Here is a 121,896-nt window from a genome sequence, read left to right as displayed (position 1 = left end):
AGGTCCTGGAAATGGACTTATATAACCAGTTTTAGTTAAAGTGATTATAAATATTTTGTCATTATAGCTATGTAAATATTATGCATAGCAAGGGTAGTATACTATGACTATAGATTCCCTCTCAAAGCATCCCCTTTTCTTTAGAATTTAGTTGACCAGTTATCTCATTTTATTGCATTTGCTCAGTTATCAATAATTCTTCCCAGAAATCTCCAATGGGATTGCAAATGTTCTCTTAAAATGGTTAAACATCGGATAGTCCTCCAGCTCTCCTGGGCTGCTCAGGTGGTTGCTTTGACCTGTGCTAGAGCTCTTGAGGCCTATGGCATCATTGTCACCTATGACTTCATTTTAGGCACCTGAGTTGTCTCTCCTTTGCTGGATTTTCTATTTCCAGACTTTTTTTCTTCTGTTTCTCTGTTGCTTTTGTTAGAGTATATCCCTTAATGGCTTTTCAAGAAAAGACACACAGGAAGCCAATGTAGTTGAATGAGACTTTGGGGGAGTCGGAATTCTAAATTCTAAAGAGGTTTCCCTCAGAATATTGAAGTCACAATTCTATTTTTTTCTAGGTCTCCGTGGTGGTTTTTGAGACATCAAATGCCTACTCATTAAATGCGATTTTTTCTCCCTTTTTGGAGGCTATGAGGACCCTTGTTGTCCTTGGTTTTTTGAATGCTCATGATACTATGACCAGTTCTACTGTTGTTGTTGTTTTCTTTCTTTGCATGTATTGTTTTGGGCCTTACAGTCCGTGATTTCAGGTCCTTCTATTCTGGGAAACTTTTAATACTATTTCTTTTATTCTGTCCTCTCTCTCATACTAATCGACCACCTGCATTGAACCATTAATATTTTTAACCTTCTTTTCCCCCTATCATCTCTTTGTCTTTTTGTTTGACCTTCTGGGAGAACTCAACTGCTTCTTCCTACCCTTACACCAGTTTTAAAAATGTATGTTATCGCTGAAACCGGTTTGGCTCAGTGGTAGAGTGTCGGTCTGCGGATTGAAAGGTCCCAGGTTTGATTCTGGTCAGGGGTTTGTATGTTGGTTGTGGGCACATCCCCAGTAGGGGATGTGCAAGAGGCAGCTGGTCAATGTTTCTCTCTCATAGACGTTTCTAGCTCTCTATCTCTCTTCCTCTCTGTAAAAAATCAATAATATATATATATATATATATATATATATATATATATATATAAAGTATGTTATCATATTTTAATTTCAGTGTGGTCTTTCTTATTGTTTGAAAGCTCCCTTTTTTAGAAAGTTGTTTACTTTGTGGGAGCATTACTCTAAGAATGTCAATTATAGATTTATATGATATTTTTTATTCTTCCTTGTGTTGCCTCTATTTTTTTTCAAGTCCTTTATTTATGTTTCTTTACTCTCTAGCGCCTGCCCTCCTTGACTGTGATCTTATACTTGAAAATGAGGTATTGGAAGTTCATATACCTAGATTGGGTTTATGATTCAGTGCTTCCTTGTTCATATCTAGCAGGGTCAGGGCGAGATCTTTGGGATGGGAGATGGGGGAGGAACACTAAAACTTTCACTGCTGATAGGTTTTTCTCTTCCTGTGTTGAGTTACTCCACTCATCTTCTTCCTGAGAGGATAAACAAGCAACTATCCAACTTGCTTGAATTTGGTCTATATTCATTTTGCTTTTAATATCAAAAAGAACAGTTGTCTTTTTAACTGCATAACATATCATATATTCAAGACTGCATACTAATTCCTTTAATGTTAGTAGAAGAACAAAATTCTTAGTTTAAAAAAAAAGTATAAGAAAGGATTAAAGTTCATACTAACTAATAGCCACAGTGAAGGTGTTAATCAAGTGTTAAATTTATCAAGATAAATTTTTTCAAACAACTTCTGTGGGTGTCATAATGTTGCTTGCAAATGTTGGTTCTTTCCGTGGTTAGTGACATCAGTTGATTGAAAAACAAGATGCAGGAGCATACAGATGCCTGTTTTAACAAGTAGATGCAGCGTGGCTTGTGGAAGGTCTCACTTTGCAAATGTTACATGTTCTTGGGAAGCCAGACAGAGAACAAGTTTAGACTTGAGAAGAATGAATGTCAATGAGGCTAGGGAGAAATAGTTTGGATTGCTTTTTAACCTGCCCTGAGAAAGAACTTTTCTACATATCTAAAGGGGAAAAAAATGTACATTGGTTCAGTGATTTAGCATTTTATTATGAGCTTTATTAAATGCTTAAAATGATCTCCAATGATCTCTTCCACTTCTAGGGATCATTTTCCAACCACTCACTGATGACAGTCAATAGGCCAATATTCTGACTTTCCTTCTAAATTTCTAACACATTCCAAAAAATTTTCCTGAGTTATCTCAAATTCAACAAACCCAAAATAAATCAAATTATCTACCAACTAAGCCTCTTTTTTTCTAAATGCCTTACTTCAATTATTTGTTTTACCATCTGTTCAGCCACCTAAACTAAAAATTGTAGTTATAGTCCACTACCAGTACAATTTTTGCACCAGCAACCAATAACGGTTTCTCAAATAAATGAAAGGATGGATTTTCAATGCTTTCTATTCATCTCCCTCTCACCAGTGGGTCAGCAAATTCTATTCACTCTGCTTCAAATCCTCTCTCAAAGCATCCCGTTTCCTGGCCTGCACTGCTGCTGGTCTCATATAGCCCTCAATGCTCTTCACAATTAACTATCTAAACCACTTGCATTCCTCCAGCAAAGGTTTGATCATATTTTAACTTGGTCCAAGAATATTTAGTTTCTCTCTCTCTCTCTCTCTCTCTCTCTCTCTCTCTCTCTCTCATCTGCAAAAGGAATTTCCAACTTCTCGTGACTCCCCAGAATTAGTACACTGTGCTCTCGCCACTTCCTCGACTCCTTGACCGAACCCTCCTCTAAAGCCACACTTTCCCCTATTTGATCCCACTGACATTTCGTGCCCCCATGCCTTTGATCATGTTTCCTATGCTGGAGTGTTTCTTCACTCCCTTCTCTGGCATGCTCACATCCTGACCATCCTTTAGCTCCTAATTCAAACATCTCCCAGGCTTCTAATCGGAACTCATGCTTTACTCCTCAAAGCTCTTACTAGTATGGTTCTGTTTATTCTTCTGCTCTAGCTTTCAACATAGCCTAAGCTATATTTTAATAATTTGTTCATGTATCTGTCTCTCTCCAAAGTCCTAACAAGCCCTATTCCCAGCGATTAGATACAGTAAATGATATAGAAAGTTTTCAGAACTGGCATCAAATTAAAGCTATGTATGCATTTATTATTGAGAGTCACACATATTTCAGGAGTTAAAAAGAAAATTGAGCCAGAAAGCCTTTTGTGTTAGAAAGAGGGCAAAACATATTAAAACAATCATGAATGAATCAGGTCACTTCAAAACCTGATTTCTCCTAGAGAATTCTGGCCACTACTCCTCATACTACTCCTTCCCTTTTCTTTAGGGCTCTTCCCACATCAGTCTGGGTAGTACTTAGACCTGTGGCATGCATTCTTATTCTTTAGGCACTAGGTTCGAGTTTCCCCATCTTTCGTTCCAGGTGTCCTGCATGTAGCTCTTAAGAACTCCGATGCCTCAGATGAGATAATGCACTCACTGCCTGTGGGAGGAAGCATTCCAGCTTCCTTTGGGAGCTTCCATTTCCTTCCCATGCCTCTGAGAGAAGGGAGCCTGTCTGGGATGCATGGCCCCCTCCCTAGGCTCTGTGTTTTCCCTGCTTAGAGAAGGGGGGTTGGAAAGGAGGAAGCAGGGTGCTCTGGGTTCCTCTGCAAATCCCCAGGTTGCCCCCTCCCCAGTATCATCACATACAATGTGCCAACTTTGGGGCCAGTGTGGTGAGAACTTGTGGAATCTGAATTTTAATCTACTAAACATGGTGAAAGACTCCTTGTTAGTTCAGAGAAAGCCACTTTTCAGGTTGGCTTTATTTTAGTGAGCGGGCATTTTATCCACTTAGAGCACATGTGTCAAACACAAGGCCCGTGGGCCAAATCCGTCCCGCCAGGCCTTGCAATGTGGCCCGCACCGCACTGTCATCACTGCACTCCGCTGCGTTTCCATCACAATGACAGTTTATGACTGTTCAGTAAACCATTTGGCCCGCGATTTAGGCTGGATTTTAGATTTTGGCCCCTTCTCTGATTGAGTTCGACACCCCTAACTTAGAGGGAAATTATCAGAGAAAAAAGAAGCCAAGGATCTACCTCGATCTGATAGTAGATGTGCATAGGCGAAGGTACTATTAATAATTAAACTTACCTATTCAATGGTCATAGACTCTGCCCCAGCAAAGGAATATTTTTTAAGTTACTCATTATTTAAAAATTATAAATATATTCTAATTAGAAGGGCCCTACATGTAATCTTATCCAGGTTCAACAATGATTAACTTATAGCCAGTCTTATTTCATCTATACACCACCCCCCACAGTCCCAGATTAGACTGAAGAAATTAAAACACCATATTATTTCACTCCTAAGCATTTTTAAGTATCATGTAAGAATCTTGTTAGCAGTATTGTTCAAACAAATTACCTTTATAATGAACTTCTCACCTTTCCACAGAATAATCTGTATTTTGTTCCCTTGAACCTTGAAGTTTATGGGCTCTGGATGTGTGAAACTTCCATGGAGAAGGGGGTTGTGTGAGCTAGCTCCATCCCTGTGATTTAATCTATTCTGTACACAATGGCACCCAGGGTGCAGAATGCCCCTCCTTTGGTCACCTAGTAACCTCACCCTGGTCAACAAGGAGCTGAATAAACTATTATGTGTCGCACAAATGCTTGGCTAGCTGACTTGGATCACCTCCTAGATTTTAGGAGAAATCACCATTGCCAAGTTTGAATTTGCTAAACCTTTAGGCTTTGCTGGCAGGAAAGAAGCATTCCTCCTCTTGGAGCATAAAATGGATACAGAAGGTATGGGCTCAGATAAACTAGGCCAAATATTGAAGCAGATTTGGAGACAGAACCTGATGCTGAAGCAGGCACACCTGGGCTGTGACCATGGTGAAGGGGCCTCTGGGGCCACATGGGCAGCCACAGTGGTCTTTCTGGGTCAAGAGCTCAGCGGGGCCCTTCGGCAGCTCTTGGAGCACACAGCAGGCACACTGCGCTCCACCTGCCAGCAGCTGCATGTCCTGCTTGACAAGGAGAATCAGTGTACCTGGAGACAAGGCAAGTATTCATTTTATTCATGATTTCTGTAAGAAATATTGATTGGGTAGCCACTTTGAGAAGGGTTAAGGGGCATACAAAGAAGGCTAAGATAGAGACTCTGTCCACAAGGGACAAACAACATAATGGGGGTGGGGTGGGGGAGGGGTAAGACTAGATAGACAATCCCTCAAAATGCAAGGAAAGTTGAGGCCAGTTCCATTTGAAACATACAAATAAAGTGTGTTAAGATTACAGAAGCAGGAGAGGTCCCATTTTTAGAGTGAGGATTTGAGAATGTCCCTAAATAAATGTTATATTTAAACTGAAGCCTAAGGAACAGAAATGGGAATCTTGAAGGAGCATTCCAGGCAGCCTGCCAGTTTGGCTCAGAGAATAAAGCATTGGCCTGTGGACTGAGGGGTCCTAGGCTTGATTCTGGTCAAGAACATGTACCTCTGTAGCAGGCTTCTCCTGGGCCCAGGCTCTGATCAGGACGTGTATACAGGGGTGAGGAACCAGTCAATGGTTCTCTCAGATCAACGTTTCTCTATGTCTTTCTCTATGTCTTTCCATTGATTTAAAAAAAAAAAAAATCAATGGAAAAATATCCTTGGGAAAGGACTAAAAAATAAATACATTTTTTTAAAAAAAGTACATCACTTTAAATTTAAAAAAAAGAACAAAAAAGAAAGAGCATTCCAGGCAGAGATATTATCAACAGGATCCAAGACTCAAAAGTAAGAAAATATAGGCTTACTTTGAAGAAGAACAAGCCATTTTTCTACATTGGAATGTGATACTCTATTTAGGCTTACTTGAGTTTGAACTTTCAGTTGAAAAAAATTGGAAAGGCTAGGGTGATCTGGGTTGTGAAATTGGATTCTCTCCTCTCCCTTTGTGTTCATATTCCTGGGAATAGGCCCAGTTATGGATGCTGAGAAGTATAGTACAGCAGGAATGACAAATATGACCTCAGATAACAATAATTACTCTAGATTAAAAGATGGGGGGACTATGAAATCCAATCCTGAATCATATAGTGTCAAGGCAAGTGGGCAGGTCTTATCACTCAGGAATCTAGGGCCAATAATGTTAAGAAATTCAGTCTGAAGGGCAATGGTTGGCCTCTGAAAAAAATCTGTCCAAAGATAACTGACCCAGAGCCTATCAGCTGGAACTCATAGCCAGGATTCAAATCTCTGCAGAGAACTCAATGTGCTCCCAGGCAACGTATTAAGTCAAATTGTTATTCTTAGAAAATGATAAGGACTCAGCTATCAGAAAAGAAATTCAAAATAAACACACGGTCTCAGATACAAGACAAAAAAAAAAAGTCAGAACTGAATCCCAAAGTTAAGTTTAGACTAGAAAAAGGATGATTTATTGATGATTCTGAAAACACAGAGCTATGAGGTCTTATATATCAGATTCTATACTTCAGAATTGAATTCTGAAGACTGAAGACTGGAGAGTTACTAAGACTGCTAGAAGGTGTCAGGTGACCCCGCTCTGAGGAAAGAAGTAAAAAGGAGAATGGTAAGAAATAGGGATCATGATGAGGGTATACACTAGAAAGAAGAGACTTGACTTTGTTTAGTGGTGTTTCAATAGCCACTGCAGCTTCCAATCAGAGAATCAGTATAATTAGAGCTATTCTTTGAAAGACTAACTTGAAAATTGCCAAAGATCACAAGCTCAGCAGGAGAAATAGTGCCAACCTAATCCAATTCTCATAACAGCAAACAAAATACTCAATATGGCATCCACACCCACAGAAATAATGTTGCTATGGTATACCTCTACCCAAGTCTCATCTAGAGTGTTCGCTAAATTTTAGGCAAATAATTATAAATGGATAATTGATATAGTACATCCAAAAGAGAAAGAGTAAGTCTCAAAATCTTACCCTAATAAGGCATGGCTAAGGGAGGTATTGACTTTAATTGAACAGTCTATGGGGAGGCTGGAGTATATGTCCTTCAATATTCAAAGAATTTTCACAACAAAAAGGATCTGATTTACTATGAGATTAAAAGCAATTTGTCCCCCATTCCTAGATGTGTGAAGAGAATGGCAGTCATATAAATGACTTCTCCCTCAGGAGGGAGATTGGCTGAATGCCCAGTACAGGCCTTTGTAGGGTTTCTAAGGTTATCTTGCCGTAACTCATTACATGTCAGTGGAGAAACATAATTCGGTTTCGTTTTGCATTTCTTTTTTTTATGTGTCTCCCTGTGTGTATGTGTGCATAGAAATCATTGCTTTCATAGACTGCCTCATGAAAATAAATGGATATTTGGGGAGCACTGCTATACTGCTAAAGGAAGAGGAAAAGCAGATGTGTAACTTATGCGGCATGCGTGATGAGTGTCCTCCAGTGCAGACAATGCCTGCCATTCAGGATATCAAAGCAACAGACATTGCTGCAAGAGGGGAACAGAATGTCATAGAAACAGCTTCTGTTTCTCCCACAAGTGGGGAGGAAAGTCATGACACGCACCAGGACGAATTAAAGAAAAATGAAACACACACAAGCCTGGAATCAGTGGAAAAAGAAAGCAATACATCAGCGAACGGAGATGTCATAGGGCAAGAAGAGTCTCAGAACGAAATGTTCCCAGATAATGCAGAAAATGAAGATGATAAACAAATGGCACATGTGACTGCTGAAAACACGAATGGCAACAGGGGAGAGACGCATGACATCACCCAGACAACAGAAAGAGACATTCAAGAGAGCTCAGAGAACCAAAGAGAAGAGACTCCTACATCCCCAATAGCACGTGATATGGCCAATAAATGTGTGCATAGTCTTCTTCTCAATGATTCAAAGAGTCTAAAGCAAAAAGATAACATAATGGAAAAAGAGTAAGTAAATGTAATCAATGTGAGAGATTCTTATATATGCCTATTAAGACGTGTTTCTGTAGTTAGCAGTGATAGCATTTATACATAATTAAAATTTTATATTTACATTTAATTTCTCCAAAAGATATTGTAAATCAATACTTCAGCTTAAGTTACTTCTATAAAAATTTGTATGGCTACTATTACTAATATTGCTTGTTTATTATGGCTTTAGAAGACAAATATATTACTTTTTAAAGGAGGAAGAAATTGATGAATTGAGTAATTAAACTGTATCACTAGCCAGAATAGAGACACATTATAATCACTATTTTTTTTCAATTATAATAAGAAAAAAATGGGAAGCTGCAAAGTGTTCAAAATTTAGGAGAGAATTTCCCAACGTCAGGTTTATTTTATTTACATTCCTCAGTAAATTCGCAGGTTTATTTTGTTTATAAATAATTATGAATTCCTGTCAGCAGAACTCCAGGGGGATCATGGAAGGGTTATGGGAGACTCTTAAAACTGAATGCATATTTTAAAAAAAATAAATCATTGATTTTTTACTGAGAGGAAGGGAGAGAGATAGTTAGAAACACCAATGAGAGAGAAACATAGCTCAGCTGCATCCTGCACATTCCCTATTGGGGATGTGCCCGCAACCAAGATACATGCCCTTGACCGGAATCGAACCTGAGACCTTTCAGTTTGCAAGCTGATGCTCAATTCACTGAGCCAAACCGGTTTTGGCTGAATGCACATTTCCATACCAATTAAATCCTTGGTCCAGAGCTTCCATAAAATTCTCAAAGAAACTGTGACTTCAAAAAGTGTGTAAGACTGATATTTTTTTTGTGTGTGAATTATCCCCCCAACATAAGTTAGGTAATTATCCCTATTTGTTCAAATAATATACTCACAAGCTACATTTTTCCAGCAAAAATAACACCCTTAGAAGGCAATGTGGAGTAGTGAAAATTAAAATAAGTATCACTGACGTGTGAGTCAGACAGACTTACATTTTATCTCCTGTTTTTTTTCTTCACAAACTAGTTCTGTGACCCTGGGCCACTTGCTTCATTCCTGAGCCCTTTTTGTAGGAAATTATCTATTTTCTGGGATTGCTCAATAAGGTCAAACGAGAAAATCATGTGAAGGTCCTAGCCCCATGTTACTTCGCAGAAGTTCACGCTAAGCTAAATGTTAGTGTGTTCATTTATTTCACCTCAACAACCCTCACTTTCTCCCCCACATGACCAACCTTCACTTGTCCCCTCACTGCCACCAGGTGTGATGCTCTTTCAGATGCAAGGTACCGGTTCAGGACACCACAAGTGAGTCTACGATCACAGGCAAGTCACTCCGCTCACTGACTTTAATCATCTCATTTATAAAATGAAGAGGTTAAGCTAATTTTGCTGTGAGGACGCCATAGGTCTGAAAAATCGAATACATTCTGTAGGTGTCTCAGAAGAACATTCAGTGCATGAAAGACCTCCATGGTTTGAAAGAATTAGTGCCCGTGAAAAACAACTGTTGAAGTAGTAAAAAAGTGGGTGCCCATTTCACTTGAGAAAAACATTAACACTTCAGGATCCTCACATTCTGAAATGACTCAAAGCATCCGCTAATGAGTCATTGCCGAATTACTCACTCTCACACTCCTTTAGGTGTTTTCTAGTGGCTGGTTTCCTCTTTGTGGCCTACAAACCAATAGTGCTTGGCTTGCACGTTTAAGAAGATGACTACTCATTGCAATCTCTCAGCCTATGAGAGACATAAAAGATGAGTGTTATAAAAACACTCTTGACACATAAAAGATGAGTGTTATAAAAAACAACAACACCTAACACAGAATCTGAATATTCATCTCTGAATAGTTTCTTTTGGGGGAAAAAAAAGTCTATCTTTTCTACTGTAGTTGTCCTTGTATCTACAGACTGAAAGGAAAACAAAACTGGAACAAAGCCATGTGATTATTTTTGAGGCTGGATTGGTCCTTGCCTCTTTGACTAGAGTTAGGGTAAATGAATGCATTTACAGGTCGCTTCACCATACTTCATCTGGGGCACAGAAGAGAGTCATTCTTGAAGTCATTCTTCTTGAAGTCATTCTTGAAGGCTGGGTCATTATATTCCCTACTAGACAATGGTTCTGAATTACCATAGTCAGCATCAATACACCAATGAGCTGGGTAATTCTCTACTTCTAGCTTTATGGGCTCAGAATTATCAATGCAAATAAATAAGCCTCTCTGCAATTTCAACATATGTTTTTAGATGTCTATGTTCAAATACACTATAAAATTTAAGTTACTAAGAACTGAAACATAGTTAAGACCTGGTAATTCTAAAACTGATTATTTTTAATTAAATTTCTTGGGGTGATATTGGTCAACATGAGCATATAGGTTTCTGGCTAGTGTGTGTTTCTCTTCAAACTGATTATTAATGTTATATTTATATAGCTCCTCTAATTTATCTAAAATATTTCAATTTTATTTCATTTAATCTTCACACTATTGTGAATTAGATATTATTTTCAGTATGTAAGGCACAAAAATCTTGAGACTTCTGAATGATTTGAGGAAATATGATATTATATTAGAAAGTTTGAGCTTTTGTGTTAAAAATGAATGGGTTAAATTATTGATTCTACAGCTTACCCTCAGTGTAATCTTCAGGAAGTTAAAAATTTTAGGCCTCACTTCCTTATTTATAAAACTAGAGGCCTGGTACTTGGATTTGCGTATGGATGGGCTACCTCTGTCAGGCCAGCAATTGGGCCAGTAGGGCCAATGGGAGCCAGTTGGGCAGGGGGAGGGACTGCAGGAGGTTGGCCGTGTTGGTGCACTGACCACCAGGGCTCAGTTCCTGCATTGAGCATCTGCCTCCTGGTGGTCAGTGCATGTCATAGCTACTGGCCAGTTGTCTGGTTGTAAGGGTCACTTAGGCTTTTATACATATACTAGAGGCTCAGTGCATGAAATTCATGCACTGCCAGGGGTGGGAAGTATCCCTTAGCCCAGCCTGCACCCTCTCCAATCTGGGACCTCTCAGAAGATGCCCAACTGCCAGTTTAGATGTCCATAGTGATCAGGCCTAAACCGGCAGTCGGATATCCCTCTCACAATCCAGGACTGCTGGCTCCCAACTGCTCGCCTGCCTATCTGCCTGATTGCTCCTAACTGCTTCTGCCTACCAGCCTGATCACCCCCTAACCACTCCCCTGCCAGCCTGATTGACACCTAACTGCTTCCCTGCTGGCCCAATTGCTCTCAATTGCCTTCCCTTGCAGGCGTGACCCCCTCAACTGCCCTCCCTTGAAGGCCTAGTCACCCCTAATTGCCCTCCCCTACAGGCATGGTTGCCCCCAACTGCCCTCCCTTGCTGGTCTGCTCACTCCCAACTGCTCTCCCCTGCAGGCTTGCTACCCCCCTACTGCCCTCACCTGCCAGCCTGCTCACCTCTAACTACTCTCCCCTGCTGGCCTTGTCACCCCTAACTGCCCTCTCTCCCCTGCAGGCCTGGTCCCTCCCACCAACTGCTCTCCTCTGCTGGCCATCTTGTGACAGCCATCTTGCGACCACACGGGAGTGGGCATCTTGTGTGAGGGCATGGCAGTCAATTTGCATATTATCTCTTTATAATATAGGATAAAGGGTGATGATATACCTATCTGACCTCATATCGTAAGGATTAAATGAAATAATGTACAGCCTAATACCTAGCCCATAGAAAAAACAATTTTAATACTAATTATTGGTGTTTAAGGTCAAACATATAGCAAGTGACTGATCTCAAATTTGAATTTGAGTCTATAAGACTCCAAAATCTTTGGCTAAGGTGATGGTATAAAAGTAAGAGTAACAAATATAGTTAAAATAAACTTTCTGTGAAAATATGCTTTTGGATTGATTCTTTGAGGATTTTAAATATTCTGTTTCTGTTTCTAATTACCTTGATTAGTCATAAATTCACAGTACTTTTGTACTTCTCTCAGTTTTTCTAAGAAATGGTATTAACATCATAATTTAATCTCCTGTGTTTAGACAATTCCTATACCATATATACATTTACTCGCCTCATAACTTAAGAAACTACTCAGGTGTTAGTATTTGGTTTATGAAGAAGCTTCAGCAATCTTCAGATTCATATTGTGACATGAACAAAACTGAGGGATGAGTCAATCACTTAAATAATAATACCAATGAAAATAGTAACAATAATAATAAGTAATATATGTAATACTATGTTCCAAGTACAGATTAAAAACACTTTTATTGATTTTTAGAGAGGGAGGAAGGGAGAGGGGGAGAGAGAGAAACATCTATGTGAGAGTGAAAATTCAATCTGCTACCTCCAGCACACCCCCCTACTGGGTATCCAAAAGGCAACCTTTCGGTACTTGGGATAATGCCCAACCAACTGATCAACACTGGCCAGGGCTAGGCACAACTTTTTCATTACTAAACATTCAATGGTTCATTTAATCTTCACAGCCTTCCTATGAAATCAGTTATTATTTTAATATCATGTTATAGTTGAGAAAACTGAGGCACAGAGAGGTTGGGTATATTGCCCAAGGTCACAGCGTCAGTAAGTCGGAGAACTGGTATTCACAAAAAGAAAATGTGTCCCTAGAGCTCCGGCTCTTATATATGTACCCATACAGTACATAAACCAAATATTTCCAAAAACTCTGTCCTTTCTCACCCCTGCAGGTATCTTGATGTGCTGAGTGATGAGAGGGGCCCTCAAGTATCTTGTTACATCACAGCGCCTTCATACCTTCTACAACACCTAAAATGCCGAATAACTAACAGCATGAGTTCCTTAGTAGTGAGTGATAACGAAGAGTTGGTCAGCAATGTCATCACTATTGAGTGTTCAGAGACGGAGATGAGGATTCCATTCCCAATATGCATTGCAATTCCCTTTACTGCGCGTTACCGGGGGAATTACAGAGACATCCTGGTGAAAATGTCTGACATAAACCTTCAGTCCAGTTACCTAACCCCAAATTCTCTTGAAGGAATGAGAGGAAGTTACAAGGTTGGTAAATCATTGGCTACATCTGCACTTGCTATTTGGCTCCTCCTCTAAACATTGCTTGCACTACCAGATTGTAGAATAGATATCATTACTCATTAGTAACAAATGAAAGGGCTCATAGAGTTATTCTAGTGCATTTACTCTTTTTTTTTTGCCACAAAGATCAGAAAGAACAGAAATAAATCATGCTAGGAGATAAAAATTATAATTTTTCCATGGCACACTTTATTATATAATTCTGAGGATCTCTAAGGTCACAAAGATCAAAGAACAGAAATCACTGGCCAAATTGAGGGACGGAGAGCTTGGGCCTAAGACACAGGAAATGTTTTTACATAGTTAACAAAACCAACACCATGGCTTAATTAACTTCACATCTTTGTTAGACTAGCTTTAGACTAACATTTAAAAAACACATATTTTTATTGATTTCAGAGAGGAAGGGAAAAGGATAGAAACATCAGTGATGAGAGAGAATCACTGATTGGCTGCCTCCTACCTGCCCCACACTGGGAATCAAGCCCGCAACCTGGGCCTGTGCTCTTACTGAGAATCAAACCATGACCTCTGGTTCATAGATCAACATTCAACCACTGAGCCATGCCAGCTGGGCTTTAGACTAACATTTTCACTGTGATGGATCTCTGCAAAATTTAAGAATCTTAGAGTCCCCAGATGCTAATAGCTTTATTATCACTCATGGGTTGGAAAATATGTTAAAATGAACAACTTTTAACGTGTGTGTGTGTGTGTGTGTTTATGCTTTGAGATAATTATTAAGTCTATAAATTGTGTTTAGTTCATACATGAAAGACAGTATATGTGGTTGTTAGGATGTAGATTGTGAAGGATTCAAATGTGGTTTATATATTTTCTTGCTATGTGAACTTTGCTAAATTATGTAACCTTGTGATGACTCAACTTCTTCATCTGAAAAATGAACAAATAATAGCATCTACCTGATAGGGTCATAAGGACACAATGAAAAACTATTGTATACTTAAAAAGATAAAAGGAAGCCTAAAAACAAATGCTAGCAGTTAAAAATGATCATTTTCCCCCATGATACACTTTACTGTATAATTTTGAGGAACCCTATGGTCACAAATACAGATATTTTGAAGAAAGAATATACACAATTACTAAACTTTGTAAAGATTTGATGGGAACAAAAATGTAAGGTACTTCGGTGGGCCAGTGAACTTACTTTGAAACAATTTAAATATTTGTCTTTTTTCACTTTATGAAAATTGTCATTATTTGAAGAGGAGGACAGTACATAAATGTGAAAACATTCCATGTATACAAGAAATTCTTTTGAATTTCACATCTCTGCTTTTTCTGGTTTGGTCTTTTCTGATTTACAAATAAGGTTATTCAGTTAAATATGAAGGCTAAGCCTGTTCTCATTATTTTCTCCAATTTATGCAACTAATGCATGATATATTTAGTCTAGGAAGCGTGTAAGCATAACAGCTCTTGATTGGGGTCTTTTAGTCTTGGCCATTCTGCCTGACATAGAAGCAAAAAGTGCTCAGGTGCAGGTGCTTTTCACAAAGTGGGTACACAAGATGTTTAGCAAATGAATAAGGCGGTGGGGGGGGGGAAGTGAGAGAGAGAGAGAGAGAGAGAGAGAGAGAGAGAGAGAGAGAGAGAGAGAGAGAGAACACCATTATCTAATGGGGGGAAAATAAAAGCATATACTTTTTAGAATATTCTAATAGTAGTTATCTCTATTTTTAGCTCAATTCAATTTAAATTCTGTATTCCTTCCAAATGTTTATGTGGTTCATAGGACATTTAAGAATTCTAACTCAACTTGAGTCAGATGAACCGCCCTCAGAGCTCTCTCCATGACACTCCCCTAATTAACAACCCTTCCCGTTTCCCAACATCTGCCAGATGTGCCCGAGATACAGGCCAACCACCACTGGTTCCGAGAACACATTCTTACCTCTCACCATTTTCCCTCCAGCCAATTAGGGACATTCAGCATGCCCTGAATTTTCCCAGAGAAGGAGTCATGCAGTGTTATTGCGAAATATTCTCCTTAGTCAGTTTTCAAATGACGGATTAGTTTGCATTGTGATTGTCCCTGAAATGTTTGTGTGTCTGCGTGATCATCTGCTCATACCAGGGTGGAGCCCCGCTGGTGCTCAGGAAAGCATAAATAGATCAAATTGCTTCTAAGTCTTCCGTCTCATTCTAAGCACTGGAGATTATATGAGTAGATAATTCTGTTTTCATTTATGCACAGCTCCTTTTATGTGATAAAAAAGGCTTGAAATTTGAATATCACTATATAAAAATGAAACATAAATATCTCTTTGTAAGTCAACTGCTCCTACTGCATGGAGGACAGACATGGAGAAAATGACTTTACTAAAGAATTGTCAGTTGTCAGAAGGAAGAATCTGCTGACAGTACAGGTTCTATAATGTGTACGGAAACTACCCAATGAAATTTCAGTCCTAAAGCAGGGCTGAATCTTCTGGATAAAGGCCAATATTTAAAGTCCATTCTGGTGAACTTAAGAAGGATGGGATTCCAGAAATAATTAATCTTTGTTAAAAATACTGAATGTGATTGCTCATTGTACCTATATATTTCCCCTTTGAAATTTATTTTGAATTAAAAAATAGACTGTCATCTTTTCTTTTCTGTTATGTAGCTCAAAATTGAGAAATTCCTGGTTACCTATGTTCAGTTGTGGGCGATTATAGTGATAGCATGCAGATGTTTTTTCATAGCCACAGAGCATGTGAGAAGAGTGCTGTGCTAATGCCCTTGTCTTAATGCCCCTTCAATCCACACAGGGGACCTGTGCTGAAGTGAAAGTTTATAAGTTGGGAATCTTTTCTGTCATGTCCTGTTTAAAGAAAGAGTCCTTCACAGTCACAAGGAAAGGCCTCACTCTCAAGCCAAGCATGGATCCTCGGATATCCCTGCATTACCCTCCAGGAGTTTTCGGCTCACCTGTCCTTGTGCAATTAAAGGTAAATATTAATAACTGGTGATTTCCTTCTTATAGATTGTGTGAGTCATCAAGCATGGTCCTCAAAGATGAAGATCAAAATATATAATAGCACAGTAAATGAATTCTTCTCTGGTACTTTTAGTCATAAAGTGACGATTTTAGTATTTTTAGTAATAAAGTGATGGTTTAGATTAGAACATATTGAATCTCACTGCAAAAGGAATCTCCACTTTATCACTTTATTTGAAAGTTTTTTTTTCTAGCTAGTTTTTGTATTGTTTTGTTTATGATGGTTATCAAAAAAATATATGTTGAGCATGATATAATTGATGCTAGGCACTAGGCATTCATATGATTCAAGATTTCCACCTGATAAGCTAGTCCATTAAAATACTTATAATTTTGAAAGTCTGGTTATATGTAATTATAAGACAGTCATTCTTGGGAAGAAATTTTTAAAGAATTCATTATATACAAAGGTGAGCAATGATAATATCAATGTACATTTTAGAAGATACATTTCTTCAGTTTTCCCTCAACTCTTTTCAGGTTCTTCTATTTCTCCTAGTTGTTACCATAAAAGGTAAGCAAAGAAGAAAAGCTTTAAATAAAAGCTATTATGAATAATTAATTTTTATAAATATTTTTCATAAGCTTTGAAATTTTAGAATTATGTTATCTATTTCTATTATTAGCTAAAGCAGTGTTTTCTTCTGTGAGAGAAAACACTTAAGTAAATATAGTCTTGTTTTTCTAGTTCCTAAGGATCACTTGATCTAACAATAGTTTTAATTAGAAATTACGTAAAATGCCTATTTTGTTTTCTAGGTCATTTTGTTGCCTACAATTAAAAGTGTTTCTCAGTTATTTATAAAAAAAGACAAGGAACCTAGATTTCACAAAGACTTTGTTAAGAGGGACTAACTATTGTGCTTTTTAAAATAAATTAATGCAGCTGAGACTGGTTTGGCTCAATGGATAGAGCGTTTGCTTGGGGACTGAAGGGTCTCGGGTTTGATTCTAGTCAAGGGCATGTACCTTGGTTGCGGGCATATCCCCAGTAGGGGGTGTGCAAGAGGCAGCTGATGGATCACTCTCTCTCATCGATGTTTCTAACTCTCCATTTCTCTCCCTTCCTCTCTGTACAAAATCAATAAAAATATATTTTTTAAAAAATTAATTAATGCAATATTGATTCAGCCAGCAATATATAGAGAAATATATTAAAACTACATTCCTCCCAAGTTTCAGAAAAGTGGTTTATAAATATGCTGATACTTTATATCTTTTGTTAATTAAATATAGGAATATATATGCACACAGGGTGTCCCCCAAAATGTATATACACTTTGAATGATTATAAAGGGTTTATTAACAAACTAGAGGCCCAGTGCATGAATTCGTGCACAGGTGGGATCCTACCAACCCACCACAATTGGGGCTGATCTAGCCTAGCCGGCCAGGGGGAGGGGTGTGGGCTGGCTGGAGCAATCAGAAGTGGGGCTAGATGGGGGAGGGGCTTCAGGCAGTTGGCCAGCCGGCACTGCCCCCTGGTCGAACTCCCGGTTGTGGGGACAATTTGCATATTAGCCTTTTATTATATAGGATAGTTCATTTTCAAAATTTAAAATAATTTATGGAAATGAATAATTATTTTTGTTAATACCTGTTTTCAAACTGATGACCATTCTGGTCGAGGCAATGCTGATAAAGTGAAACAATGGAATTGCAAACATCAGGAATCACTTCATTTGGTATTTGTTTGTGGACTTTTGTTGGTTTTGTACCATAAACTTTATCTTTTATGTATCCCCATAAAGAAACTCTAAAGGCACTTTAGGACACATTTTCTTTGTCCAAAGCTTAGTCTGGCTTCACCCATTATTTCAAATCAGTTAAACCTGAAATGGAGTGAAAATTGAATTATCAGTTGTTAAAGTATGTATACATTTTTTAGGGGGGACAACCTATATATATTTTTGTTTGTTTGTTTAGATCCAACCAGTTGACCCATTGCTGGTGGCATATTTAAGAACACAGCAAGATACTTCCTACTCGGTACTATCCACCAGCCCTCTGATTCATGTGCAGCACCCATCCACACATCTTTTCCAGAAGCCAGTCACTATATGCCTACCTTGTTCTTCACACCCTGATAAGAAACATTTTGGGTCTGAGGTAAATCATAATAGAAGCGCCACTACCACAACAAAAGGGATGGTACCTTTATACTTCAACCGGTGAGTTAGATCCTCATATCTCTAACTGCCTTGATGCCAAACTAAGAAACATAAATGCCTGAAAAATGTAATCAGATGTCTTGTATTTAAATATTAGCATTAAAATATTATTACATTTTTTCTATTTTTTTATTAATTAAATTATTATCTGTGTACATATTTTAACATTGCCCCCCCATACATACCCTCCCTCCCCAGAGAAAATATTATTACATTTTTAGTCTATAATAATAAAAGTGTAATACGCTATTAGACCAGACAGCCGAATGACCTTCTGGACATCATTCCGATGTCCTTCCGGACGAAGCCATGGCAGCGGGGGCTGAGGCAGAGGTGGTTAGGGATAATCAGGCAGGCAGGTATAGTGGGTAGGGGTGATCAGGCAGACAGTTGAGTGGTTAGGGGAGATGAGGCAAGCAGGCAGAGTGGTTAGGGGCATTGAGGCAGGTAGGCGAGCAGTTAGGAGCCAGCAGTCCTGGATTGTGAGAGGGATGTCTGATTTTCAGTTTAGGCTGGATCAGATCAGGCCTAAACTGGCAGTTGGACATACCTTGAGGGATCCTGGATTGTGAGAGGGTGCAAGCCGGGCTGAGGGACCCTCTATTCCCCATGCATGGATTTTGTGCACCTCTAGTATAGAAATAAAATGTGGATCCATGAAGGGTAATGATTTTATGCTGTAATGGTCCAAAAGTATTATATATAATATAAAACAGGCAAAATTAGTCCTGGCTTTCAAAGAATTTGATATAGTTAATTATAAAGATGTGGTATGGAGGTTTTAATTTCTGTATTTAAAAGTATTCTGTTAGTATAGGAGAAAGATTAACTTGACCTTTTCCAACAAATTAAATTTGAGTCTATATTTACCATATAGATGGCTTCCTTCCTCTCCTGATGTTTGTAAATGAAACAAAATCCCCACCAATAATACAAATATATACTCTTGAGCTACCAGCCAGAAATAAAATTGCAAATGACATGCTAACACTGAATAGGGTACACTGAATAATAGTAAACCTGATCCAAGTTCCTGTCTTTCCTTTAATACTTATTTTATTTTCCTTATGAAAAATGGTAGAAGGGAATGTTTCTATTATCTAGTTCTAAAACAGAGTTAAAAAAAAAAAAAAAACAGAAGAGGGAGAAACAATTTCAGACATTTAATAGAAATCACTATTATTAATTGAGAAACTAGTATGTGCCAGGTCCCTTAGGTATATTATTTCATCCAATCTCCTCACCATCTCATCTTCAATTTATTAGTGAGAAGAGTGAGATTGAGCACTTGTACAAACTAGCTATGCCTATGAAGTAGTGCAACCTAGGTATGGGCCCAGATCACTCTATTTGTAATCATGACTCCATGTGGCCTTTATTTATTTAGTTTAAAGATGTAAGGCTAGCCGAGACTGGTTTGGCTCAGTGGATAGAGCGTCGGTCTGCAGACTGAAGGGTCCCGGGTTCAATTCTGGTCAAGGGCATGTACCTGGGTTGCGGGCACATCCCCAGTAGGAGCTGTGCAGGAGGCAGCTGATCGATGATTCTCTCTCATCTATGTTTCTAACTCTCTATCCTTCTCCTTTTCTCTCTGTGAAAAAGTCAGTAAAATATATTTAAAAAAATGTAAGGCTAGAAATGGAGATATGGGTCATCTGGCTTTCACATAGTGAGAATTACAGTTACCTGAGAATATCAGAGAATTCTATTTTGTAAGTTTAGCAGTATCCAGGAAGGAAAATTTCCAAGAAACAGACACTTGGAATAGACCAGGAGAAGATGAAAGGACAACAGGATGAAATATAAAATAATATTGAATGTGAACTGTAATTAAAAATAAAATAAAAAAAGAAAGAACAGACTGAGACACCAAGATGATAAACTGAGATGAAAAGGGACAAAGGGATGAAAAGAAACCATTTGAAGTGATGTAACCTAATAATTAAAAGTACAATCCAAGAAGATATTCAAGCAGCCACAAAAGGATTAATCAAAGGCATAGTGAAACTTAGTTTTCTGATGCTGATTAAAACCTTGAGTTAGAAAGTACTGAGTGATTACTAGGCAAAATTTATGAAAAAGAAAAGACATAACATGAAAAACAGAATGTCTGTTTAAATAAAATATTCTGTCAGCATCCATTCGGCAGAAACACTTAACAAAAGAAGGAATGAAATTAGTGTAGCCTCAGTCTCATTCTTTGTCACACTAATTACCAAGGGGAAAAAATGGACTAAAACTTTCAAAATTTTGAAGGGAAAATATTATGGAATCAGGCTTATTACCAAGAAAGGAGTTTTTTCTTTTTAAAAAAATATAAGAGCTCACAAAAATGTACTACTCACATATTCTTAACAAAGTAAACAGGTAAAATTAATTAACTGACTTGATAAAATAAAATGTAAGAGATTATTTTTTAAAAATCTGGTATTGCCTTAACCGGTTTGGCTCAGTGGATAGAGCACTGGCCTGAGGAATTCCAGGTGGATTCCTGTCAAGGGCATGTGGTTGCAGGCACATCCCCAGTGGGGAGTGTGCAGGAGGCAGCTGATTGATGTTTCTCTCTCATTGATGTTTCTAACTCTCTATCTCTTTTGCTTCCTCTCTGTAAAAAAAATCAATAAAATATATTTTTTAAATAAAAAAATCTGGTATTTAATATAAATATAAAAGAAAAAGAAAAAAGAAGGAAAAATTGTTATAGTAAAGAGATAACAAAGAAAAAAAGAAAGTAGCACAGTGACGTTAAAGAGAAAAGTTGATGTAAATAAAATCATCAATTGTATTAAGTAAATATAAATGTGTTAAATATATCTTAATCTTTAATATTTTACATTTGCATTTGGGATAATTTGTGTAGATTGATCATATATATCACCAATTTTCTCAACATTTGTTTAAACTGTTCATTTTAATCATTATAATTCTCATTTAAAAAGACTGTTGCTAAATTTAAAAAATCTTTCTTTTCCAAATTCTTTTTTTAAATTACGCTTTCTATTCTATGTATTCCTTTAAAACTTTAGTCATTGTAAAGATATTCATTTTATGATCTTAGATTATTCTATTACCTACTAGCATAAATGATTACTATAATATCTATTAGCATGCTGTAATCCAGTACATTGTCTCTCATATTAATTTCATTCTCTTACCCTTAGAAATTCCCTTCCAAATACTGGTTACTGGGGCCCAGTGCACAAATTTGTACACATTGAAAGGAACTGTGGGTCACAAGGCTGCTGTGGGCACAGTGTCGAGTCTCGGCCCAGGCTCCGTGTCTTGCCTGGCCCCTCAAGCCATGGCTCTGTTCCCCTGTCTGCCAACAACTCCGCTCCTGCCACCACTGCTCCCATGTGCTGATGGTGTTGGCCCTGCTTGCACTTGCCGAAGACACAGAGCGATTGAGGCCAGCACCAGCAGCAGCTGCGAGTGGGACTGGCGCCATCAGTGGGTATGAGCAGTGGCTGCTGTCCTGACTGTCCCTCAGGAGTAAGGGGAGGTGGAGAAGCCCTCACCGGCAATTGTGGCCAGTACCTGCTCTTGGCACCCAGTGACTGGGACTGGCTCCAGGCACTGGGTGCTGGCAGTGGGTACTAGCAGTACCTCTGGTGCTGGCAGCAGATACAAATGGGGCTGGTGCTGGCAGCAGGTGTGAGTGCCTGGTGGAACCACGCACATGGGAGCAAAGAATTTTCAGTAACCACCAGAGGCTTGCCCCAATGACAGCGATAGGTGCCCCACCTTGGTCTGGTGCCCCTGCTCACCTGTTCTACCATCCTGCTGCCGCCAATGCCCACCATGTCCCACACATGCCCCCTGTGGTCAGTGCACATCATAGTGACCAGTTGTTTGGTTGTTCCACTGTTCGGTTTATTTGCATATTAGGATTTTATATATACAGTAGGTCCTCAGGTTATGCTAGAGATCCTACAATGCAAAGTAACGTGATTTAGTCGGACCCCACCTACATAAGCACTTAATCACTCACATGGAGCACATACACCGCAGTAATGAAGTGAAACAGTAAAAAAAAAAATTAAAAGAAAGATAACAATTGTTGACCTTTACTTGTGGTAAATAAATAATAAAAAACATAAAGCACATACATACATATGTTGAAATGATGGAAATTTTTTTATTTTTTAATAAATAAATGGGAAATGGCATTGTAACCAGGAAACGATGCATGTTGAGTGCAATGTAATCTGAGGACTGCCTGTATAGATAATTTTTAATCAGATCAAATTTTCTTCCTTTCCCATCCACCGGGAGCAGTCTTTATATGCTTCTTTGTTGCTTTCTTGCACCAATGTTCAAAGAGATTTAGGTTGTTTTTTGTTGTTTCTCATTTTATGGACAATGCTGCCCTTTTGGAATTCCAATTTTATGGCTTAGTTCCAGCTAACAGCTGGAGGCTGTATCTAATGTGTCTCAATATATGTTAAGCATCAGCCCCCACACACCTGGTTGGTGGGGAGGAAAAGGCTGACCAGGGTGGGAATATCAATAGAATCAGTTCCTTATGTTCTCTGGAGAGATAAGAACATTCTAGCATTTTAAGATTCTTTCTTACTTGTTTTCATATGTAGGATATTCCCCCCCACCAAGATTTTCATTTCCTCCAGGGGAACTGATTGCACCTCTGTGTCAGCCCCGTTCTTTATGCATATCCTGTTTCTCACTGTAGTGTCAAGTTCTTTTTTTTATTTATCATTAGTCAGCAAAAGTATAACTTAGTACATACTTAAAAAATGTTAAATGAAACAAAATTAATGAGCAAATTTGTGGAAATGTATATTATGTAATTAATTTCTCTGTACTATTTTTTAAAGCAATGTATTAAAAATATGTATTTTTTTATTGGTTTCAGAGTGTAAGGAAGAGATAGAAACATTAATGATGAGAGAGAATCATTGATTGATTGACTCCTACATGCCCCATACTGGCTATGGGCATATGCCCTTACTGGAAATTGAACTATGACCTCCTGGTTCATAGGTTGATGCTCAAACATTGAGCCATGACAGCCAGACTACTTTCTCTGTACTTCTGACAATGCTAAATTGACATAATTATCATCAGTGCTAGATATGACAGATGCATTTTTCTCCATCTAGTGGAGCATAAAATAATGAAATGAGAATCTATATCACTGTTTATCTATGCATTCCTCAAAGGGTGAAAGCCAGTTGAACATTTTCCATGGAAATAGAAACACAGTGAAGAAATCCATGTCTCACAACATGAAAAGATAAAAACTGGTTGAGGCCAAAACATAGTCTGACTATGAAAATTAAAGGTCTTTATTGCTTCACATTCCTGCATGTCTGAATGATTTCTGGGGAAAAGATGAAAGTCATTTCATTGTGAGCCAGAAAAGATTTATTGACAGTAACGAAAGGGGAAATTTATTAAATAGAAACATTCCACATTATCCAAGAAATATTTTAAAGAGTTAACAAGGAAAGAGTAGCTCATAAAAAAGATTATTTTTATATGATGCGATTGGATTCAAGATTATCTTATTCAAATGTAATATGTGAATCATACACAAGAATATTTATAAAATATATGTAAAATAATCCTAATATATATATAAAAAGCCAGGGCCTTCACGACCAGACTGGATGACTGAACAGTAACAACCACACAGCAACTGCATGGGGCAAGCAGGCAGACAGAGGGGTTAGTGAGGGACGACCAAAGGACTGATTAGCAGGCTGGGTGGGGCGACCAGGTTGGGGGGGGGGGAGGGGAGTTGGGGTGACTAGGTCAGCAGGGGGAGGGCAGTTGGAGGCGACCAGGCTAGTGTGGGGGGAGCAGTTATGGGTGATCAGATAGACAGACAGGCAAGTGGTTAGGAGCCAGCAGTTCTGGATTGTGAGAGGGATGTCTGACTGCCGGTTTAGGCCCAATCCCCATGATCACGCTTAAACCCGCAGTTGGACATGCCCTTAGAGGTCCCAGATTGGAGAGGATGCAGGCTAGGCTGAGGGGACCCCCTCCCCCCTGCACGAATTTCATGCACTGGACATCTAATATAATAATAAAATGGACAAACTGGTAAAGCTACCACATAACTAAAGAAATTAGATATTTATTACCCATATAATTGTCTCCTTACTTGCCACTCCCCTATTTCATCCTCAGCCTTGCTACATAATTGCTCCTCATTCATACCAAAGTTAAACACATTTGAAAAATTTTATTCATTCTTTTGCTTATATTTATGTTAGTTTTATCACATATTTTTATACATCACTACTATATGGTGTCTTATTTGGCTTTGTTATGCTTGATAAAAGTAAAAATGGTATCCTACTGTGTATAGTCTCATTGTATTGCCTTTTCATTTAGAATTGTGTACATTCATTTTCACGTCTTTATAAAATTCTATTGAGTAACTGCTATTTTATTTATCTACTTTCCTACTGATGGACATTTAGGTTCTTTCCATTATCAGTTCTATTTGTTTGGGTTATTTGTTTGTTTGTTTGTTTGCTAATACAAATAGTGCTGATATATATCTATTTTTGACTCAAGTACCATATTCTTCTGAGTATATACCTAGAAAATGAATTGTTGAGTCATAGAGTATGCGCATGTTCGATTTTACAAGTTTTACCAAATGGTAGAACAAAATTACAGTCTCCTCCCATTACTCCTCATCTTCTCCAGCCTTGCATATTGTCAGATTTTATAATTTTGAAAATCTAATAGGTGAAAAATGAATCTCATGTGGTTTTAAACTGCACTGTTTTGATTATAAGGAAAATGATGTTTACCAGAATTTTGTTGGTTAGGCATCTGTGTTTTCTTATGTGTGAAATATCTGTTAATTTGTTTGCTCATCTTAAAATTTTTATCTTGATTAGTAGTGTTTCTTATCATATTCTCAATGCTAATCCTTTGTCATTTTGTGGCCTGTATTTTCATATTTGTGTGGCAAATTTATTATATTTTCTTTAATGATTAGTGCTTTTTGTCCTGCTGCTAAAATTTTCCATATCCTGAAATTATAAAAATGTTCATCTTTGTTATATAATTTCCAAGGTTTGAATTTTTTTTTGTCTGCAATTCATCTGAAATTGATGATTTTTACATATAGTGAGATGTAGGAATTTAATTTTCCATGTTGCTAACATATTCTCCTAGTATTGCTATTAAATGGTTCTTCCTTTCACCAATAATCTGTAATGCTTCCTCTGTCAAATAATAAATTTCCTTATTCTGAGCTATTCCATGGAACAGTATTTTAATATAGTTTTGAGCAAATCTAATACTGTTTTAATAATTACAGCTTTATTAGTTTATATCTGGTAGTGAAATCATATCATATTCTTCTTTAGGAGAATTGTTTTTTGGTAATGTTGCCATTTATATAAAATAGAATCAGTTTGTCAATGTCCACAGAATAAATGTTGGAATTTTTATTGTAATTGCCTCTGACCTATAGACTAATTTTGGAGAAAATAAAATATTTACCATATTGAGTTTTTCTATCTATTACAATAATACAGTATATGCTTCTATTTGTCTAGTTCTCTCTTTTCCAATGACGTGTTAGAAAAGTTGCCATATATGTACTACCGTGTTTTCCTGAAAATAAGACATCCTCTGAAAATAAGCCCCCTCCCCCCCCAGGCTAAACATGAGAGATTTGGTCCACTGATTCTGAAAGAAATGGAATTACAAGAAATTCACCAGGAAATTCAGGAATTAGATTGTTATGATGATGTTCTAGAAGATGATGACATGATTGTCATTGAATAAATGAGTAAATTCTTGATATTGTAGTATTCACAGTTTGTCTGATTTGTGTTGACAACTAGCGTACTACCGTACCGTATACAGGTAATAAATTTCCTTTATTTTTATTTAACAATAAATGTGTACCTTATTCTTCTTCATGGAAAAATAAAACATCTCCTGAAAATAAGACCTAGAGCATCTTTGGGAGCAAAAATTAATATAAGACACTGTCTTATTTTGGGGGAAACAGGGTACAAGGGCTTGATAGTTAAGGCTGCTATTAAAAATAGTATTTAAGTTTTGCTTTTTACTTGTTGGAGATATATTTATAGATAAATATAGTGGATTTTCTACAATGGTATTGAAGCCAGCATATTTCTAAACCCTCTCCTTATTTCTAATATTTTTTTGAGAATTCCTTCAAGTTTTGATTGTAAACTCTTACATCATCCTAAGACGATGACAGTTTTGTTTTCCCTTCCAGTCATCACATTTAAGTTTTTAATCCATGTTGAGTTAATTTTTGTATATGGTTTCAAAAAGCAGTCCAATTTCATTCTTCTGTAAGTGTAAGTCCAGTTTTCCCAAGACCATTTCATAAACAGAGTATCCTTTTCCTATTGTGTTTTTGGAATCCTTAACAAAGATCAGTCAATTATAGAAGTGTGGACTTGTTTCTAGGCTCTTGATTCTGTGCCATTTGGTCTATTTGTCTGTTTTTATGTCAGTAGCATACTGTTATTACTGTAGCTTTGCAATATATTTTGAAATCAGGCAGCGTGATGTTTACAGCTTTGTTTTTCTTTCTTATGATTACTTTGGCTAGTCAGGTTCTCTTTTGGTTCTATATGCATTTTAGGATTGTTTTTTTCTATTTCTGTAAAGAATGCCTTTGAGAATTTTATAGAGTTTGATTGAATCTATAGGTCACTTTGGGCAGTATGGACATTTTAATAATATTAATTCTTCCAATCCATGAGCATGGATGTCTTTCCATTTGTCTGTGTATACATTTTCTTAGAATAGAATTTTGTTGGGTTCTTCAGTTACCTATTTCTGCATTTAAAACTATTCTAAAGAACAACTATTTTATTATTTCTCATGATTCTGTGGGTTGTTTGGTGTCTCAACAGAGTGGTTCTTTTATTGATCTTGCTTAGGGTTTGTTAAACATTTCAGATATTTCAGTATCTGAGGGTGGGGAATCCAAGATGGCTTTATTCACATGTCCGGAGCCTTGACAGTGAGAGCTGGAAGCCTGGGATCAGCTGATATGCAGAAATGGTTGGGCTTCTTTCTCTCTCCATGTAATTCCAAGGCCTTTCTCTTCCATCTGACTTCTCCATATGGCCTCTTTCTGCCATGGGTCTTTCCAGAAGAATAGCTGGACTACTTACATGGAGTATCAGGGCTTCAAAAACCACAAAAGCTGATGCTACTAGTCTTTCTTAATTATGGAGTCTGGAATTATCATATCATCAGTTCTGTAACTTTCTACTGGTTTAAGTGTGTTTCAGAGGGAACTCTGGGTCATTGTGGGAGAGTGCTACACAAGGACATGAAAACTGAGAGGTATGTTTTCCTCTTTGGAGACCAGCTAAGGCATAAGATACTAGATTTACATTGATTTTTCCCCCTTCATTTCTTTGGGGGATATTGTGCCATCGTATACGGATTTTTTTTTTTAAAAAAAATCAATGTTGTTAAGACTATAGTGAATTTCATTTTTATGACTTTATGGGTGATCTGCTTTATCTTATTGGCTGTTTTTCATATCTTTCCTTGGTATTTGATGTTCTGAAATTTTTCTATTATGTATCTAGATATGAATTTTAAAAGCTTTTTCTGAATGCAATACATTGTACTTCTTGAAGAATGAATTTTCTGTCTTTTTACTTTTCTAAAAAATCCTTATATGTTTTCTAATCAAGTATTGCCTCTCATCTATTTTATCTAATTGGTACTTCTGGGTTTCCTATTAGATGTATGTTAGGCCATTTTTTTTTTAGATTCCATATTCTTTTCTTCTCTTTCATTTTCCTTTCTCTGTGTACTATATCCAAAGTAATTTCTTCACAATCTAGTTCAAATGCCATAAACATGTATACTTTTAAAGTAGACTTTTAATCTATCATTGAGTTATTATTTCCAGCAATTATACATGTTACACATTAAGATTCTATTTGCTTTTATCCAAATCTCCCCAGTCATTCTTGGCAGTCTCTTACAGCCTGCTTGTTTTATGATACTATCCTTTATTGTATTAAGGTTTTCATATATAGTTGTTTTTATTCTGTATCTACTAATTCTGAAATCAGTAGTCTTTGAGGGTGTTGCCAGTTGCTTTTGCTGTCACTCGTGGTATTTACCTCCTTTTGTTTGGGACTTTGTTTCTGAGCATGCATAGATGGTAATTCTCCAGCGTGAATGGAGCTGTTTTTCTCCAGATGATATCTGTTCCTGTCTCTGTTGAGAACCAGGTGCTACTTCAATGAGACTGCATTAGCCTCCTTGAGAATCTTGGTTAAGATCTTGAGTTGTCCTTTTATGGATGGAATCCCAAGAATCACAGTTCTTGCTCTGTTCACTTGATTATCCCTTACTCTTTTCTTCTCCCATAACTATATTATTGGAAAGAAATATGGCTTCCTGGTAATCCCATAATCCCTGTCTAATTGTCCCTTCATCTTCAACCCTATCTTCATACATTTTTTTGGAGGGAAGTTTTGGACATTCCTTCATGATTCCTTCTGCTTATGCAAGTCCAAAAATCTTTATATATAAAAGCCAAGTGAACAGAACAATGGAACAACCAAAATGACCAGCTGCTATAACACGCACTTTGGTGGCCAACTGGCCTGATTGGAGCTCCAACCGTCCCCCCAACCCCAACCATCATGGCCCCTCTCCAACACCGACCTGGCCCTGATTGGCCCCTATCAGGGTGGGTGGCCAGACCCCAACCATGTACAAATTTGTGCACCAGGCCTCTAGTATATTATAAAGCAGGTTTATCAGGACCTAGTTTCTTTAGATTTGGGGGGAAGTGGGAATGTCACAAAGATCTTATTCTCAATTTATTATTTATAATCCTGGGTTTTGAATGTTAAATTTGCAATGTATTAAAGATTCAAACTACACAGAAAGAATTCCTTTTTACTTATTATATTTATTGACTAATAAAATGGTAAGATATTTAAAATATACATCATGGTGATTTTTAAATATGTACACATTGTAAAAGGATTTCTCCCATCTAGTTAGTTAACACATACATCACCTCACATATTTATCTTATTTGTTTATTTATTTATTTATTTTGTTTGTTTGTTTATTTATTTATTTTGGTGAGAACATTTTAAATTATACCTTCTTAGCAAATTTCAATTATATAATACAGTATCAATGGTAGTCACCATGTTTTTACATGAAGAAATGGTAATTTTATAAATGATAACATCACAGATGCCTTATTTTCCTTTGTACTCCACAGCCAGTACTATATTGTCAACACAGGTTGACCTTTAATAAAGTGAAATGATTTCAGCAAAATTCTGAAGCAAATGCTTACTGAGCAAATATGACATTTCACAGTTATTAAACTTGGAGGTAGTATACTAGAAATATTTTGCATTTATTGTATACCATTGTACTTAAAAGTATATAACATTACCTGTGTTTAAAAAAAACACATGAGAAAGAATTTAATTTTTTAAATAAAAAAGAAACTATTACTCAAAATAGCCAACGCAACATTAAAGGAGAAGAAAAAAGCTGGAGGACTGACATTTCCTGACTATAAGACTTAGTATGAAACTACACTAATCAAGACAGAGTGGTATTGCTGAAAGAATAGACAAGTAGATCAATGAAACAGAGAATTTAGCAATTGATCCACATAAATATAATCAATTGATGTTTCATAAAGGTGGCTTTTCAACAAATGGTGCTGGTATAAGTGGACATCTAGACACAGACCTTATATATCTTTCACAAAATAACTCAAATTGATTATAAAGATAAATATAAAATGCAAAACTATAAAATTCCTATAATATAATATCATAGATAAAAATGATCCTTGATATGGTAATGACTTTTTAGATAAAACACCAAAGGTATAATCCATAAAAAGTAATTGATATGTTGGACTTTATTCAATTAAAACTTATACTCTAGGAAAGACAATGAAAACAGAATGAGAAGATGAGCCACAGACAGGGAGAAATTATTTGCAAAAGACACAACTGACAAAGGACTATTGTCAAAAATATACAAAGAACTCTTAAAACTCATCAATAAGAAACCAAAGAACCTGATTTTTAAAATGGGCCAAACATCTTAGTGGAGAGATCACTAAAGAAGTTAACAGTTGGCAAATAAGCATATAGAAAGACTACATCATATGTCACCAGTGAGAAGCAAATTAAACAACATTGAGGTATCATGACATATTTATTAGAATGGCCAAAATCCAGAACACTAACAACCTCAAATTCTGGTGAGGATGTAGAGCATCAAGAATTCTCACTTGTTGCTTGTATGGATGCAGAATGGTACAGCTACTTTGGAAGACAATTTGTTGGTTTATTACAATACTAAGCGTAAGCTTTCCACAAAATCCAGCAATAGCACTCCTTGGTGTTTACCCAAGGGAGTAGAATACAAAAACCTGCACAAAGATCTTATAGCAGCTTTATTCGTAATTGCCCAAACTTGGAAGTAATTAAGGTGTCATTTAGTAGGTGAATGGATAAATAATACCTGTATAATAATATTAGTCAGTGCCCAAAATTAATGAATTATCAAACCACAGAAAGACAGAGAGGAATCTTAAAAGCATGTTGCTAAGCGAAAGAACCCAAACTGAAAATGCTATATGATATTTTGGATAAGGCAAAACTATGGAGATAGTAAAAAGATTAGTAGCTGCTAGAGGTTGGGGTAGGGGAGGGATGAATAGGCAAAACATAGAGGATTTCAAGGGTGGTGAAAATACTCGTTATTATACATAATGATGGATATATATCATTATACATTTTTCCGAACCACAGAATGGACAACACTATGTACTTTGGATGATTATGATGTGTCAATGTAGGTCAACCAGTTGATACAAACACACCATTCTGGTGAGGAATGTTAATAATGGAGAAGGCTATGCATGTGTGGGCCTAAGATATATAAGAAAGCTCTATATCTTCTTCTCAATTTTTCTATGAGCCTAAAACTGTTATAAAAAAAAAATAAAGTGTAAAAAATGTTAAAGCAAGTGTCCTGGAAAAGTTCCCAGTAATGTCTAGATCTACTTGTGGAAACAAAATAATGAGGTACTTTGGAGCAGATCTTTTTTGAGAAAAATCTCTGAACTGTCCTTTAATTGTGAGGCATTAGGCAGCCTGGAGTTAACATCTGTTGCTTTGTCTTCCCTGCTACTTTACTTTGGAGGAATTATATCACAAATTCTAAAAACTGTCTTTTGTATCTATGTGGATTTAATGGGATCTTTCATATTTTTCAATGACCCTGTTCATTATAATTGAGCACTTGACCCCAAATGGGCAGATTATGATACCCTAAATGCCTGGAATTTAGGACATAGGAAGAGTCTTGAACTCAAGAAATAACAAGGTCAGTTATTTTTAAATAAAAAAATTCAATTAATACAGGTTGATTATATTTCATGGAATTTTTAGTACATCAGAATGTTATCTTATCTCTGAGTAAAGTGCTAGCACTGTTCTGCTATACTACTTGTCAAAATTTACCAATAGCATACAGGGTGGACCAAAAGTAGGTTTACAGTTGTTCATGTGGAAAATAATACAGTAATAAATAATAATACAAGAATTTCTATGTTTTGTATACTCACAACTGTAAACCTATATTTGCCACACTTCTATATAAATGGAAGCACTATTCGCAGAGTTCATAACAACTGGGATAAGTAAGAATGCCACCAAATCATTTCATTTCAATATGAATTATATCTATAATAGTTAAGTCTAAATTTGGGGTGATGAGTGTGTTAACTAACTTTATTGTGTTAGTCATGTCACAATAAATATACGAATCAAATCATCACATTGTACACCTTTAACTTACACAATGTTATATGTCAATTATACCCCAAGAAAGCTGGAAAGATGAAGTCTAAATTTGATTTTTATATCATTAAGGACTCTTAATTTTAAGTGATAGAAAAAATAAAGATTTTAAAAAATAGAATTCTTTGATGCATATCATTGAAAATATGGGGTTATATTTATCTTTCTGTATTTCTTGAACCAGAATGAACTCAGTGTTTCACTTCTCTGTCTTCCCTGTGCCAATTCCATTCTCCGTCATTCTCAACCTTTATACTACAATGTGGCTACATTTTCATAATTCCAAGATCAGTGGAAAAGAGGAAGTTCTTACCCCACCACCCACCCCCCTGCATTAAACATAAAGATCCAGACTGTTATTCTAAATATAAATCTGTCACAAACCCATCACTGAACAGAGCACTGGGCCCATAGGAAGATCTAATATATAAGTCAGGTTAGCGTAGGTTATGGCAGGATAAGCAAAAATCTAATATCCCAATGGCTTATAACAACAGTGCTTATGTCTCTCACAGGCTATGTGGCTATCAGAGGCAGGGTGCTTCTTGGTCATCCTCACCCCAGGACTCACACTAAAGGGCAACCACTGTCTGCTGCTGTCATAGTGGCAAAAGGAAGAGTTTGGCTGGACCCACATTAGCAATCATATGCTTCACCTCACAGTGACATATACTTTCTTTATTCACCATTCATTAACCATACAGAACAGTCACTAGCCTTGGGGACAAGGAAGTACAACCCTACCATCTACTCAGAATGGAAAAATTGTGGTTTTGTGGGGTTTTTTTGTTGTTGTTGTGGTTGTTGTTTTTTTGCCAAACAGCATTAATAAATACCTAATTCACTATTTGGCTCAGGTTATATACCCACCTAGACCTGGGAGCATAGTCAACCCCACTACAATTGAGACCTTATATGTCCTCACAGAAAATTTAGTCTATTAGTAGAAAAAGGAAAGAGTTGCCATTAGAAAACCACACCAAACCAAAAACCCCAATATAACATTTAATTAAGTCAGTTTCTAGTAAATGACCAAAGTTTTGGATTCAGTATGAGTGTATTTTCCTATGCTAGTAAATTATTAACATGATGCCGAAACCGGTTTGGCTCAATGGATAGAGCATCGGCTTAGGGAATGAAGGGACCCGGGTTCGATTCCGGTCAAGGGCATGTACCTTGGTTGCGGGCACATCCCCAGTGGGGGGTGTGCAGGAGGCAGCTGATCGATGACTCTCTCTCATCGATGTTTCTAGCTCTCTATCTCTCTCTCTTCCTCTCTGTATAATCAATAAAATATAAAAAAATATAAACAAAATATAAATAAATAAATAAATAAACAAATAAATTATTAACATGAAAAAAAATAAAAGAGTTATAAATCAAAAACCAAAAACTAAATTTCATTTTTTCCCCATCCTCCTGATTTTAATCTGGTTGACTCCTGCAGGATCAACACAGTCTAAAGTTTTCACAGTAGACATTTTAAATCTAGTTCAGTTGCTAATATATAGGTCATAAATAGTTCAATCTGTGACGCTAATATAGTTTTAAATCCATAACTAATTCTATCTATACTAATAAAAGGATAATATGCTAATTAGACTGGATGTCCTTCTGGACAAAGCTATGGTGGTGGGGCCAAGGCAGAGGGAGTTAGGGGTAATCAGGATGGCAGGGGAGAGCAGTTAGGAGAATGAGGCTGGCAGGCAGGGATGTGGTTAGGAGCCAGCAGTCCTGGATTGTGAGAAGGATGTCTGACTGCCACAGGGATCGAGCCTAAACTGGCAGTTACACATTAGTCCCAGATTAGAGAGGGTGCAGGCTGGGCTGAGGGACATTCCCTCCCATGCATGAATTTCATGCACTGGGTCTCTAGTTAAAAAATAAAGATCTGTGAGTCATACTTGGGTTTTCATTTTTAGTTCCTACCTAAAATGGTTCTTTCCCTTAAAGTTTCAGCATCATTAGATTGTTTTTTTTTTCCTTTGGTTGTGAAGAACAGGTATCCATTTAAGTGAATTCAAAAAAAGAGGAATCTACTGTAAGGCTACAATAGGTAATCTCTGCTTTCTCTATCTCTAGGACTATGCTGATTTTTTAAATATTCATTTTTCTTCTTTTCTTCCTTAGCATCTGCCCTTCCATTTTCTTTCAGAATGATCTCTCTGTTCAATCATTTTAATAGCCCAGGGCATGACAACCAAAAGACAATGACAAGTTATAATCTCTGGGCCTCTTAGTTAAATTCCAAAGAAAAAGAATCAAATTCACTGGGTGCTAAAAACTGGTACACTATTAGTCAAATAAGTTCTGATTGGGGAGAAGGAATCACATGGTACATATCACTGCTTCTTTCAGGACTTTGGGTGGGGCCAGGTAAGCAAGAAGAATTATACAGAAAAATAATTGGCTATGACTACTCTAGGAATTAGAATGCAAATTTAATATCACTTATGGTTACTGCAATTATAAGTACTCTAAATATTAATTTATTGAATCCTATAATGAAGATACTATGACTGGTCTCATATTATAGACTAAAAGCTTGGTGCACAAAAATTTGTGCATGGGGGTGCATGTCGCTTAGCCCAGCCTGCACCCTCTCCAATCTGGGACCCCTTAAAGGGATGTATGACTACCTGTTCAGGCCTGATCCTACCACAATCCAGGAATGCTGGTTCCCAACTGCTCACCTGCCTGCCTTCCTGATTTCCCCTAACAGCTTCTGCCTGCCAACCTGATTACCCACTAACCACTCCCCTGCTAGCCTGATTGATGCCTAACTGCTCCCCTGCCAGCCTGTTTGCCGCTAACTGCTCTCCCCTGCAGGCCTGGTCAACTCTAACTGCCCTTCCCTGCAGGCCTGGTCACCCCCAACTTCTTTCCTCTGCCAGCCTGGTCACCTCTAACTGCCCTCCCCTGCAGGCTTAATTGCCCCCAACTGTCCTCCCTTGCAGGCCTGGTCCCTTCCAACTGCCCTCTCCTGCTGGCTATCTTGTGGTGGCCATCTTGTGTCCACATAGGGAAAGCCATCTTTGATCACATGAGGGCAGCCATCTTGTATGTTGGAGTGATGGTCAATTTGCATATCACTCTTTTATTAGATAGGATAAGAAAATTAAGATAGAGAGATTTAAAAAAAAACAAAACTTGCCAACGGTCATGCAGTTACTGAAAGTAGGCAGACTTGTTTGGAGTCCGTGGTCTTACCTTTCATGCTAAACTACTACTCTACCATCCTAAAGCATCCACGTTTACATCAGAGAGTTTATTAATGTTTTTGGGGCTGTTTTCTTAACCCTTTTGACAGTAGTAAAATGCTTCTCATTCTCCAAAACTCATGCCGAATATTACGAATGTCAGTATTTTCACTTTGTGAGCTTCCCTAAGCACCTTCCTTCTGCTGCTAAACCACCATGCACTGATTACCTTAATTACAACATGGATTACCTTGTCCTATAATGGGATAATATTATAATACTATGAGGTTCTGTAGAGCAAGGGTGATATGTTTCTTATCTTTATATTCCTGGTGCACAGCATAATTAATGGCACATAATATGTATATACTTAATGAATTGTTATTAAATTATTCACTTAATGAAAAACATAAATGCATTAACTAATTTATGCTGTACAATTTCTCTTCTGCTATCATTACATAGGACAAAAAGTGCTTCTATAGGAAAACCCGGGAACAATGCCTATGAATCTTTGAAATTACTGGGATTCAGAAGCCGAGACAGTGGTTGGTTTGGGCTTGATGGTGTTGCAGTGAGAACCGTGCAGAGTGGCTTGATATCATTTGAATTGTGTGAACACTTAGAGAGGTAATACAATAGTAAACAATAAAAGCTGATGGTGTTCTATCCCAATGTTTTATTATTGGTTTTACAGAAATGGGATCATAGGATTAAATTGTTATTCTTCAGATAGGAATATTAATAGTCTTTTTGGGTGTGCTTAAATGCAAACCAGAACTGACATGGGTATGCTATCTGTAATTTCATTTATGATAGTTTAATAACTGCTTTTGGAAACCACTCATAACTTAGATTTATTTTTACAGGTTGCTTCTAACTCCAAAATAGTTTTAAAATAGCACCTTCATTTCTGAAATTCCATGACGATAGTAATTAACTGTTCATAATATACTCATCTCATAACTATGTATATACAAACTAAATTTGTTATTTCAGTGTCCTCATTTTACTTTCTCATTTACATGCTTTCTCGACAGCTCATTATGAGAAGAGTTTTAGACCACTTTAAGGTTGATGAGAAGTAGACATTCATAAAGAGAGGGCAGTCATATGTCCAAAGATAGTCTTTATTTCATAATGGAACATCTTGCATCTATAATTGTCTTGGGTCAGGTTCCCTAAACAGAAAAAAAAAAAATGTCTAAGATGTAAATGCAAATGATTTATTGAAAAAGGGCCCTCAGGCGAATTCTGAAAAAGCATGAAAGAAGCAACGAGGCTTTGCAGTGTGAATACCAAGGTGTCTGGCTTTACACTCCTGCATCAGTCAGTCCTTGTCTCTGGGAGAGAGGCTGCCTTAGATTGAGGGTTCCTGCTGGGCAGTTCTCTGGAAAAGCGTTGGATATGGATGATCCAGTCAAGGGAAGGGGTCTGTATAAATTTCCTAGACTCCCAGAATAAAGTAGCAAAAACTGAAATAAACAACAGAAATGTATTGCCTTAGTTCTGGACACTAGAAGTCCAAAGTCAAGGTATTAGCAAGGGTCATTCCTTTTGAGGACTATGAAAGAAGGCCCCATTCCAAGGTTCTCTTTTTTGGCTTGTAGATTTCTATTGTTATATCCACCAGGCATTTATTCTGTATGCATATCTTTGTGCCCAAAGTTCCTTTTTTTTATGGTACCAGTCATATCGGATTGGGCCCACCTTAATGACCTCACATTAACTTCACCTCCGTAAATACCCTATCTCAAAATAAGGACGCATTCTGAAGTACTGGGTTTTAGGACTTCAACATATGGATTTGGGTAGAGAGGACACAATTAAAACCATAATAATTCAACCCATCATAATAACCCATGTAATACATGACAGAGAAGACTATTTCAACCCCTAGTTAATGATATACATGTTTGAAATCTTATTGTTAGTAAATGGATTTTGGTAATCATTCTTTCCTATATTTTTAAACAATACTTGTTAGTAATGCTAATTAAAATATAATTTAATTATATTTAGAGCTGAGCTGAGACTACAAAATTTCTTTGTTTAAGAACATTTGTTTTAGAATTTGATTTGACTTGAGCTGGTTTCCTGACTGCTCAAAGTTTCATTAAAGTCATTCATGAATCTAACCAGTTAGTCATCAGAATGCTTGATTTTGCCCTAGCGGGGTTAGCTCTGTGGATAGAGCCGAGGACTGAAGGGCCCCAGGTTCGATTCTGGTCAAGAGCACATGCCTGGGTTGCAGATTAATCCCCAGTAAGGAGTATTCAGGAGGAAGCTGATCAATTATTCTCTCTCATCATTGACATTCCTATCTCTTTCTCCCTCTTCTTTCCTCTCTGAAATCAATAAATAAATATATATATTAAAAACAAGGATGCTTGATTTTAAAGGAAATTTAGATGACAATGGCTCCTTTCCTGGGTGTTATTAGTCATCAGCTATATTTTTGAGACTGTAGTTTTCCCTTCGGTCATGCCTGTTCTCTCCCATGCAGGTTTATTGTGGTCCATCTGTCTTCCATTGTGGACAATAGCCATTTGGTTTCTTTTGTGAAATCTTTAGAGGAAGCCATGCTCAGCACCAGTGCCTGCATTGTTCTGTATCACCAGAAAGACAGTCCACACCGAGTGGTTATTTCCATGGTGCCTTCCAAAGATTTAAACCAGGAGCTTAGGACCTTGCGCTTGGAAGCCAGCAGTGGTTCTCCAGAGCCATCTCGCCATTTCCAGGTGAAAGAAGGAGACCAGCTACTTTTAAGGTTTACTGGAAACATATTTGCTTCAAGTAAGTATAAAGACATATTTTTGCATATTCTATGGGCTTCAGCCACAAACTTCAGGAGTTTGCTCTACTTCATTCCTATGAAAACTTCTGAGGACTGTGAGCTTCTGAAGAGCAGGGAGAGAAACTCATTTACTTCTTTCTTTCCAGTGTCTTCCTTTGCTTTTTAGGGGAGGCATTTCCTTTATGGGCAGACTCTAAGGAACATTTTTAGAAATTGTCTTCTCTATGATTACTCTCTGATTCCAAGCTAAAATAATCTCTTTCCTACACCAAAGCAGTTGCCTCCTCAATACTCCTCTTTCTCTTCTATGAATCACAGGAAATCCATTTCCATATTGTAACAACAGTGATCTCTTATAAATAATACTTTATTACTCTCCTGATTAAAACCTTATGTTTACCTCCTATTCTACTTAAAATAATAGCCAAACTCTTGTTGTCTTACACAATCTAATCTGGGCTCAGCAGACTCCTAAGAGATGTGTGGATAGATCTATATTCCAGTAAAATTGTCTTGTTTATAATTCCACTTACTTGATTTTACATAAAATAAAACAAACGACTGCTCTGAGAAGGTTTCACCAAAGTCCAAAAGGGTCCATGGCACAAAACTGGGCTGGAACCTCTGATCTGGTGACACACCCCTGTTTCCCACTGATCCTCATATTTATCTAGTGCTTTTTGTTTCCACTATAAATCTTACCACAAATTGGAATTATTTTATTTATTTAATTGTTTACTTACATTTCGTTCATATGCTTATGCTGTGTCCTAGTTCATCAAAGGCTTTCAATAAATGTGATGATGCTGAGAATAAACAAACAGGGTATGTGAATCTGAGAGGGGGCAGAAGAGGTGCAGAAGTGAGGGAATCAATGAGAAAGAATAGAGAAAAGGAAATGAAGAGAATGAGAAAAGGAAGACAAATGAGAACAAAGAGAAAACAACTAAGAAAAGAGAAAATTATTCCAGGGGAGCTGCCATCACAGAAAATTTTTTATTAATTCAATCCCTTCCCTTCTCTCACTCCTTTCTTTGAGGTGGAATAGTATCTAACAGGTATGTACAATATATAAAGATGAGTTGTGAGATCTAGCTGGTTTGGCTCAATGGATAGAATGTCAGCCTGTGGTCCCAGGTTCGATTCTGGTCCAGGACACATGGTCATGTTGTGGTCTCAATCCCCAGTAGGAGGCATGAAGAAGACAACTGATCAATTATTCTCATCACTGATGTTTCTATCTCTCTCCCTTCCTCTCTGAAATCAATAAAAAATATTTTTAAAAAATGAGGTGTGAGAGAGAACTCAGGATAGGCTTCTGGGCCAGCAGTCTTATAGTAGACATGACTTGGCATAATATTCTCTGTTGACTTATAAATTAATATAGATCCCATTGATTTTTAATGCTGCCCATTTTTCTCTCTCATTCTGGAAATTACTGCAAGCCCCATGGGCTCTTTGTTGTATCAAAAATGATGCAGCTTGAAGCTGAAGCTGTTATTTTTCTGGTGCCTCTGATGTAAATGAGACCCAAAATGGCCCAATTTGAAGTATCTCTTCCACTGTCACATGCAGAGGCTCAGCCATCTGAGTCAGCTGCCAGGACTTAGTGAGTGTCAAGGATGTCAGAAGAAGAAAAAAGGAGGGAGAAGAGGGGGAGGAAGAAAGGGCGGAAGAAACCCCTCTTCCTGCTTGGCTGCAGGAGTAGAAACTATGGTGTCCACCATGGGACAATCTCTCTAAGAATAGATAGTCAAAAACTGGAAGTGCCCCACCCAAATGAATGATGCAAATGATTTTCCTGTAATACTTGGGACAGCAGCTGTGTTTACCTACTGCCCTAAACAGGAGTGAGCTACTGTGCTTCTTATGGGCAGTGACACCGAGTGTACTTTTGCTTGTAAGCCAGGGGACATATGCTAAAACAAGAGTTCCTGAAGACAGCCAGGGTGTGTACAATTTCTCCGAATGAGGAACCGACAAGAGCTCATCTTCACTCAAGGAAAATGAGTCAGGCAGGATGCCAGAATCATTTCTGCTTTGTCTTTTCTAGAAACCCATGTTCAGCTCTGGAGTCTCACTGTTGTTTTCTTCTCTATTTAAGAGAAGCTAGGAATAAAGAATTCATAGTCATCTTTGCATCAGGGCCTGGGTCCTTTCTGTGAATCTCATGAAGTCAGAGGCTGGCTGCCTAGGGTTCTCCTCCCTACCCATCCCCAACCCTACCTGCAACTATCTCAGCTGTGTCTTCATATCTCACTTTGATGTCATGTTCAGAGACGCCTTCCTTCCTGATTATGCCAGTCCTTATTTTACTTCTTCAGAGTCTGTGTGCTTATTTTATTATGGACCTTGCCATAGATGCAATCTTCTGTTTATTCATTTAATTGTTGGTCAATGACCATTTCTCTGTCTACGGTATCATGAGGGTTTGTCTTGCTATCAAGCACCATTTAATCCCCAGCACCTAGGATGGTGCCTAGCAGTTAGAAGGAGTTTATTGAGTATTTGTTGGAAGAATGAAGACAAAAACATTTGAAAGGACTTAACACAATAGCATTGTGCGATTAAGTGTTTAAAACGTTAACACATTTAGATGACTGTTCTCTGAGAAATGTCAAAATCTCTATATTCATTACATAAAATAGAGGTGACTTCTTTGAGTGGATTTTATTTCATTTCTAAGAGAAAAATGTGGTCTTTATATTGACCTTTGGCATTCTTCTGCACACAAGCTAGAGTGAGCATTGTCTGGGTCAGTGCTGTCAATTCAGCATGCAAACTTGTTATTGAATGACATGGAAGCCTGCAGTACTTACAAAATCCAGAAAGTGCTTGGAAATGGACAGACCAAATTTAAGTAAATTACTTTTGTCATACAAATCCAACACAATGGAAAAATTCTGCCTATCATTTGCTATCATTTATTAAGCACATTATATGCAAGGCCCTGTGCCAAATATTTTTTATCCATATTACCTCACTTTCTCCCCAAACAAACCTAGGAGGTAAGATTCATTTCTCCCTTTTTAAAGATAAGAATGTTAAGTAAAGTTCGAAGAAGCTTTAGAATGTGAAAGAACTGGATAAATGTGACAGTGAACAAAAGTAGTAGAGGCTGGACTAGGATATCTTTATGTCAGAAACATATTATAACTGTTGCATTACACCTGGCTAAGGGTCATGCAGACATGCCTCAAGAAATGTGGTAGTTTCTGCTTTATTGTTGCTGTGATGAAGCAAAATATGCTGGTTGTCATGATAAAACCTCCATGGGTGAATTGTTATATTTACTAAAGCTTCATTATTTTCAGTGTGCAATGTGAAGACTTTGACATACCATTGTTTGGGGGAATTCACCAGGTTTTAGTAGAAATTCCAGTAATTTGACTTTAGTTACTATTTCATGTAGAAGTTTCTATTTTCCTGCCTATTTCCACAATGATGGAAATATTTATCTCTTCACTGCACAGTAAGGTAGCTACTGGACAATTTTGGCTAGTGAACATTTGAAATGTGGTTAGAGTGATTAAGGAATAGCATTTTAATTTTAATTAATTGCAACTTTAATTTAAAAATCCACATGTTGTTAAGTGGCACTTATATAGGAGAGGGCAGATCTGGAGTGTCACTATGAGGTTATGATAGTGTGCATTATGATATAGAAAGGGGAAAGAAAAAAATAACAATTTTTGAAAGGTGAAAATAATTTTTTAAACACAGAGTGAGGTGAATATTTCCAATAGTTTCTTGGTATAGCAAAATGGAATATAAAATGAAAGATTATTAGACATAAAAGCAGGCGGAGAGTCCTTGGTCCAATTACAGATAAAAAATCTTTTGAGTAATCTACACAGCCTATTGTTGCTGCTTTATCAGGATATACTTTAACAAGAGGTAATGACACCAAAAATGCTTTAAGTACATTAAAGAATTATACTATTATTTGGATTTTTAAAAATGAAACTGAAACCGGTTTGGTTCACTGGATAGAACGTAGGTCTGAGGACTGAGAGGTCCCAGGTTCGATTCCAGTCAAGGGCATGTACATTGGTTGCAGGCACATCCCAGGTAGGGGGTGTGCAGGAGGCAGCTGGTCGATGTTTCTAACTCTCTATTCCTCTCTGTGGAAAATCAATAAAATATATATTTTTTAAAATGAAGACAAAGTGGTATATCTTATTAATAACAAGTGCATTTTACTTCTATATAGGCAATGGGAAGGATTATGGAAAAGACTACAAGCTTATTTTTCATTTACAAAGAAAACCCAGGCTGGATCTCCAAATCAAAGAGGTGGATGAATTTGGCAACTACAGCTGCTCACATTATAAGGGCACTGTTGTAGTTTACAAACTACCTAAACAAAAGACAGCCCACAACTTGGACCAATCTCTTATACTTAATGAAAACCATTATCAGATGCCAGTGTGCAAATTACCATTGAGACTACCAAAGGTGAGTTCTTTTACTTCCCTAATTACCATATTTTATTAATTCTTGGTAATATCTACCACAATCAAAACTTCTGCACACAGATACTCAAAGTTAAAAGGAAAGGTAATAATAAAGTTGATAAAGAAGAAGTGGGTAGCAACAATTTTTGTTTAGAATACATATCAGCATTTCTACTTTCATATAAACTTTCTAACAGGGACAATTCAAGTTGGGTTGATTTGGACAATATGTAGTTAATGACTATGGAAATAATGTCATTCATTTTCTATAACTGCATTTGAGTGACTGGGAGATCATTATGAAAACATTTGATATATTTTGGAGCACAACCTTTTAAGGAAAAATCATGTGGTGAGCTTGACCCCTAATGACATCAAAATATTTTCACCAAGATTTACCAATCCTGCCTTTTATTATATAGGATTCTTACTCTTATCAGGAAATTAAGATTGAGTTGTTTCTCCAAATGCATCAAACAACAAAAAACTTTATTACCGCACATACTATTTATTTTAGTGATTCATGACTTAGTACTTCTAAACAATATTATTAATGAGAAAATAACTGAAAAAAGTTGCTTTATCTAGAGGAAGAACAAACTTATTCTTTAAAGATGTCAACATTATTTTTTCATGGTTTTTTATTTTTTGTGTTATGACTAGCAGGAATATATTTTCCATTGGGTTAGATTTTATAATGATTTTAAATAAATCAGTAAAATATCTAATTACTTTGACAAATATTCATGGAACTTTGGAAATAGGGAACGTGCCATGCTAGACAGGATGACAAATACAGAGCTACGGAGGGTACTTCATGCCTTAAAGCTGCCTTGTCCTGAGTGGTAGTCACTATGCACACATGCCTATGGAGCACTTGAAATATACAATAGCTCATCCACATTGAGATGTGCTGTATGTGTGAAATCCATACTGGATTTCAAAGACTCAGTACAAAGAAATGTCAAATATTTCCCTAGTAATTTGTTTATGGTAATTGCATAATACTATAATACTTTGGGTATGAGATTAAATAAAATATATTATTAAAATTACTCTCATCTGTTTTTTAAGAAAATGTATGTGACTAAAATAAAATAAATAAAATTATTTATGTGTCTCAAGCTATATTTCTAGGGTCAGCATTGCTGTAAGTGATTTACAATCTAGCGGAGTATGCAAAACAAGTGTACAAATCACCTTGGAAGGGATTAACAGATTAAGCTAATGGTATAAATGGCAGTAGTACAGTTGCCCGGAAGCGGGAAATAGCATTCCTGGAAGCTGAAATCAGAAGTTTCACGGTGGTCGTGGCATTTTATCTGAACCATGTAAATTCGTAGAAATTTAGCCTTCAGAAATGAAGAACAAAGTATGCTGGGATAAGGAAGTGGAATGAATTTGAGTGGGGATAGTAGGCATGGTTTAGCAGGAATTCATAGGCTATATAATAACAATCATAATATTATAAATGAGTTAAAAGTCTTCCAAGAGCTTTAAAACACAAGATAATTAAATTCTCAAAAAATATCCTAGGAGCCATTATCCCTGTTCTTATTTGATAGGAAACTGAGGCATTGAAATGTTAAGTAACTTGCCCAAGGTCCCATAGCTAAGTAAGTGTCAGAGCTGGGATGCTAACCCAGAAAACTGTGTGCTGATGCCTCTTTGGCAGATAAAGCTAGGATTCTTAGAGATGGATTTTAGGATGGCCAGGTTCACCCTTGAAGTTGTATGACAATACCATGTATGCTATGTTTAGTGTGGAGGTGATATTAAAATTCCCTAACAAATCATATGACATGGGTTCTGCTCATTTAAAATGAAAATAGCCACTTGAAGCAGAAGTGCAGCATCCGTGGAGACATTAACACTTTACTTACTAGTTTTCAGGAGGTCCTGTGGTTCCTGGGAAGTAGGTGTAGGGTGGCAGAGTCTAATAAGCTACTGATACTGAAAAGTGTCTGTTAAGAACAGTATGGCTTTTTAAGTGTTCACTCACTCCCAGTTTCCCTCTGTTCACTTTCATTTCCACCTGGGGCCTTCCCACTTGCCACTTCTCTGTTTGGGGCTGTCCTCTCTCAGTCACATTGCTGGTTAACACTTGGGTTTCAGCTCAGATATCACTTTTCTTCTCCTGATGTCCCCATCCCCTTATCTAAAATCACTGTAACCCATTGCCTTTTTAACACTTACCCCTAATTGAAATTAATAGATTTATTTGTGTCCATTTATTTTCTATTTGCTTTTGCTCCTTGAGAAAGCTTCCTGGGTGAAAGTCCTTGCCTACTCCTAAAAGTTTAGGAACTTGACTTGCAAGGGTGGGGTTCCTTTTTTTCTGCCAAGAGCCATTTGGGTATTTAGAACATCATCCACAGGCCATACAAAATCATCAACTTAAAAAATAGCCTGATCTATTTGGTCAAACATTTAACTAACTCATGCCTCATGCCGTGGCAGGGCCAGACTAAATGATCTTGCGGGCCTTATAGGAACATTCCCCACCCCGGGGTCTTAAAGGATCTTGAACTGCCTTAGATCAGTGGTTTAAAGTCTGACTGTACAAAAGCTTATCCCACAGGCTAAGGCATTGATTTGGATCAGCACAAAGAGCTGAGAACAGAGGAATGACACATCAGGGCGTCTCCCAATAACTCAGTTTAGCACATTACTTCCTAAGATCACTATGTGGCTCTGATGCTACCCCTGTCAATTCCCCTGACTCTTCCTTTTCCCTTTGTTTCACAGTCTTCCTTAAGGGCAGGCCCCTGTATGTGTTTTGTTCTCTGTAAATCACAAAAACCTGGAATAGTGCCTGGCATATGCTAAGTGTTCAAAACATGCTTGTTGAATGAATTCATAGAAAGAATTTGCATTTTAATAGCCAAGTGGGAAGGGGAATGTGGGGCGTGTCAAGTAGGAAAATAAATTAGCATCAGGTGTTGACAGAATTGCAGTGATTATTTCAAATGGGGGCCACTGAAGACTTCATTGTGGAGGGGTCTTCTGTGCTGAGAAGCAATAGTGAAAGAAGCACAGCAGCCTGTGTGGCCAGGAGCACACAGCAGTGAGGAGAGCAGCAAGTACCAAGGTGGCACGAGGTGTGAGCTTCTAGTCAAGGCTAGAAGACCATCAGGGCAAATGCACATGTGATGGGCAGAGAACGGTGATGAGGTATGAGAGAAAAAGAGGGTCTTGGTGACAGTTCACATTTCAGTAAGATCTGAAAATGGTCTCCAAATCAATATATGTGAAGATGTATGGCTAAGAAGAACAAAGATTTGTCTCTAAATCTTCCCAAAGATTTGTCTCTCTAACTTCCTCCTCTCACAAAATACTTGAGTAATCTCAATTCACACTGTGTCTATGTGTGCTTTGGCAGAAGCAAATTTCAAAACTCTCCATAATTACTTTTGGGTGGAAGGAAATAAAGTGTGAGTTTCTGAAATAATGTCACACAGGGGCCTGTCTGTGCCATCTGGTCATTGGTGCTTGAGTTGTGACTTTACTCTCCCTGACCAGGAGGCTTAGCTTTGACGGAGAACAGGGCTCCAGGCCTGGGGGTTGTTTCTGCCGAAGGCTGTGGGAGGCTGCAGACAGATGTCACCTACACATTTCCGAAAGCCTTCTGCTGACCGAGCTTTGCTTGGCCTGAACTTCCTTTTTTTTAAAACTGAACTCATGACATGTGATTTCTAGTAAATAATGATACTGCCTCAACACTTACTTTCTCACCTCATTCAAGAACTCTCTCTGTCAAAGGGAGGAAGCTTGTAGAAGCTGGTGCAACATTCATTTAATCAGAACCACCACTGCCTCACCACTTGGCATGGTTGGCAGCCAAGTGGTGAGGCAGTGGTGGGCATGCCCTGTTGGGCGTGATTTTTCTTCTGTATAATTTTTGTGGTTTTTTTTGGTAACTACATGAAATATCAAAGAACAATCTTGACTAAATAAATGAGATTCTAAGCTATTGAAATTTTTATATTCATAGGCACTTCAATTCTACTTAGGGTACTTAGTTGTACTAATTTATAAAATTATCTTAAGGTTCAAGAATGAAATGAAGAAAGCAGATTAGAAAAAGCATATCTCTCTCTATAAAAGAGATCTTCCTAAGGGATCTTCTGACCATTCTCCTGTTCACCCGTTGGACCATTTGCCCGGTAGCTATGATATGCAATGACCACAGGGGGCAGATGCTCTAGCCAGTAGAGGAGGGAGCCAATTCCTTGCAGAATCGACCATGGGTTAGGTTGCTGCTGGGGCACTGTCACTCCAAAATTTGTTTCACCTGCACCCTGGACCCAGAAATCGGTTTTGACCCCCACAGGCCAGGCCGAGGGACCCCACCGGTGCATGTATGAAGGGGGAATAGTGGACTACTAGTAAATAGTGATTTTAAAGTTTTCTGTAACTTAGTTTCATGCTTTCTACACTAGACTTAATTCCAATAACATATTCTATGTTGCTTCATGCTCCACCCTCTACCAACAGTAGATGGGAGTCACAAGAGTCTTAAGAGAGAGCATGTCAATATTTTTTTAACCTATGAAAGTTTTTAAAAACCTTATCACCCTTTTCTGTGTTTTGGTTTGGCCCTTCTTGCTCTCCCTTGATATCCTCCAGGCCAGGAGTCTAAGCTTTCTCTAAGTCATCAGAAAGACCTTAAAAGACCCAATTTTGACTAAGTCCCTGAAAATTGACTTTATATTGTATATGTGACGTGAAAATGAGCAAAATGGGGTTGTTCAGAAATAAGACCCTCACTGTTTTTTAGAAAGTGTTTTACCCACCAATAAAATCAGAAGAGCATCTTTCTCTCTCCTTCCCTCCTCCTTCCTTTTTATCTTCTCCAATATTTTTCCCTCTCCCCTCTCCTCCTACCAATTCCCCTGACTCTTCCTTTTTCCCTTGTCTCACCCCTCTTCCTTCTCTGTCCCTTATCGTCCCTCTTTTTCTTTCTTCCTCCTTCATCCTCTGTCCATGAAGGGAAAGGTTTGCTCTGCTGAGCAGACAGTGTAACTAAACCAGAAATTGAGCCCTATGTTGTCATATGGCTTTCAATAAATCGTATGCCAAAAAAAGTACATATATTCTTGCCTATCTGAGAAAATAAAGAAAAAGGTAATTGATACTTGTATTACTCTCTTAAAAGTGAAACATCTAAAAGTATACAATGATGTTCATCAGTTCAAACAATTTTCTAGTCCACGAATTCCAATATTTCATTTTATTTATTTATTTATTTTGGTAGATTTACCAGTCAACATGCCAATTAACAAGTACTAATTTTGTGCCTATTTGATATGAGATATTATGTAGAGCCTAAAAATAATAGTGGTACAGGTCAAAGTCCAAGCTTTCAAGGAAGTTTCAATCCAGTTCAGGAAAGAAAGCGTAAACACTTTAAGAGTTATAAAACAATGCAAAAGATAGTGCAACAATAGTAATATGGCAAGACAGGAACTGATGATTAATTGCAAATGGATGACCAAGACAGTAAGTGCTAGGGCATTTCAGAGAAGGGAGTGATTCCTGTGGTTTGAGGTGGCCTGGGGACATGTCACCAAACAAGGCAGATGTAGAGAATCTTCAGGTTCCAAAGGGGAAGAGAGAAAGAGGCAGTGGGTTCCACACAAAACAATGGTATGAGCTGAAACTCTGAAGTTGCAAAGCACAGGTGTTTCAGGAAATGACCTCTGTGGATTGAATAGAAGATGTGGAAGAATCAGATTGGAAATAAGTTGGGGAAAGGCTAATGGAGGGCTCTGAAGGCTTTGTTTAGGTCTACCAAATGTCTCTGTGAAGTAGTCATAGGTGGGGCTTTCTGTCAAGATTTGTGAAAGGAATGTAGCATTTCATGATATAGAGATCAGGAGATTTAAGTCAGAAGTCCTTAGTGCATGAGTAAACAAAAAATCTCTCAGCCACTGGTACTGTTGCAATGAGCATGGCCACACTGAGAGAAGTAGGCATCTCGTTAGTTTATAAGTAAGCTTTTCTTTTATTCTCTAAGTAATGACAAACCATCAGTAAATTTTGACCAGGCAGCTTACATAATCAAATTTTGTTAGCCATATCACTGTGACAGCCTATAAGGATAAATTAGAAAGAGATAAACTTAACAGTAAAATAAAGGCTAATGAAGGAGTCATGGAAGGAATGGTGATGAACAAATGCAAGACCATGATAGTAAGGATGGTAAGTAGAGAACAGAGCTGGAGAAATTTAGGATTCAGAACCAACTGGACTTGGCCTTAAGGTGAATGTGTGTGTGGGTCACAAGCTAGGAAGACATTGGGGAATAGAGATAGTTGTGGGAACAGGCTTCCTAGGGTGGCCCCTTGAACACTGATTTGAGCTATTGTTCTATGATAAAATATAGTGTTTTATAGACTTTACTTTGCTTAAACATGAATTTCATCTTTATTCTCACAAGTAGTGGCACTTTCTCTTTGAAGGCCTATCGCTAGCCCCCTTTTCTGCTCTAGGCCACACAACTGGTGGGGTGGATTATTTAAAAAACAATTACATTTTATCACTCTTCTAAAACTTCTCAGTTGACACTTTATATCTATTACTCAAAATCCAAGCCATTTACCCTGTTATAAGGCCCTTCATAACCCCCCATATTTTATCCCTACAACCTCTTTATATAATATCTACCCAACTAACATCTGCTTCATTCTCACTCCTTTGACATGTGATGATCTTAGCTGCCTCAGAGACATTTTACAGCTGCCCTTGTGACAGCATTGACTCCACATGTAGTTCTTTTATCATCTTTCTAGAAGAAGCCTTTTAATTTCCCAGGCAGAATTAGGTACAGCACTGTAATAACTACTATTTATCAAGTTATCCCTGCTAGGAACTTGATAAAGCATTTACCCATATTAACCTTTGCTGAAAGGATAGGTGGTTGAAGAAACTGAGGCACTGAAAGGCTTATTCAAGGGGAAATAGCTAGAGCATGGTAGTTACTCTGTGAACACAGTTTGTCTGATTCCAGTGATACCATTACCCTGCTCTCTCCTTTTGGGACTGAATTCCTCTGTGCTTGGAGCATAGCTCATTCAATTACATAATTCCATCTCCTACTATGCATTCAATGATGATTTATTGACTTAATTCCTAGATAAATGCATGCCTGGGAATTGATAAAGTGGTTGAAGGTAGAGTCAGTGACTGACAAAAGCTTTACCTCTATCCTTCTCCAACTAGCAGCTACATGGAGCAAAAGCTTTTCATACCTTCGAAGGAGTAACTAACATGAGGATATACACACTGTGGCAAGGCCTGGGAATATATAGCTATCCAAGCCTTTCCCAGCAATGTTCATATCATACTTTCTGTTTGAAAAGCGATTTCTGTCTATAATCCAAACAAAAACAAAACAAAAATTCAGGGAATTAAAAATATACATATATTAGAATATTCTAGAAAGAATTATATTCCAAGTTGAATGCATACTTTGAAAAGTCTTAGGGATTGATAAAAACTTGTTGCAATTCTAATTTAAAAGCAGAACAGTAGAGAGCAGAGGTGGAAATTGATGGGAGTTCTAACAGCATTGTGCACCTTTGATTTGATGAGCTACTTTTTAAATCAATAGTATCTCCCACATAGCTGCATTTATGGATCAAGGGCATGTGCCTTTGCCAGACTTGCTTTGAACAATGAGAAAAGTGAAAAGCATATTAACAATAGTCAGCTCTTTATTGCTAAATTCTAGGTATGTTTGAAGTGCTTTACCTATTCTAGACTACTTTTGAAAACTATATTGAGCCCAGGCATATTCCATATAGATGTCCTGAATTATCCAGGCCTATGGCTCATTAATATTTGCAGCCATCCCCTTTCTTCTGACTGGTCCAACTCCATAGGTCAGTTGGAGTTTCTTGACTTGCGCTCTGTTTACTAGAGATCTACGTAAGTTTTCTCCTTTCGTGACTAACTTCTTCAAAGGCTGATAGTTAATCCTTTTCTCTTGACAAAACCATAATCAGAGTGAAGCCTTAAAAAAGATCACTTTCAGGGAAGCAAATGAAAAGAAGATAATGAAGAAACAGAACCTAAGTTTAACTGCAGGGGGTTAAAACCAAGAAAGATCCGAATTAAGCAAAGATATAAAACTTCATTACTTTAAGTATTGACAGCAGCCTGATTTTATGTCCAAGAAAAAACTTAATTCCTAGATTTATCCTCACTGAAACCACTTTGGGTCAGCTCTTATTGCTCTCAACTTGGTTCCCATTTTTCCCCGTCCTCCTCTGCACAGTAATCTTATTTCTCTATGGGTTTATTCTGATCTTCATATCTCTCTATGTAAAAGCACTTTGCATTTCTGTCCAAGCTATCAGGAGCTTCTTCACTGAGTGTGTAATTAGAACAAATCCATGAGGAAAGCAATAGGATATTGAGTAACTGATACTGCTCTCTTTTAATTTATTTATTCTAAAGGTTTTTGTTTTTTTGTTTGTTTGTGTGTGTGTGTGTGTGTGTGTGTGTGTGTGTGTGTGTGTGTGTTTGGTGCATATACTAGAATGTTTGTGTGGAAATTTTCAGAGGCACACAAAAATAGAGAAAATATACAATGAACCTACATGGACCCATCACCCACCATTTTCTGCCATTCTTGTTTTATCTAATACCCCTGGGAATGTTTGTTTGTTTGAGATATATGTGTCTTTAAGATATAAGAATGTAATACATAAAATGAGCTATTATTAATTACTAGAGGTCTGGTGCATGAAATTCGTGCAGGAGGGTGGGTTGGGAAGGGTGTCCCTCAGCCCAACCTGCACCCTCTCCAATCTGGTGGGATCCAGTGGGATCGGGCCTAAACGGGCAGTCAGACATCCCTCTCACAATCCAGGACTGCTGGCTCCCAACTCTCACCTACCTGCCTTCCTGATTGCCCCTAACTGCTTCTGCCTGCCAGCCTAATCACCCCCTAACCACTCCTCTACCAAACTGATTTATGTCTAACTGCTCCCCTGCCAGCCAGTTTGCCCCCAACTTCCCTCCTCTGTCGGCCTAGTCACCCCTAACTGCCCTCCCCTGCAGAGTTGATCACCCCTAACTGCCCTCCCTTGCCGGCATGGTCCCTCCCAACTGCCTTCTCCTGCAGGCCATCTTATGGTGGCCATCTTGTGTCCACATGGGGGCAGGATCTTTGACCACATGTGAGCAGCCATCTTATGTGTTGCAGTGATGGTCAATCTGCATATTACTCTTTTATTAGTTAGGATAGAAGCCTGGTACGTGGGTGGAGCCAGCTGGTTTGCCCTGAAGAATGTCTTGGATCAGGGTAGGAGTTCCCTTGGGGCATGGGACAGCCTAGGCAAGGGGCCTTTGGTAGTTTGCAGGCCAGCCACACACCCCGGTGACCCAAGTGGAGGCCCTGGTATCTGGAATTTATTTATCTTCCACAATTGAAACTTTGTAGCCTGGAGTGGAGCCAAGCCTCCTGCTTGCTCCCTGGCAGCAGCCATTTCTGTTGGAATTTATGTATCTTCTACAATTGAAACTTTGTAGCTTGGAGTGAAGGCTTGAGCTGGCCAGGGCTGCAGAAGCTTGGCTTTATCCATCGTCTGGGGCAACCCTAGCCTTCTGCTCTTCCAGCTCAGTGGCTGCTGCCATTTCTGTTGGAATTTATTTACCTTCTATAATTGAAACTTTGTACCCTTAAGTGGAGGCCTTGGCCAGCCAGGGTGTGTGGAAAGCTTGGCTTCCTCCATTTCCAGGGAAACGCAAGCCTCCCTCCTGATCTCTGTGGCCACAGCCATCTTGGTTGAGGTTAATTTGCATACTCACTCAGATTGGCTTGTGGGTGTAACAGAATGATAGTTAATTTGAATATTACTCTTTTATTAGCGAGGATAGTACCTACTATTCATCATGTGCTATATTCATTGACTTACTCTTTTTTTTTAAGTGATTAATTTGTAAAACAAACAAACACCACAGGGTTCTAGGTTTCTAAAGATGCCCACACATTGCAACCAGCTTATGTGTCTCTGCCACTATTTGTGGGTTGTATCCTTTACAAACTGTATCTCAATCCACCCTCACAGCATACTTCAGAGGTCAGGCCCCTCATCTCTGTTTCACCAGCTGGAGTTTAGTAAGAATGTTGGGATGGCTTGCCTCAGCTTGCATGACTTCACAGGCAAAGGCTGTGTGTACTGGGACCCAGATTTCAAAATCATTCCTCTTTTATGCTGTCTATCCCTTCTTCCTGAGAAAGTCAGACTCCTGCTTGCTTCACATCTGCCACTCTTAACTCTGTGCCATTGCCTCTCATATCCTCTGCCTCTTCAGGGTGTTTGGCAAATTTAGACCCTGAAGTGACTTATCTCCTTTCCCTGGGTGCCAACCTTTTTAAGGAGAACAGAATGCTGTGGTGTATTTGAAAATGGTTTCTTTTGCCTTCTCCCTGCCAGACAGGACAAGGGGATTTTTTTTTCAGATAGTCACTGTGAGTTGGTTGAGCTCCTAGAGGTGACATTCACAAAAGTGTGGGAGCATCCTTGAGGGGTCCCCTGGAGTTTGTAACTGCCAGTCTGTGTAGACACTGAGCCTCCAGCAACTTGTCAATTGCAGTTCAGGTTTCCTTGCAGGGGGGCCTAGTTCCTGCCTGTCAGTGCTTGTGGGTTTCAGCTTCGGAAAGTCACCATTTTCTATATTTAACTGTCAGTCTTTTCCAAATTGGGACAGGGGTTTGCCCTGTGACCTTACTTCTCTTACAGATATAAAGAGAGTTGTTGATTTGTTTCAGTTTGTTCAGCTTTTTTCTTGTTGTTAGGACAGAGTAGCAGCTTCCTGCTTCTTACATACATTACTGGAAACCAGAAGTTTAGCCCAATTCACACCAGTTTGTCCTCACTCAACTCTGAAGGAAGCTCTTATTTGATCTCTAGTTGAACCCATGCCCATGTCGGCAGCACAAAATTTTTATGCTAGACATCACCCTTTTGATGAGATCACTTATTTGATGAATATTCTAACTTCTTTCCCATGGGGATTCTGTAGAATTTGTACATTATGAAGATTGAGAATATAAATGTTGACTATTATGAAGCAACAGATGAACTCAAGGTAAGCAAATAGCAGCTATTACTTAGTTGAAGAGGCCTCTATGCAAAATAAATACAGAATACAATAAGCAGTAAAAACTGGTACTTAGTCATGGCATCTAAAAAGCTTATGGTAAAATCCATGTTAAAGATACACAGAAATATAATGATTACGTACACTTCCTCAATCTATAATACTATAATTCATATCACTTTCACTTATATATCTTCTAAAAAAATTTTATACAAAAGAAATGACCTATTTACCAGAAATGATAAACAAAAGAAATGACCTATTTACCAGGAAAATGTGCAATAAATGTGTGGGGGTGGAAGTATGTGGGGGTTAAGGCTGCATGGAGGCGTGGTTGCCACATGATATTGTAATAACTACTTGTGAAATTCTCTTCATGCATAAGTGCCTAAGGGTAAAGGATAAGAAATAATAATACCAGCATGACATTTTTTTTCGATATCGTTGTTGCTGGTTGCATTGCAGGGACAATAGCTGTCCTGCTCTGTGATATCCACGTTAGAGGGAGCTTTCAGGGTCTTAAAATCCTTAGCAGGTTACTACACAAACTCTGGCTCTGCAGTAGACACCGAAGAACATGTAGACAAGTGGAAATTAAAGGGAAGAGCTCTACCACTTACTATTTCTCTATCTGCTAGATGGCAACAGTATTGCGGGTATCCTTGGAATTCGTGATCACCCAAGTTACCATTTAAAATGGGATATTGCCATCAGATTCGATGAGATAATTTTATGTTATTATTACCACTTAGAGGTTTAAAATATGTGTAAGCCCTGACTGGTTTGGCTCAGTGGATAGAGCGTCGGCCTATGGACTGAAGGGTCCCAGGTTCGATTCTGGTCAAGGGTATGTACCTTGGTTGTGGACACATCCCCATTAGATGGTGTGCAGGAGGAAGCTGATTGATGTCTCTCTCTCATGGATGTTTCTAACTGTCTATCCTTCTCCCTTCCTCTCTGTAAAATTTCAATAAAATATATTTTTTAAAAATATGTGTAAAATTCTGGGGAGCATCAACATAAAAGCAGGTTACCTCAGAGAAATAACAAACCTTCCACCAAATAGTGGAACCTGAGAAAATATGATAGGATAACACCTTTTCGTTGGGAGAGGAAAGTAGGGAATAGTTAAAGCCAGTCACCAAGTTAGTCACCTAGGGGACCACGTATAGATAGATGCTGGGGATCTGTGGGTGAAGATACTATACAGGACAAGCAAAGGCTTCCTGGTTTGGCTTGGAGCTGACCCTGAATACCAGTGAGATTTAAAAAGTACTGTGCAAGGCAAAAATAATACACAGATAACAATGCAGCAATACAAGAAAACAGGAGGGGAAGGGGAAGGGTCATTGAACTTCCCTGACAAAGAGGTCATGTGTGAGGCTAGCACAGTGCCCGGATGTCTTTAAAGAACCAGGGTGTCCTGTGCTGTTCTGCCGCTCTCCGTCCCCCTCCGTGGATCTGTGCCAGATGAAGGGCTTGGCTTATATTTCCATGCATGTGAAAATACATATATTTAAATATTAGGATCACTCTGAATGCATCAAGATGCTAGGAGATATCTCTGAAGAAATGAAAAATGACTGAGGGGGGAATTATTTGTGTGAAGAGAAGAAAAAATGCAACATGTATTTCTTATCCTGGATTCAATCAAATCCATGTGCCCTTTTGATGGGTATGGTAGAATTTGCTACACTATTTAATTTGGCATTTCTCTTCTTGTTTTGAGAGTTTTAAGGACATAGTCTTGAAAATTCTATGTATTTTGCAGTGCTACAGTATTAGTATACTTTAACTTAAGCTTGTTCTTATATTGTTTCTTAGTTGCCTCCAATAAATTTTTTTTAAAAAATACATTTTTTTATTGATTTCATAGAGAAAGAGAGAGATAGAAACATCAATAATGAGAAACAATCATTGACCAGCTGTCTCCTGCATACCCCACACTAGGGATCAAACCCCAAACTCGAGCATATGCCCTTGATAGGAATAGAACTCAGAACCCTTCAGTCCACATGCTCTATCCACTGAGTCAAACTGACTAGAGCCAATTAAAGTTATCTATCTACTGTGTTTCCCCCAAAATAAGACATCCTCCTAAAATAAGACCTACTTACAGGTTTCCTTCTGAGTGAAATATAAGGCATCCCCCCAAAAATAAGCCCCCCCGCCAGGCTAAACATGAGAGATTTGGTCCACTGATTCTGAAAGAAATGGAGTCACAAGACATTCACCAGGAAATTCAGGAATTGGATTGTTATTATGATGTTCCAGAAGATGATGACATAATTGTCATTGAATAAATGAGTAAATTCTTGATACTGTAGGATTCACAGTTTGTCTGGTTTGTGTTGACAACTACCGTACTTTATTACCATATACAGGTAATAAATTTCCTTTATTTTCATTTAACAATAAATGTTTACCATATTCTTCTTCATGGAAAAATAAGACATCCCCTGAAAATAAGACCTAGCACATCTTTGGGAGCAAAAATTAATATAAGACACTATCTTATTTTGGGGGAAACAGAGTATCTATCTATCTATATATAAAACTTTATATAAAGTTTATGTAATGGCAATGACAAGAATCTCTACAAAATTATATTTGGATTAAATTAACTTGTATTGAGTGCTCATTCTGATTTAGACAGTGTTCTACTCATTTGCATAGAGAATTTCCATCCTCCTTGTATCATCGCTGTAAAGTAGGCTTTTAAAAATATTTTGAAATAATTATAGATTCACAGAAATTTGCAAAAAATAAAAAAATAAATAAATAGCACAGAGAGGCCCCATGTAGTCCTCACCCAGTTGTCCTCAGTGGTTACATCGTACATAAGTAGAGTATGACATCAAAGCAGGAAGTTGTCATTGAAATGCATGCACACTTCTATGTCATGTTATCACGTGTGATATTTGTGGAACCACTGCTCTCAAGATACAGAACTATTCTACCCACCATAAAGATCTTCCTTGTGCTTCCGCTTATGGTCATCTCCACCATCCCCAATGCCTGGCAATCAATCTGTTCTTCATCTTTATAAGCTGTAATTTCAAGAATGTCATGTAAATGAAACCAGGAAGGGGTGACCTTTTCACACAGCTGAGTTCTCTGAGGTCCATGCAAGCTGTTGCATGTACCAGTGACTTGTCCTTTCCATTGCTGAAAAGTATCCCACTATGTTGATATATCACCCTTTGTTCACCCATTGCAGAAAAATATGAGCTGTTTTCAGCTTTCTGGCTATTAAAATGCTATGAACATTGTGTACAGATTTTTATGGTGTGTGTTCTTAAAAAACAGATAAATCACTTTTCAGAGCTGAGATAGAGGAGATAAAGTGTCCGGAGCACAGATCAGGTTTCCAAATCCAGATGTTTTTACTTTATTTCCTGGGCTGTTTCTAACAATCCCAAATTAAGTGAGAACAAACTGTTCTACAGACAGTGTAGAAAAGTAATGATTATACTTTTTTATTACATATCGATAAACTATTGGTTTTAGAATAATATCTGCTCAAAAACTTGATTGCTTTTAGCATCCTGTATGCACATGGATTCGCTCATTTATTCCTTAACACTATTGTTTTAGTGCCATTAAATGTCAGGTCCTGTGCTGTGTGTCAAAACAAGTGCCCAACCCATGAAGTCCTTTCCAAAAATACTATGTTTATAGCACAGAGGTAGCTTGCTGATTTAGTAGTTTTAAATTACACTTGGAAAAATGTTTACTCACAGACAACTGCTATAACAATAGTTAAACTTGTGTTCCTTTTTTAAATTTTATATTGATTTTTAGAGAGAGATGGAGAGAGAGAAACATCATCAGCAGCTTCCTGCACAACCCCATCCTGGGTATTAAGCCTGCAACTAGGGCATGTACCCTGACCTTTAGGTGCATGAGACAACGCCCAACCAATGGAGCCACACCTGCCAGAGCTAAATGTGTATTCTCAGATTTAAAGTTTTTGAAAGATTTGGGTTAATGTATTTTGCCTCATCTTAGGAAAGCAATTTCTGAGCATGCATGCACAAATGCACAATCTAATTTGCAAGGTATGCAATCCAATACTGCTTTCAAATATGGGTTAGGTGCAACTGGATTTTTATTTGTGGCTTGTTCACCAATTAATGATTTCTTCTACTTAGTCTATGTCTTTTCCCCCCAATAGCATGAAAAATTAATCAACCGGCCACAGAGTACCAAAAGAATTTCTACAGATCCTCTAGGTAAGAGTGCCCTCACTACAGACCTGCTTTTTCTCTCCTATATTATATTAGAGACCTGGTGCATGAAATTCATGCTTGGGAGGAGGGAGGGGTCCCTCAGCCTGGCCTGCACCCTCTTGCAATCTGGGACCCCTCAGGGGATGTCTAACCACCAACTTATAGGCCTAAACCAGCAGTCGGACATCCCTCTCACAATCTGGGATGCTGCATACACCAGTGACTATACTTTTCATACAGGTGAAAGGCATCTTGCTATTTTATGGACAGCTACATTTTTTTTTTTTTGCCCTGATTATAAAACGTAGTACAGAACATGACCTTCTGAGACAATAGCACTATTTTCTCCATCTTATGGGTGGAAAAGCTGAAGCAGAGAGAAGTTAAGTAATTGGCTTTGTCACACAGTTATAAATGTCAGAATCAGGGCTGACCACAAAATGTGCAAGCCAGAGTCCATGCATGTCATCGCTACATCATCCTGTTTTTTTCAGTGTTTGAGAAGCCTTGCCAGATTTTAATTTTTAAATCTAAGAGACTGTTCCCAACATATAGGGAAGGATCCCTAGGCCTGGACAGCAATCAGGGCTGATGGGTGAGGTGACTGGTGGGGCGCTCAGGGAACTCCTGCTGGTACCCCCCTTGGCTGGCCTGGCACCTTATCCCCCACCACCACTGCCACTGGTTGCCTCCCTCTGTGGGATGACCAGTAGGGTGATAAAGGGGATCCCTGCTCACACCCGTCTTGGCTGGTCTGAGGCCTGAGAGCTGGGGACAGCTTCTGCATTGAGCATCAGACCATGGTGGTCAGTTTTCAACCTAATGACCAGTCGTTCTGCCGTTTGGTCAATTTGCATATTAGGCTTTTATTATATAGGATATTTTATGTGAATGCTTTTATAAAAAAGACTAGATAACTTTGCAGTTCAATAATCATTAAGTTTATCATCCTCATAAATGTTTTCCTTTGGAAGTCATGAATGTTTAATTCAAAGCATACTCAAATGTAGACATAGTTAAATTTATATTAAAATTGACAAGAAATATGAAGTCTACTAAGAAATATTTTACTAAGAAAACTAGTAAGTACTTAGTTTGGTAAGTAGACCAGTGCAGTTCTTTCTGAAATGCTGACTATTAATTGTGATTCTCAATGTTTGGTCACCTTGAATCTACATTTGAGGGCAATAGACTTTAAATGGAGGTATATTGGTATGAAACCACAACAGAAACCTGTGCTTTTTATCGCGGTTATGCATAAATCACTTACATAACAATGATGGGGATTACAGGGTAGAATTGGACAGTTTTATTCTATTTTAGCCTTCGAAACAATTCATTCTGTGATTTTTAAAATATATTTTATTGATTTTTTACAGAGAGGAAGGGAGAGAGATAGAGAGCTAGAAACATCGATGAGAGAGAAACATCGACCAGCTGCCTCTTGCACACCCACTACTGGGGATGTGCCCACAACCAATGTACATGGCCTTGACCAGAATCGAACCTGGGACTTTTCAGTCCACAGACCGATGCTCTACCACTGAGCCAAACCAATTTCGGCCATTCTGTGATGTTAATAGTGACTTTAATCATTTATTGGTCTCCAACCCACCACTGATGGCAAAGCCTTCCCTTCAGGGGTTACCTTTATGGATTTGTACAGAAAATGTCCAGGCTTTATTGAATTACATATGAAAAAAAGTAGGCTGGGAATAAACCTTAGTGCTACATATTCTCTCAGAGGCACTAAAACTGCTTTCAAAGAGACAGCAGGTGATACAGCAAAAATAAAACAGAAAATACCTCCCCTCCCACATACACACACATCTCCACCAAACAAGAAACCAAACCAAACCAAATGAAAAACAACAGCAGAAGATGAAAGCCTGGGAAGTTTGTTAACTTTTGAAGAATCTGATGTTAAATAACTCTCACTACCATTGTCACAACCACGGGAGAGCACAGGGTGCCCCGCTCTTCCCTACCTGCACCAGGAGGTCCTAGGTTGTTACACTATGTGGTCTTATAGGACCACTGCCATCTGAGCTGCTGCAAGAAGGGTGATGGTAGGCAAGGGTAGAGCAGGATTAATCTATGAAAAGCTTTTTAAATGCTTAGTTATGGTGTTCAGACAATACTTTATAAGAGATTTAGTAACAAGGAACAAATAAGATCTGATTAGACTGAAAACTTTTCTTTATTAGTTGTGTGGAAGACTAATGTTAGGCAGAACTGATAGCAGGGATATGAATTAGAACCCAGGTTCCTACAATTCTCCAGAAAAGAGACATAGGTCATGACCAAGAGTGGGTCAGTAAGGCCGAAAACTGGGGAACATAGCTGAGACATATTTGGAGGTAGGACTGGTTGGACTTTGGTACAGGGGATAAGAAATAGGCTTTGAGAAATTACAATACCATTACTTGTTTTAGCTTACTCAATTGAGTAGTCACATGTACTGAAAAAGTTGATAGAGTGAAGGATCAGGTAGAGAGAAAGAAAGACCAGAGCTGATTTTGTTTTGAGAGATATGGAGCTTGAATTGTCTGTTATATATCCTGGTAAAGATAATTGGAAGATGAACATTGCACATGCTATACCAAGATCTAGAAAAACAAACCCACAGGTGCAGATTATAGTACAGTGTTTGTAAACTCATTAGTCAACAGAGCCGAATATCAACAGTACAAGGATTGAAATTTCGTTTGAGAGCCAAATTTTTTAAACTTAAACTTCTTCTAATGCCATTTCTTCAAAATAGATTCACCCAGGCCATGGAATTTTGTGGAAGAGCCACACTCAAGGGGCCAAAGAGCTGCATGTGGCTTGAGAGCCACAGTTTGCCGACCACAGTTCTAGTAGATCTGGGCTGTTTCACAAATAGTAGATGGCTGAGGTAATAAGAGTTGATGAATTCGTTGAGGGGAGAGGATAGAAATAGAAGAGACATGAGACAGGAAGCACTAATTCAGCTGTAATAGGAGGAAGAGACTCAGCAACTCAGAAAGAGCCATGTGGCAGAAGAGGGAACCCAAGGAAAGCGGTAAAATGCCTTGTGAAATCAGACAAGACAAACTGAGAATCAGCTGTGGTAAGGGGTAATGAGAAGGGCTCTGGGAAAACTGGAAAGCCTTCAATAGAGTTTTAAAAGAGGGTTCAGAATCCCTAAAGCAAAGGTTTAAGAAGTGAGTCAGGCCGGGACCGGTTTGGCTCAGTGGATAGAGTGTCGTCCTGCGGACTGAAGGGTCCCAGGTTCGATTCCAGACAAGGGCATGTACCTTGGTTGTGGGCACAACCCCGGTGGGGGGTGTGCAACAGGCAGCTGATCGATGATTCTCTCTCATCGTTGTTTCTAACTCTCTATCCCTCTCTTCCCTTCTGTGAAAATCAATAAAATATATATTAAAGAAAAAAAAAGTGAGTCAGCAGTAATGAACGTGATGAACTCTAGGCATCAAGTTTACATTAGGCATTAAAAGATTTTATGGTAAAAAGTGTGTAACACATACAATCTGAAGAGAAACCACAGTACAGGAAATATAGTCAATAATATTGCAGTAATTATGAATTGTGCCAGGTGCATACTGGCAGTATCCAGGGGAAACACTTTGTAAAGTATGTGATTGTCTAACCACTATGCTGCACACCTGAAACCAATGGAAATTAATATTAAAAGTTAAAGAAAAGATAAAATAAAGATCCTTGGCCTTTAGCTCTGATAAAAAGCATAAAATATTTTATGGTAAGGGAAGGAAGAGATAGCTCAGTAGATTGAAAGTGTAGCAGAAGCAGGGAAACAGGAGGCTTGAGAGTGTTTGTAAGAAGCATGGCAAGAACCTGTGGTGAGGAGGAGATTAAGGAACAGGTATGAAGAGAATGATGATGAAAAACAGTGTGATAGATGGAATGTGGCAAACACGAGGAGTTAGATTTTGTAAGAGAATGATTTTGAAATGAAAATAAGGTTATGAGAACTTAGGTCAAATGCATTGGGTAAAGTAGGAGTAACAGACATAAAGAGTGAATCAGAATGCACATAAGTTTGGGGCTTTCGGATGGTAGAAGAGATTTGGGTCATTGCTCTGGAAAATTTTAAATGGAGTTCAGGAAAAAGATTTCTTTTAATGGATTTGTAAGCTGCTAAGAGCTTAAATAGTGGAAAAAACATAGACTTTCTTGATCACATTCACCATAGGTTCATAACCCTGGGCAGCCTGATAGTTAAATATAGTGTGAATCAAGCAGGATTGGGGATGGACAAGTTGAGAACAATGAAAACTAAAGAGGACAGCATAGTTTAAGGAAGATGCAAGACCCTTCTCAATGCACCTCGCTGGTTGTTAGAAGTAGCATGTGACACCCAGAAGGTTTGACTGAATGACTGCACCATCAACAATATGGCTATATTAGTAGTGATGGTGGTGGGGAGGGTGGCAAGAAGAATATGAAGCAGGAACAATGAAATAGAAGCTGTGGAAGTTTAAAAGGTACTGGTGGACAGTAATATGGAGACTCTGAGGCCAAGGAGATGGAATAATTCTGGTTGATGATGAAACTGGCCATGAGAGTCAGTATCTAACATGGAGTCACATGCAAGTTATTGATGTTGACGAGATTAGGAACTATGCAGTCAGTAATGGTACTTATGGCCAATGCAGTTGCTGATAATTTTTCTTTCTTTTTTTTCCTTTTTTCAAAATATATTTTATTGATTTTTTTTTACAGAGAGGAAGAGAGAGGGATAGAGAGTTAGAAACATCAATGAGAGAGAAACATCAATCAGCTGCCTCTTGCGCACACCCCTCCGGGGATATGCCCACAACCAAGGTATATGCCCTTGACAGGAACTGAACCTGGGACCTTTCAGTCTGCAGGCTAACATTCTGTCCACTGAGCCAAACCGGTTTTGGCAGGTAATTTTGCTTTTTGATGGCAAAAGACAGATGCCTTGGAGAGGGAGAGGGAGGCGTGTAGCATGGACATCAAAATCCATACACTGCAGAATGCTCATGTTGAAGTAACAATGGAAAGCGAGGATGTGTTGACTCCACTTCCTGGTGGACTTGTCAGAAAAGTGGAATGACTCACAGTGTAAAAGCAGATGTGTTTGAGTGAGCAGGTCAATGGGAAGGGATACTTGAATAAAAGGTGGCACAAGCCCAGGGAAAATGGTGCGGGGGTGAGCATGAGTGAGAAAGTGGCTGTGAGACAGGCTAGTGCTGGATGTGGAAGGAGAGAGATAGCAGGATTGGGGGTATTACCGAGAGAGATGGATCTGAGTTACACAACGAAGAAAATAACAGAAAAATGAATCGCGAGGCTAGGTGGTGGATGAGTCACGGGGAAAGGGAAGAAGTATGCTGAGTACACAGGATAGAGTCAAAGGAGATGTTTGTGGTTCTGAATATTAGTCTCGGGGTCAGGGGAAATGCTGGTGTGGAGAACCTTCCACAGAACTGATCTGTGGGCAGTGGATCTTGGAGAGTTTGTGGGTGACTGTAGCTGGGCTCTGTGTCTGACCATTGCCCAGATGCTTCTAAAACTTATGCATCAGATTAGTACTAATGAAGGAAAATGTTTCTTGAACCTAAAAATATCCTTTACCACACATGCTACTTATAGTTGGGTTGGAGGCTTGCTAAAAAATGCCAAGTTTTTTCCTCCTCCTCATCCTAATTAAGTAGATTCTCTGAGGCAGGGTGACAAACCATTGGACAAGCCCACTTGGCTCTTAGGACTCAGTTAAAATTTGAGAAGCACTTTCAACCCTCTGCAGGAGAAGACCCCAGACATTCAAAGGCTCTCAACGGTCCAACTGGGTGGTCCCAAGTCTTTCTGCTGCTCAGAGGACAACCCAGAGGGCACTTAGATTCCTGTGAACAGGGATGAAGGACTAGCTGAGCACATCTGCCAAGAAAGAGTCCTAACACTGTCCCCTGTGTGCCTGGCAGATGCCCTGTGGGATAACTTGCTCTACTGGTTGGCCGAGGAGCTCTCAGCAGAAAACGCCACGAGTCTCTCCTCGTCCCTCCCTCTTCGCCGCAGCACCATTCAGCTCATCAGGCTGAAGAACCCAGATGACCTCACAGAACAGATCCACGAACTTCTTTGCTCCTGGAAAAAATCACTCCCGAATGCCACCGATAAACTTCGCCTGCTGGCTCGCCATCTCCGCAAGATCGGCAGGAGTGATCTTTCGGAAGAGCTCAAGTTCAAGTGGGAAAATCAAGTGTTCACTGAGCCACAGCAGAGGCTCGATGTGGCAGAGTAAGGCCGGTTGCTCTTCCTTTGGGTCAGAGTTGGTGGTAAGAGGGTTTCTGTCAACATTTTATTAGGGGCTCCCGGTCATGTTTGAAGTGAATCTGTTTGGCAGATGTGCTTCTGAGACAAGGGGCAGAGCACTAGTCAGACAACAAAAGGATTCCTAGGTCTGAGTGCTCCTTCATGGGTCAGTGACATGTATGGTGCAAGCATGGCTAGCACAACATGGGTCCAGACAAACTGTCATGGCATTTGCAATACAGTTTGCTCTGCTCACATTTTAATAGGTGAAGTTTCTTTCTAAGTGTAAAGGAAAGATATGATATATAGAATTCCTTTTTATTGTTTTAACAATAATAATATAGACAACAATACACTGTTATCTAGCTACATAAAAGAAAAATAGTTATCAGGGATTCTAAGCAACTAATCTTCATTACGTGATGCAGTGGCACCCATAGGTAACAATGCCAAATAAATTGGGCTGCAGGGACCTGACATAGATGACAGCAAATCACTTTCAGAAAATGTCATTTACTGCCATAAACCTTCCTTTTGCTAAAATGTAGCCTGGAAGAGGGAAACCTCATGTTCTATTACTAGTGGGATGAAGAAGTGCAGAGGATCTGAAAGAATTCACCTACTTAGGATAAAGCTCTGCTTATAAATCAGTTTGAGAAAAACCTTATTACATGAGCCCCATTTAAAAAGTTATAAAAAAAATCTCCACAAACTAAAAGAAAAAAATAGTAATTACCTAAGCCCCATCATCACTGATAATCCCTGTTAATGTCTGACGCACAAGCTCTGAGACTTTGAAAAACCTAAAGCCCCTTTGCTCCCTGAACAGCATGAAATAAAAGGGGCATTACGTTAGTTTAACCAATGTCTTTGGATGTCTTAATGGCTGCATAAAACCTCATTTCATAGCATTGCCATATTAATTTTAATAATGCCTGTTTTGAAAAATGTAATGATGTAGTACTTTTTTATTCAACTTTATGTTGTTGAAATTCATCCATGTTGTTTGGCAATAGTTTGTTCCTTCTCATTAATATATAATATTCCATTATATACATACACTACAAATAAATGCCTATTTCACTGTAGACATCATTTTGATAAATTTCTGTTTGGAGCTATTATAAACAGTGTTTTTATGAATATTTGTACCTATCTTAAGTGATGATATATACTTATTTCTCCTCAGTATGTAGCTGAGAACATAGTAAGTGGTTATCATAATTAACTAATTAACTTAACCTTTCCCCTCTTATTGTATAAAGATTGGTTTTGTGCACCAGTGGGGTCCCTTGGCCTGGCTTGCAGATTGCAAGAGCCACACGCCAGGCCAAGGGACCCCAACTGTGCATGATTGGAGGTCAGGGAGGGGCCATAGGAGGGCTCCAGGACATGTCCAGCCCATCTTGTCCAGTCCTGACTGGCTAGACCCCAGCAGCAAGCTAACCTACCAGTTGAGCGTCTGCCCCTGGTGGTCAGTGTGCGCCATAGCAACTGGTTGAAGTCAAACAAACTGTCCACCACTTAATATATTAGGCTTTTATTATATAGGATTTAGGTGACTTCCTTCTTTTCATAAAAATAACACTACAATGACCACTTTTCTACATATGCATGTGAACAATTATTTCTTTGGGCTAAACCTTTAGAAATGGGATTATCTGCTAGGAACATTTTTAAGGCTCTTGATACAAATTGATAGATTGCGACTTTACATTCTAATTATCAGGTTATGAAAATTCTTAGCAAAACAGTATTTTCAATTATATGCATAAATGAATCAAACTGAAGCACATAATATGAAATCCTACATCCCAGGTAAGCCTGGATTGTCTTCAATTGCTTTATTGAGGAAAAAAGATATTAACTTAAACCTTTTGCAGCATCTCCTCCACTAATAAATAGAGTATTTTTCATTGGCATTGCCATTTCAAAAAGTATCAGAAAGAAGACAAATATAGCAGACATGTGGACAGATTTCCCAGGATGTCAGAGAGCTATGGTATAAAAAAAATAGCAAATTCCAATGAAAAGATGTTAAATTCATTTATTCAACGGATGGATGTTGAACACAAATTCTGGATCAGGCAATCTAGTCTATGCTGGGAAAACAAAAACAAGTTAGAGACAGTCCCGGGATATGCTTTTGTTTAAAGAAAGAGTGAATGAATGGGACCAACATGCTGTTATTGCCTATAATGAACCAAGCTCTTAATGTTTAGCTCTTTACAGAGATTCATTCATTTAATTCTCCTAACTTCCTGTGAGGTAGGTACACTGCCTCATTCTATGAGAGGAAACCAGAGATCAGAGAGATTGAGTGCCTTGCCTAAAATCACAAGTAAGTGAGTGACATAACCAAGATTCAAATGCATGCTGCCACCAAATTAAAAAGAAAGGAATAAATAAATAAATAAATATAAATACACACACACACACACATATTCTCCATTATCCTAAACATTCTGTATTTCTACTTCTCATTTTGCAAAACAACATTTCTAATTCATACAGTGGTGCAAATAGAAGTTTTGAGCATGAGGATGGGGAAGGGGGAGGTGATGGGAAGGGAGTGTGATGTTGATATCCTTGATATTTGTCAACAACTCAATTGGTTAAATGTTCTCTTTGACTTGTTTAAGGGAATGACAGGTTAGGGCAATATTGAAAATTGACTTAATCATAAATTGTGGTGCATAAATACTGGTTGTTGTTTTTTCCCCCCAGCAGATAATAGTAGTCACCAATAATTAGAGCTATTTTGCCACAACTTGACTATTCAGGTACATCAAAAGCCCTTCAAAACAGTGGCTGTAAAATAGGACCATTTAGCAATTAAGCCTTAGACCTTGTTACTGAGGTGCCTGTTTTATCCAGAGGGTAAGAATAGCTTTACTATATAAAGAGCCAATCTAAGTATCTGTATCTTGAATAACAAGAATTGCATTAATGAAAGGCCTTTACAACTACCCTTTTGCTAATTATTAAACCCAAATTTTACAAATAAAATAGATCTAACATATATTACTCTAATGAACAAAACCTGATATGTTAAACAATATGCTTACCATGTCTGCAGTGTACATTTATGGTGAAAAGTAATTGATTATCTCTTTTAAAAAAAGCAGCTTAAATGAACACATACACACTATCACATTGTATATTATTCTGAAGCATTTCAGAATGAAATAGAAGCACCTTAACAAGTGAGGGAGACTTTGATGACATCATAATCCAATTTTTAAAACAGCTAAATTTTGTGAGGAAAGTTCCATTTTCCTGACTCAGTGTATCTAAATGGAGGTGCTATTGGCATTTTGAATGGGGTAGTTTTTACATAAAAACCTGAGTTGGTGCTTGTGTTGCGGGGCACTCAGAATCCCTGACTTCTGTTCACCATGTGGACAGAGCCTCTCACTCCCATAGTAAGTGTGAGAAACAAAATTCTTTTCACACATTTCTAGTTATGAGGGGGGTGGGTTGGGAGCACAGAAATGCTATAAGTGGACTTAAGAATAGGGTTCCATGGACCTTAAGGAAGGGTGTTGGGAACCATTGTTTTAGTCAACTTTTGGTTTGAAGCAGAGCATAATATAAAGGGGGGAGTGGGAGAGGGAGAATACATTAAGAGAAACTAAGAACATCATAAGCAAAAGAGGGCCCTATTTTGAACTCTCCTACTGCTATCACTATTTGCAAGAAAAGTCAACTGCTGCCTGATGACTTGCCCAGAAATATTCTCCATGAGGATCCCCTCTGAGTCATAATGCAGAGTTGTGGTAGAGAATGAGAAATTTGTCTAAGGGTCTGAGCAGGCTCCTTGAGGTTCAAAGAGCCATAGTTCAGAGGACAAGGAAAATACTGGGTTAGGTCAAAATAGTGGCTATTGCAGGTTCTCTACGTAGTTCCCCATAGCTTAGCCAAACATGCATGGCTTCTGTGATTTTCTTACAGAACAGTGAGAAGCTAGAAAAATTCCAAGGAAGGAGGAATAGGAAAACTGAAACAAAACAAAAAAACAAAAAGAATTAAACAAGGCCAAACAGCTTGGCAGCCTGCAGTCAGCTTGAAAATAGCAAGTCCTTACCTTCCCCAACCAAGGACACTTGAAAGCACATAGTTAATGTCTCTCCAAAAACAGCAGAGAGGGAGGAAGGGGATGGAAGAGTGCAGTCTTATTTCATCCCACGCCCTAAACAGAAAAGCCAGCAGTCTTGGGGCTTGGCAAGATAAAATTGCCAGGTGCTCCTCACACATTCTGGGAAAAGCCACAACAAAGTGAAAGACGGACCTTGAAAATTGAGCTGTTCCAGACCAGGGAGGGTGGGTGTGTGGGAAGAGATCAACCGAAAAATTTATATGCATATATACAAAACCCATGGACACAGACTATAGGATGGTGGAGGCCTGGGGTGGGAGCAGGGGGGGGAGGGGTGGAGCAGAAGAGGACAATTGGGGGGAAAAGGGACACACATAAAACTTTCAACAATAAATATATTTTTAAAAAATAAATAAATAAAATAAAATGCTTGGCCCTGGAAAAGAAAGAAAATTGATCTGTTCCAAGATAATCATTTGGCAGAGGAATTTAAAGATCTATAGACAACATGATCTCTCTCATTTATGGATAATTAAGAACATTATAGACTGACAAACAAAAAGATAGATACAGGGGCAGTAATACATCAAACATACTGTCAAATTACAGCGGGAAGGTTAGGGAGAGGTAAGGTAGATAAGAGATCAACCGAAGGACTTGTATGCATGGATATAAGCATAACCAGTGGACACAAGACACTAGGGGTGAGGGCATGGATAGGAGTGGGGTGAGTGGGTGGGGGGAGCAATGGGAAAATATGTATACATATAATACCTTAATAAAAATTAAAAAAAAAAAGCCGAAATCGGTTTGGCTCAGTGGATAGAGCGTTGGCTGCGGACTGAAAGGTCCCAGGTTTGATTCTGGTCAAGGGCATGTACCTTGGTTGCAGGCACATCCCCAGTGAGGGGTGTGCAGGAGGCAGCTGATTGATGTTTCTCTCTCATTGATGTTTCTAACTCTCTATCCTTCTCCCTTCCTCTCTGTAAAAAATCAATAAAATATATTTTTAAATAAAAAAAATCCATAGACAGAAAAATATATAAAGATAAAAACACTCACTCGCTCTTCAGATTAGCTGAGAGCCCATCCATGTGGTATGCCCGATTATAGATTTGCTTGCTTTGCTTCTTTAATAAACTTGCATGTTTTGCTTTCTCAATAAATTACTTTCTTAATGAAGTGGCTTTATCACAATGCAAGCATCTCGAGTCACTCATTTGAATTCATTCATAGGAGAAGACATGAGTTGAGGTAGGGACAGCCCTCTTCCTCTAACTCAGGTGGCTGTCCCATAACACCTTTCTTGCATCTGAGAGAGTTGCCTGTGTCAGTCTGACCTCATCAGCATATCCCTGTGCCAAGTCTAGGTGTTTTGAGGGATGTCACTTCTTTTAATCCTCAACTCACTATTTCCCCCAGGTTTCTTCCACCGGCACTTCCAATTTCTTCCATTATGCATTTATTACACAACATAGTGAATACTTTACATTTTAATTGTAATTATTATTTATTTGGTAATCCCCCAGCTTCATGCATGCTAGGAAAGGGCTAGGAAGCTTGTATCTTGTATTCACTGATGCAATCCTATCACTTCAAAACATTCCTGTCACCCATGAATGTTTCCTTGTTTTGTTCTATTTATTTGACAAGTGAGAAAACTGCAGCTCAGAGTTACAGTGATACCCAACCAGTGGTACAGTCTAGATTAGAATGCAGATGATTCTGTTTTTTAAAGTTCTTCTTCCTCTACTTCCAAATTTCTGCCCTTGGCTCCTCCTCCCCTCCACCTTACTCCTCACTCTCCCATAACCTCATGTCACATTTTCCCAGTTTCCTACACACCCAAGGCTGAGTTAATTGTCCATGGAAACTATTCTAAATACATTATAGAGTTTTATTTTCAAGTTACAGTACTTTTATACCCTGCTGTAATCACCTACTTATCTGTGTTTTTCTCTATCCAGTATATTGTGTAAGTTTCTTGATGGCAGAGAGTGATTTCTGTTCATTACTAAATTTCCAGGACCCCCTTTTTTCCTGTTTCTTCTTCCTTCTGGAAGAAACCCATGGTTATTTTTCAAAAAGTAAAAATTAGCTTGGATTTTAGACATCTGCCCTTCCATTTCTCAGACTGGAATAACAGACACAGAGGAAGCCAGATGCAAAGTTAACTGGATACAACCTTTTCCCCTGCAAACACCTCTGCAGCAGTAATGTGTCCCCCTCTTTGAGTGACTTCTTTTTTTTTTTTTTTTTATACACTGAAAAACTTTGTTTTTCAAAATCACAGGCTATGAGAAACGTTGCTGTTTAAAATCGTATCAGTAAGAATTTAATATCTCTCTCTTGTCCAAGTCACCGTGACACAGAAAAGCAGTCTTGATTGACAAGCCACAAGCAGAACTCCTGCTACAGGGTTTCTGGATGCAACATTGCACACCCATCTCAACAACGATGCTCCAAGAAAGCAGGGCTCTGGGTCCCCTTGCAGTGCCAACCTAAAGCTGATCCCTACTCAGCTCTGTTTTCTTTCCAGCCCATCCAAACACAGCTCCACCCAACTCCTAGTCCTAAAATAACTCTGCCTTTGCCTTTGTTTAGGGAGACATCACTGTTCCTTTAGCATGCAATCTTCCTCATTGCAGAATCAATAACTCTGACCTTGTTGAACTTTAGGTGTGTCCCTGGCAGCCTTAAACTGGCTGGGCTCAGGCGCCAATGCTTGTGTGCTCTCTAACCCAGTGGCTCTCAGATGTGTTGCAGGTTAGAACCAGCAAAGAGTGCCCGGACTTGTTCTGAGACATTCTGATTGACATGCTCTAGGGCAGATCCTGGGAGCCAGCCTGGTAAAGCTCCCCAGTTGGTTCTGCAGCCATGTCTAAGAATCATTCCTGTAGCCAAATGGACCCAGAAATAACCTGAAGTGGATATTAAAAATCAGTTTTATAGCCCTAACCAGTTTGGCTCAGTAGATAGAGCGTCAGCCTGCGGACTCAAGGGCCCCAGGTTCAATTCCAGTCAAGGGTATTTACCTTGGTTGCGGGCACATCCCCAGTAGGGGGTGTGCAGGAGGCAGTTGATGGATGTTTCTCTCTCATTGATGTTTCTAATTCTCTCTCCCTCTATTTTCCTCTCTGTAAAAAAATCAATAAAATATATATTTTTAAAAATCAACTTTATAGAACTGAAACTCAGTTCTCTAAATCAGAAACTATGGCTACAGACATGAGGAATCTGTACCCTTGGTGAATACTTGAAGTGATGCTTCTACACATGGAAGTAGTTTTAGGGGATGGCCTATTTCCTGTCCAAAGCACTCTCTCAATTTTTATTTTTATTTTTCATGGTTAGCACAGAACCAAGAGTAACACAGGAAAGAAACAGAAGGAAACAGAGCAGGCTCTGTGTTGTGATGAATATAAAAGGCTTTTTTCTTCTTAGTTTATAGTTGTCTTTTGAGTCAATTTATCTGTTCATAAGACTAAGCAGGGTGGGGTCAGGAGCTCAGGCCAAGAACTGGGATAGTTCGGAAAGAGGAACTCTTGACCCTGGCCTCCTAGTAACAGAGGAACCAAATACAGAGTTTTATTACTCTCTGAAGGAGAAGAGTGTGCCACAATCATAAAGACGAACTGACTTCCCTGGAAGCTGATTATTGTATCTTTTCAATCTGGTCCCATTAATGAACTACATACCCAATCATATACTGCAAATTACATTTTTTAAAAAATATTCTCTCATTTTAAAGAACAGATTTCTGTTCCATTGCATTTTTGTGTGCTACGGTTTTTAGAAATGCATTCTGCTATGTTCTTTTCCTTTTTGATAATGTTTGCATCTGCTGAGGGCCTGATGGATTGAGAGGTGCACCCCTTGCTTCACCTGGAAGGCTGTCTCTGTGCCAGACAAGCTGACATTGAATTTCAGAAGGAAGAGATGAACCAAATAATTTATATGCATATGTGCACAGCCCATGGACACAGACAATAAGGTGGTGAAGGCCTGTGGGGGGGGGGGGGGAGGAACCAGGTGGAGGGAGGCAATGAGAGGGGTAAGGGAAGACATCTGTTATATTCTCAACAACAATAAAGGTAAAAAAATAAAAAACATATTTTTAAAAAGTCACTGCAAATGTCTACAGAATACCACAAGAGGGCACTTGTGTCTCAGTTAAAATAAAGGAAAACTTTCAAGACTACAGAGAAATTCTCTTAAAGAACTGTTCTACATGATTCTTTTAAAAAGTTGTTTTAGGGTGAAGGGGGCATAATTTGACTTATGGTTAATTTATTGCTATTGTAAAAGTAGTGATTTTATGGCTAACTTCTCTAATATTCTGAAATGTCTGATTCCCAATTGACAAGAAACCAAGTATATAGAAACTGTTGTATTTTTCCTGGCCTTTATATTATATTGTATGTTCTGTTTCTTCAGTAAAATAATAGAAATAATAATGCAATCTGTTATTAATCATTGAGACTGATAAGTAAAATTTCCTTGAAATTGTCTGGAATAGAAATTGAGATAATAATTATTGACAATACTATAGAATAAACGCACTTTTGACTCACCTCACTTTCCAATAAATGCTATTGACTGATGTGATTTTCAGACAACTTCTAATTTTTTGAAAGGTTATGAATAAAGTATTTCTATGCTTATCAATAAATAAAAAATGGCTAACATACATTAAAATGGATCTCTAAATTATGGTATTTAAAAACAATCAAGTAGTATTTTTCAGATTATTTTTAATTGTGTTTTACTAAAATAATGTTTTCTAAAATAAATTATAAAAGAAGCTGAATATTTCCCCCTACACAAAGCATCACAAAACACAAATCAATAATTGGGCTGGCAATAGGACAACGCTTAAAATTCAAGCAGGCCTAACTGGTTTGGCTCAGTGGATAGAGCATTGGTTTGTAGATTGAAAGGTCCCAGGTTTGATTCTGGTTAAGGGCATGTTCTTTAGTTGTGAGCACTTCCCCAGAAGGAGGTGTGCAGGAGGCAGGTTTCTCGCTCATCAGTGTTTCTAGCTCTCTCTCCCTCTCCCTTCCTCTCAGGTGTGCAGAAATGAGCAGCACACTTGAGAGTAGTAGAACATGCAAAGATGCATGCTGGTCGAGTGCATTAAAACATGTGCTGCTCCTCTTTGACAGAGGACTGTACAGTCCTGTCACATTGATGCTACCCTTGGTCATGAGATTTAGGGTCCCCAGGAAAATGAACACCATGATTGAACATAGAGTTTACAAGCCAGTGAGTAGCTCAGCATGTTTCTTCTCTCTCTGCGTTGAGACCAGCAATGTCCCATAGAAGGCTGGTTCATTGTCTGGATCCGGGAACGTAGGAGAGGTCCACAGCCTACCTGTGGCACACAGCATGGAAAATATATGTGAAAACTATTTTTTTCCTTGCTGTAACTCTGTTTTCCTGATTGTTACAATTAATTTACCAAGCATAGAGAAAAAACACTATGATTGGCTCCCAATGCTATCACACTTAGAAGTAGAACCATGGGGTCTATAAATAAGGCAAAAAGAAGAAAAAGTGATAAGAAGAGTAGCAGAATCACTGTTAACAGCAGACTGCTACAGAAAATGGGGTTGGGGGATGGAGTAAAGGTCATTATGAAATGATATGTCCAGATGTTATGCCAAGTAGAAAGGTTAATAATAGATACCAATGTACTGAATGTCACATGTGCCAAGCACTTTTTATGTATCATTTCCTTTCATTCTTATAGCTATCCTTTAATTAGATGCTATTATTTTTCTTTCTTAGATGATAACACAGGTTTTGAAATGTTCATCTCATTCATGCATACATTCCCTGTTCATTTGTTCACTTATTCACAATTCAGTCAACAAATATTAATTAAGCACCTATGATATACTATCTGGGTAAAGTTAGATTCTTACCTCCTTTCTGTCAGATTTCCAAGTCTATGTTCTCACCATTCCATAGAAGTCTGTGCTGGGTAGAATTCTAAGATAACCTCCAGGATTTCTTACTCAGATACGCTGAATAATCCACAGGACTATGGATATAATTGATTTAACTCCCAGGATTGGGTTATGCTATATGACACAATTAACTTTAGAATAAAGAAACCTAATCTTATGAGCTGTTGAATCTGGGTAAAGGTTTGTGGCAGTAGTATTTCACCCATAATATGGGACTTTGAACATGAAATATTTGTCATGGCCATGAGTCATGTAATTTAAACATTTTCATTTAACAAAATATTTATTACTACGCAAGTCTCTGCAGCAGTTGAAGTAGAAGTCTTCATTCTTCCTTCTATGTGAGACTCGGGTCTATATAAAAGCTTTCCCACGAGAACAGTATGAACAAATTTATGAGCACTTTTATTATCATAGTCTTTTACTTCAATGCACATAGTTCCTACAACAGCCTCGATCACCCCTCATTTATCCTTTGCCTCTGTTCTTATCTGTGTCTCATAGGTTAAATATTCCTTGAATAGTTGACATACTTTTGACAAGTCCCCATAATTTTTAATCAATATGGTCTTTATTTAACCTTAGTAATCTTCTGTAGCAATAGCTTCATGATTAATTTTATTTTTTTTCTATTTATAATACATTTCTATAATAAAATGTCAAAAAAAACCACATGGGGAATAAATGACCTTTATTTTAAGAGAATTATATTCTACTTCAAGATCTTTGTGAAACGTTACATGGAATTACTAGAGGGGTTTGGACAACACGCTGTATAAAGTGTTTATACAGCATGATCTTGAAAGTTTGCTAAATTCACAAATGCAAAAATTGGGCACAAAAGTAACAAATTGGCCATCCAACCAACAGCTTTATGAAGGGACACCTTGCCATGAGAAACTATTCCATGCTACCAAAGTATAATGGATCTTCTAGTGCCTACCTCTAAGTGTGCTGCATTATTCATTCGTATGTACTATCAAGATGCCCTCCAGCCAGGTCCAATTTCCTTTTCTTTCATTTTGACTTGTTACATTGAATTATATGTCTCCATCCAAGAAAAGAACCTCCTTCTTCTTTGTTCTTCCTGTGTATTTGGGAATATAATTATCTAGTAGCATTGTTTCAAGTTGTCTTCCAGAAAGAGAATCATTCATATGTATGTTTGTGACTTGCCTGTTTTGAATAACATGTAAAGAAGTTAAATTCCTGCTTCTAATCATTGGGTTTACCTGCTCAATAAGGGCATTATTTACCTAGTTTGCAAACTCTTGTAGAGGAACAATTCTGCTTTTTGGAGAGAGTCTGGGTTAAAGTGTATGAAATTGCATAGACTGGGCTATGACATAGGTGGAAGTTTCCATATTAGACTATGTGTCAGGTGTCTATAGAGTGTCTGTCTAGTTCAGGATCTGAAACTAATTCACTGTTGACTTCTGGCAAGTCCTTAATATCCCTCTCTCATTATTTTTTCATTTAAAAATAAAGAATTGGATATATTTGGAATAGCATATATGCTGTGTGAGGGATGTTATTCTTCTTCCATCTGTACATACATCCATAACACAAAGTTGATAATGACACAATTCTTTCATTCACATATTCAAATTTAATCAAAACCCTTTATCTTAAAGTCAACATATTTCAGACGAGATCGGGCGTGTTCCGGGTGGTATGGCTGTAGACAACATATTTCAATATAATTATTAACATTGTTAAGTTATTGTTTAACGTGAACTGCTTCTGGAATAGAAGGTCTCCAAATCTTCTATTTTTCTGTTGTTCAATAATTCTTTCATATGCATCATCCTGTACAAGGAATTTTGTATGAAACTCTGAGAAGGCTCCATTTTGCTCCAGTTCTTGACTATGTATCTTGCTTGGCTTCCCTTTCCTTAATTCCAGTAGTTCTTCTTCTTCTTCTTCTTCTTTTTTTTTCTTTTGAGTAGAATTGACTGCTGGACAGTGGTTCCTAAACATGTGTGCATCTCTATCTGGTGAAACATAGATTTCTGGGCCTCACCCCCAGTTACTGACTCAGTAGGTCTGGGGTAGGACCTGTGAATTTGCATGTCTATTCTTATCTGTGTCTCATAGGTTAAATATTCCTTGAATAGTTGACATACTAGAATTCTTCTTCTAGAATTTAATAGCTTTCCAGATGTGATCCTTAGACCAGAAACATCACAGGTGGTTGTGATGTTTCTGGTCTAAGGATCACATCTGGAAAGCTATTAAATTCTAGAAGAAGATTCCTCAGCCTATAGTTCATAAATCTCAAAGGCATATATGGATACAATTCAGAGACTTTGCAAAAAACAATAAAGATGGGTTAAAAATTTGTATCCTTATTTTTAGTCTGAATTTAGGCAACAAATGAGAAATATTAGTAGTACTGACTTTGCCATGATAAAAATCAGAGATATTTTCATAACACTGCTCACTTGTTTCAGCTATTTTTAAACATGTTTGATCCATATTACCACTTTGACATGATATTGGTTATTTTCATCTCATTAGATTTAATTTTATGAGAACACATATTAATCTTAATTTAAAATATAATGTGGCCTGAATTTCAATGTAATTTCTCCTTTGTAATTTTATGTACTTTATATTAAACATGGAACACATCTTTCAGAGTAGAATTTATAGGCTTTCTCTATCTTCTAGGACAACTCATGTCAGGAGACATGAACTCCCTCCCTGAAAGATGGGTATAATAAAGTTATAATATCAGGGCATATTCCACCCACCAGGACCATTGGGGTTGTGTGAACATTGCCAAGGGTCTGGTAGCAACAGCACTGGAGGTGCTGGTCAAGTTTATCTCTAATTATCTTTGCAACTGAGCAGGTAAACATCAAGCTACATGAATGGACAAATGAAAATATACATTAAATTTTACTTTCTCATGTCATTTTGCTACTCTAAATTGTGCTACAGTGAGCTGTTACTGATGCATTTTTTACTTTAACTGTCAGTACAATGGGTCTCAAAAATTGATGGTAGTGGTGTCCCTGAAACTCTTTCAGTAGCCCTGGTGATTTCAATTCAGTAGGTTACTAGGTAATTCTGACAATCAGTTAGATTATAGAATCATTTGCTATAAAGCACTATAAAAATGCATGATACACTGTTTGAAAGTATACAGAGCTTGTCTGTATTGGGTTTGACACTCATCCTTACCAGGTTGAGTACTTGTCTTTGTTTTCCCTGAAATTTTAAACATAGTAAAAGCAAAAACTGTCTTACTTACATTTTATATACTTCATTGTATCATTATGCTTGCTGTTCTTTGCACAGTGTCTATTCAAAAAATTGGATTGGGTTTGACACAACAGCACAAAGGGGAAGGGAGGGGATTTGGGGCCAGCACATTTGGAAGAACCTAGAGTCTGAGCTTGCTTTTGGAACTGAGGGATCTATACCTCACATTTTACCTAGAAGCTACCCTGTCCATCAGGTAGAGCACCAGATGTGCAGTTGATAGGTCAGCCACCTGTTCAGATTATAGCCTGTATTTCACCTACATAAACAAAATTACTTCTAATGTAACATCTGACATTCACATAAATTCTATGTCAACATTTACCAACTATAACTAGAAAAGGAGACTCAACATAGTTTAAAAATTCAATATTGCTTCTGGAGATCTGTAAGATAACAAATCAAGGAATAAATAGGTAGTACATATTTTTCCCTATTGTAAATTATAATAAATATTGTGCTGTCTTATTATAGTAAAAATTCAATAAGTAATTTTTATTTATGCCTAAATCAAGACTTAAATTGAAATCTTGATAAGACTAATATATACAATTATTAATATAAAAATGAATAACAAATGAGCATATTTTTAATATATTTATATTTCTTAAAAATATATTAGGAAAACATTCAGATTCTGGGTAATTTGTTTTTTTCATGTGAATTATAAACCCACTTCTGCTTAAAAATCTGAGGCACAGTTCTATGGGTATTATTTAGGAAAAAAAACCCTCACTTTTTAACATTTTTCAATTTGTGCAGCTACTGCTGCCTACATGTTGCCAATAATTCAATTACTTGCTAAAATTAATGAACTCCTCAGCCACTAAAGCACACACACTCTATGTGAGATAATTAATATCTCACTTCTTAAAGTTAACACCATTTATTGTAATTTATAAAGCACATAAGTTGGTGCCAGGAAGTTGATGTCTTGATATCAAATCTATTTATTTTCTAGCACAATAGCATTTTTAAGAGTGACATAATGTTGGTGGTAAACTAGATTATTACAGGTTATTATGGATAAATACTTAAAAAGCTATTATGTAGTGTTTTTTTGTACATTATTTTACAATGTATTGGCAACTTCTGGCTTCTGCGTAGGATAGGAAAATCTGGGAAAGGCATTGCTTATATGTTAACAATCATTAATAGCAAGATAATCTACAAAGTTTTCTTGAATTCCTTGGAGAGACAGGGCTGCAGGTTCACCATCTAATCTGCCAAGGAATGACAGGCCATAGGTACTGACCCACAAGAAAGATCACAGGTGGAAGAAGGATCTTCCTCGCAAGCTGAGAGGAAGAATTTTGCTAAAAACACTGATGAAAAGTTCCTAAACGTGAAGTGGGTGTAAGTGTGAGAGTGTAGAGTAAGGTGACCAGATTTTAACATCGGTAAAGCGGGACACCATTGACAGGGGTGGGGGGGGTGTACTCTTGATTAAAAATTTGGTCTATATGGAGCAACAAAAATTTTCATAGAATGCAAAAATAGTATTGTAATATATATTTTTTTAAAAAATTTCAACGTAAGTACAATTTACAAATATAATAAATAAAAAAAATTATGTATAGTCATAAGTCTCTTTCAAGGCCAGCGCTAGACTTTTTGCAGCCTCTATAAAATATAAATAATACAAGTACTGTCTGCTAAATTCAAGAAAATTTATGAAATAAATAAATAAATTACTTACATAAATTATCTGAATAGATGATTTGTAATGACATCACTTGTTTAACTAACTTACTAGCACGCAGTACAATGTGTATCGTCTGAGAGACTGTTACAAAATGTTTTCGTCGTTGCCAATCCCAAAGAATGACATTGTACATTAAGCGGTGGTCGAATTCTAACAACTGATCAACAATGTGAACATGATAAGCAGTTCTATAATATTTGTTATTATTAAAGTTTAACATAAAATTAACAAAAATAATATAAAACTCATATCCTGGCTAAATAGCCACATGGCTGCCAAAAACTGTATATTCCCTTCCCATTCTCCTGCTGTTTTCTAGCTTGTCGTGCATTCTTTCCAACAATTGGGACTTTTTTTAAATGCCGTGGGATGTAGGAGAAATTGTTAAAAATTGGAACTGTCCCGCCAAAAGCGGGATGTCTGGTCACCTTAATATAGAGCACCTAGGAGCAGAAAACACGGCTCTTTTTTCATGACTTTCTACTGGCTGCTCACAGATAGATTAGAACAGATGAGAAAAGAGAAAAGGCTTCCCTTGTGGTGAAGGTGGGAGAAGTGGAAGGACCTCTTCCCATGACCTGGTGCTGGTGTGGGGGGGGGGGGCGGGAGGGGGCAAGCCTTACGTTACTGGGAGAAGGGGGACAAATCTTGCTATGCCCAGGTCACAGATGAAGACTCGCTGTGGCTTAGACAAAGAAATAGGACAATGCTCTCTACATGTTGGCAGGGGCAGGAAATCCCCTGGGCCAAGACCATGAAGTCTCCTGCCACTGGAGAAGAGAGGGAGAGAGAAGACCTCTGAAGGACCAGAGATGCAGTGATACAGAGAGTCTAAGATGGAGCCAGGATCAAGGCAACAATGAACCTGCCTCCCTCTACCATCCAATAAGCAACCACTCAGTAACAAGTAGTAGTCTTCTGCTGGGAGATAGACAAAAGCTTGGAGAGAAAGCTTCTCTGAAGCACAGGTACATAGGAAGATCTAAAGCTGAGGGTGGAACAGAACATTATGAAAAGTCCTTCAGCAAACCAGCCCTCCCCACAAGCACACGGTAATACTAGAAGAAATTGCAGCCAGCAATGCACTGAAAGTAGAAAAAAAAATTCTCCTCCCTCTTATATTAAAAGATCAGCAGAAGAAGAGATGTGCTCACTTCCAGGCATAAATATTAATTATTTCAGCCTCCACTGTCCTATACACAATGTTAAACTTTCAACAAAAATTACAAGACACACAAGAAATAAACAAAAAACATAATTTGCCATCAATGGATAAAACAATAAATAAAATCATATTCACATATGACCCATCAGACAATTTAAAGTAAGCACAATACGTGAAAGACTCTAGTGGAAAAGTTGGATAATACGGCTGAATAGATGGAGAGTTTCAGCAGAGAGATGGAAACTGTAGGAAGAAGTCAAGTGGAAATGCTAGATATGAAATTATAGAAACAGAGATAAGAATTCCTTCCATGGGCTCATCAGGGCATCCAACAGAGCAGAGGATAGAATCAGTGAACTTGAAAATAGGTCAACAGAATTCACTGAAACTGAAACACCAAGAGAAAAAAAAAAAAAAGAGTGAGAAATGAATCCGAAAAAATATAAAAATCTCACCCTAAGTGTGATATGAATTCTACTTGTTATTGGAGGTTGAAGTGAAAAACAAACACGTTAACAGCAATAGAACCAAGTCATACTGATGGCATGTAATCTTGATACTGTATGATGAGCAAGACCAAGCTCTGTGGCCTTGCTCACAAAAACTGATAAATCCAATCTGCTCATGAGGAAAATATCAAACAAAGCCCAATTGAGAGACTTTACAAAATACCTGACCCTTACTTTCCCAACTGTCAATGTTATCAAAAACAAAGAAATTCTGAGAGACTGGTGCAGCCAAGAGGAGCCTATGAAGACTACATGTAATATAGTAACCTGAATGGGGTCTTGGGGACATAAAAAATGACATAAAGTAAAATATATAAAAATCCCAGTAACTTATGACCTTTAGTTATGGGTTCATTAATTGCAACAAATGCATCAGATTGATACTACAAGGTCTTAATAATAGAGAAAATCAAATGTGGTATATATGGGAACTCTCTGTACCATCTTCACATTTTCCTTATAAATCTAAAACTGTTCTAAAATAGAACATCTATTTAAAAATAAACATTTTGATTTTAAATATTTAAATAATTATATAAGTATTATGAAGAAATGATAAAAATTGTGGAGGTGGTATGGGAACATGAAGGTTTGGGGAATACTGCAGCAAAAACAGTTAAGTGGTTATACTATGCCATGCTATTAGACATTTATTTGAGAAAATCCTGAATTTCTTGGTCGTAGGTCTACATTTTTACTCAATTCTTTAATGGTGTTTTATGGCTCTATAGCTCAACAACATAACTTTCCCTCTGATTGGAAGCTTCATAAGTGCAGAGCATATGCCTTTTTTTTCAATACCCTTGGGGTCCTATATGACTATCTAAAATATATATAAAGTATTTATTCACAAAATCAATTCATATGATGATTCAAGCTTTGTTGCACTTTTCTCTAATTTTATGTTACTAATTTCTCTCAAGTATTGAGAAGCCCAAGATTTTGCTATATTTTCCTTTAGAGTGGCTTTAACTTTTTGATAATTGGTAAATGCAAAATTATCTCAGGCATTTTTTTGGTCTGTGATCATTTGCATTACCTTCTATTGAGCTCAAGTAGGTGAATCTTTTCATCTCTATGAGTTCTCACTAAATCTGCTTAGAACTGGCAGAGCCCATAGGTAGCATTCTGCAGGCCAATTCCAATCCCAGGCAAGCAACTCCCCTGTCCTGAGGAGTCTGAGGTCATGAGTGCTATGACCAATCTAAGGGTGAAGGAGAGAAAATGAAGATGCCCTGGTGGGTCATGCGCCACACGCCTGGCAAGTTCTATTGGAAGACCCCTATTTGACCCTAATATGTGTTACCACTCTCATAAGGGTCTTTGTAAAGCTTGAAAAAGTGTTAACATATTTAGATTTCTATGAGCAAATTCAGACATTTTGGCAAGTGGCAGGCGGCAGGGTGGGCAAGAGGCCTTCCTGGCCTCTTTTAATTCTTACAGAAAGGTTATTAAATTTGCCTATTTGTAAGGCTGCTCTTTTTGGAAGTTTTTCATATATTTTCACCAAAATCACTTGTAAAACATATATGAAACTCAATTTTTAGACAAAAATTGTATAAGTAAAATATATTACCATTATTTTCGTTACTAAAGGAAAAAGATAAATTCAGATGAACATAGAAAGATAAAAAAGTTCTATTTTATAGCATAGGATTATTATTTTTAGAAAAGGAGAAACTAAAAGACTATCTTTTATCATATTTTTAAATGTTTCTCAGCTTGGCAATAGTCCCAGGCATCATTTCTAGGAAAGCTCTACGTCACCTCTGACTTACCATCTAAAGCTAAGTTAGGCATGATTCATCCCAACTGAGGCCAAGAACAGTCACTCACCTCCCTATATCATCTCACCTGGCACCTGCTTATTCCTGGATGAAAAAGATGCTGCTGTGACCACCAATCAGGAACTTTTCAAAAAGTTGCTAGAATTTCCACTTCTAAGAAGTGTTTCCAGAAGGCCAATTAAAGGAGCAAACCCTCCATTGCATCATTTATCTGCTAGATTACCAACTCTTTGAGAATTGGACAGATGTTTTATTTATCTTTATATCTCTGGGACTTAGGTCAAGTGAGAATGCATCTCTTCACACCATCTCCATGTTGAGGGCTACTTGGCTCTGGTATTAAAGCCAAGTAGCCCTGACCTGTCCATCTTTCTCTCCATCTACCCATTACACTAATCAACAGACCTACTGTTAGTGGGCATAAAGAGATGAATGCATCAGCTTTGTCCTAAAAAAAAAAAAAGATCACATTCTAGTGTGGAAGAATTATAATATAATACCTCTATGTCAGTTTTCTGTAGATAGATCAAAAATGCAATTAGTATCTGCCAAGGACTCAGGGAAACAATTTTTGTCAGTATTAAAAGTAACGTGGCCACCTGATGTGGCTCAGGGATTGACCTTTGAAACGAGAAGTCTAGGTTTGTTTCCCAGTCAGAGCACATGCCTTGATTGTGGCTGGATCCCCAGCGTGGGGTGTGCAGGAGTCAACTAATCAATGATTCTCTCTCATGGTTGATTTTTTTATTTTTCTATCCCTCTCTTTTCCTCTCTGAAATCAATAAAAATATATTTTAAATGAAATAAAAAATAAAAATAATGTATGATCCTAAGACTCACATTTCAGCATTTTTGAAATGTGTTGATTTTTACTTCCTTTTTTAAAACAAACAAACAAACGTATTTTCCGTTATAGTTGACATACAATAATATATTATTTCAGGTAAATAACATAATGATTAGACACATATATTTTACAAAGTGATTACCTTGGTAAGTTTAGCACCCACTTGGCCTCACACATAGTTATTACAATGTTATTAACTATATTTCCTATGCTGAACTTCACATCTCCATGACTTTTTTCTTTCTTTTAAAGTGTAAAAAAATCTAAATATCAATGATCTTTTTAAAAAAACATCACTTTTGAGCAGGCTTCTCCTATAAATTGGGAGTCAAAGTAAAGGCTGATTACAAAGGGCACTACTATTGAATGATGATCCCTACCCAGCAGGAGGCACTGGATCAATGCAGAGGCCACACAGGTAAGAGGAGGAGTGCGCTCGCCCAGAGACCCCGCTGGAGTGGGAGACTGATGGATGTGCTTCTTGCTTTGGAGAAGGACACTCTTTCTATCATTTTTTTTTTCTTAGTAGAAATATCTGTTCCATTCATTAATCTTACAATTGAACACCAGAGACATACTTGAAAAGACATCCATCTCACCCTGGGCTCTGCAAAAATACTTTCCCTCGTAGCTGGAAAGTCAGCAAGCATATAGCGGTGACAGTGTACCAGGACCACCGGTGACAGATGCCACGCCCCAGCCCAGGCCTTCTAGGTGTTGAACAGAGGCCTCGCCAAGAACTTGACACGAGGAAAATAAAAAAACAGAAACAAACTATGGCTTATTTTTATGGTTGGTTCTGATTTTGTCTCATAAGGAAAGCTGGAAAGCATGCTGCAAGGTGACTGAAACAAAAATCTTACATGGGATTTAAAGGGGATAATACTAAAAAGGAAGAGAGGTCAGTCCTCACTATCCCCCAAAAGTCATGCACAGCACTGGCCTGTTGCACACGCTAATTATTTCTACCTGGAATAAACTCTTCCCCTCAGACCTCTAGCCAAATGAAACATTTGTCCATCCTTCCCTCCTTTGTGGCTTTTCCAACCGCAGTGCTCTCCTCTGAACTCATTGTGTGTGTCTCTGTTTAGCCACATGCTGCTTTGTGATTCTTTTAGATCACTCATCTGTTATTACTGTTCAAGCATCCAGCCTAGGCTCAAACACAGGCATGTACGCTAAGCCCCACGGAACTTAAACTAGAACTCAGCTAGTTTTCTGTGGTTAGTTCTCCCTGAAAATGAAGACCTAGCCTAAGCAATCCGTGCTTGCCTGCTCAGACAAATCACCTGACCCAGATCCAAGACTTCTCTTTGCTCCATACAAGGGAAGTAAGCCTGCTTTAACCCATCAGCAAATGCCCTGTATAATTTCCTCGTTTCTACTCCCTTTGGTCTATAAAATTCTCTTGCTTTGAAGTGCTTTTCTATTTTCTATAGCAGATGCTTCCTGGTTCATGAATCACTGAATAACAAACCAGACCTTTTAAAATTTTATGATTGCCAGACATTTCTTTTAACATTATTTAGCTCTTCCAGGTGTACATATCTTATATTTTCTCGACCTTATTCATAAATTTTTAGGGATCAGGGATGTGTCTTCCACACACTTCTGTATCCATCATGTGGACTCCATGGCCTTAGGTACTCAGGAACTGCCCTGTAGCTGGAGCAGCAAGTCAACTCGCAGATCCCATCTGGGCCTCATACATCCTTTATCCTAATTTGGCTTCTTTTTTGAACAATTTTTAGATTTTCATGATAAGTACTTATTGAACAATGAAATAGAGACTAAGTGAATTGTGTCCCAACTGGAAGTCTTGTTCTGGCTCCAAAGATATGGGATATTTGGGATACTTGAGAAAAATCTTTGAGGAATCTTTGGTTCAAAGGTTTGAGAAAGAGACATAGGGTACTTTCTCAAACCTCTTGTCAAACACACAAAATGTTGTAAGTTAGCCTTTGCCCCAGATAATGCCTATCAGAATTCTGTAGAACACAGAAGAGCATTGTCTTCTGGTACCTAGAGCCCCTCCCTCATGTTTCACTCATCTCTTAACTAAGAGGAGAATATTCCAAAGAAATTAGTCTTTTTCTCTCTTTCAAAGCTATATTGCATGACCATGTAACTCCAACTTTATTATCTATTTTAGAGTCCTTTTTTCTTCAATCTTGTAGTTATCAGAATATTCTAAAACAGTATATCCCAAAATGGCTGGTACACATTAGAAGTAACACAAACACTGCAAAACTGATTGCATCTTTCTTTAAAATTTCAGAAGGCTTGTGAGCCTCTTGATACCTTTCAGAGTAAATACTATGAACATAAACAACATGTTGCTTGGGAGAAAAGCAGGTGCTTTGAGCTTTTAAATAAAAGCTTAATACATGGGAATTTAATGTTTTAGTGTATACTGGGATAAGGAATGTTTTTTCTTCTACTAACAATTGAAAAGATGATACAGCCCAGATGGTATGGCTCAATAGTTGAGCAATTCTTATGAACCAGGAGGTCATAGTTTGATTCCAGTCAGGGCACATGCCCAGGTTCCCCAATGGGGGTGGGGGACGTGCAGGAGGCAGCTGATCAATGATTTTCTCTCATCATCGATGTTTCTATCTCTCTACCTCTCCCTTCCTCTTCCTAAAACCAATAAAAATATATTTTTTTAAAAGAAAAGATGATATAAACATTAAAATAGTGGTTAACATGTATCAAGGACTTGCCTTTTCTAATTCTTTTGCATGCTTTATCTCTGTTAAAAATTCTCACAAATAACCAAAAAAATACTACTTTTTGCTTATATAAAGATTAAGTAACTTGCTCAAGGTCACATAGTATATGGCAGAATTAAGATAAATCCAGCATTCTGACTCAGGAACGCATGCTCTAAATTCTGATAACAGGAACTGGTTTTTCTTTTCTGGCTCATAAACCAGTAGATGTCCTAGTCTTGGTTTGAAATTGGCTGTAGGGTGTGTTGTAGACAGAAGAATGACTTCCCAAAGTTGTCAATACCTTAATACCTGGAACTTGTAAATATGTTATAATACTTTACATGGCAAAGGGACTTTGTAGATATAATTAAGATTAAGGTTCCTGGGAAGATTATCTTGGATGAACCAGAATCTAACTTGACCCTTCAGTCCACAGGCCAATGTTTTATCTACTGAACTAAACTGGCTAGGGCCATCAAAATATATTTTTTAATGAAAATAAACACAGACTACAAGAGTTTAAAAAAAGGAAAAAGAAGCAGCCCTATGAGACACTTTGGGTGAAAGAAACCTTCCAGGCCTGTGGACATTGGATGGCCTTGGGAAAGTTACCTACTGATATACTGGGGGAAAGAGTTTTTGCATCATGTACACTGTTAACCAGCAGATGTCATGCAAAGTCCTGTGCATGTTTTCCTGCTTATTGTCAGTAGACAAACAACAGTGTATGAAGTTCAAGAATTCTTGTAACACCTACGACTATCCTGTCTTCTTTGAGAATAAATAGCAAGTTTAAGAAAAAATAGCTTATATTTTAATGTGTTTGAGGGAAAGAGAAGTACTCATATATTTAATACCTTGGGGAGAAAAAAAAGAAATCCGAAAGAGAAGTAATCAGATCAGATATTCTTCTTATATTTAAATGTTAATCTTAAAATGTAAGCATTCTAGTTATTTTTTCACTGGTATTCAAGCCCTTACAATGTACTAATTGTTCTGTTTTTTAATGTATGGAGGACAGGGAAAATTTAGAGTGCCTTTCACTGGCATTGATTTTGTTTCTTTGATCAATGGCTAAGTCTTATAGATTTATGAAAGCACTCTTGACTGAAGAAATTCTATTATTCGGTACCAAATCTTCCTGTTAAACACAAAAAGAGTAGCTTTCACCCAGAAAAAGACAGTCACACCTTGTTCTAAGACTGTTTATATCTTAAGATAATTTTTTTTTCATTTTATACTACACCAATATGGAATTTTTTTCCTATTGAATCCTCATTTGTTCATTCTGACTAAAAAAGACCCCCTTCAGATATGTTGAGTTCATTTTTTTTCTTTGCCCTCAGCTGCATCATTCACAAGCTTTTCATTACCCACATGTTTTATCAATTTACTATTATCTGTCTCTTCCAGATCCCTAATAATTTGGTGGACATTATTGGGCTACAGACTAAGTTGTGTGGTACGCTAGTGGTCATATTATAATTAGTTGGGAGAAAATATAATGCGTCACTGTAGACTAAGTTTTACTCAAGCTAATGGGAAATGCACAGTTCCTACCCAGTGGGTCAATAAACCATTTATAGAAGAATACATGATTCATGCTGAGCAAGTAGTGATTGTTGATATCTAATATTTAGGATAAGTTTTAATTATTTTTTCTTGTGTTAGCCAGACTTCATTTATGAGCTAGGATTCTTCAGAGAAACAGAACCCATGGGATTAGATGTAGATTTAGTATAAGGATTGGATCCTGCATTTATGGAGGCTGACATATCCCAATATCTGCATTCATCAAGCTAGAGACTAGGGCAGTGATGGCATTCTTCCAGTCCAAGTAGGAAGGACTGACAACAAGGAAAGCCAATGGTGTAGACTTAGCCACTGGCCTTCAGAAAAGGTGATGCTTCAATTCCAGTCTAAATGCATAAAAGAGCGAATACCCTCGCTAGAAGGCATTCAGACAGGGGGGATTTGCTTTTATTCAAGGAACGGTAGCTTTTTTGTTTTATTTAGGCCTGAATTAGAGCAACTGATTGGGTGTGGCATATCCACATTATTATTATCTTTTAAAATATATTTTTATTGATTTCAGAGAGGAAAGGAGAGGGAGAGAGAGATAGAAACATTCTTACAACATTGATGAGAGAGAATCATTGATCGGCCACCTCCTGAATGTCCCCCATGAGGGACCAAGCTTGCAACCTGGGCATGTATCCTTGACTGGAATTGAACCTGGGACCCTCCAGTCCACAGGCTGATGCTCTATTCACTGAGCCAAACCAGTTAGGGCACATCCACAGTATTAAGAGCATTCTTCTTTACTCAATCTATCAAATAATAGGATGGTAAATAAAGTAAAGAGGAGAATTAATTTTAAAAAAAGGTTTTTTAATAATACAAAAAACAACATATCTATGCATTTCCACTACAGAGGACAAATTCATGTCCTTGATCAAGGGCATGGTTGGAGAGATTCACTTTAGACACACTGGCAATTCATCTACTATATTTTAAGTCATAAAACATATTATTTCACAACCCACCCCCCCCAATTAAAGTTTGTGAATGATTTTTCTCATGTTTTATAAGAAAATCCACAAGTTTAACTTTGCCTTTAAGGTTGAACATGATCTAAATTCTGCCGATTTGGCCAGCAATCACCTCTTACCACATTCCCTGACACTCTCAACTCTAGCCGGACTGACCTTTTTATTTTTATTTTTTAATGTCTTCAATGCATTGAGCTTTTTCTTTCCTCAGGACTTTTGCACTTGCTATTCCAACCATTTTCTTGGGTTTTCATTGGCTTCCTCTGTTATATATTTTAGGTTTCAGTCTAAATACCTCTTTTTCAGAGACTCCCTTCCTGATATCCTTATGTAAAGTATGTGCTCTGTAATTACTCTGTATCATTGTGACTCATTTAATAGCACATCTCAATTTGTATTTATCCTGTATATGTTTGTGTACTATTCATGATCTTTCTCCCCAACCAAAATGTGAGTTTTGGCTATATCTCCAACACCTAGGAAGGTGTTAGGATCACACAGGTGATCAATAAATCATGTCTGTGTCCTAAGTAAACTGATATTAATACAGTAATGAAAACCTCAGAGTCCCAAAGTACTCTAGATCTTTCAGGTGCTTATTACTTTTAACATGCATACAATGATAATCTGAGCGCCCATACTGAACGATTGCAGGAAGTCTAATTCTCTTCCCAAGTAGTTCTGAAATTACTCTGATTGTATCCTAGAAATTCACCGTCTTATTTGTCACTTCTTTCTCTCCCTCATAGATGACCTCCAGATGTCTCATCAACACTGTCTCACTTCACTCCAAAACATGGACACAGACCCCCAAACACAGCTAAAGCAATGCTCTCATGCTTAAGGTTTTATTAACTCTTAGGGTGGGGATAAACATAGTGGTAATACAATCACACCTGAAGCATGTAAGAACTAGATCATATATATCCACTTAATGATCCCACCAATCCAATAATATAGATAATATTATTATCCCCATTATCTACGTAAGTTTCCCAAAGACATGTAATTCATAAGTGATTCCAGGAAGTTGTGCTGTAGAGTTTGTTCTCTTAAATAAAATGGAATTATGATGTAGAAAAGTTTAAAACTGGCTCTCTGATAGCTTTCTTCCTCTAATGCATGCCATTCTCTTTTAGTTCTCCCACTAGACAAGTCTTTCTCAGCTGCTGGCTTATTTCCATCTTCCTGGGGCTGAAATTCTTTCTTTGGGATAAATTCATTGTTTATCAGCTCTTTTTTTTTTAAAAAAAAATATGTATTTTTTTTATTGATTTCAGAGAAGACAGAGGAGGGAGAGAGATGTAGAAAAATCAATGATGAGAGAGAATCACCAATTGACTACTTCCTGCACACCTCACATTGGGGATAGAGCCACATCCTAGGCATGTGCCCTGTCTGGAAATTGAACCATGACCTCTTGGTTCATAAATGGATGCTCAACCATTGAGCCACACTGCCTGGGTTATTTCTCAGCTCTTTATGCACCCTCACTACCATCCCTCAGCCAGAGAAAAATTAATAGGTCTTAAGGACATAATAATATCAGCAAAGACTAGCAATTCAAAATAAAAAGCCTTTTATATGCTTAACTATGCAACGACAGCCTGGTCTGAGGCATCTGGATTTTCATTTTTCTGCTGTCTTACATATGCATGTCTTCTAGGGTCACTAAAGAGGTAGTGATAAGAGCAAATGGAAGATGTTCCAATTCACCCTAGAATTTAGAACTGGCTGCAACCTTTAAATGGCATATTCTTGTCACCACTTTATATGCAAGACATTGCAAGGGTTACACGAAACAACACTGGCATTTGCTGCTCCTAGGACTAACAGGAAAAAGAAGACAGCATGACACATGCTGTTTAGTGTCATAAAATAGCCTCTGGGAGCTGGGAAATAACAGCATTTTGTTCACCAAAGAAATGCTACAATGCACAAGGCCAGAAGCAAAAGTCTAAAGTGACCACCATAAACCTCTAAGACAGCATTCATGCGAAGTTTGAGGAAATGCTATTGAGCAGTAAGGATATTAGAAAAGACTGATTCTCATGGGTAAACTCAGAATGTAGAGACCCCCAGTATATGGAAACCCAAGAGCAACGCTGTCTTCCATAAACATTTTGAGGGCAATACATGCTTAAGTGAGTTGAAGATTAAAATAAATCCATCTCTCTCTTTATAAATGTCCTGCACCTCAGGACCTTACATTCACAACAAATATAAGAACAGCAGTACAAGCAGCTGCCATCAATTAATCAATTAATCATATAAAAAGTAAGTAGGTGGTGTCAGGAGCTGAGGAACTAGCAATGAACAAATCAGAGAAAAACCCCCACCTTCAGGGAGTGTATGCTTATGAAATATTGATATTTACTTTGTGCTAAACATTATTGAGTTGCATAGACATTTATTACTGTTACTAGAGGCTGGATGCATGAAATTCATGCAAGAGTAGGCCTTCTTTCTCCCAGCTGCTGGTACCGGCTTCCCTCTGGCATCAGATCAAACTTCCCTCGCGGCCCCTGTTTCCTCCAGAGGTCATCAAGAAGGATGTCTGGTCTAATTAGCATACTATGCTTTTATTATTACAGATTATTATAGATCCCTCATAACAACTGAGAGGTGTTTTCTCTTTGGAAAGCACTGTACACTTACAGAATATAAAAGGTGAGGCTTAGAAGGACTAAGTCACTGATCCAGGTCCAGGAACCAGTAACAAGGGAGCTGAGTTGCAGACCCAGGCCTGCCTGACTCCAAAGTCCAGGTGTCTAACACTTTTAAACACTAATTTTGTTACCCCCTACTATACCCGTTTGTGTTCTGTGAATGCCTTAGTCCTCTACCACTAACCTCAGGGTACCAGGGTGGCCTTATCTCCTCTGCTCTGTCCATGGATCTTTCCACTCCATAATAGACTTGTTTATATTTGTTGATCTATCCAGACATACACAGAGTCACAGGAGCCCCATAAGTGCTCCTTTTCTTATATTTCTAATGAGAGCACTTATGAAACCCCAATTTGTAGAAACCTCACTAAAATATCATCATCTAGGCCTATTCAGTTGTCTAACAAAGAATGTTTTCTAGTACTCAGATGGTCTAACAAAGTCCTGCATATTGGTCTAGAGCTCGTCTAAGCCTCCAAGCACAGACATACTTCATAACTTTATCTGACTTTTATAAGAATGAGGCATACATAGGACATTCACTGTATTAGAAGCTCCATTTCCCTATATGCTTCCAAGTTAGAGATGGTCGAAAGGACCTTCATGTACTTGAAATGCAGAAATACAGCAGGGTTCATTGTTTTGTGAAAACCCTTTCCCAACCATTTATGGGGACAGACATGCACAGTGTGCTTGCTCTGTGTCCAGTTATCCCTCCAGACTCCCAGCATGCTGAGCAACAGTGACCTCAGGCTCTCTCCACACACTTGGCTATAAATTCATTGATTCAGTAGCTACTCATGGGCTTCTCCAGAAACTTGCCTTTCTTGGCTCTGCATCTATGGCTGCTCTGATTGAGCAGTTGGTGACTCAATCTCTGGTCTAACCACTCTTCTGGACCTGTGTTTTCCAAAGATTGTGTAAGGTCTATTTCCTATGATAACTCTCTTATTCCAAAACACTCAAACTGACAGTTCACTGATTAAGTCTAGGTGGCTTCACCAACAAAGAATAATCTTATTTATTAATAAAAGAAAACAAGATGGCAATTATTTATTTCCAGATATGGAATTCTAAATAAAAATTGAGACTAAGTCTAAGAAGTATTGACTCTATCTTAAAGAGGTATTTGTAGTCCCATATTCATTGCAACATTATTCACAATAGCCAAAATTTTGTGTCTCTCAATAGATGAATGAATATATAGATAATGGAATGTTATTCAGCAGTAAAACAAAAAAACAAAAAAACAAAGGAATATTGCCATTCCTGACAACATCAATGCCCTTGAGGGCAAGTGCTAGGTAAAATAAGCCAGACAGATAAAGATAAATACCATAGAGTCACATTTATATTTGGAACCTAATTCCAAATATAATTCATAGAAATAGAGTTGAATGGTGGTTGCCAGGCACTGGGTGGTGGGGAAATGTAGAGATGTTGGTCAAAGGGTACAAACTTATAATTGTAAGATGAATGAGTTCTGGGGATAATATACAGCATAGTGTCTATAGTTAACAATTGTATCATGTACTTGAAAATTTCTGAGAGAGTAGACTGTAAATGTCGTGAATACACACACACACACACACACACACACACACACACAAACAAACAAACACACACACACGTGCACACACACACAGTAATAATGAAAAAAATTATTGGGAAAGTTAATATACCACATTTGACTTGCTATTTTACTGCCTCATATGTTGATGTTAATAAGCAATGGCCTGAAATTGACATGGAAAGGAATGACAGAACAATTTTGCCCCAAATTCTCAGACAAGGTTCATTTTGTATGTAATTCAAAAGATAAAATGTTACTAATAAATATTTTATTATACTCCTTTATTTTCTCATTACCTTAGGACATAAAAAATGGATCAGCTGAAATGAAATGAACCACAAGTTGTTTATGTAACTGTCAGAGGATATGTCAAAATATATTATGATTCCTAGTAAACTGAGAGGAAAAAACATTTATTAGTTGTGGTTTTAAAAGGATGAAAAGAACTGTTGGAGACTACTTTGAAATATACATCCTGCCTCACATAACTGTGTAATTTATATCAATAATTTATAGTGGTACTAGTTTTTATTTAATGTGTAGATTAGCTTTTATGAGCATTTGGGAATTATTGCAAACTAAATTTCCTACAAAATACAGCTGTATTTCAGAGTACTTTGCTTTATGCATTTTGAGTCCATTACCAGATGAGTTACTGATCCAATATTCTTAATTTATTAAACCAACTTTTCCTTATTAAACAGTTTAGAACTTATATAAAAATTGAGAACACAGAGAATTCTCATTTTCCCTTATTATCAACATTTTATATGATGCATTATTAACCAATATTGACATATTAAATAAGGTATTTAATTTACTCATATTTCCTTACTTTCAACCCAGTTTCTTGGACCCTATCCAGGACATAATATTACATGTAATTGTCATGCTTCCTTAGGCTCCTCTTGGTTGTGACAGTCCCTAAGACTTTCTTTGATTTTGATTACAGTTTTGGGGAGTTCTGGTCAGGTGTTTTATTGAATGTTCCTCAATTGGGATTTGTCTGATATTTTTCTTGCAATTGGACTGGGGTTTGGGGTTTTTGTGAGGAAATCACAGAGGTAGTGTTCCTTTCAGCACATCAAATTAAGGTACACACTATCAATGCTGCTCATCGCTGTTGATGTTAACCCTGACCATTTGGCTGAGATAGTGTTTGTCTAATTTCTCCACTGTCAACTCACTCATTATTTTTTTTCTTCTCTTTCCATACTCTATTATTTGAAAGGAAGTCACTGCATTAGTTTTCTGGGGCTGCCATAATAAAGTACCACCAACTGGCTGTCTTAAACATCATACATGTTTTATCTCATGGTTCTGAAGGCAAGAACATCAGATCAAGATGTAGGTAGAGTTGGCTCCTTCTGAGGGTGAAGAGGGGGAATCTGCTCTGTGCTTTCTCCAAGCTCCCAGTGGTTTGCTGACATCTTTGGAGTTTTTTGATTTGTATGCACATCACCTAGATCTCTTCCTTCACAGGCATTCTCCTTGTGCTTATATCTGTGTTCAAACCTCTCTGTTTTGTAAAGATACTAGATTTATTGGATTAGGGGCCATGCTACTCCAGTATAGCCTCATCTTAACTAATTATATCTGCAATGACCCTAACCTAAGTAAAGTCAAGTGCTGAGGTACTGCTAGGACTTCACATATGAAGTTTGAGGAGGACACAATTTACCCATTCATAGCTGCTATGTGCAATACACACTTAAAGAAAGGGGAGTTCTTGTCTACCTGATTTATTTATATTAATATGAACTCATTGTCACTTACTTTATGCTTTAGGCTAAAATCCAATGCTACTTCACTTAGTTGTTTAGTTTTGGCCATTTGGAGCTCTTTCATTTGGCTCCTATGTCCTTTTAACATACTCCCATCAATATAGTTTTATTTTTATTAAAACATTTTTTATTACTTCCTTACTTTCTGACATCACAAAATGCTCTAGCCTTATCTTTTATAATTCCAGAAATTATAATATTGATATTTATAATATCAACCCTTCCTTCAAGGATCTGAGGAGCCTGGGTTCTATTCCCTGGAGAACAGAATTAGCAACTGAGATCAGGGCACCAGATGTGCTCATCACTATAGAGGTGTTTATAGGCCCTTTCAGCTGACAAAGCAACCATCCTAGACATGTACACATATCTACATATATTTCCATATTCCAGCTTTTGAATCTATCTTAAGCCACATCAGTTCACATTAATATATCCAATCTATCCCACTACCACGTGGATCATTCTAGCCTCCGCCCCTTGCTTATCTGTAACTTCCCACTACAACAATGAGAAACGTGGCACCTATCACTCACCATTTATTCAGCTTAATTGTTCAATTGGGGTACACATTAATAGCAGGTTTTCATTTACTGTTAATCTACAGAAGTATAAATATTTAGAAACTGATCATAAATATTTAAATATGCAAATATAACACAGAGTAATGACTTACATTTCCCAGGAATAAGCTTCAGACTAAATTGGTAAAAATGTAATTTCTTCTCTGGATCGCTGTTAATGAGAACAGTACCATTACTGAAGTGAAACTGACTTTTTTTTACTGTAGTATGTTAAGATGTGCATTGGACCTATTAGAGTATTGATAGCAACATCAGCTTCATGTTTTATCAGGGTAGGAAATTATAAAGTTTATATAATCTTCCAATATGTATATGTGTTCCCTTTCTTTACATATGTGTATGCATTTATTACCTCTATATACATATACACATATACTCTAAATATCCAAACATTTCATTGTGGACATTCCAGAAATAATGAAATAATTAATGAATTAAGATGACCTAAAATAGAAATGAGAGATAAAGATAGAAACTAAAAGATATTTTCAATATAGTGAATGTCTTTGATTACAGGAAGAGAAGGAAGCTCCTATGCCTGAGGTTTGTATTGGTAAAATTCCAACTATCTCAGACATATCAAAGCATAAAATTTCCTCTTTGTTTTGCAAAATTGAATTTTCCTGTCCTTTATACAATGAATATGGTATAGCATCTATCAATACTCTTTTTTTCTTTTGGTTATAAGTTTAGTTATAAGTGCAAAGTCCTGTTTGCTTCAAGGCAAAGAAAAAAAAATCTAGTAAGTATAGGGAAAGCACCAAAATTAAATAAAAAACAAATGGAGTTAATATACAAAATGCATAAATTCTCTGCACTGGTTATCTACAAGTATAACTCAAAGTTTACTATTAGTCACTATTTATAAGACAATTTTTGGCAGTGTTTGGAGTCTCTCAGCCTCACTTGTCTCTTGTCCCAGATACCTCTGTGGTGATCAGCTCAGCAAGGATGGGACTACACAGCTACTACTGTATACAGCAGGAATGGCACCAGGTATTAGACTGGTGGGATCATTCTGGACCTGAGCTCAACAACCTCAGTACTTGAGTTCTGGCTAGGAGAAATAATTTGTAGAAAAAAAGAGGGCTTAGGAAACAAGTTATAGAATTAAAGAAAGGGCCCCTTGGAGCTTAGAAATGAGGAAGGTAAAGGTGATGTGTGGGTTGGTGCAAGGGTTCTTATCCCAGCCTTATGAAGGGTTCAGCAATCTGGAGAAAGGGGCTAATACATAGATGATTAAGAAGTCCAAAGAGGAAAGATAATTTTGAAAGGCAATGGGAATCAGAGGATCTTCAGCTAAAGGAGCTAGAAGACTACCCTTTGACTCAGGACCCTGCTTTTATTAACACAATTTGTCCTAGGGTAAGGTGGAGACATACACCTCAAAGGGTAAGGTTTCAAAGGGTAGTGTTCAGAAGCATTGTCATTTTGGGGAATAGTCTACAGAGGTTCAGGTCTTTGGCCAACAGGAGGCAATAAAATGTCCTAAGCTGTCTGGCAGCAGATAATTCTATTCAGGTTTGGGGGAAGTGTCCTATTCAGGTTTGGGGGAGATGCTTTGAAGCTGTCCCAGATGATTCAGTCCTGCTGACATGCTGGAATTGGCTTCTGGCAGGTTGGGTTGGAGGTGTTATGCCCAGATTTTAAGATCCCCAAAGAACACCAGAGAACTGAGTCCAATGCAAAAGCAAAGAGCTTTTATTCAAGCTCGAGCCCGGTCTCTCCACCTCTACCAATGCAATGGCAGGATACAGAGAGCTCCGAGCTCTGAAAGTATAGCCTTTTTATAGGGGTTAGGGTTGGGTGGTGGGGTGATGCTCAGACCACTGAGTTGGTTGGTTCCAATTGGTGGGGTGAGGGTCAGGGTCCAGTTGCGCTGGGTTACTTCCCTCTGCATTTCTATTGGCTGATTTAAGGGTGGGTGGGTAACTGACACATTCTGTGTTTTTTCTTGGAAAGGGGTCATGTCAGTGATATAATTACACAAGATGGAGGACGCAGTGCAAAACCGAGTCAGTCCTGCTCTGCCCTTTCAGAGGAAGGGGTGCACCCATGAGGGGAGCCCACTGGGTCCTCCATCCAATAGGTTTTAAGGGTGGAGATTTTAAGGGAGGCCCTGGGGGAAGATTTCAATAGAATATTCAGCAGCTTCCAAGGTATGTGCTTTCAGGGTTGAGGGTCTCCACTGATTGGTTGGTGCCAGGGCAGGGGTTATTATTCAATGTAATTGGTCCTGAGGTCTGCTGTGGCATGATTTGTCTGGTTTTGCTGCTTTTGTAAGCCTGGAACTGACACTGTTGAGGGCTAAATGTTATTTTTAGGGAGGACAAAGCCAGGTCATCCAAACCACATGGCCAGTGATATGAAAGGTTAAGGGGTCAAACAGTGATATGCTAGGGGAGGAAAAGTCACCTTGGGAACAAGGTCCTACCCTCCAATTGTCATTGCTAGGCATCTAGGGCTTTCCGCCTTGATGACCTTCTGTACCTGGCCCATTGTCTTTGCTCTGCTCGTGTCTGTCTAACTTTCCACCACAGTATATCACATGACAGCCTTGGGCCCTGGATCTGAGCCACGGGTCCTCACCACTCATCCTGTAACTTCTCTTGATATTGCTTTGGGACCTTCACTCTAAAATCTCATCAGCGTCATCCTAAAAGGAATAAGGTAGTCTTTCCCCTTTCAAATTTTAATCCCAATGCCATTTTTCCTTCTACTGCTCTTTTCTTAGCAAACATTTATGCATCTGTGTGATTACTGTGTTATGGGCAAAGCATCAGACAGGAGATGGGAGCCTATCACATGTGGGCCTCTGGGTCTCCCAAAGAGAGAATATGGCAATTCATTACAACAGTAACAGAGTTGGTAACAGCATTGTTCAAAGCTCCTTTGTTTATCTTTACCATGAAGCTGTGCAGAGCTACAGTTACCTCAGGAGAAAAGCTGGTTGTCCTTGATTGGTCACAGGAGGAGAGATTTAATTTTTTTTCATTCTCACTGATATGTCATAGAGGAGAAATCTGCAGATTGCATTTAAATGCAAACCAAAGCTCATTGTTTTCTGGCCAGGTGTCCTTGAGGGAAGTGCCTTTATGGAGGCATTCTCTTCTGATCCCAACTCACAGGGAACCCATTCACTTTGTCTCATTTGAAGCTAACTGACTGCTTTTAAAAAGCTCATTTCCTGCTAGTCCTTCTTGACAATACCCTGATGCAGCAGGGGAGATTGTTAATGCAACTGGAGAACAAAACAAGACAAAAGAGAAGACCATTAAGACTTCTTCCAAAACCATCCAAAGTAAAATTCAGGCTGTGAAACAATGATGCCTCTTTCTATCCAGTAGGGGACTTTATAATTGCTATTCAAGGAAAATGCAATTAAAAAGTGCACCTCTCCTATGGCCTGAAAAAGGTAATTTGCATCTTAACTTGCTACTGCTGTGACCAAGATTTTCAAATCAAATATTAAAAATGAACCTGTCAATTCCAACAGCTTTATGCTGGGAGCTAAACAGCCATAAATTCAGTTTCATTTTGAAGTCTATCAAGATACACTTATAAATGAAAGTGTAGTGTCCTAAGTTGGTAATGGGTAAATTTTACAAGGAATTTTAAATTAGTCTCTCTCTACTCACTCACTAATCCACCTTATTTCCTGTATGTATTTTTATCTTGATACCAGATTCATGATCTCAGAATCAAACACATGCCACTGTGCTGGTTGAAAGATCTCAGAAGCCCTATAGCCTGATAGCTCATAAACTTGCTTTTCTCTTTTGTTTCTGAACTACGTTAGATATCTTTTAAAAACAATGCAAAAAAAAAAAAAAAAAAAAAAAAAAGAAAGAAAGAAAGAAAGAAACAAATCGGAATTCATTAGACATGGCTGCCTTTGAATGGAGAAATTATGACTTTATCATTCCTTAACAAAATATTCAAGATTGAAATTAAAAAAAAAAATTTTTTTAATGTAGATACTATAGGTGAAAAAGTAGGCCACATGATAAACCTGACAGGCTCAGGAGAAGCCAGCATGACCACCTTCCAAACAGAGACCAAAAGTAACCACATAGGATGGTGTGAAATTAAAACTTCCAAACCAGCCCTCCTTGGTTTGGTTCAGTGGATAGAACATCAGCCTCAGACTGAAGGGTCCCTGATTCAATTCAGGTCAAGGGCACTTACCTCAATTGCAGGCTCAGTTCCTGGCCCTAGTGGGGGCATGTGTGGGAGACAACCAATCTTTGGGTCTCTCTCACATCAATGCTTCTCTCTCTGTCTCTCCCCCCTCCTTTCCACTCTCTCTAAAAATCAATGGGAAAATATCCTTGGGTGAGGATTAACAACAAGAAAAGAAACACACACACACACACACACACACACACACACACTCACACAAACACACACACCAAAAACAAACAAACAAAAAAACCTAAAAGCAATTAATGGGAAGTAGTGATGTCCTAGTCTGGTATTTTTGCCTAATAGTGTTCAATCTTTACCTTAACTGAGTCTCTCTGTTGTTGTTTTTTTGTTTGTTTGTTTGTTTGTTTGTTTTTGCATCTATGATAACATATCTTTGGAATATCAAAGTAATTTTCTTTTTTTCTGGACCTCTCAAAGCACAACCACCCTTACCTGAGCAGAGACCACAAATCCCCTTATTATTATGTTAACTATCCTATAACTATAAATGTAAAAGAAGCCTGTGTCTATTCACTTTACTTTTTTTTAAAATGTATTTTATTGATTTTTTTACAGAGAGGAAGGGAAGGGAGAGAGATAGAGAGCTAGAAACGTCAATGAGAGAGAAACATCAACCAGCTGCCTCTTGCACACCCCCTACTGGAGATGTGCCTGCAACCAATGTACATGCCTCTGACCGGAATCGAACCTGGGACCTTTCAGTTCGCAAACCAACGCTCTACCACTGAGCCAAACCGGTTTCGGCTATTCACTTTACTTTTTATCCAATCCTAGAGATTTCCCCACTTTGCTTTCTCCCTTCTCCCTAATCTATCACCAATGAATTTCATGAACCCCTTCTCTTTTGATTGTAAAGCACAAAATAAGGTGCAACACTGCCCTTTTCTAGAGCATTTTCTCAATCCATTGAGATTTTAGTTCCTAGCAGTTGTCATCAGTTTGTCTCAAATAAACTCATAAAAATCCTATCGGTTTGGAAGTTTCTTATATTGACAATACTGGCTACATATCCTTTGTAAAAACCAGAAATATTTTTTCATGCAACTGGGGAAAAAAAGCCTCACATGAGATTTCCAGGATATGATGTGTAGCTGCTTTTCAGCAGGACTAGATCCTGGGGTTCCTTTGGATTCTGTCTCTCCCATCCCTTCTGTTCCATTGGTTTACCAAATGTCCACCAGAAGCCCTGCCACCATCTGTCAAGCTTACTGGTTTCAGAAGGACAATCTTTCTCAACAGTCTTTGGAGGAAAACACACAGAAAGGCCTGGCTTGGATCACAAGATCATTACTGACCTAATTTGATTAGACCTGAGTAACAGGAATAATCATATAGCTCCATAAAAACACATGAAATAACTTTCCCCAGAAAAGAAGAGTTTGGCCACTAGAGAAAGGATGGGGAAGCTATACTGAAAAGACAAAAATATTGGTTGTTACTACACTCTATTCCAGTGGTCCCCAACTGGTGGTCTGCAGACCACTGGTGGTCCGTGAGGTCTGAAAGATTGGTGACAGCTGACCTATTCACTATTCTCGGTTTCAGTCTCTCCTCACACCTGACCTTAGATTGTATTCTCCTAGATTATAGACTTTACCATGTTGCATTATAATTACTGTCACATGTCTTTCTTTCATCAAACCCATAACATCCTAAAGAACAGATGCATTATTATTATTAGGGTTTTCTTATGTTGCATTATTTCATTTTCAGAGTATAATCCAGTATTTGGTATTCAGGAGCTCTTCAACAGATGATCACTCCTTGTACTGAATAATAGCATGCACGAATTTTATTTCCCTTATCTCTATATTTGCACTATTTGGTTTTCTTCTTCTGCCCTTATAAATATTTTTGTTATATAAATGTAAAAATACTCAAGCCTTTAAAGAATTTTTTTGAGTTTATTTGAGCCAAACTGTCAACAATTGCCAGGAAGCAGAATCTCTATGGATTGGGATAATGCTCCATCCAGTGAATGGTGGTTTTTCACCTAGTTTTATACCTTATATTAAAGGAGGAGACGTTAAGTGGGTTACATGAAATCCATTGGTGATAGATTAGGGAAGTGGGAGAAAGTAAAGTGGGGAAATCTCTGGGACTGGATAAAAAAAGTAAAATGATACTAGTAGACACATCACTTAGGTGGGTACAGGATAGTTAATCCAACAATTAACATGATAACAATAACAGTGAAGGAATCTGTGGTATCTGTCCTGGCACCCAGACAGTTGGTTGTGTTCTGAGAGATTTGGAAAAAAGGGAATTACAAAGTACCTCAACATTTCAATGATATATTATCATAGATACAAAAAGATAATAAACTTAGTTAAGGTGAAGATCGACATTGTCAGGAAAGATACCAGCCTAGGACAAAACTGCCCACCATAACTGCTTTTAGTTATCGTTTAATTTCAGACCATCCTTTGTAGTTCCTTTAGGTCTTTGAGTTTGCAAGACTGCCATGCAGGCCTTCCCTGAGCTTGTCAGGCGAGCATGTGGCCTCATTTATCCAGTTATTGGTGACAGTGGAATTCTTGGGGTACCACTGGGGAGGAATTTCCTGAGTCTCCCATGGGAGGATGGGGTTGCATGGAAAGCATTACTGATAATGTAAAATTAAGAGAGCTCCCCTCCAACATCCCATCTCCATCAGCCCCACCATGGAAGAAGTCCAATCTTGACTTAGCAGGGCTGTCAAAGTTTCTGTTCTATATTAAAGGCCAGGCCAGTCCAGCATCTAGCTAGCTTGTGTTCCCAGCTGCAGTCCACTGTGTGTAGGATCTGTATGGTCATGCACCATGTGGCTATTGAAAGCCACATGACTGGCAAGTATGGGTCATGGAACAAGTGAGAGCAAGCAGAAGCAAGGATTTCAAGAGAGAGGGGAACTCTTTGGGGGATTTGATCTCCCAAGATTTTGCATGCTTATATTGGCTCTATTCTCCTAGCCCACCCATTGTTCCCCAGGCTAGACTGACAGACAAGCACCTTCCCTACATCACCCTGACTTCACTGCTCATGTGCCCATCTCCCCTTGTTGAGTCCCTTCCCCCAATGACCTGCAGAGAATGGACCGGTGGTTCCTTGGGGAGAGTGAAGTTGTAACTTCTGGTGATACTGCCTTGATGACCTTGCTTATAATGCCTGGCCTTTCCTTTGCTCTTTTCCTGTAAATATTAATAACTAGCTAGTTATGACAATACTTTCTTCTATATTTTCTTCTAATTAAAAAAAAAATTTCATCCTGTTCTCAAATTGGTTTCCTGGGAAGCCAAGTGAAAGAGAATATATAAACTTAATAATAATAATAATATCTTTTATCTATAATGGTCACTTTCATGCTTAGGAGAGAATGATCTCTTATGTAAAGAAAGAAGCAAAAACATAACAAATTTAATTGTTTTATTCAGGAAGCTCACTAAATACAACTAAAGTCGTTGATTCCTTATTCTCTCAGATTCATGAGAAAACTGTCACTGCACAGGCCCTTCATTTCTTTAATCTGAGCTCTTCTCATTTCTTTCCCTTTGATTCAATGTAGCTTCATCCAGCATCCTGACTCACCCCCTCCTTCTCCCTTGCATGTCCACTCCCTTAATCATTAAGCCCTAGGACAATGAAGTTCTGATCAGCATAAAATAATCTTAGGAAAAAAGCCTCAGGTCTGCTGACCACAGAAACAGAATTTCAAGCAACTAGAGATAACATCTAGGCCTCAGGTGTGTTTACCTCTGGACACAGGAAATGCAGTGGCCCCACTGACCACAGACAGGAAACCAGACAGAGAGGTGCCATGGCTGACATCAGGACCAGATGTAATGATCAGCTATTCCCTACCCTAGTGCCAATCAATAGAGAACACGACCCTACTCCCTTAGTCCTATATATATAAGCCATCCCCTAGAAACCATACCCTAGGGAGCCAGTTTTGGGATATGCAAATCTGCTGGGGACAGGGTCAGGCCCTGTGTTCCAAGAGGTCAGGTCTGGAGGGAGGGCAGGGGTGCTATTCCTGGGATCCCCTTCTTATGAGGCTCCTCCTCTTCCTTTTAACCCCTAACCTGTCTATTGGATAAAGGGAGTAGAAAGCAGGTATCCTGCCTGGATCCTTCCCAGGGCAGGGGAGAGGTGTTTGTATTGGTTTATTTGATTCTTCTTACATGTTGAAGGGGGTGGAAGGGGAGTCGTCTGTCAGACATGGTTTCCTTCTGCTTGCCTGCCCAAATTGCCCCCTGTGATGCCTTTTCCCTTCCTTCCCTGTTGCCCCGAGCTAATGCTCATGAGATCACTGAGGACAAAATTGGGGGCCCATTGTATTGCATGGAGATTGCGCTCCACCGGAACCTGCCTGATCCAGGGAGGGTTGGGATCATTCACTTTTGAAAAGGCTTGATTTAAATGAAGCCACAGCTTATACAGGTGCTGGTTGAGCCATTTGGGGAGTGTTTATCATCCCTTCTGGCTGTTTCCTTGGAAACCACAAAGTCAAGATAGCAGTGGAATGCTGCATCCCTTTATCTGAAACTCTGATTCTCTAGGCCAGTGTTTCCCAAAATGTAGTAGGTGTACCCCCAGGGGTACAGGAAGAGTTTGGTGGAGGTAAGCATTGCACCAGAGTTTGGTGGGGATATGCACTGCACAGTGCTTAGCTGCACCTAATTCTACATTCTCATGAGTACGAGGGGTACTCAGTGTTACAAAAATTATAGAAGGGGTACACATATGTCAAAAGTTTGGGAAACACTGCTCTAGGCCAATGACTTAGCAGGGGTCTTCAAACTACGGCCCGCGGGCCACATGCGGCCCGCAGAGGAGTCTGATTTGGCCCGCCAGGTTTTTTGGGCAGTGAGCGCAGCTGAGGTGTTACAGTAGGAATTAGTAGTTCATATAGTCCGGCCCTCCAGCTCTCTGAGGGATCTGGCCCCCACTTTAAAAAGTTTGAGGACGCCTGATAGATGCTCCAGGGAAATGTGTGATGTCCCTTTCTTACTGATATGATGGCACACAGCCACATTTTAGGTAGGCTAGGATTTGGGCTCCTACCCAGGGCCGGCACAGGGGGTGGGACACAACCTGCTGATCTGGTCATTATGTGATGGCGTAATGGATAATTTGCATATTCCTCTATTATTAGTATAGATTACAGGCCCAAAGTTTGTCTCATCCTAATTAAACCCAATGAGATTAACTTTTTTTTTTTTTTTTTTTTTTTGGCAAGCAACAGTCCAGGTCTTGTCCTAAGCCCTACAGCTCTAGATTGATCTTGGGGCTGTTGGAAGGATGAGGTTACTCCAAAACCAGTATCAGATTAGCACACATATTATGATGAAGGAAAAAACAACTATATTTTCCTAGGCAACCACTATTCTATATCAAACCCTTTTCCGTGATTAGACTCATTTTCCTTCAGTTGCTTGTTTTTGTTGTCTGTGCTTTGGTGTCATGTCAATGAAGCCATTGCCAAGACCAATGTCATGAAGCTTTACTTCATGTTTTCTTCTAAAGAGTTTTAAAGTTTTCAGATCATATGTTTAAGTCTTCAATCCCTTTTGAGTTGTTGTGTTGTGTTTGTTTTTTGTATGGACCGAATTTATCTTTTGAATGTGGATATTTAGTTTTCCCAACACCATTTCTTGAACAGACTATCTATCCTTTTCCCATTGTATATTCTTGACACCATTGTCAAAGATCAGCTGTGGATTTTTCTTTCTTAAGATTGATTTAATTATCCCTGGTGCTAAATTATCCATAAAAAATTTAGATTTTATTTATTTATTTTTTGGTAAAAAATGTCATTGTAATTTTGATTGGGATTGCATGAAATCTATACATTGCTTTGGGTAGTAGAGACATTTTAAAAAAATTAAGAATTATAATCTATGAACATGGGATTCCTTTCTGTTTTTAAACAAGCTTAGTAATAGAGATCTTATTTTGTTTATTCATTGCTGCATCCCCTAGAACATAGAACATTGCTTGGTCCATACAATATGATCAGTAAATGCTCTTTGAATAAGTGAAGGAACCTTATATATGTAACAAGTAATAAAATATATTAGCATCAAAGAACCCATTAATGAGCCAGTGGTGCCCTCTGGTGTTCAAAAGTCATCACTGTATCCTTTACTTTGAAGTAATTGGCTATTGGGCTCCTCTAGTAGTTCATAGTATAATGTAAATGGAGGTTGTCCCAAAGAGATGCAAGTACTGTAAGAGTAATATCTTATAGGTATATATCACTTTACAGTTGTCCAAAGTTTGGGGACACACAGAGATGTATCAGGGTTCTCCATTAAAACAGAACCATCATAGATATATGAATGATTCTGGCACGTTCAAGAAAGAGTAAGAAAGCTAGTGGGGTTAAGAACTGAATGAGTGATGAAGAAAGAGGTTGTTGAGGTTGCAGATATTGTCAAGAGGCCTGAGCTTTATTTATCTCTAATCAAAACCCAAGGTATTTACCCAGCATAAGAAATGTTACAAAAATGACTTAATAAATAAAGTGAGTGGTGGCCAAGACTTGTGAATTAGTTAGAAACACTATAGAAATATTGTCCCTTACATGAATAGCAAAGCCAGCAGTCCATTTGGTTCTGATGATTTTTGAATTTTTATTCCCAAAGAGTCTACTATTCATTCACTAATTTGAAAGAATATGGTTGCCCATTGCTTACAAGTACATGAGAATACTCCTGTCTCTAGCATGTTGTCACATTTTCTTCTAGAGAAACTCTCATGCCAAGCATGGACAAATCTTTTAAAAGGACAGAGAGTTGGGATTTCCTTGAGCTTAAGGGAATAAGTTGTACAATTGCCTTAGTCTGGTTTGCTAATAAACACTTGCATGTGTATAGAATGTATTCTAATGATTGCTTTTGATACTTGCAAGATCTCTGAAAGAGAGCTCTTAGCATTCAACTACCTATAAAGATTGAGGCTATGATACCAAAATAAAGCCAGAAATCATGGGGGGCCACGCTGGCTTAGATTAATTCACTGGTTTCTTTGGAAGTCCCCTCCAAATTGTGTTTGAATCTGCTTTCTGTCTTATGTGTTCCACAGTGAAACTGCATATGAATAATAGTATGGTAAGACATGATTTGTTTAATGGAAAGAGCACTGCAATGAACATCAAAAAACAGAGTTCTAGTCCCGATTCTAAGCCTTGATTGTTTATGTTAACAGGTTAATTTATCTCTCTGGGCCTCTCCTTACATTGATATTGGACTTCTAGCCTCTAGAACTGTGTAAAAGTAAATTTATATTGTTGAAGGCAACTCGTTTATGGTATTGTTATGGTCTCCTAACAGACTGACATAGAAGCATTACACATGATATATCATCTGGGAGATAAAGGCATTTTAATAGAAAAACCTGTGAGTTAGAAATGAAGCTAAATGCTGTGTGAAGTTGGGTGAGGAACTTTGTTTTGCAAAGATTCAAATTCTTCCTTTTAAAAATAGAGGCAATAGTACCTAGTACCTAATTTATTGGGTTACAGTGAGGATTAGATGATTAAATAAGATAATTAAAGGAAGTGCCTTGTCAACTATAAAAAATTATATAAATATCCTGATCCACCCCACCCATCCTGGGAATCTTCTATTTTAGAGAGACAAATGAGATAATTCCTCACCGATAGTAGCTCTGATCTCCTCAAACCATTCTTGGGCAGGAAATTCCACCCACGTCTCTCAGACTGAGAAGACAAATACTCCAAAGGCACGTAAACAATGTCCTTCCCCAAATTCTCTGAAGTCAAGTGTATTGGCTTCCTGTAAGGCAATAATTCTAAGGAAGCAACTCGACATATGACAACTTTTCCATTGAGTTTTTCCCCCAACTTTATGAGGCATAATTGACAAATATAATTGTATATATTTAACATCTACAACGTGATGACATCGTGGAAAGATTACCAAGATCAAGGTTAATTAACAAATTTATCACCTAACATAGTTAACCCTTTTTGTGGTGAGAACATTTAATATCTACTCTCAGCAACTTTCAAATATATAATACACTAATATTAAATGTAGTCAGCAGGTTGTACATAATATAATTTCAGTTCTTGATGAAGATGATAAAGGAAACGGCACAGAAATCACAAAATGTTGGATTAGGAGAAAAATGTTACTTATTTAGAACTCAGGAATAACAAATTAGTGGGTCCTTTGTGTTAATTCCTATGCAATATCTTCCTCCTATTTTAAAATCATGTATTCTTTGAAATTGTGATTTGGTTCTCGTTGCACTTTTGACAGGTGTATGTCCAGTGTGATTTAATTAGGAGTCTGTTTTTATTTTGAAAAAAATAATTGAGATAAATATGTGTTCATAACACAGATGAATTTCTCTAGGGTCTTTATTGAAAATGCCTATTTTGTTGCCAAAGACACCAAAATTGCTGGTCCACTTGTTAGCATAGGAAAATGAATTTATGTGAATGGAAATAGTAGATTAAAATCTTTCTGCTTAACTAATTAGGAACATAACAGAAACTAAACAAGATTACAGAATATTAAACTGTGTAGAACTAGCTTATCCCTGCATTGTTTAAGAAAATAGGGCAAAGTGTCTTCCTTTTTATTTAAAAATTAATAATGTCTTTTATTTCATTAACCAGTAGTCATTGTGTAATTTTTATTCACTAAAAATTAAAAATTCAGAATATTGTAAAGGATTACTAGTGCTTTTGATGTGATAGAAGATGATGGAGCTACTGGGACTTAAAAGTAAAATTTTATCAAGGAATAGCCTATTATTTTAGGAAAAGAAAACTACTTTCAGAAACTATTAATTTAGAATTACCATTCAAGAACTTCACATGTATTACATCATTAGTCTTTGATAGCTCAAATGCAGTGGGTATGGACCAGTTATGAAAGAAGGTCAATGAAAGGAGGAAAAGAGATTCAATTATATTGTTGCCTAAATACAAAGAAGAAAAAAATCTTCAGTCTTAACATATCTGCTATCATTTAAATAGAAAAGTTTTCAATCATATATTTATAGTTTTTATTTTTCTATTTTTTTCAGTGCAACATTTTCATATTTAGAATTAGTCGACTGGTCTCAGTTTAGATGATCCCAATTTTTGTTGGCAACACCCAAAGCATCATAGTTAGGAGCCAGTTAAACATATGCCTTTTTCTTTCCATCAGGCCTGGTCAGGGTGTTGACCTTGGCCACATCAATGTCATAGAGCCTCTTCACAGCCTGTTTGATGTGATGCTTGTTGGCCTTGACATCCACAATGAACACAAGTGTATGATTGTCTTCTATCTTCTTCATGGCTGACTCCGTAGTCAGGGGGAATTTGATGATGGCATAGTGGTCAAGCTTGTTTCTCCCGGGTGTGCTCTTCTGAGGATATTTAGGCTGCCTCCGGAGCCTTAGTGTCTTTGGCTGTCGGAAGGTGGGTGATGTGTGGATCTTCTTTATTTTTGTGGCTGCGGATGCCTTTCAACACTGCTTTCTTTGCCTTCAAAGCCTTTGCTTTGGCTTTGGCTTTGGCTTTGGGAGGGGCAGGGGCTTCCTTCTTAGCTTTAGGCACCTTCTTTGTCATATTTATGATTTTTAATTACAAAAGTAGAACATGCTCTATCTCAAAAAATACAGAAGCATATGTAATCTTTTGATGTGCCAACTTGGCTAGGTTATAGTCCTGACTTATACATCAAATGCTAATCTAGATGTTGCTTGAAGATATTTTGTAGATCTGATTAAAGTCCATAATCAGTTTAATTTAAAGAAGATTATTCTAGATAGTATGACTGGGTTGGATTCATCCTGTTGAAAGGTCTTAAGAGCAGAGCTGAGGCATCCCTGAAGCAGAAGCAGCTTTACCCTCAGATTGCAGCTTTAGCATATGCCTAAGAATTCCAGGTTGCCCTTCCAACATCATGTTCAACAGATTTTGGACTTGCTTTATCAGACCTGACAGCTACATAAACACACTTCTTACAGTATATAATGCAGGTTCTGCTTCTTTGGGTGAGTCCTAACTGATATAAATTTTGGTGAGGGGAGAGGAACAGAATCTGAAGGGTGAACTTTCTGAATTGGTTCTGGGTTTTCTGGAATTGATTCTCTAGTTGATAGATTTAAAATTACCAATGACTCTATTTCTATTACTAAAGAGAGCAAGGATGGTCCATGGTTTGATGTGGCAACAGACGTATGTAAAATATTACCACTGAATACTCCCAATCAAATAGATATAGAAGGCAAGGTTCTGGGTGACCATGTATTTGCTATGTTAGGACATTTTAGTCAAACTAATTAGTATAATGGGATTGACTGGTTGCCCTACCTGTGCTGGAGCAAATGGAAAAAAAAGTAAGAATGAATTCTAGGCTTGAAATTCCCAGCATGAGCCCTGCATAAATCACTTTAAAGCTTCAATATATTCCCTGATAAAACTTGTCTACCCTAGTTTCAGGGCTATGCTTTCTGAGAACCAAACCCAAGAGTCGTATACTGTGGTTGACTAAATTAAATGCAAATTGAGTTCCCTCCCAAGGTGCTATTAAATTGAAAGCATTTATTGGAAAGGATTGAATTCCTTAACATTAGAATAGGGTCATAAAGATAGCTCCTAATAAAGTTGGGGACACTGAACCCCTACATTTTGCCAATTTCTTTTTTTTTTAAATCAGGAAAAACAGTCCTTTCATCTTTGCCTAAAACATTACAATGGCCTCCCTGAAGCAATTGTCTTACAAGTCCCTATTTAATCTCTGAAGGATGTGCTGTTTAATGTCCCTTTTGGATTCTAAACCTATCATTGGATTTAGTTCACAGAAGGCCCCAAAGGTTGAGGTAGAGATTTTAACCCAAGAGGAGGTTCACTATACACGGAAAGAACTGTATTATTATTATCCTTTTCTGGGTCAATTTATAGAGACAGAAATCTTGGTAATGTGTGTGAGAATGGATCTTAAAGGTTTGGGATAATCGTGGAAGAATATGTTGTTGGAGTAGGATAATTTTACTGATATGGGATCAATTATGAGAGATTCTGGATTCAAGTTTTAGCTTCAGGGGATGGAATAAGCTTTAAGCATTTGGCTGATTGACTGAAATGTGGACTAGAGAACAGCTTTACTAAATGGAATTGAAATGCCAGCTATACTTCAGAATAGGGTTGAAGAATATCCAGCCTGTGGGCCACATAAGCCCACAAAATTATTTGGTTTGGTCATGCCCAGGCAATTGCAGGTGGAATTCCAAATTCAATAAATCTAGGAGCTTTTTTTCATAGCAACATAAATTTATATTAAGTGAATAGCATTAAATGAATAGTGTTATAAATATCCAAATGACCCTTGGCAGAAAAAAGGTTTCCCACTCCTGCTTTAGAGAAAGGTTTCCAAAGGCTTAAGAAGCCTGGAATGTTAGAGTGTTTGTATCAGGTAAGTCCCTGATTCAGCACCTGGCCCAGTATTCTAAGTGCTAGTGCCTCCTTTCTTTCCTAGTATAAAATAGGCATCTTCTCAGATAACAGTGACATAAAAATAGAAATCAACTACAATAAAAACAATAAAAAAAATCAAACATGGAGACTAAATAACATGCTATTAAACAATGACTGAGTTAACAGAGAGATCAAAGAATAAATAAAAAAACATCATGGCAACAAATGACAATGAAAACACAACAATCCAAAATCTATGGGACACAGTGAAAGCAGTCTTGAGAGAGAAGTTCATAGCTCTACAAAGCCAACTGCAAAAAACAAGAAACAATGGTAATATATTATCTAACCCTACAACTCAGAGTTAGAAAGAGATCAACAAGAAAAGCCCAGTGTAAGCAGAAGGAAGGAAATAATAAAGATCAGAGTGGAGATAAATGACATAGAGACCAATAAAACAATACAAAAGATCAACAAAACCAAGAGCTGGTACTTTGAAAGGATAAGAAAAATTGATGCACCTCTAGTCAGGTTCACCAAGAAGCAAAGAGAGAGGACCCAAATAAACAAAATCAGAAATGAAAGAGGACAAAATAGGCTGTTATTGTGTTAATTAAATGTAGAAACAAAACCATTTTCAAAGTCTAATTACAGACATACTAATAGTATCAGTCTTTGTATGTGAGCATGAATATGCTTTAGATCTGAAAACTATATAAACATGTATATATTCATGACACATTATTTACATATCTGTTGAGAGATTGTGACCCTGGTTGACCTGTAAGCAGGGCCTAGGTAGTCGAATCTTCTCTCCCCTCCCGTCCTTGGTATGTATGTTCTTCCCACTGTTCCTACAGTAGGAGCTGTTTCAAGGATGCAGCCTTGAGAGAGCAATATGTTGCTGAGACAATTTGGACTGAATACATGATTATATCAGGTAAGTCCCTGGTAAGGCCTCTGTATAAATGTTTAAGATTCCGGTAGGTGGGCATAGATGCACCAGTCATGCAGTCACCTAGACAACCCTTGTATGTAAGTTCACTTACTTATTAAACTGGTCACCTACCAACCTGGAGTGCTCCTCCTCTGTCTTTGGTCTTTTGTTTCCCTCTGTGTAGGGGGCCCAGAATTCAAATCAATAATATCATTAACTTGGGAAGGCTGACCCCTCTTTCAATTCAGATATTGTTTTTAAAAATCCTGTATTTGATAACCAAAAGAGATTTCAACTTGCTTTAACAAAATAATAAATAAAATCTCAAGAATGTCTCACAAACTTATTGTATATATAAAATTAATGTTAACAATTTTATTTAACCTTTATAAAATATAAATGCACATGTATGTAAATATATTTGCAGATATATACATATGTGCAAGAGTATAATACTCTAGTAAAATACTCTGTATTTTTGTTCTCTCTGATTTAGAGAGAATTATTTCCATAAGAATTTTCTTCTTCTTCTTTTTTTTAATAAAAAAATATTTACGCCTGGCTTTAGAGTAGTTAAAGTCAGTTGGAGGCCTTGGGAAGTAAATTAGTCATTCTTTAAAAAACAAGAGAGTCACTGATGGTATTAAAAAGTTCCATAAAAATAAAGCACGTTTTAGAATTATGCAAATGATTTGGGCAGGCTTGCTCCCTAGGTTCACATAATTTATAGCACTATCTGAAACTAAGATCAATCTGTTTATTAAAAACTTTAGTTGTTATAAATCAGTCTGGTTAAACATATTCTCTTTTTTGCAATTAGAAATATAAGTGACACAAGTGCTAGTTTATCAGACCAGTAAACCAGAATAGAAAGCTTAAAAAGTTTCAATTAGTTAGGTTTTCTATAAAGAAATTAAGCAAAGTCTTGGATAAATTGGATTATTTCTTAGTATTATTTTAACATTGTATTATTTTTACATTCTGATAAAATCAAAGAGAAAGCATATTATCTGGCCAGGATAATTTCAAAGAATTCAACTTGATTAAATGTATTAATTAAATTTCTGTCTTGTTAGATAAGTATACTAATTATTGAAATGTATTAAATAACTTAAAAGCAATGGATATCTTCATAGCCCTTATTTTGAAAGCTTATAAAGCCATTAAACTAATCAAACAATAAACCCATCACTTTTACAGCATAATATGTTTCCCTTTAAATAATGAGCATATTTAAAGCATAAAAATTATTTTTTCCTTTGGAAAATTTTCAGTTATAAAACCTTAAATTTATATATGCCCTATTCAATCTCTATAAACCTATAGCACATACATTCCTATAAGTTTCCAGAGACCTAAGAAGCTGATTTGTTAATTTTCACCCCTTTTATGTCAGACTTATTTGGGCGGGATATTTCCAGAGTATTATACATGACGTATTTTATAACCAACTGAAATGGCTGACCATTGTAAACAGAATATTGTATGCCACTTTGTTTTTTCTTGTTGTTGTTTTTTTTAAATATATATTTTATTGATTTTTTACAGAGAGGAGGAGAGAGGGATAGAGAGCTACAATAGAAACGTTGATGAGAGAGAAACATTGACCAGCTGCCTTCTACACAACCCCCACCGGGGATGTGCCTGCAACCAATGTACATGCCCTTGACTGGAATCGAACCTGGGACCTTTCAGTCCGCAGACAGATGCTCTACCACTGAGCCAAACCGGTTTCGGCTGTATGCCACTTTGTTTTAGAAGTCCACAGAGCTATAAAATTTGTTTAGAATAAAGACTTCACCATATGAAGACTGTATTTCTAAATGATCTTTAGAGAAATATCATCACTTAACCAATTAGACACAGGAATTGGGGTTATATTGTGGGGAAAAAAATAGTAGTTGATTCAGGAGGTGGTTGTGGTTTAGGTGAGGATGAACACATAGATAAGAAAGGAAGTGCCCTGGTCAGATACGATCCTGAGCTATAAGAGAATAGAGCTGGTAAAGACAGGAATAACTTCCTCCATTTACATCTCCCACCAGAGTGGTACATTTGTTGTATTTGATGAACCTACACTGATACATCATAATCAGCTAAAGTCCATAGTTTTATGTTAGGATTCACTCTTGGTGATGTGTAGTTTAAGGGTTTGGACAACTGTATAAGGACAAATACCCATCACTACAGTATCATACAGAGTATTCTCACAGCCCTAAAATCCTCTGTGCTCCACTTATTCACTCTTCCCCAGAGGTTTTTTTTTTTTTTTTTTTTTTTTTTTTTTTTTTTTTTTTTTTTTTTAATTCTGGAGTGAGGAGATAAATTTTTAAAAATTGCAAAAATAGATATCATAATGAGTTGGTTTTTTTCCCCCTTTCAATTTGGCAAATATGAGAGCATTTCCCACCTCAATTATTTGTTCATAGTGTGAACGGAACAGCCTTTCAGTACCTGTCCTGTCTGAAGGCAGGGCCTTGTGCTGTTGCCACTGTAACCAAATACCAACTAATACTTACTCCTTTACCATCCAAGTAATCAAAAATTCCCTTCTTCCTATTGTTCAGGTAAAAACCTTAGAGTTATTTGTGACTTTTTTCCTTTTCCTCACACCAAACATTTCAATCCATCAGGGAAACCTCTTGGATCTACCTTAAAAATATATTCATCTAACCATTTTTCTCCACTTCCACTGCTATCACTTAGTCTAAGTCAACACCAAATTATGCACAGATTATTACAATGATCCCTAAATGGAATTTCAGTGTTTAAAACACCTCCCCAATGATTCTAAGTGCAGAAGATAAAACAGAGATAATTTGGTACTCAAAATAAGTAAATTAATGCTCAAAATTAATGCTTTTGTTTTCTTCCTTAAACATATTTTTTATTTATTTCAGAGAGGAAGGGAGAGGGAGAGAGAGAGAAATATCTATGATGAGAATCATTGATCAGCTGCCTCCTGCATGACCCCTATTGGGGATCGAGCCCGTAACCTGGATATGTGCCCTTGACTGAAATCAAGCCTGGGACTTTCAGTCTGTAGGCTGATGCTCTACCCACTGAGTGATACCAGCTAGGGCTGGCCTAGTGATTTTATACTCCACTTAGAGTAAAAATCTAAACACTAAGAAATCCTAACAACCATGCACACTTAGATTCTAACTGTTTCTCTCATCTCATTTCCTGCTATTCTCTACCATGCTGGTTCCCTCTAGTCATGGAAGCCTCCTGGCTATTCTTGGCTTCCCCAGAATGCTCCTACCATACATCATGGCATGTGGCCCTCCTTTTCTTCTTCCTTTCCCTACAATTCTCAAAGGGCTTATGAAATAATAATAAACAAATGGAATTGTATACTCAGCACAAATTATTTCACTTCAAAAAAGAGGTGAGATAATGTCCTTAAACAAAAACAAAACAAACAAACAAACAAAAACACTCTTGAGTAAGCATACCAGCAGCGTTTGAGAGAAGCTCAGAAGGAGAACGAATCTTAGACTGAAGCTCAGAGATGCAGGAAGGAATAAAGAGCATGGAAGGGTACATATGCCTGAAAATAAATACCAATTGTATGAAACAATGGAAAAATGTCTTTCGAGGTTTTAAATCTATAGAAAATTCAAACACCCACCACAAACTAGTTGGTAAGGCTTAAAATAGTTTAAATATTCAATAGTCCTTGCATTATCCAGAAAGTGATACAAAAACAAATTTAGTTTAAAAATTGGAAGAAACATCAACAGGTTATCCCAAGGAAATGTAAAGAAAAAAATTATAGATATAAGAGGAAAAAAAACACACAAAAAACAGAGGAGGTACAAATATTGTAATTAAAATCAGTGTTTGCAAATAGTGTATCCTACAAATGCAAATAAATTTGAAAATTTAATAAACATGAAAAAAAATCCTAGGAAAAAAAAAACTTATCAAAACTGATAGAAAAAAGAAAAAATATGAAAATTCAAATAATATAAAGGGGGAAAATAATATAATAACTTGCATAGATGAAGAACAGACATTTGTTTAAAGGCAATATCCATTTATATCAAAAACATTTTGAAAATTAGAAGAACAATAGGGAATTTATTTAATCTGATAAGCTTTATATTCAAAATATCTATTTTCGATCCTTTTTATCAGCTTGCTTTAGTATGGCTATTTTCTTATATCTATTTCCCAATTCTTACTCAAAATCTCAGTTGTATTTCAGTTGTTTAAGCATAATTTTAAATATTAAAAAATCAGTATAATTATTTTAAAGTCTATGCTTGCTAACTATAACTCTATTACTATTGTCTGTTTTTTTTCTTTTGATTACCAATCTATGACCCCTCCCTTGTTTATGAAACAAAATAGAGAAAAATTTGACGACCATTATGACATTATCCTGTTACAGAAAATATATGCTTGATTTTGGAAGATGCCAGGTTAGGCACACTGGCTGAATCCACTCAGAGTTTGAAACTGAGAACCAGACTTTAGTCCTTGTGTAGACTGCATATTTCTAGTTCACGTTTGCTTTCTAAGTATGGTCTTTTTGGGGTCCAGTCCAAAAACCTGCATTTTCACTAGCCTCTCTTTCTCCCTTTGTGAAGTCCTAAAAATTCATTATTTTTTTTCTTTAAATATGCACAAATTTTGAAAACTCTACTTGGCTTCTAAGCATCTCAGAAACAAGTATTTTTAGGGAAAGAAATTGTGGCTATAAATGTAAGTTAACTCCCTGGTTTTCCAATATCCTTTCAGATATTACCTTTTAAATTTCTCTATTCTTTCTTAGATCTCCAATGCACAGGAACAAACTTCTAAAAATATCTTGTTTAGGTTTTCCTTTTGTCCTCAGCAGGAAGGTTTGTCCCAATTACCTACTGTGCATTAGCTAAAGCCAAATTCCCATTATATTTATTTTAAGTGTAATTTATATACTTAGAACATACTGCTAAATATTCTACTATAGTGTAATGATACAAAGTTTCCATTAAAGTAAATTTAGTGAGTAAAAATGTAAGTCAATTTAAATAAAAATATCATATAAATAGTATGTACAAAAGTTAGGTATTAGTTTAAGGTAGACAAATATGACACAGGCATTAATGAATATGCCACTGATTGAAGTCTGGGAAAGACAAAAGTGAAACAATCTATATGAAAAGAATAGTAGAGTGTCTTCTAAGTTTTGGTGACTGATCTCAAGATGCTCAAAGCCCTCCTGATGAGACAGAAAAATAAGCCAATTGTTCTAGTGTCATGAGCATAACAATAAAATAATGGACAGGAAACAGAAGTAGCACAATATTGATGTAACTGACATCCTTTGCGGGTGGGAAGCTATACAAATTTTCTAGGGGAAACTGGGGATGAATCAATTAATAATAATCTGGCAGGTGTCAGAGAAGGAAAAAGTGAAAAAGATCCAATTAGAATGGGGGATGGAATTTTTGGGGAAAAAAAGAGTTGAGTAAATACAGTGGGCTGAAACATCATGACTTGAACGAGTAACTAGAAAGAGTCAATTATCACTAATACTAGAGGCTCGATGCACAAAAATTCATGCAAGCCTAGGCCTTCCTCCCCGGCTCCTGCCAGCACTGACTTCCCTCTGGCACCTGGGACCCAGGCTTCCTTCGGGCTGTTCCCAGGTACCCAGGACCCAGGCTGGCTTCCCTCAGGCCCTGGTTTCATCAGGAAGGATGTCCGGAATGATGTCTGGTCTAATTAGCATATTACCCTTTTATTAGTACAGACTAGAGGCTTGGTGCATGAAATTCATGCACTCGGGGGGTGGGGAGTGTCCTTCAGGCTGGCCTGCACCTTATTGCAGTCCAGGAGCCTTTGGGGGATGTCTGACTGACGGAGAGTGAGCCTAAGCTGGCAGTCGGACATCCTTGGTGCTGCACCGGAGGTGGGAGAGGTTCCCAGCATTGCTGCTGTGCTGGTCAGCCATGAGCCTGGCTCAGGGCTTCTGGCTGAGCAGTGCTCCCCCTGATGGAGTGCATTAACCACCAGGAGTCAGCTCCTGCATTGAGCATCTGTCTGCTGGTGGTCAGTGCATATCATAGTGACCAGTTGTTCCACCATTCGGTCAATTTACATATTGGCCTTTTGTTATATAGGATAATAATTGAGAGGAGGAAGCAGCAAGATAATAGTAGGCCCCTTTATCTGCAGTTTAACTTTTCATGGTTTCAGTGACCCATGCTCAACTGTGGTCTGAAAACATTAAATGGAAAAATCCCAAGAAGCCTAAGTGACCATCAGTAGGTGAGTGGATAAAAAAGCTGTGATACAACCACACTTCACAATACTATGCAGCAGTAAAAAAAGTTACCCATTGAGACAGCCTAGAGGGACCTGGAGAGAATCGTGCTAAGTGAAATAAGCCAGTCAGAGAAAGACAACTATCTCATGATTGCATTCAGACATGGAATCTAATGAACAAAATAAACTGACAAAGAAAATAGATCCAGACAGAGACATAGAAGCATGGAACAGACTTTCACATCTCAGAGTCAAGCTAGTTTTTAAATATCTATGGAAACGGAAAGACCTTTCAGCTGCCACTGTGAGCGTGTACGTCTACAATGCAGTGCTGGCAAATTAATGTGAGAACTTTTAAAACTCATTTTGCTCAAAGTTGTATTTAATAATAACGTAGATGTTGGCCACAATTTGATGGATATAATTTTGTTTCAACCTTTGTATCACAATTATAAACTAACTTGGAACAGGGAGCAGAAAAGCAATAAGGAAAATGATAAGAATTAATTTTTTATAAATATAATAATGGAAAAAAAATTCATCATTACTAGCTTCTCAGTTTTCACCACATATATTTAAATGTAATTATTCATCATTTGATAAAATGAGAGGTTATACAATAGAGTCTTTCACAGTAGATGTACTCTAAATTCTTACTGTTAAACACTGAGGCTGCCTTCTTTTCTTCATGAATAAAATCTGAAAAAATTTAATTAGTACTTATAGAATTCTAGTTCATTATTGTTCTTATTTCTACTTATTTAAATGACAATGAACCATTGAAAAGGATGGAAGAGGACTAATTTACTAAAATACATGCCTTAATTTTTATTATTAGAAATAGTATTTGTTTACAAATAAATTATTTTTAATTCATTTTAGCTAACCTGGGCTTTGAAAAATATTTTTAAATTGTACATTTAAAAAATGAAAATAGTACCTAATGACATGGGCAAATATGTTAAGATTGGCAAGCTTTAAAAAATGTATGAACTTCAAATTTTAATTAATTCATGGTGTTCTTCTAATTATTCAAATAATGCTTACCAAAATGAGTACCTAAAACATGAAGCACTGACAGCTTAATGGGGAGAGAATGTGCCAAAGTCTTCAACTCTATCATACTAGAAATCCCACAGCTCCTTTGCTTCTCAGGCCAAGAGGGCAGTTAATCAGTTTTTGTTTCAGGATTTCTTTGCTAGCAGTGAATGCTGGGTCAGATTGGACCAGTTGAGGCCATTGCTGATGACCAGAGAAGGGGCTATGTGGGCCTACACCTGGGCAGCAAATGGAGTGGGTCTGGCTTCAATGAAGTTTCAAAAGTCCATTTAATGGAACTGGGTTACTGGATATGAAGTGTGAATAAGAGAAGAGCAAATGCTGCCTTTAGATTTTTGGCTTGTGTGAATGTATATAATCACTAGTGGCCTGGTGCACGAAGTTCATGAATGGTGGTGGTGGTAGGGTGTCCCTCAGCTCGGCCTGCACCCTCTCCAATCTGGGACACCTCAAAGGATGTCTTACTGTAGTTTACAGGGATCGGGCCTAAACTGGCAGTCGGACATTCCTCCCAAAATCTGGAACTGCTCAGTCCTAACCGCTCACATGCCTGCCTGCCTGATTGCCCCTAACCACTCTGTCTTCCAGCTTGCTCACCACCAGCTGCCCCCTGCGGCCGGCCTGCTTGCCCCCAAATGCCACCCCCCACCAGCCTAATCACCCACAACTGCTCTCTCCTCTTGGTCTCTAACTGCCTTTCCATAAGCTTCGCCACCATGCGTTTGTCCAGAACAATGTCCAGAAGGTCTCTTGGAAGGTCTCTCAGTCTAATTAGCACATTACCCTTTTATTAGTATAGATAGAGGCCTGGTGCACGATTAGGGGCTGGCTGGTTTACTCTGTAGGGTGTCCCAAATCAGGGTGGGGTTTCCCTTGGGGTGTGTGGGGTGGCCTGGGGTAGAGGCCTGTGGTGGTTTGCAGGCCAGCCATGCTCCCATGGGGTGAGTCCCCACTGGGGTTGTGTGTGGCCAGCCTGGATGAAGGGTTGAGGGCCATTTTCAGGCTGGCCACACCCACTGTGATCCAGGCTTCCAGCCCCTCCTTGAGCAGAGGCCAGGGTGGGCAGGAAGCTTGGCTTTCTCTATCACCCGGGGCAACGCAAGCCTGCTGCCAGCTCCAGCTCCATGGCCTCTGCTATTTTTATTGGGTTAATTTGCATACCCACTCCTGATTGGCTGGTGGGCATAGTGGAGGGACAGTCAATTTGTATGTTTCTCTTTTATTAATGTAGATTGTTTAGTTCAGGTAAAAAATACTTATGTGCTGCCCTAACTGGATTGGCTCAGTGGATAGAGCATCAGCCTGCAGACTGAAAAGTCCCAGCTTTGATTCCCATCAAGGGCACATGCCTGGGTTGTGGGATTGATCCCCAGTAGGGAATGTGCAGAAAGCAGCCAATCAACGATTCTCTTTCATCATTGATGTTTCTATCTCTCTTTCCCTTACCCTTTCGTTCTGAAATCAATAAAGACATATTTAAAAAAAATATTTATGTATCTTCTACTTTGTGTTAGGCACTATGCTAAGCACTAGGGTTATGGTGATTAACAAAATCATGCTCTTGGTATTTCAGCTTGCATCTCTCAGTGGTGTGTGTTCATATGCAGGCTCTGACTCCTGGTGGCCCTGTGAATGAATGATGTCTACAGTGTCCTGTCCTCGGCTGCCCTGCTCAGCTCCTGCAGAGTCAGACTGATGGCTTCTTTTATGGAGTCACTCCATGTCTTATTTGGTCTTCCTCTTTTCCTGCTGCCTTCTATTTTCCCAGCATGATTATCTTTTCCCAAGACCCCTGCCTTTCGTGTGATACGCCCAAAGGAGGCTAGCTTTAGTTTTATTACCTTTGCCTCCAGCAATGTTTCAGACTTAATTTGCTCTAGGACCCGCTATCAGCAGTGCCATCAGATACAACGGAGGGGCTGAAAATTTACTTTGTTGAAGTAATTCACTGGTCAACTTTCATTAGAAATCTTCATAAATCTCCAGGTTACCAGGTATGAAGTAAGCAAATGGAGCAAAATTGTGAGAGATAGTAATGACTACTTCTTTCCACACGGGGGCACTTTTAAACTCAGAAACAATTCACCCTTGCCCCAACCTCAATGTTGTTATTTGGGAACAGAATGACTGTGGATATTTACATTAATCTCCAGTATATTCAAATGTCTTTTTTTTTTTTTTTTAAGAAGAAAACAAATCAACACATTTTCCTCAAACTCGCTGGCAGAAATGCTATCTTTTGGAAATACACAGTCTGCTGTATTTTTCTTATCATTCTAGAAGTACTGTACAAAGAAGAAATTTGTTCAGTTTTTCCATTTTCCACCTGCTCTTTATTTATTTAGAAAACTTAAAAGGTAACCGAGAGTTGACATTCATTTGAGAGTTTGAATTTCCTCCATGACCCCAAATCATTTTAGTTAGTAGACAACTTTCGGGCAACAAAAAGGATATTAAATATGGCAAAATTGCAGTGCTTTTTTGGCAAGTGCAAAAAAAATTCTCTAATCTTGAATTCTAGCTTAGA

The 121,896-nt window shown here is 37.9% G+C and overlaps 1 protein-coding gene across 1 annotated transcript; it reads left to right on the top strand.

Moving 5' to 3' along the window:
* Positions 1–4,589: 4,589 nt before the first annotated feature.
* Positions 4,590–65,333, top strand: DTHD1 (death domain containing 1). Its single transcript, XM_036418803.2, has 10 exons — positions 4,590–5,194; positions 7,429–8,044; positions 12,750–13,080; positions 15,897–16,076; positions 18,053–18,297; positions 35,825–35,989; positions 37,866–38,155; positions 42,370–42,614; positions 57,906–57,963; positions 63,915–65,333. The coding sequence occupies exons 1-10, from the start codon at positions 4,924–4,926 to the stop codon at positions 64,232–64,234; spliced, it is 2,721 nt and encodes a 906-aa protein (XP_036274696.1). The 5' UTR covers positions 4,590–4,923; the 3' UTR covers positions 64,235–65,333.
* The last annotated feature ends 56,563 nt before the right edge of the window (positions 65,334–121,896 follow it).

Source organism: Pipistrellus kuhlii, unplaced genomic scaffold (assembly GCF_014108245.1).
Source record: "Pipistrellus kuhlii isolate mPipKuh1 unplaced genomic scaffold, mPipKuh1.p scaffold_m20_p_1, whole genome shotgun sequence".
NCBI classification, from domain to species: Eukaryota; Metazoa; Chordata; class Mammalia; order Chiroptera; family Vespertilionidae; genus Pipistrellus; species Pipistrellus kuhlii.
Note: the sequence above shows the minus strand (reverse complement) of the source record. Positions and strands in the feature narration are given on the sequence as shown.

Coding starts and splice junctions, on each gene's coding strand:
- DTHD1 (XM_036418803.2), top strand. CDS start 4,924: ATGGATACAGAAGGTATGGGCTCAGATAAACTAGGCCAAATATTGAAG. Junction 5,195..7,428: donor TCAGTGTACCTGGAGACAAG/GCAAGTATTCAT, acceptor ATGTGTGCATAG/AAATCATTGCTTTCATAGAC. Junction 57,964..63,914: donor AATTTCTACAGATCCTCTAG/GTAAGAGTGCCC, acceptor TGTGCCTGGCAG/ATGCCCTGTGGGATAACTTG.